At 39.2% G+C, this 114,188-nt stretch overlaps 1 protein-coding gene and 1 long non-coding RNA gene across 4 annotated transcripts; one reads left to right on the top strand and one right to left on the bottom strand.

The window, feature by feature from the left end:
• The first annotated feature begins 31,869 nt into the window (after positions 1-31,869).
• LOC112843364 (uncharacterized) lies at positions 31,870-33,687 on the top strand. Its single transcript, XR_003215688.1, has 3 exons — positions 31,870-32,250; positions 32,350-32,502; positions 32,878-33,687. It is a non-coding gene; the product is annotated as an uncharacterized LOC112843364 (long non-coding RNA).
• Positions 33,688-45,798: 12,111 nt separating this feature from the next.
• LOC100696631 (vitamin D3 receptor A) lies at positions 45,799-112,815 on the bottom strand. Of its 3 annotated transcripts, none has more exons than XR_002057744.2 (11): positions 112,667-112,815; positions 111,555-111,695; positions 67,718-67,865; positions 66,319-66,449; positions 59,799-59,983; positions 57,908-58,007; positions 56,815-56,992; positions 54,529-54,680; positions 53,919-54,035; positions 50,680-51,847; positions 45,799-48,865 (listed from the first exon to the last, which is right to left on the bottom strand). XR_002057744.2 is itself a non-coding variant. In XM_013273753.3 (10 exons), the coding sequence occupies exons 3-10, from the start codon at positions 67,861-67,863 to the stop codon at positions 51,594-51,596; spliced, it is 1,263 nt and encodes a 420-aa protein (XP_013129207.1). In that variant the 5' UTR covers positions 67,864-67,865; positions 111,555-111,695; positions 112,667-112,815; the 3' UTR covers positions 45,992-51,593. The 3 variants fall into 3 exon arrangements, 1 of the variants encoding a protein (XP_013129207.1); XR_003215687.1 differs by having other exon boundaries at positions 45,992-48,588; positions 48,707-51,847; XM_013273753.3 differs by having other exon boundaries at positions 45,992-51,847.
• Positions 112,816-114,188: the final 1,373 nt, after the last annotated feature.

Raw genomic sequence — 114,188 nt, 5'->3', positions numbered from 1 at the left:
CAAACACAGAACATCAGCAAAAACACTTCATACCAACTGTCACGTACGGTGATGAAGTGGTGATGATCCGGGCTTGTTTTGCAGCCACAGGACTAAGGCACAGGCACCTGACCATGAACTCCTCCAGGTCAAGTATTCTGGAGTGAAACGTGAGGTCTGACAGCTAAAGCTTGGCCTAAACTGGGTCATTCATCACCTATGGTGAGATTTGAGGTAAAGCTATGTGGGATCACCAGTGGTAATAGGATTCAGCACTTTGGAGATGAACTTCATAGAAACGCATCCAGTAATCTTTGTAATGTTTTAGCTCATGCTCACCCTGGCTGATGTATTACAATTAATGTTCTAGACCTAAATAAACCTTTAGTTTCTGACTTTGGCTCTCCATGTTTTACTCCACTGCTCTTCTTCCTCTCCCACCTTTATCCAAAACTAAAATCTGTACCTCAACCTCCTCTCCTCGCCCTCTTTCTCACATACACTTTAAAACAGGGGTTTATCAGTAGGTGACATCACAGTGGCTATGTCTGTCTTTTTTATACAGTCAGTGTTAACACCAATTTTGGTTAAGAACTGGATCTTCATTATCAAAGTAATGCAAGCTGTGCAAGACAGTAACACTGCAAGTTAGTAATTCTTTCAGATGATGCTCAGCGAGGGGAAGCATTGTCAGCTGCAGATTCTGTGTTTACCAGATTGTTTAAGATAAAACCGTATTTAAACCACACCACAGTACATTACAGGTTGGACTGCAGAGCTGTGTGCAAGATTCTGACATCTAGATTTGCTGCTTGTTTATTGCAAGCTCTGTGACAAACTAAATGAAAAGTATAAAATAGCCACAAACTAAGGAGCGGGCAACCATATTTATGTATTTACATCCACACTTCTAATTTATACCTTTACAGTCCAGCTGTAAGAGCACTAAACACTAATTAAAGCTCTGCGGAGGTCTTTATTACAGCCTCCACAGAAAATGCTACAATGAGTCAAAATCACTAAAATGAGGGTGGAGATGCAGACTGCAGAGCTACATCAGTCGTTGGTCTGACTTTTTCATGAAAGCCTCAAATGCTCTTTGGCCTTTTGTGTTCCCCTCCCAGGTTTTTATTTTTTATTATTTTATTTTTTAAACCTGGGATAGGGGCCCAAAATAGGTTGCAGGCTTCCCAGCAGAACACAAGCTAGCAACATGTAATCCTGGGTCCCACAGTAAGACGTGGGATATGAGATTTTAATAAAAAATCCTTGCTTTAATTTGAAGCGAGTGGTCAGATCTGTTGGGCTCCTCCAATGATTCTGTGTAATGCGTTCTGATGAGGCGGCTGGCTTGCTGCAGGTTGTTTATCAGACTCGCTCAAAACATCTGAGTCTCATTTTGGCCAAATAAAACAATGCTGTGCTTCACTGTCAAATGCATGGCAAACATAAGGGTGTGAGTGTGTGTGCATGTGCAAGTGCGTGACTAGGACTGTGTGTGTGTGTCTCCAAAAGCAGAGAATATGGTTGTCATTAAAATGACTGAATATGAGGGCGAGGTCCCTTTGGAGGGGTGGGTAGCTGCACATCTGGAGCATAGACACACACATATGCACAAACCTGGGATTTTAGCTGATGTTACTTTCCAGGTTGCCTCATCTACTTTTGACTACATCTCTCCTGGGAATCAAACCAGCATCCTCTCTAACTTCTTTCTGAAACCAAAGACAAACAACTCTTTGTTGTAACCACAGACTTAACAGTTACAAAAGCGCACACCTTTGCTGTCATTGTCTGACAAAACTCCTGTTCACACTCTGCCTCTCGCTCACGCGCGCGTGGAAAGATGTCTTCAGATGTGGGTGTGATGCTAGTACACAGTGATTAGTGAGCAAGCACACTGTGTTGTATGTTTTCAGCTCCCCTCCTCTGTTTTGGTTACCAGCCTGGTCTGCTAAGCCTCACTAAGCAGTTCTGGTGTCCAGAGAAGAAACACAAGACCAAGGCCTGAACATTTCATATACAGTGGACTTGTGACTCGGAGCATTGTCCTCACTCCATATTGTCAGTCTTCATACAGTAAATTTCCAGTCTAAATAAGCTGCTGTTCAGCATACAAAAGAACAAAGACGTTACAGGAACAAAAAATCATATGCAGTAAGCTCTTTGAGCTCATGCTAAGTAGGTATTAAGCAAGATATTCATGAGCAGCCCATATTGAATGGCAGTCGATCATACGTTGCTGCAACTCCTGGAGAAAACTGTACTCTCTCAAACGCTGCTAAAAAATATTCTGGGAAAGAGAAATCAGATCTGGTGAAAACTGGGACGAGAGAGACGAAATGAGCTGAGGTCAGGGCCTAATTTCCACACAAATGTATTAAATGAGAGCATGCGGAAGTCTCAAGTTCAACATGTTGTCTGCTGTTCATTCATACCTTGGAATTTGTTCTGTTCAGGAAATACAGGTTTGGATATAAAATGAACAAAAAAAAACAATTACAATAAAGGACTGATCTTTTTTTGTGAGCAGGGCACAGTAAGTGTGTAGTGTGGATGACAGTAATGAACTCAAATAATTACCACTATTGTTGCATGTACAGTGTGCAAAAGTCTTGAGAAACCCCCCATTCCTTTATACTTGGCCAGGAAAATAAGAAATAAGTGCAGGAGTTTATTAAAACATCGGCAAGCTTGAGTCAGTCAGCATTTGATGTTACGTTTTCTTCACTGGCACTGTGTTTGGGGTCTTTGCCATACTGAAAATGGAATCACATCTCACAGTAATTTGTACTGAGAACTGCAGTAGTTTTACTTTGTGTACAGGCTGTGATCAGCTGACCTGTGCTGCTGATGCTGCTCCTTGTGAATTTACACAACTGAATTCAATAAAATGTAAGCAGAAGCTTCACAAGCTACCTTTTCTGATTTCCATCCTCTGCACTGAATAGAATATAATAGAATAGAATAGAATAGCTTTTTTATTGTCACTGTTACAAGAACAGTGAAAGGCAGTTTGGCATCTCTCCATGTGTGTGGAGTACACAATAGCGTAAGTATTTACACAATAACAGACAAATTTACATTTAGACAAGAAAGATATGTACAAGTTATACATACACCTGCAAACATACACGCACATACATACATATATGCATCCGTACATACATACACACACATATTTCCACATACACACTTACATCTATATACATACACATACATGCCATCTAACTAGCAGGTGCATTGAGAGGTGCAGTGTGATCAGTGATATTGCACATTGAGTGTGTGTGGGGAGGGGGGTGATATTGCACATTGGGTGGGGGTGGGGGGGGGGGGGGGGGGGGGGTGCTGTTGGAACTATACTAAATAATGTTATAATAAATACAGTTTAAAGAGGTAAGGGTGTTGTTTGCATTGAAGTATGAACAGAAATACGATTTATAAATAAGGTGTAATGTCCGTGAGTGTTGGCAGTGCAGTTATCCTCCAATCAGGGTGGAGGTAGGGCATGTTTGACAGCCTGTGGGTAAAAACTTCTGTTGAGTCTGTTTGTCTTTGACCTGATGGACCTGTAGCGTTTACCAGAGGGAAGGGGGGAAAAAAGTGAGTGACCAGGGTGTGAGGGGTCTTTAATGATGATGCTGGCTTTCTGCTGAAGGCTGCCAGTATAGATGTCTCTGAGGGGGGTTAGTGAAGTGCCGATTGCCCGCTCTGCTGCCCTCACCACCCGCTGCAGTTTCCTCTTGTCCTCCACAGTGCAGCAGTTGAACCAGAGTGTGCAGCAGTAAGTCAGAAGGCTCTCAATGGTGGAGCGGTAGAAGTTTACTAGCAGTCTTTGGGGTAATTGGGCCTGACGTAGTTTCCTGAGGAAGTACAGCCTTTGTTGTGCTTTCCCTACCTGGTGGGAGATGTTTGTGGACCAGGTAAGGTCGGCCAAGATGTGGACTCCAAGGAACTTAAAGCTTTCTTCCCTTTCTACCTCCTCCCTATCAATGTAGAGGGTAGAGTGCTCAGATCGCTTTGTTCTTCTGAAGTCGATTACCAACTCCTGTGTTCAGATGCAAGTTGTTGTCGTCACACCATTGCTTCAGATGCTGAACCTCCTCTCTGTAGGCTGAATCATCGTTGTTGTCGATCAGTCCTATGACAGTGGTGTCATCAGCAAATTTTATAATGGTGTTACTGGTGTGGATTGGTGAACAGTCATGGGTGAAAAGTGAGTATAAGAGGGGACTGAGGACACACCCCTGTGGGACACCCACATTCAGAATGAGGGTGGAGGAGGTGTGCTCTCCCATTCTTACGTTCTGGGGTCTGTTGCTCAGGAAGTCCAGTATCCAGCTGCACAGTGAGCTGCTGAGTCCTAAGTTGCTTAGTTTATTAACCAGTTTGTGGGGTTGAACTGTATTGAAGGCAGAGCTGAAGTCCACAAATAGCATTCTCACATAGGTGTTACTACAGTCCAGGTGTGTGAGGGCTGTGTGAAGAGCTGTTATTATGGCATCCTCTGTCGACCTGTTTGCCCTGTATGCAAACTGGTATGGATCGAGGTTTGCAGGGATGGCAGCTTTAATGTGTGACATGATGAGCTGTTCGAAACATTTGGCAATTATGGGTGTTAAAGCAACTGGACGATAGTCATTCAAGCAGCTCACTGTGTTCTTCTTGGGCACTGGAACGATGGTGGCTGACTTAAGGCAGGATGGTACTACAGACTGTAGCAGTGAGAGGTTGAAGATGGTGGTGAAAACCTCTGCTAGTTGGTCTGCACATGCTTTAAGCACTCTACCGGCTACACCGTCAGGACCAGCTGCTTTCCTCGCGTTGACTCTGCGCAGTGTGGCTCTGACCTGGTGCTGCGCCGTGTGGCTTGTATACTGTCGTATACTCGTATACTGACAGTATACTGTCAATGCTGTCTTTATACTACACAGCATGCAGTTGGTATGAAGGTGGATGTCAGTGAATGAATCTTTGCATCATCAGCTTAAACTGAAATTCATCTCTGCTACACTTGATGTAACCCAACTAACCATGAACACCATAACACCATAACCATAAGTTTTCTAATATGTTGGACCCTCATGTGATCAGTGGCTGCACTGATGCTGATGTTGCTACACAGTGTTTTAACAATCACTGCTTGGAGATTTTAAATTCAGTGGCACCTATGAAATCTGTCATTGCTGCCTCAAAAACAGCTCATCTATGGATAAATGATGACGTCAGGAAGGTCAAAAGAATCTGTAGAAAAGTAGAACGCCTTTGGAAATCAACTAAACTCGAAGTTCACAGGCTCCACCTTAGGGAACTTTGGGTTTCCTTACATGAAACCATAAAAACAGCCAGATCAGGATATTTTTCTCAGTTAATCTCATCAAGCAAGAGAAATTCCAAGGTACTGTTTGACTCCATAAACTCTATTGTTTCCCCCGTGGTCCACCCAGTACCCATGACCTCTATATCTGAGAGTGATGAGTTTCTGAATTTCTTAGTGGATAAAGTTGATCATGTCCGTATGAGCATTGGTTCTTCAATATCATCTGTTTGTGTCTCTGGGCCACCTCCCCCTCATTTACTGTCAGCGTTTAACCCAGTGAACATACATGACCTTTCACTCCTGGTGGATAAAATGAAAATTACCACTTGTGCAAATGACATTCTACCTGCTGGGCTTTTCAAAAATGCTCTCTCTGTCATTGGCCCCCCTATTGTAGAGATATGCAATGCCTCTCTTTTAACAGGTGTGGTTCCTAGGTTCTGTAAGCATGCTGTTGTTGAGCCAATATTAAAAAAGAGCAGTTTGGATCCAACTCAGCTTAAGAATTATAGGCCTATCTCTAAGCTTCCATTATTATCAAAAATTCTGGAAAAAGTAGTTGCAGATCAACTTACCACTTTTTTAGAACAACATGAAATTTATGACAAATTTCAGTCAGGTTTCCGTAAAAGTCACTCAACAGAAACCGCATTACTTAAAGTCTCTAGTGACATTATGATGTCAGCTGACTCCGGAGCATCCTCAGTCATGGTTTTGTTGGACTTGACATCTGCCTTTGACACCATTGACCATACCATCCTGATTAACAGGCTCCGGGACTTAGTCGGTGTGTCCGGTCTGGCTCTGGAGTGGTTTCGGTCGTACCTCTCCAACAGATCTTTTAGTGTTTTTGCGAATTGGTTTATGTCACATTCTAAGGATCTGACATGTGGGGTACCGCAGGGTTCAGTTCTGGGTCCTACTCTTTTTCTTTTGTACATGTTACCTCTAGGACTTATAATTAGACAGTTCCCTGAGGTGTCTTATAACTTCTATGCTGATGATATTCAGCTCTATTGCTCTTTTAAGCCGATGGAAGTCCATAAACTGTCCTCTTTAATTAATTGTTTAGCTTCCATTGAACAGTGGCTTGGTGACAACTACTTACAGTTGAACTCTGAGAAGTCAGAAACATTAATTATTGCCCCCGACAACCAGATATCTCTAATCAAACAGCATCTTGGTTCTCTTGGCTCATCTGTTCACCTGAGCCTCAGATACCTTGGTGTGATCTTTGATTCTGCCATGTCCCTAGAGCAACACTCTCGCCAGTTGATTAGGAATTGCCTTTTTCAGCTAAGAAACATCTCCAAACTGCGAACTTTGCTGTCTAAATCTGAGTTAGAAGATAAAATAAGATAAGATAACCTTTATTAGTCCCACACGTGGGAAATTTGTTTTGTCACAGCAATGGTTATTCATGCTTTTATTTCATCACGCTTAGATTATTGTAACAGTCCTTTTCCTTGTTTGAGCAAAAGGAATCTTGACCGTCTCCAGTTAGTCCAGAATGCTGCTGCAAGGCTTTTAACTAGGACACCAAAAAGAGAGCACATTACACCAGTGTTACGTTCATCACACTGGCTTCCTGTACATTTTAGAATTCATTTTAAAATCTTGGTACTGACTTTTAAAGCTTTGAATTGTGATGCCCCAGCCTACATTTCCGATCTTTTAGAATCCCACACTCCCTCTCGCAGCCCGAGATCATCTAATCAAAGGCTGTTGGTAGTCCCACGAACTCGTTTTAAGACTAGAGGTGATAGATCTTTTAGAGCTGTGGCCCCCAGGTTGTGGAATGCTCTCCCTCCATCTTTACGTTGCCTTGATTGTATTTATTCTTTTAAAAAGCAGCTTAAGACTCATTTCCCATACGGTAAAAAAATACATTTTTCCTGGCCAAAATATATTTCAAATATATGGTAAATATATTTTGTATTTGTGATGCTCCAAAAAATATATTTTTGAAATTGAAAATATATTTCTTTCAAACCAAAATACATTTCAAAACATATTTTAGGGTGAAGAAAATACATTTCCAACCTTGCAGTAGAATGTATATCAAAGTATCCTTTATTTAAAATGTATTTAGTGCAATAATGATGATAATGATAATAATACTAAAAGTAACATGTTTTATGCACATCTGCAAAAAACAGTTGGATTCAAACAAAACAGAGTCAAAGGTCTATCACGAATTAGGTTGTTTATTCATTTGCTTACAGTATTTCACATTACACAATATCTCACTATAATGTAGCGTTCATTGACTTTGAAATTATCTGTCAGTGATACAGTAAACAAGATACAACAACTGCTATGTACACTTTAGTTTTTGACAATATATACAATATAGTACTTAAAGGAACACACTCCACTATTTTTGGAAATAGGCTCATTCTCCATCTCCCTCAGAGTTAAAAATGCAGCGTCTTCTTTTTAGATCTGTATGTTAATAGAACTCTGGAGCGTGATCTTACGGGATGGGGCGTAGCCAGGATTTTTGGTCGAGGCGCCATATTAGCAGGCCAAACAAATGCTTGCTGTGTGGCCGGTTGTAATGTTAGATTGCACTACCGGCAAAGGAATAAGCTTGAAAACAGGCTCTCTTTTCATTGTTTCCTCACCTGGAAGCATCATGAGGGAGCTTATGTGTTGGATGTTACCAAAAGAAGGCGTCTAGCCTGGATAGCAGCTGCGAAACGAGCTGATATTCAGTTCTCTACCATCCACAGATATCTGTTGGTGTGCTTCAGTATTTTCATTCAGGTAAGTTCTAAATAAGTTCATATTATTCTTTATAGCCTGTTAGTTTTATTTTCAATGCGCTCTGAGATCATAGCACAAACTTAGAACAAACATGCAGAACTACCTTCTATTTATAGAGTTGCTAATTATTTGGCATTATTGCAGCAAACCAGCCTATGAAATGAATGAAACAAATCCTGACTGGGTTCCAACACTACACACGGGGCACTACAAAATCCCTGCTTCAAACTACATGCTACACACCACCATACCAATCAGATTACTTCTTCCATGTGTGGGTAAAAAGGTGACCCTCCTGGACAAGATGGCAAAGGTTTGCTGTGTTTTGGTGAACATGTGCCCCAGTGTGGTAGTAAAACCAGGGAAAAATGCTCTTGTTAAATACTCTTAAGTCTTGTGCTGTTTATGTAGTGATAAGTTTTCAAAAGAGACAGTAAATTACAGAATGCTAGTAGTGGGTGATATTATTTAAATGCTGTCATGATTTTATGTGAACATTTTGTCATTTGTAAACTATACATGACATTGATTCTACATTGTAACTGATTTGATGTTCTACAAAGTGCTTTTAATTAAAAATAGGCAAACATTTCTTTGTTTCTTTATTCAACTTTTGAACAGTGTTACTTAGTAAGTACATATTCAGTAAATGCAAATTATTTACATGCCCCCCTAAATTAAAATATTATGGGTTATTCAGAACAGAACTATGCTTGGAAAATATTGTCCCATCAGTTGATCCAACTCCTCCACAGTAGCAGGTGGAACTTTTCTTTTTTGAGGACGGCTTCTTTTACCTGTCACTACAGATGGTCTGTTTATGTTTTGATCGAGAGCCTTTTTTGGGCAGCTGAAGAGGAGAAGTCTATCTTATGGCCAACCTCTGGCTGTGTCTTGGTCATATTACCAGGCAAAACCCAGTATGCAGGTTCATCTGTAACAGTCCTTGTGCCACAGATCGGCACTGTTGCTTCTACATTAAACAGAAGAGCAGGGACATGGCTGCAGGTCTCCACGACTCCGGCCATAAAGGTGCAGTGGGCGGCTTCAACCTTCCCTGTGATGCTCACAATGACCTGTGGCTGCAATGCTGCAATTCAGTCTTTAAGAGTGCAGTACCTGAAACACACACAGACAAAGTTCATTTAAAGACAAGAACTTTAATAAGCCAAGGCCGACATGAATGCGTTTTATCTACTTTCATATCCATTTATCATAAATGTAACAAATAAAGTGTTTTTGAGTATCCATCTATAGAACGCTGCATGTTATATTCTAAATCTGCCTGTTTCTTTTTAGAAACCTAGCAGCAGAAAATGAACCTAAAGTATGTAATGCAAGGATGTAATCACTTTCAAGAGGGAGAAAACATAATGTTCGACTTTAAATGACAATTATGGACACCTAATATGATAAGGAGATTCTGCAGGTCATTAATCAATGTATAAAACTAAAACAGATTGTATTTTTAGTGACACAGGACACAAACAAGGAAGCAAGACGTGTAATTAGGATTATTTATAATAAATATGAATTAATTAGGGCAATTTCTTTAACCATAAAGAATAACTAAATCCTTCAGGACAATGTCACATCAATGCACTGAACTCACTATGTTATCCCTCTAACAGAGCCTCTACATGTTCTCACTGTAATTTCCCCCTCATGAATGAATTTATGCTGCACTAATTTGAATGTTCGGGGGGAATCAAACGCATTTAACTCGCAGTACTCAAGCTGACTTACCTTTGCTTGAATGACGGCGTACTCACAAGGTGGAGGCTTAAAAATAGCCAAATCTTGTACCCAGTCCTTGGTGAATTGGATGTGCGCCTCCAGAGATTTATAATTGCGAAATTGGTGCGCCGTGTATGCGCTGACTCCACAGACAAGGTATGAGAGTAGATCATGCTAAGTCAATAGCGGTTTGGTCTTCAGGGTTTCTACTCCACGGCAGTATTTCATACGGGTCCACATTTCAGCAATCAAGTACCGTCTCTTTGCATCTGGACACAATCTGTCTCTATACCGTCATTTTCTTTTGAGCTACGTTTCAGAATGGTTCGTGGCAATCTTGTTTTGATTCGCAGCCTGCCAAGATGGTGCTGCGCTCCCACAATGCATTGCGACATTACGTCAACTCCAAAGCCCTTTGCGTGCAGGAGTATGCGCATGTGCATTGCCATGGTGGTTTAAAAATAAAGATATAATGAAAAGTAATTAATAAAAATTAAATATTTAAACATTCCCACAAATGTGCAATGAACGTGCAAAAACTCTCTTTATTAGTTGTTGCTGTTTCTTTCTTTTTTCTTTCTTTTTTTTTTTTTGAAAAATAACGACGTCTCTGAGGCGCGAATTCCGACAGCGAGAGGAACGGCCGGATACAGGAGACGGGAAGAAACAAGCCGATTATGTTCGCGTTAATTAAGTGGTTGGAAGATGTAAAATTCTCAATCCTGCCAACTGAACATATACGAGATTTTAATGAGGATGAATAATTAGCCGGCATGGAGGAAACGGACCTTTATTTGGTGGAGTGGCGACAAGAAGCCAAAAGACGGGTGGCCGGTCTATGAAGCCTCCATCATCAAGCTAGCAGGTGCCTTTTCTCATATAATATTACTTTATTCTCGCTTATTTGGCACGGAAGCGTAGAGCTGCCGCCCAGGCAAAAGAGAAATATAAGTATATCACGTTATAACGTGAAAAGTTTATCATTCTAACAATATACTATCATGTTTATACAATATACTTTTCGTGTTTGGACATTGTATGAACAATGTACATAATTATCACATCCGTACAATATTGTGCGAACGTGATAATTATGTATATTGTAATAGCGTGATATTATATTATACAAACATGCAAAGCATAATGTTAGAACAATAAACATTTCACGTTATAACGTGATATAGCTCTATTTTGCTTTTGCCTGGGTGGCAGCTCCACGTTTCCATAATTTGGTAATCAAAATATGTAACTTAATTAATTATGTTGTGACGTACTTTTGCCTTTTCTTATTATTCTGCCTTCTCAGAAAGGGAAAAAAATACAAATAATATTGTTTACACTTGTTATATACAATAACTATCAAACCTATTCACATTTAATTTGGCTTTCACAGAAATCCCACCTCTCCTTCTGGCTACAGAGCACTTACTTACCAAGGTTAGAAACAAAGCACAGTTATGCTTTATTAATGTTCGCTAATTACAATGTTCCACATTTCCTTGCTTTTTAAGTCATTTTTAGGCTTTTTAGAGTTGTTGTTTTTTGTTTTTTTAGCAGTAATGTTTCTGCCTATTTATTTCAGCCCATGAAATCGAATGCAGATCTTCCTGATGTGAGATTTACATAAATGTAAGTAATTTTGTTTGTCATTGTCATTAATGTTGTTGCTGTTGTTGTTTTTGTGAAGTTTGCAATATAAACCTAGCAAGCATCAGTCAGCACAGTGACTAACCTAAACTGATTCTTGCTTTATTCACATATATTATATGTAATTATATATACCTGCACATTGTACCTAGGGTTGCAGCCACTTGGCCCCACCCCATTGTTGTGACAGCCCTGACTGTACACTGCATCTGAACAGGGAACAGTCTGCCACATTAATGTATTTTTAAGTGACTTGTTTGTAATACATGAATTTGCTTCTTACAGATGTCAAAGTCTCAACCTCATGCTGCCCTCCCCCATCCTCCTAAAGTAAGTATTTGTTGTTGTAGTTTTTTATGCAGTGTCTGTGTCACATGCTAATCATAATTATTGAAATAACTGTTTTCTAACAGATTTTCCAAAACACTAGTTATGTTTGTTGTCATTCAGACTAATACTACTGCTTAGACATTGCTTAGTGGTCATGCATGTTTGACAAGCTTGTTATGATACCAAAACAGTAGGCCTATCACAATAATCGATATATTGACTTAACACACAATACATGTACATGACCTCAATAATTGTTGATGATGCAATTTATCTGCCATTATATTAAAAAAAAATATAATAATAACAACACAATAACATTAAATAACATTGTTTTCTATTTGTTAGAAAATTTACTATTTATTCAATTTTTATGGTATCTAATATTTTGATACCTAATTTCCATGATCTAAATATTTTCAGAATTAGATGTTGGTTTGTCAATTGAAAGTGTGTAGATCTTGCATTATTATGGTGTTATATTATGATTATACATTCAAAGACATAAAATGGTCTTAAAATCACAATGACATAACTTGTCGCAATTGTTTATGGGGCAATATACCGACCAACAAAAAGTTGTTATCGTAACAGGCCTTCAAAACAGACGGTTTTATGATTGATAAATTCAAAAAATAAATACATTTAATTTCTCTGAGATTCTCTAATATTCAGTTACAGTTCACAACACAGCTACCTGTACATGCAGTATTATACTGTAAATATAAATCTCTGCATTTAGCATCCCACTAGAAGAGTCACAGTTACTGCCTCTTTTTTTTTTTTTTTACAAATACCTGTACTATTACTAACACATTTACTGTTTTACTTTTAGCCTGTGGATACAAATGCAGATTTCCTTAATGTAAGTTGTGCATTTTAATTACATCATGTTATTTTTATTATTATTTATTTATTTTATTTTACATTCAAATATTTCAAGCTTCTTGGTTAAAGAAGCTTGATTGCTAGTAGGTAAAGAATAGTTCACCTATAATTGATATTCCCAATTAATTTCTCACCTCTGATTGAATGCCTTTGTTTGTTTGCCTTTTTTGACTATAACAAAACATTTTTGCAGGATATATATGGTGAATTTATATGCATAGATACAGTCGTAGTGCTTGACACATGCACACAGCAGTAGATGTACTAAAAAGGAAATAGTTACAATCATGATGTTGATTGCTGATGTCAGTATATATATTTTAGAGGAATGTTTTGTTTTTCACCCAAAATGAACTATATTGCTTCAGAAGAGATTTATTACCCTACCTGACTCTTATATATTGTTTTTTGTTTGTTTTTGTTATTTTCAGGTTCAATGGTGCGTGTTCTTCTAATGGCCGCCTTCCCACTGGAGGTTTTGATCCACAGCAATTTAAAAGGTAAACAGCTTTGAAAGTCAGTTCAAATGGTTAGCTAATAGTATTCTAAAAAGCCTACTTCTCTGTCACCAGTTTCTTTACCAAAAAGTACCCATAAAAGTATCTCTCAATAGCATATCATTGTAGTTCAAATGTTTAGTTGTACAAATATCAGATTTTTGGAAATCTAAAACTAGTCAAACACTCAAATGTTTATGCCTTTTATAGGAGGACAGAGCAAAACGGACATCGGCACAGAGTGAAGAACTGCCCTTCACAAGGACACTATGACAGCCATATATAGTAAGTGAAGACTTTCTGTGTATCTAAAATTGCATACAGCACAAGTAACTTACTGTTAGCGCCATTTATAGTTATTACATGTTTTATTTTGAAAAGCCTGAAAAAGATGTGGTGCTTTTGTTGTGAAAGGTTTTGTGAGAAATAAAACAAGCGAATGGCGGAGCGACACGATGGTTTTACTTAATGTAATGGCTATGTTGTTTCTTCTTGGAGTTCTCTATTTTTCTTATATCTAAAATAAGAGTCTGGATGGACAAGAGGCTGTTTTACGCGTCGTTGTTGTACAAACCGACGCGTAAAACAGCCTCTTGTCCATCCAGACTCTTATTTTAGATATAAGAAAATAGAGAACTCCAAGAAGAAACAACATAGCCATTACACTTGCTTTGCAACCATTAAAATAGGTTGTAAAGTAAGTTACCAATACAAATAGGTGATGATGCATTGTGGTGGGTGGTCTCAGACAAAGAAGGTCAACAGATTTATGAATGCTGGAGGGTAAGGAGAGACAACCAAAAGGGGTGTTAGCATTACTGTAATGTGAACTGGATAGACTTTCCATCTAGGAAAAAAAAGAGGTAAAATTATGCGTAAAATATATCTGTATTAATATCTGTATCTATATAAACAGAAATATCTGTTTGCTAAATGAAGCCAGCTAACATAAATCATATTTTTATTTTAACTCTGATAAAAGTAATAGAACTGTGACTTTTGTTTGTTACAGTGGCGGTAAGGAAGAGGTTTCCCAATGTGTCCAGAAGGGCTTTGAGGATTGCAGTGAAAGCTGGGGGAACTGAGACTGCTGGAAAAGGAAAAGAAATTACATTTTAAGTATGTTGACTTATGTTAATACAATCACACAGAAAATATACACATACACACACACACACATATATATATGTATATATGTGTGTGTGTGTGTGTGTGTGTGTGTTTCTTTTAGAATGTTTAAGTATGTAATGAGAATAAAATTATAAAATTAATATTCTTTGCTTGATTGATATGCTATATGTATGTTTTAAACATCAAATAAAGATTTCTTTCAGCTGTTACATGTGAATGTGTTTTCTTAGAAATATATGAAGGGTTAAATTGATATATTTTTGAATGATTTTAAATAAGTTTAAATTGTATTTTGAAATATATTTTATAAATATATTTCAAAATATAAAAAAACAGCCAAAAAATATATGTGTTAAAACACATTTCAAAATATATTATAAATATATTTTTTTAAATATATTTTGAAATATATTTTGAAATATATTTCAAAATATACAAAAAATGGCCAAAAAATATATGTGCTAAAATATATTTATATTTTAAAATGTATTTTAGCACATATATTTTTGGCCATTTTTGTATATTTTGAAATATATTTCAAAATGTATTTTAAAATATATTTATATATTTTGAAATATATTTTAGCATATATATTTTTTGGCCATTTTTTGTATATTTTGAAATATATTTCAAAATGTATTTTAAAATATATTTTTTTACCGTATGGGTTATTTAGATTGGCTTTAAATTAGATTTGTGCTGTATGTTTGATTATTAATGTATTTAATGTATTTCTGTTTTATATTATTGTGAAGCACTTTGTGAAAAGTGCTATATAAATAAATTGATTTGATTTGAAATTGATTTGATAACCTCTCTGCACCAGTCCACACTCTCAAACACAGAGCCTTACTCACCACAGCACGACAAGCTAACATGTTTATGCTGCACTCAACTCCCAACAACATTCATGCAATTTTTTATAAACACTAAACAAGCAGAACTTCATGTACAGATCAGATAACTGATTTAAAAATGAGGACATGCACCCCTGAGCAGTCCTTACCTTTAAATCTAGTCCTGTCTTTCTCACAGATTTATCCATTTCTGAATGAAGTTAGCTCCCTGGGAGCTACAGCAGCTGGACCTTTAGCTAGCAGACATGCTGTGCAACAATCTGCACACAAACACTTTTGGACATCGGAACCAAAAATCTCTGCTAGATCATGCCAGCCCACTTTAACCATTAAGTGCCGTTATAAGTTGAATGTAAGGAGTAGAAAGTACAGATATTTGTGATATTTGTGTGTTGAAAATTCAACTCAAGTAATGAAGTATTTATAATTTGTTACTGTAGTCACTCACTGTTGTACCACTCTCCTGACCTTCTCCTTGGATACTCGGGATGATTTGCACTAAATATTTCACATTTTGGAACATCATTGGATTAATCACCCAGTTCTTGTGTAACTTGGTATACCTCACTCTTTTCTCCCTGTTTACCTTCTTAAGAATGGTTTCTTAACAGTCATCCCTCCAAGATCTTTTTGTTTTTCAGATACTTTTGTTAATGCATGCGCATTGTAGTTAAAAGACAGATAAAAATGATAACTTAGAGACTAATTTTATGACTATTAGATGGATGAACATGAAACAGACAAAGCTTGCTGAAAGGCAAAGACCAATTTATTAGTTTAGAAATTGTTGGTGACCGATTTCAAAGCTAAAAGAAGGTGAACACGGTGTGTTAGCATGCCACTATCATCTTAAATCCTTGCCGTATGGCCCTGAAATGGGTTAAAAAATCTGTTTAATCACCTGCAGGGACAATAAAGCATCCTGTTGCTGCTCAGTGTTCCCGCTACTGCTGTTATTTGGAGCATCTGTGACTCTGGCTGTTATTAAGTGAAAGGATAAGAGCTTCCTCTCAGAGCAACAGCAATGAAACCCAGATGTAAACAACGTGGCTCAGTCCCATATACTTAGAAATGAAGATTTTTACAACATCTTTACAGGTATTTACATCAGTTCAATCAAAATAACACTAGAGTCTGCATAAGCAGAACTGTGACGGAAAAGTAATCCGTGTTTGTTTGCAGGACAGCTATGAAGTTCAAACTGAAGAAAAAGACAAATGAGCTGCTGTGGTAAAGATTAGGCAGCTAAAACAATACCGTTAAGGTTAGGATTAACTTAATGCTGTGATGACAGAGTGATGTAATGATATGGATGACTAAGCTGCATATAAGTTTAAAAAGGGGAAAGGAAAGGAAAGGAAAGGAAAGGAAAGGAAAGGAAAGGATGGGGTCCAGACCCCTGATCCCAGCAGCTGCTGTTGTTTTGTAGGTCAGCATTACATCAGTAGGTTTATGGAAAAGGCTGAGCATCACTTCTCTACTTGACCTACTTAAAGAATGTTAGTGTTAGATGACATACAATACTCCCCCGGCTTCCCAGCACTCACTCACTCACTTCCCATCCAATGCAAAGCAACGGACGCTGTTTTGTCATCTTGTTTTATTAGCATTTGCTGAAAGACCACATAATTTAGGAAGCAGAAACTTAAAATGGTTTTGACTAACTGAAGTTCTGGAAGGAAAACTTTGGCTAGGGGGATTGTTTTGAATTTTCAAACCCTTTCTGATTAGTTTTACGTTCGTGATTATTTTACTAATATTTTTTTATCCAATCCTACGGGCGCCTGCCAGCTGGGGCTTCAGTAAAGTATCTGCACAGTTCATTGAGGTTGTTATTAGCAAATAATGAAATACAGTTTCTAGAACCTCATACATTCATTCATAAAAGTAACATTTCAGAAATTTACTGTTTATTTTTGACAAAGCGCTAGAAGAAAAACGCAGCCCACGCTTTTCACCTCTTTTTCACAGTGTGGCAGGGCTGTTGGAACCCCGGGTGTCAGAGCTCGTCGCGATCACGGTCAATTTAACATGCCAGCTGTCTTTTTGCAAAGAATTACGGTTTTAACATCTTATAAAAAACAGTGACAAACCAAAAAGAGTCTGAACAGTTTGAACTCAAATGCATTTTGCAAGAATTTATGGGTCTGCTTGAATTTATAGCATCCATATGTTGGGGGATTTTACAGTGAATGGATGTGGTGAGGACTCTGGGTGTGTGTGTGTGTGTGTCATGCAGAGGTTAAGTGGTATGGTTCTGGCCTCTCACGCAGCAGTTTTCCAACACGGGTCATGTCTTTTTCTTCACCTTAAACCACACTGGGCATACACACACACACAGTTCTGAACATATAGCACATATGAGATCATGAAGAATGTAGAGCTGGCCTGAGAGTAAATGCTGGACTGACAGTATGAGTTATGAATCAAAGGATGTGTCCAAATTACGCATGTGTGCTGTCACTGTGGCAACAAAGCTGCCATACACTTGTTCATACATTTCTAATTAGCCGTATCCAGCATTTAATTTCCTGATGACATCATGATGAAAGATTTGTCTCTCAGGAAACTTTGTTGGTATTCACAAATCCAGATTGAAATGTGCCCCACAAAACGGCCAGCAGAGTGTATTCAGCCCAAACTGGAGGAGATTCAGAGCTCTCCACTGACTCTGAACATCTGCTAGGAAGAGACTAATAAATGCCTATATGCTTTTGTACGTTGGGGTACTAAAAATCTAAGGATTTAAGCTATTCATGGGAGGGGCTCAGAGTAGAGCTGCTGCTCCTCTACATCAAAAGGAGACAGTTGAGGTGGTTCGGGCATCTGACAAGGATGCCCCCTGGGTGAGGTGTTCCAGGCATGTTCCACCGGGAGGAGGCCCTGGGGCAGACCCAGGACACTCTGGAGAGATTATATCTCTTGGCTGGCCTGGGAACGTCTTGGTATTCCCCTGGACAAGCTGGAGGAGGTGGCTGGGGAGAGGGAGGTCTGGGCTTCTCTGCTTGGGCTGCTGCCCCTGTGACCCGGCCCCAGATAAGCCGAAGAGGATGGATGGATGGATGGATGGATGAAGTGCTTTACCAGAAAAATAAGCCTTTCAGACAATGAAAAGTGGACAGTGACAATAAGTGAGAAGAAAAAGAACGAGAGGTATTAGGCTACTACTTCTCAAAAAACAACAACTTTGAAAACGCATCATATGTCAGTGAGTAAAGAAATCATGCTGGATATTTTTACTGATATGGACTAGGCAATGTGTTATGAACAAAAAGATGCTACATGGTTTAATGGAAATGAAAGGGCTGAAGCGAAAAAATGATGCAGCAGGCTAGTCCATTTCACTGCAGCAACTAAAAATGGTACTCATTACCTTGCATAGCCCCCACGTGTTTGCGTGCATGCCTGACAACATCAGGGTATGCTCCTAATCATAATGTTCGGGGCGATCTTCTCCCAGATGAGCTCCTGGACAGGTTGAGGTGAACCTGACGATGTCAGATGGACTGAAACATGCTGTCCCAGAGGTGTTCTGTTGGATGTAGGTCAGGCGAGCATGGAGGTCAGTCAATGGTATCAATCCTTCATCTTTCAGGAACTGCCAGCATACTCTCGCCAAATGAGGCCGGGTACTGATGTGCCATCATGGAGGAGATGAACTACCTGTGTGGCCTCTGTACAGCTGAGGTATCAGCTCCTGCTACCAGTAGTCACACTGAACACAGCAAAATCCAAAACTGGTGAAAAAACAGTGAGAAAAGGTAAGGAGGGATAAAATGTCAGTGTCTTCCAACTGTAACATCATTTCTGTTTTGATGACAGGGTCTTTGTTGCCCCTCCAGTGCACCTGTTGTTAACTTTATTAAGGTGTTAATGTATGCTAAAGCATTTTGATACAGTGTTTTATGACAGAATTCGGATAATTCAGACTTATGAGTAGATTTTGGGACGTGCACTAGCTAAATAGAATAAATTGAAAGTAAAGTATAGCTACCATTAGCTTTGTAAAAGGTAACTAGATATGTGGTGCTTGTATAGTTCTTTGGCAACATCAGATCTAACGTTTTTAGCAAGTTCATAGAATTTTGTTAGCAGTTAAGCTCTCAGTTGCATGTGATAGGCTAACTTTTTAAAACAGTGCAGTCCATCTCTTTGCTATTCTTTGCAGTCTTCCAGATGTGTGCCAGCTAGAATGAAGAAATTGTGATCAGCTGATTAAAGAACAGAATGAACCTCATCGTTAAGAGTCCACAGTCTGCGTCAACAGCCATATTTCAGTGTATTTAACAGCTTGTTGTTATGGCCTAAAGTGAATATAAATAAACCCTAGTTTTATCCAAACATCATTGTGTACATGATGCTGCCAGAGATGTATACAAGCTTCACAGAGGCTGTGTAGACAGTTCATTCTGTCCACCTCATTAAAACTGTTTATAACAGACACTGAGAGATGAAGCATACTCAAAATTACTGAATCAACATTAAAATTGTTACCTTCAAAATCCTCATTAACAATGGCTGTGGAAACCTTTCTAAAATAACAGGAAGCTCTTTTTTGCAAAATCACAAGTATAAATAAAATGGCACATGGTCACCATAATGTCAACAATTACCAATTTAGGACAACTAACAGCTGTGTTACCGCTGAGTATTCATAAACCACAGTTGCAAGCAGCTGCACACGGACAGGCTGATGTGTGTTTGTGTATTTTTAGACGCAGCGCAAGATCATGTGTGCAATGGACATCTGGGTATGACGTGAACATTTGATTAAGCCCATTAAAGTGACACATGGCTATAATTTGTGTTTACACTGGCAACACCTGTGTGGGTGTGGGTGATTTTAACTGAGACCCAAAATTATGAAGGGATATTTTGAGGCTCACAACCTTTTTTTAAAAAATAGTTTTTGCCACCATGAAACAGTTTAGGATGGTAGTTAATATTTTTCCCAGATGGATTTTAAATAGTTTTTGATGTTGATTGTGGTTTCAGAGTGTGTAACACCCAAAAGCTGAGGAAGGATTTATTTATTTTCAGATCAGTGGCCCATGAACATCTGTTCATTAGCATTATAACCTCCGTAAGGTTCAAATACTTAAAGTGACAGATTCAAAACTGCATGACATAACCTGTTAAAGTGCATTTACAGATTATATCATGTAATCTGTACATCTATTATTTGAATATTATCCATCAGGTATTTGTTCACATGCTCAGCACCTGTCCACATTGTGACTGGATTTAAATTTGCTGGATAAATTGCCAAGAGAGTGCACAAAAGGAGTTGCAGACCTGCATTCATTGCTATTTTTTCCAACTTGCTGCTGTACCTAAATGTCAACAGAGTGGCAAGATATGTGACTGTTTGCAGATTTGCTGTCCGAGACCCTCTATTGGACGGCTATGTTTGTGCCAAAAAGGAGGTAGGTAGAGTTAGGATAAGGAGTAAGAAAGCCCACATTTGAAAGATGAGCAGTGTTGGGTGTAATGCATTTCAAAGTAAAGTGCAAACTGCATCCACCTCAGAAACGGCTGCATTATACAGCTAAGATAACCTAAGCTCTTTGCTAGCATCTGCACAGACAGCATGCTAACACAAAGCTAGCCAAGAACTCAAAATGATAATGAAGTTAGGTGAATGCAGACCGAGATCGTTTTGAAGCCTCTTTGCGCTGGTTTTCATCTTCATCTTTGTGTTGTCGATTTTGTGTTGATACTTAAAAGCTTAAAGAAAGATCACGTGTGTATCCTCATTAGGATATGTATTTGTGTTGGTGTGTAAAACGGTAGATACGGTTTATGTGTAATGCATTACTTTTTTTGAGTAATGAACACATGAAGATCACACTGAAGATTAGTCATAGAGGCATGGGTCACATGTGCTCTTTTCTTATTTGCATGCATTTTTATTTTTTCTCAGTAGCAAAAATAAAACATATTTCAAATTTATTTCAAATTTCAAACGATCTTTGGTTTTGGTAAGAATCCACCCTCAAGCAAAAATAACTGCAACATCAAAGATCTTCTTGGTTACTACAGTGAAAGTCCTTACTCATCTAACAGGGATTTCATCACACTGCCACAAAAGTATTGACATTATGCAACGGCTGATGTTGTATTTTGCTGTTTCCTTGCTTATCAATGTAATTGCAAGGGAGGCATCAGAGAGACTAGAGTCGCTCGTTCAGCCATATAATACCTGTGACACACACTGTAGCGGTTCCTATGCTCAGATGCATTTACATTTATACTTTGCGTCAGCATGGGGTTTCCTTTGTCTATATAAGTTATTCAAACACAAACAGTTTGTGATAAAATGTGTAAATGAGATCTGAGTGACCATTGAGGTGACAATTGTAGTTGATGGACTCATAATAATATATAGTAATAAAACTATATATATGTACTATCACATTTCAGAATGCTGTGTAGTGAGTTTGAATAATAATAGAAATAATTCTAATACATTGAAGTTACAGTCAATCCCACTCCCACTGCCCACAATCCTGTCTCTTTTCTAAACAATTCTCTCGAGCTTGATGGAAAAGTCAAGACAAATGAAACGAAACGCGACTGTGAAGTCATAGAAGACAAAAACAAAACAGAAATCTGCACTGCTCAGAGAATTTGACTGCTTATGCACTAGGCTACATAATTATGCCGCGGCAGGTGTTCTTGATGTGGCTCGAGAGCGGTGAACCTAAAAGCACCTCTCAGATACTACACCCTGTGCACACTGCGGTGTTTTATGCAGGTCATAAAGATGGTAACCTGGTGAGAAATGTGACTTCATCACCAACATTGGAATTACCGGTCACAAACCAAATAACTCTCATCCTCATTGCTCATCCTGCCATTTAATATGATTTTATGAAAGCAATCGTTACATGTATGAAAAATAAATAAGCAAGTGTTAGGTTTAGAAATCTTCCACCATATGCTTAATGTCATTCAAGTTTCAGTAAAAGCTAGACACTGTACTCAAACACTACAATGCTGTGTTATGTTGAATACGCACACTCTGATCTGTTTATAAGTGTATGCTTATAATAACTTAAAAATCTCTAAAATCAAAATGCTGGCGTGGTTGTGCTTGGGTCTTGTTTACTTGATACAGGCTGTGAATGTTAAATGCTGCTCGTGTGAGGAGTTTTGGGACGCCACGATCTCCTGTTGTTAACAGAATGATGCTCCTGTGTATCTCCAGACTAAAGGAGATACGTTTGGAAGCCCCAACGAGTATTTAAAGCATTCAGAGACTCCCATCGTTGCCACTCAGACACTTCTGGGTCATTACACTGTTAATCCTGCATGTTTCCAGCCTTCATGCTGCAAGTTTGTAACCCAAGCTTTCTGTTACACATTTGTCGTATCAAGTACTCAAACCGGGAGAACTTTGATGTTATCATCAGGGGTTATTTTCTCAAATGTGGCAAAGCTCCTCCAGAACCGTTAAACTGTAGATGTTTAACTGTTTTCACAGACTGAGCGGCACTTCTCATGACTCGTCTGTTAGCGTGACATGTGAAAATTGGTTGATTGTCCCTTTAATGGTGACTATCTACTATATCTCTTGCAACCACAGTGGCTGTGGTCAGACGGACGTGCTTCTAAAAGTGTAATGTGGCCAGAATGATAGAAATACTTTCTAGTATATTTCTCAGCCAGAAGACAAATAGAGCAGAATAAAAATATTTTTCTTGTGTCACTGTAACTTCAGTGCGGACACAAATCTCCTTCATCAGACTGTTCACTTCTGACACGACTGAAATGAACCCTGTCCAAACCACAGCCGTCTTTCTGAGATGTAATATCCCTGTTATATATTTAGCTACTATTTGCACGCTGCCAACTCTCCACTTGACATTCATGATGGAGCCAGATGCGGCTGATAGATTTGTGATATCCGAAAGCAGAACCCCGAGGATGTGGAGATGGATGGACAGAGGAAGGAGGTGAAGGGGGAACACAATGGGTTTGGGAGAAGGGGAAGACGGAGGCTCTCTCGAGACTGTGAGGGAGGGGGGGATTTGAGTCTGTGTGTGTGTGTGTGTGTGTGTGTGTGTGTGTGTGGGGAGGGGGATTTTCCTTCACCTCTCTATCTCCCATCCTCTCATTCTCATTGCAGCCTTGCTCTTTCTGTCCCTCCTCCTTGATTTAACACGTAGCTTTCCTTATCTCTAAGACACACACAAACATCTGCACACACACACACACACACACACCTACACACACACACACACACACACCTGCACACACACACACACACACAAAGATGAGGTTTTGTCTGGAGGAGGCAGCAATGTGAGTAAGAGCAACAGCTGCAGGGATTAGAGACAAGGGAGGGAAAAGGAAGAGGGAGTGTGAGAGTGTGTGTGTGTGTGGGTGTGTAGAGTCTGGACGAGAGAAAATGTTGCAAAGCGAAGTGTGTGTGAATTTATAAGTGTGTGTGTGTGAGAGAGAAAATACGAAAAAGTGGTTGTGGGTAAGAAAGACAACAGAAAAGAGAACGAACAAACCTGTGTGTTAATTCAAATATGCGTGTGTGTGTGTGCGTGTGTGTGTGTGTGTGTGTGTGTGTGTGTGTGTGTGTGCGTGTGTGTGTGTGTGTCTGTGTGTGTTAGCAGCTCCACCACAGACCGTGTACATCTCACAGATCTATAGCAAGCGCCTATATAATGGTTTGTCTCAGCTGGGGGGGTTTGTGGTTTAGTGAGCAGTGAGTGGGAGATGTGTGTGTATGTGTGAAAGCATGTACTTTGTTGCTGGAAACACCTGTAATTTCACTCAGCCAAACATCAACAATGTCGCAGCGCAGAGATGTAATCAGCTCTCGTCTGTGGCAGCTCACTTCTCTCTGCAGAAGTTTGTGTTTGTCAGGAGAAAAAAAAGAAAGAAAAACCTGGGTGTGATGAGAATACAGAACAGCTGGTATTTTGCCAAAAATCACAGATAAACATCTGGAGCGTGGATTTCTGCCATTAGACGATTATCTGTTTTTAATCATAACTACGAGGCGAGTGGGGATAACAGCTACAAATGTTACTCAGCGGGCGTTTGCATGTTTAATGAGTCTGATACAGAGTGCAATGATTTCTTGAATTCAGTGAAACTGGACACTGGAGCTTTTGTTTGGTTATGTTTACCTAAAGTCACCAAAAGGTCCACTGAGTAAGTTGGTGATATGATTAGATAGGATTCCTTACTGAGAGGTGAAAATGGTTCTTGAAGTCTTGAAGTTATCGGAGAAAAATGCGATTCCATGACAACTGGACAAACACAAGCTGGACGAATAAATGAAATCACTCAAAATCTGTTAAAAGTGTCTAATTTTCCACAACCTAAGATGTTTGTTTTATTTGGCCTTCTTGGTTGTTTTATTCAACCCTAAAGCTATTTTGCTTAATACCACAAAGACAAGCATCACTTTGAAACTCCCCTAATGAGTGAGCTAATTATTAGCTCTAGGTGAGATTTTTAAATGTTTGCAATCTGCTTATGTCTTGCTTTTGATTATTTTAAGCTTTCTGTTGGATTACTTCTTCTTCAGCTCAGTGTGGTGGGGTCTTTCTGTGTGGAGTGAGCGTATTCTCTCTGTTCCTGTGTGGGTTTCCCTTCAGGCTCTCAGGTTTCCTCCCACAGTCCAGAAATATGCATGTCAGGCTAATAGATGATTCTAAAATGAGTTTAGGTAAATGTGAGAAAACAACCACAAAGGCCATTTGCACAAGCTATGATAAGGTCCTATCTATGTAGAAGTTAAGCGGCCTCTCTCGGTGCATGGAAAACATGACGTCGTGTCGCCACCAAAAATAATGTTAGCACAACAATATTGACTCTTGTTTTGAGCTTCTAGTGCTGACAATCAGGTGCCTGATTAGCAACACCTGGGAGCATGGAGCCTGCTACAGCGGTCAGCTGGTGTTTGCTCCAAGTATGCCACTGATCTGGATAGGGCCTGTGCCATAGGGTGACTTCAAGCTGGTGTTCTGCAAAACCCAGCTGCAGCATATCCTGGTCTGAGCCCTCGTACCATCTCCAAACTGAAGACCAACTTTTAACAAAACGGGGGATGTCAGAGACAGGCCATGAAGTGGGCGTCCCAAGAAGATGAGATCCACAAGACGACCGTTTCATCACCCTGTCAGCACTTTGGAACCATAGACTGCAGTCAGTGTTTGCAGGATGATATGGCCAACGGCTCTCTGCCCAGACAATCCACAACAGACTAGACACAGCCCATGACCGGTCCCAAAGGGTTGCCAGGAGGCCTGCCATAGCTGCCTTTCATTGTCAGGCTTGTTTACGCTGGAACCTGAACATGTGGGGAAACATTATGTTCAGTGATGTGTCCAGATTCAGTCTATGGTAATTGGATCGTAGGGTCAAAGTGTGGAGAAAACACTGAGCATGCTATGCTGACTGCTGCACCAATAGGGTAACAGCTCTCGCAACAACCACACTGACTGACTTGTGATGAATTCTGATCCACATATTACAACAGAGGCCCCTGATTGTCAAATAACTAAATTGTTAAACTTCCAATATGTCTTGTTTCTTCAAGCTTCAATCATCCAATCCAACAAATGTTGAACAAGAGTCAACAGCAGAATAAGCTGTTAGGCATTAGCAGAGAAGATCTGGGAAGTTTTTCATGGGCACAACCCACATACTCAACTCTGCTGCTCATCCCACAAATGCATTTTCCTTACGAATGCGAAAAATCTGATAGATCGCATAGAAATATGATAAGTGCCTCTCACCTCACTCACATTAGAGTAAAAATAGGACAGCAGCCTTCTTGTGACTAGGAAAAACTTGTGGTTGCCCGGTGATAGCACTGAATGGTTTTTTCATATTTGGGGACAGATAACACACAGCTGGTCGCCCAGAGGTTGAGCATTCAACACTCTTAACCTCTGGTTGACCATTGTTGATCCAGGCTATTGCACAGGTTGCCTGTCTCCAAGCAGTCATGGTCCCACTTGGAGTCACTCTCAGACAAAGTGGTTAAGGTTTGCAAATAAATGCTGTGCAATTTATGCATGCAGACAACAATCAACCAATCTGAGTCAGTCTGCATCAATGAGTGTAACTCTGCAATCTCGTTGCAGTAAGGAACTCGACTCACCTGGTTGCCAGCTGGTTGTAGTCTGGTTATGCTGCTATATAAAAGCACGGTTCCATAGCACCTATGCCATTTAACAGTTAAATGGCCATATTGCAGCAACACGTTGCAGACGGCAACAGATTTGCAATTTTCACCAGTTTATCAGAGTTAATAGCTGAATTATCACAAACAAATTGCATGTATTTGTCATCCGGGACCTAATTTAATCACAAACTGATCAGACTGAGTCCATTTTATTGTTGTTTTATTCCTGTCTTGATGCAACACAGCGGTTCTGAAGATGGCAACTGACTGATGGTTGCAGCCCCGGTCTCCATATTCAAAGCAACCATTTCAAAGGCAACAAAATGGTAAGTTCATTGCACAAGGTCACAACATTTTTCTACTGCAGTCTCTTTTTTCTCTAGTTTGACAGCATTTCTGACTAAAGAGAAACACTTGGGTTTTTAGCAAGAGTCTAACTGTATCCCACCTGTACTGAAAATACTGGTGAAACTACAATCATTAATTTAGCTCTTCTAACTTTAAAAATGGTGACAGCTAGAAGGGCACTTATACCCCTTTACCACATCTTACCAGTTACCCCAACTTTTGCTATGTACCACTGTATTAGGTCAGTTTTCAAACCTGCCCATTCCTAAAATGTGGGCCCAGTCCCAAAAGACACCACACCAGAACTTTCACAGCAGTATCATAATGGGCGTTAGTGGAAAAGATATATCAGAGAAAACGTCCTCGTCCAAGGACGTTATGCATTTTTTCAAATATTTAAACAGCGTATAAAGTACTGTGTTTAGGGCTGGTAGGGGTTTTTTTTGCAAACAGACAAACTGTGATGATAACATACCCCTGTGTCATCCCTGTGCAGTACCATAAAAGTATCTGTCCTGAGGTACACTTCAAATAAAACACAGAGCTTACTTCCTGTTTTTGTGATAACACACTCAAAGTGCAGACAGACAAGGCCCCATGCAACACAAACAAGAACAAGACCTCCATCACCGCAAACAAGCAGACCAGTGGGGAGAAGGTGCCTTGACACACACTGATGGAAGCGGAAAACCATGAGTGAAAGACTAGTTTATTTAGATGAAAATATGCACAATTTTTCCTGCCACCATCATTACGTGTTGCTCTGGGACTGTTTAGCTTGGGGGAACAGCTCAGTGAGGGAGTCATCAAAACAGGAAGTGCTTTATGTAGCTGAAACATTCCATTTTTAACTCTCACACAGGCTAGCTAAAATAAATAACACAGTCAGACCCAACAGACCCAGGAGATGACAGGCTGGGGTTAGTGTATTTAAAGTACATATATGTGTGGCTTCTACAGCGTGTGTGTCTGTGTGTGCTGTCCAGCAAGTACGCTTTAGTATGTGTGAAGCCGTTGTGCACATTCTTGCATGGGCTTGCAGGTGTGCATGTGAGTTCATGTGTGTTTGTGTGTGCATACCAGCCTCCCTCCTGGCTCTGCAGAGGCCCTCGGGTCTCCTGAAGTCATTTCCTCTTTGATGGGGGACCTTGACTCGTTGCCTGCACGCACATAGAATAACAGTCCCCTAGACAAAGGTGGAGTCTAGGACTTCAGTCTTCTAAAATGATCCATACGATGCAGTTAGATCAACAATAAAGTTAATGTAGAGTAAAAAACAACTATAATAACTGTCCTAAATGAAAACGGCCACATGTGTCCAGTAGTTCCAGTAGTCTAGCAGCTGTAGCACTTATTAAAAATAACACAAGTTTTTAAAAAGGTTAGTTAAAGAATTGACTCTACTCTGCTTTAAAACCCCCTAAGACCTGAACTCTTTCATGGCATGCATTTTTAAGTTCTCTTCGCTATTTGGGCTGATTGGGACCTGATGAATGTAAAAACAAAGAATTACCAGATGGTTTTTTTTACCTGATTTTTGTTTCGGAGACAAATGAGATCCACATATGAGGACATTCGTTTCAAATTTCGATAGAACAGTGGCAGTATAATGTCCTCGTAAGTGGATATCAGGCCCTTGTAGAGCAAAATTGTGTATTTTGGTCTGGACAACCCAAAATATGATGTCCACATATGTGGACGCGGGTCCTAGGAGGTTAAGAATGCTAATAATAGTTAAACTAGTACTGTTAAATTTAGGTAAGTTAACTTGAACAGTCTAGCTTGATTGCCAGGAAAAACCCAGCAAGTCATGACAAGGTGACAAAATTTACCTTGTTATAGCTCCCAGCAACAATGCTAACCGAAATGGTATTAACCAGCTGAAAAAGCACTTTTTCTACTACTTGTGCAATACACACACACACACACACACACACACACACACACAATATCTCTCTTTCAAAGTAATGACTAATGTGTAATCACCAGAAAACTGAACAGAAGAACAATATCACTCTGACATCTGTCCAGTTAAAAGGGTCAGCTCAGTTAGCTTAGCATAAACACTGTGAAAAGTAGCAAAAGCTAACCTGGCTACACTCAAAATTTAACACACTATATGTTCTTTACTTCAGTCTTACAGAGTGAGTTTTTGGTTCTAACCTTTGGAGAAAGCCAAGCTAGCTATTAGCCACTGTTTGCAGTGTTTATATTATAATTAGCTTGCCTTCTCCATCACACAGCCACATGTTGAACAAAGTGACTCTTCCTTCACTGTGAAAATAAAGGGATACAAATTAATTACATAACTGTAACGGATCTAATGTTCATGTTCTACATTTTAGATATATGTTCCCCAAATATCTGATGCAAAAGCTGATTTTTTTTTTTCTTTTCTCTGGCCTGGCCTGGCCAATCGTGCTATCAATATAATAAAGTTACAAATATTAAAGCTTTTTGTGGGTTGCTCTAACTCTCAATTCAATCCAGCTTATGTGATTCACTATTCTCCTGGTTTCTGGGTCCAATAACTACTGGAGTCTTCACACAGCTACTTTGTATATCAAACAAAATCTCAGCTGCATTCTGGATATGATTTTTTCCTGCACACATATGTGGGTGTACTGTGTAACCCCTACTATTAGGAGTTTTTTGTGCACCAGTCAATCTTTGTGCAGTATAAAATAGTCTGTGTGTCTGTTTATATTTATGGATCTGCAGATGCTTCTTATTAGTCACAGTGACAGCAGACTACTGAGACCCAGCCACTCCCAAGTGACCAGCTGAGTGATGGTGATGACTGAGCTGTGGTCAGCGCTGACGTGGACATAAAGCTGCATGCTTCTGTGGCTTAAACTTTCTTTTTTTTTTTCTTTCTTTTTTTTTAACCTATGGACATAGTCAGATTAGCTGCTTTTGCATCCTTATCTGGTGTTTTCACATATGAACTACAATTTGAACTTCTTCCTTAGTTGACCACATATCTCCACTTTGCGTCATACTACCATTTGCTGATGCAACAAAAACTCTGATAACCGCATCCCCTTTCTGTTTCCACTTAAATTTCTGGTCACAATTTTTACCGGCTATACTTAATTAATATCACTAACTCGTCATTCATAACCATATCACTAACAGTTCACTTCAGATGTACTCCAAAATAATATACAGTCATGTGAAAGAAAAGCTTTCACAGCACTTTATGCAATCCTGGGAAGAATTAAACACATCCTTACTGCTTCCACACAAATTCTGAGGATGCTGATTAATTGATGATCAGCAAAAGCAAAAGTAGACATTATTGCACTTTGCTGATCTGGAGTCCTTGGGTTTGTGTGTTAACTCAGTGCTAAACTCTCCCTAGGAATGGATGCCCCAGCAAATTTGTTCGTTCTCAGCTAGTATGACTAGTTTGAAAAGGGTTTGAAAGGGTTGCCAGGAGAACTTGAGAGTTCAGAAACAATGTCATTTTACAAATGGGAGAAAATTGGAGATGTTTAGCTATAATGCACTGCACAGACACCTCATACTGAGTCCAGCACGGTGGTGGAGGGGTGATGATTTGGGTTTGTTTTCTAGCCACAAGCTCTTGGTACCTTGCAGTCACCGAGTCAACCACGTAGTTCTAGAGTCAGATGTGAGACCATCTGCCAACAGCTAAAGTTGGGGCCAAACTGGACCATGATCATGCAACAAGACAAAAATCAGGATTACAGCAGCAAAACTACAACAGCATGACTGAAAAAGAAAAGAATCCAGGTGCTGCATGGGCCCAGTCACAGTCCAGACCTCAATGTGATAGAAATACTGAGGTGGGACCTAAAGAGGTTGCACATAAATGAATCCCACAAAGCTCAATGACCTGAAGCAACCTTGTAAATAATAGCGTGCCAAAACACCACTGATAAAGTTACTTCAAGTTATTACTGCTAAAGGTGATTCTAAGCTACTTAATCATGTGGTGTACTTAGTTTGACTCCACAGAATCCTTATAAAGCCTTTGACTGTATCCAGCAGTTAAACCAACACCCTTGATGATATTTAGACTCAACAACTGCAAAAAAAGAACCAACAGTAATAGAAATGTGGGGGGAAAAAACTCCCAATTTTATCACCTGAGTAAGAATATGAGTCAAATATCATCATTGCTGGAGCATTGCTTTGTCATCATGCACACGGTTAACAGCTTTTGAAAAGAGCCCCATCCTTAGTAGTGAAACCCTGTTCATTATATGGATAGCAGTTGTTGAATGAACACCAGTAAGAGCAACCGAGAGATTGTAAAGGTTTCCTGCAGAGTAGCTAAAGCCAGAAACAAACAAAAAAACCATGGGTGAACAAAACAATTTGCTCGCCCACTATCCCCCTTGGTGCAATCCGAGCGGGTCGCCCACCCTGCAGAAAAACGATTTCCATGAATGTAGCAGCAGTAGTAGCAGAAGTAGTAGTAGATCACCATAGCAGACAGCATGTTGAACACAGGTCAAACCAAGAAGTCAGAGCGGAGGAGGGTTTTTTTCCTATCCCAGAATTCCTCACAACCCACACGCACATCCTACAACGACAGCCATCGAGTTCAGCTGCGAGAAAATAAAAAGCACGAAGGAAAGAGTTTTTGAAAGTGATGACAGAGATTAATGCCCTCTTTGGGGTAGCTTTACATAGGAGAGGTGGCGGGACAGCAAAAGAGTCAGAATGATTTGCTCCACCAGCGTTTATATAATTATGTGATGTTTTGGTGCTAATTGCTCCAGGAAATTACAGTCAGATTAAAAATGGCGAGCAGCGGATGGCAGTGGTGCTTTTCTATTGTGTCTAAAACGAGACCCAATTTGTCATTTTCAACATTCGCTGCAGAATGGGAAAAAAGATATTTAAAAAAGAAAAAAGCAAAGAAAGAAAGAAAGAAAAGAGTTGTGATCTTTGCCATCTTCTTGTGAGGGGAGGTGGGGGACCCTCGGGAGGCCCTCACTAATCTTTAATTCCATTTCCCCAAAAAAGACGTTCCTATTTTTACCCGCGCCTCGATGATCCCCAGAGGGAAAGCACCCGCTCTGGGCTGTTTGGTTTTCCCGCAGATATGTCGTCCCTCAAGAAAACCCAAAATAAACATGCGGAAAACCACGAGGATAAATTTGGCTGCTTGTGCGGAAAAGCTTGGAGTCTCCGTGATTGCGCTCTCACATGGTTCTTTAAGGAAAGAAGAAGGAGACAGATAGCTGAGAGGCAGAGGCGGAGATGAGAGGAACAAACAGAAAAATGGAGAAAAGCTGGGAACACATGGAAATGGGTGACATATAAAGGGCTGATGGGGGAATGTGGGGGACAAAAGTTTGTCTCGGAAGACTTCACTGTGGACTCAGCACTGGAAAAGTATACACCTTTCAAACTAATCCCACGGATGAGATGCATCCTGAACAGGATGACCCTGAGGTTTATTATTATTGAAATATATGACCAAGCCGAACACATGAAAATAAAATCAATCTTTCACTAAAATGAACAGAAGAAAGAACAGAAAAAGAAAGGTTACCTCATGTCACTGGAAGATTTCCATCCCCCATTTCTGGAAAACAAGAAGAAAGAAATGTAAGTCATCAGATTCAACTAAAAATAGGCGTTCCTGTTGTGTACTTTGGAATTCCTGTTTATATGACCTCTGATCTGCACTATATCTGCCTTTGATAGGAAATAAGCCTTGTGCTCTACCAAAGGGACACGAATACCACCCTGTCGGGATGGTGGACAGGAAAGAGTCTTTGGAGGGGCGAGTTTCGATGGTGTGAGAGTTTAAAGATGAAAAAATGCTCAGCTGGAGGAAAATAATGAGGTCTGCATTTGGTAAGTAAAAAAAGATGTTTACTGTATGCACTGAATCCATCCATCTGTCTGCTCCACCCAAGGCTTGAACTTTTCTTTCAGAACAAACAGAGCCTTTTGTAGCACATGTTTCAAACAGCGAACAGCAGATCTTTACGCCAGCTTTGAAAGGGGTCTGTCTGTAGTGTAGACGGGGAACAGTTTTTTGTGCGAAGGATTTTTTTTTTAAACAGGAAAAATTAGTCTTGACATTTTCAGTACAAAAAAAAATGCATTCAGTCTAGTTTGACATCGAGGTTGGAAAGATCAGATTTGCAAAGATGGGAGGATCTGATAATCCAGACACTGTTTACTCTTCTTATCGGTATAAAAGCTGCTCTGCTCTCCTGTTTCCAGACCAACACGTCAACACCGTCTGACTTTTCAGTCAACTTTGACTCCAACAACTCCAAATTCAAACAACTGAAGCAAGTCCAAGTTCACGTCACGGAACATAGGAAAACATTCACCACGAAATTTAAAGAAGCAAGAAGAAGAAGAGGAAGAACATTTGTCTGGTCTTATCAGCTGAGACCCTGAGACCCATAATTCAATCAAAATGTGAATCAAAACAGCCATAAAGAGATACAAAACAATCATAATGACAAATGAATTGACCTAAAGAAATAAATGAATCATCAAAAGTAGGTACTAAACTACAAAAATGTGAACTTCATAGATGAACCCTGAACATGCTACATGCAGGGCATCGGTTCACAAAGTACCTTTGTGAGAACTCATTGGAGTTTTACACTATCAGAGTGATAAGATTCTATAAAAGGTCAATGTTGTTGTCATTGCTTTAAAAAATGATGCAAACTCTCTTCCTTAGAAAAACTAAGTACAGTTCACTTACTTTTGTTTTCTTAGTTCGCAGGGGTCGTGTTCATTATGACTGCAGAGCACTTGGAGTAACTTGATTTTTCTGAGTGAGCAATATTAATTGAATGAGTTCAGCTGTCCAGATTTCTGGACTCCACATTAACGTCAGCGTTTTGATCACTGCCAGGTTGGATTTTTGGAGTTTAATTTAGGTTGGGGATTTTAACCTCAGTGCCTCTTTTTGGAGACACATTCAAGGAGCCATTCCAGGACCTGCAGGACCGGCACTTCCAGGTCAGCTGCCCCCACCCCGGACAGCAATACATTTGAAAAATTGATCAAGTTATCAAGGTATACAAAGATATTGTAATTTTCTTTCTTTCTTTTTTAATTAGGTAAGGGTATGTTAGGTTAACTGCATCCATTAACTTGGAATTTACAGTCTATTTGTGATGTGAGGAGAACTCAGCCAACATCACTGCTTAAAATCTGGGAATTCAGAAAAAAGAGATGGTTTATGACTGAGCTGACCTGTTGTCCCCCATATCCCATAATAACGTCTCCACCTGCTGCTGGGTGTCACTTTGTTTTTCTTTTTTTTATAGTTTTGCTTTAGTTCTAAGTAGTTTTGCCTTCTTGTGTTACCATGGTTATTTTGACTTTTTACCCCTTCCAGAGTCTGGTCAGGATTTTGTTTCCATAAGTGTCAGATTTATTTAAACCAAGTGGTGAGTCGCTTTGGTTTCATTGTTATTCGGAGGAGGAGGAGGAGGAGTAGAGGGAGAGAAGGACAAGGAAGAGAAGAGGAGGAGTGTCTGGGGTTTGGTCCTAGTCCCTTGTGGTAATATTTAATAACAAACATTAAAAATACCACAGAAATCCTTCACCACATTCCCACGCTCCGACTGGCCAGAACATGCACGCACATAAGCGTGCAACCACACGCGCACACACGTACCCCGCATACATACCAACGGTGACTTTTCTGCCTCTGGATGTATTTATTAACATACCTGTGCAATATATAATGAATTCATATTCATGCACGCACGCATCTGCAGACACACAAACTACAGCGCGCACACGATTATCACAACCTGCAGCTGACATTAAACTGCATGTGTGAGTGTTAAACACAGCTACACAAACAGCCGACACACAAACTAAGCGTGCAACACACTGGCTAATGTCAGAGTCGGTTACATATAAGCACACAGAGGACAGGGACAGAGGACCGTCCCAGGAGTGGGAAATAACAACAGTGATACAACAAAACGGTTTAAAAATGATATCTCCAACCCACCCACACACACACATTATAAAGTGTGCGCAGATGTTTTCCTGTGCTCCACGTGGTTTTAAATGATCACAACCTCATCAGTGATTATCACCCATTAAACTACTATTAGATCTGTTATTATTAGTGCTGCTCTGACTCTAGTGTGTGTGTATGTGTGTGTGTGTTCATCATGTCGCCAGTGGCTTTCTGACCTCGTCTCGAGGTTTTGGTGATCCCAGCCAGAGATTCCTTTCCATCCCTCCCTCCCCTCCGTGTTTCACATGTGCGTCAGCAGCGTTACCGCAGCCTCTTTCTGTAACCCCGCGATCCTTCTCGTTTTAAACACCCCACCCTCTTGTTTTCACCCGACACATCTCTTTCTCTCCCTCGTTCCTCTTTCTTCTATTTAATTAAATTATTTTTTTCATTCCCCCTCTCCAAAAAAAAAAGAAAAAGAAAAAGAAAAAAAAGCCAACCCTCAAAACTTTGTTTCACATTTGCAACACTTGGCTGAAGCTCTTCCTCAGACCAACATGCAGTGGATGACAGATCCAGTCTGCAGCTTTATCATGAAATCGAAACATGCAGCCACGGTGAGCCTGAGGAAGAACACCTCCCCTCCCCCAACTTTCAACTCAAAGTGGAATTTTTTCCTGTTCACTGTATACTATGTGAAGTCAAGTGATCAAAATGGGAAATAGGTGCAGCAATTTATTGAATTGTGCAAACATACAGGGCAATACAGTACAGTATAGATGGTAAAAACAGAATTTACACAAATCAAACAAGGTTGAATGTCAGTATTTGGTATGACCCCCTTTATTCTTCCTGTTATGCAGGGGTGGGGGAACTCCAGGCCTCAAGGGCCGGTGTCCTGCAGGTTTTAGATTTCACCCTGGGTCTACACACCTGAATCAAACGATTAGTTCATTACCAGGCCTCTGGAGAACTTCAAGACATGTTGAGGAGGTAATTTAGCCATTTAAATCAGCTTTGTTGGATCAAGGACACATCTAAAACCTGCAGGACACCGGCCCTCGAGGCCTGGAGTTGGACACTCCTGCTTAAATGTCTTTAAGTAGTCTGCAGGATATAGTTCTCCAGGCTTCTTGAAGGACAATCAAAGTTCAAAGGCCAATCCATGACTGATACTGTTCTGCTGCGTGTTTCTCTATCCTGGTATGCTTTTACTGCAATATCAGCGGATGGACTGCTGCCCCAAAGCATGACAAGAACAGTGTAATAACTTTATTGATAAGCTGTTGCGGCCGAACACAAGAAGCTCAGTGTTGCTCAAGATAGAGCAGATTTGAAGACATCTAATGAGAAATGACAGTGAAACAAATCACCAGGATAGGAGAGGCTGCTGAGCCTGTTTGGCCGAACAGAAAAGTACTGCAGTGCAATGGCAGGAGATGTCTTTGAAGCTGTTTAGTAGATGGCCAGGGGTAGCATACATAAAAGAAACAGAATTAGACCAAGGATTGACTCGTCTTCCTCTCAAGCCACATCTTTGCTCAGGTAAAGTGATTGTACAGGTAAAATAAGGACTTGCTAACTGTAACTAATTAAACTTTTGTTATTTTGCTCACTTACTGAAATGAACCAGCTGGTGAAACTGTAAAAGCAGCACGAGGAACAAAATCTTTAGAGCTCACACACCTGGGCGGTCATGGTGTGTTAAATTTAATATTTAAAAGTGCAAGGTCATGCAAATTAGGGGCCTGAGAAACTGTGAGAAACATGAGGCGTAAATATAAAAGTCATAATAAGGCTCGACCTCTTGTGCATTTGTCTGCTGCGACAGCTGTGAATGTCGGACATTTGGCCGGAGAAACAAGAATCTTATTCACTAAAACACTCCTCCTCCTCTGGGAAAAGCTGCACAGCACGGCACAATGGGGATGTGAAAATGAGACATGTAAGAAATACTGGAGGTGACTCCCTTCTGGGGCCGGACAGATAAATGGAGCCAATATTTTCTTTTTTTTTTTGCTTTGTGGGGGTTTTTTTTAAAGTTGTTTTCAAATATTTATATATGCTCCATGATTTGCAGCCAGTGATTTCTAATATATCTCCTTTCTTATTGTCAACACGAAAACACGAAAAACACACTGAATTTCCATTTTGTGTGTATGGACAGTCTGACTTAGTGCTTTTACTGCTTTTGAACTCCACTTTAAATGATTAAAACCATCTGTGGAGGACTCCCTGTGTGCTCAGTGACAAGCTGCTTTATTATGATGAATGTCATTTATTTTAAGTTGGTTCTAAACACACCAGCTCAGAGCCACAAATAACAATCCGTATAATCTGCTTTGCAAAATACCCCCCTCCCCAAGAAAAAAAAGGACTCTCCAGTTTTAAACAAGTTCTGGTATTTTTTTTTATTTTTTTTTGAGTACTGATTCATTACAGTATTACAACATTCTCTGACATTCCAGTAAAGAGCATCTGGACACGTCACCATGTGCAGGATGTGACTAAGGAAGCTCAGCAGGGATACCAATAACACAGTGTGTGTGTTCATGCCATGGCATGTCTCTATGTGTGTCATGACTCTTTCCCAACACGGCTATGTGCAGCAATTATGCAGGAATGTGACTGTAGAAACACTTGAGACGCCCGGCTTCTCAGACTCATCTATAAACTGCAGCTCTCTTCACATGAGCCATGAAAGCCAGCGAGATAATAGTCAATCAACACACTACAGAGTGAGCTATTAGCATCTGGTTAGCGGTCCAGCGGAGAATATGGGAGAAGCCGTTATTATGAAAACCGCAATGAGCGCAAACATGGTGGAAGCATTCGTGGCGGCTTCGCTGTGAGTTTATTTCAAGGCTGAGAACACAATCATTCAGCCACGAGGAGCTGTGTCATTAACATAAACAAAGACAAATACCAGATTAAGCAGACAGCTGTCTTAAAAAAGCCTTTCCTCATTTTTGTCACGAGAGTGATTCAGTTTAAAGAGCTTAGCTTTTAGGATCTCAACTGCTCAGCCAGCAGTTGTTCTCATTAGAGGTGGGTGGATCGAGCCAAAAATAATATCAGTGCCAATAATATCAGTAATATCAGTGCCAATACTGGTACTGGTATTGGATTGATACTAGCGTGATAGGATCAGTGCTGTGTTTCTAGCCTCTATGCTCAGTATGTAGCCCACTGAACTGTCCCATAAAGTTTTCAGTGGGAGAAACATTTTGTCACTCATCCAAGTGTCTTCTTCAGTCTCAGCTGACTGCAGGTTTCCCATTGTCATAAAGAGTTTGGCTGTTAGGGCAGTTTCTGGATCATTAATATGCCAAGTGACATGATCATTGATCATCAACTACTGATCATCGATCAAAGCCCAATGATCAATGGCCATGAGTACCATTCACAGAGAGTTGGGGAATGGCTGCAAAGATGGTGAAAGAACTTGATTCAGACCAGCATTCCTCCCTGTCCAGCATGTGTACGTCCTCATCAGGAGTGTCCACTGGTTTGGTGTGACTGCAGAGTCCTGGCCTGACCAGTTAGCTCTTCTGTGTTGGTCCATCTGCTTCGCCAGAGGTTGTTTGTTTTTCCTGATGTAGAAATCATGGCAATCCTCCTGGCACTTAACAGCGTACACCATATTACTCTGCCAAAAAAGTTTTTGGCGCAGCATGTTTTGGGGTTTATAAACCACAGAGGTGCGGTGTTTAGAAAAAATGTGTCTCAGCTGTTCAGATACTCCTGAAAGGCACTATGAAAAATGTCTGAACCTTTTTTGTGTTGACTGTCACGTCTATTTTATCTATGGTCTACGGCACATTTAAACAACAGAAGTTGACCCAAAGTGCTTTAGAGATAGCGGCACATTCACATTCCAGTTTCAAGATAATTAAAAAGCTCAAAAGGTGTGTTTTGATGTATTCATTTTTCTGGAAAACCTAAATGACAAAGATTTAATTTTCAATAAAATGTGTTCAGATTTTGCAAATTGATGATGATTAATCCAATAAATCATGACACACTGCTCTCCCCTACATAAGCTGCCTTTACAGGTTAAAAGTATCGGTACTGGTATCGGTAATATTGGCCCAGCATTTACTTGGAATCAGACTGCTATCAAAATGTGCGGTATCGCACAGCACTGCTCGTCATTCCCGGAGGGTCACATGGAATGAGACTGTCCCAATGAAGTCTGGATGACTGTCATCACAGGCAGGCCAAAGCACCCTGCCATCCTTTGTCTCCTGCTCACGCTCACCTTGGTCATGCAGAGGCTGGCAATAAACTAAAGCATTTGTTTCATCGTGGTTGGGTGGAGTTTGTCACAAGAGGGGCGAATACGTTTGTGATCAAAGAGAAGCTTAAAATGAGCCTCCCGGCTGTCGCTGAGTGGGAAGCCTTATCTATCTTGTTCCTTACATCTACTGCCCTTCTTCCTTTCATCGTGCCACAGCTGCTGTCTTATCATTAGATAAGGCAATCCGTCAGGGAGAGAAGTGAACGTAACACAGATCAGTCACGAGGAATGGCGCTGTGCAGATGAATAGTATAACACGGAGACGAAAGGGAAAAAATGAAAGTGGTCATTTTTGGGGACAGCAGCAGTTTGGTCACCACTCTGAGGTGACAAAGACATGTAACGGTACTTGATAAAAAAAAATCATGCGCATCTTTAATGCACGTTAAGAAAATGGAAGGCAGCTTCTCACTGAGGCTGTCACTAATCAGGATGTAGGTGAAGATGTGAAAGTGTCCAAAAGCTAAAAGGAAAATGGAAGAAACGGGAAGTAGCTGAAATACATTAAATTTAATGATCCTTTGACTTTATCGGTTCTATATTCGGTATGATTATTTCCACATACAGACTGACCCACTTTGATGAGTCTATCAGCCGCTCAGGACTACAGCAGCATCTTTGCGCCCTCTACCGGCCAAAGAAGTGAACAGCCATGTGGTGAAAAACGAGACAGTCCCACACTGTTCTTTGTTTAGTAGCTGAATTTTCTGGCTTTATTAAGTAAATTAAATACAATTATTTTAATTAATTAAATTATTTTTCCCCACATCAAGTGGAGGATAAAATGACAGAATATCAACAAACTTCACTCATGGAAAAACAATATTGTTCATTAAATTGTTCCATATTTCTCAAAGAGCAGTGGACACAGAAGAGCTTTGCAAGCTTGAGCTTTGTCATGGACTTTTATTTTTGGTTTCTACTTCAGATATTTCAGCCAGACTGAGATCCACACTGTTTTGTTGGTTTCTGTAGTTGTAGGCAGAAAAGCTGAATGAGCAGCCTTCCTTCCAGAGGTTCTACATGTTCAAACATTACGATGTATTTCACTGTGAGTATAAGTGACTGTAATTAAGTGGATTTTTAAAAATAAATGGAAAGTCTGGCGGTCTCTGGTGATCATAGTGAAATCATTTAACTTTAAAAAAACTTGCATATGTGCCTTAAAGTATCACCCCATACATGTTCTCTGATGACATGCAGGGACTAATTTGTGCCTTTTCTTTTAAACAAATAGCATTTTAAATTTGCAGGGTTTTTTTCCAAAATGATGGAAAAATCTAATTGAGGTAAAAGGAATTTCAATTTTAATTTTAATTTTATTTATATAGCGCCAAATCACAACAAAAGTCGCCTCAAGGCACTTTATATTGTACAGTAGATAGCACAATAATAAATACAGAGAAAAACCCAACAATCATATGACCCCCTATGAGCAAGCACTTTGGTGACAGTGGGAAGGAAAAACTCCCTTTTAACAGGAAGAAACCTCCGGCAGAACCAGGCTCAGGGAGGGGCGGGGCCATCTGCTGCGACCGGTTGAGGTGAAAGAAGGAAAACAGGATGAAAGACATGCTGTGGAAGAGAGACAGAGATTAATAACAGATATGATTCAATGCAGAGAGGTCTATTAGCACATAGTGAGTGAGAAAGGTGACTGGAAGGGAAAAACTCAATGCATCATGGGAATCCCCGGCAGCCTACGTCTATTGCAGCATAACTAAGGGAGGATTCAGGGTCACCTGGTCCAGCCCTAACTATATGCTTTAGCAAAAAGGAAAGTTTTAAGCCTAATCTTGAAAGTAGAGATAGTGTCTGTCTCCCGAATCCAAACTGGAAGTTGGTTCCACAGAAGACGGGCCTGAAAACTGAAGGCTCTGCCTCCCATTCTACTTTTAAATACTCTAGGGACAGCAAGTAGGCCTGCAGTGCAAGAGTGAAGTGCTCTAATAGGGTGATATGGTACTACGAGGTCATTAAGATAAGATGGGGCCTGATTATTTAAGACCTTGTATGTGAGGAGCAGGATTTTGAATTCAATTCTGGATTTAACAGGAAGCCAATGAAGGGAAGCCAAAACAGGAGAAATATGCTCTCTCTTTCTAGTCCCTGTCAGTACCCTTGCTGCAGCATTTTGGATTAGCTGAAGGCTTTTCAGCGAGTTTTTAGGACATCCTGATAATAAAGAATTACAGTAGTCCAGCCTGGAAGTAATAAATGCATGAACTAGTTTTTCAGCATCACTCTGAGACAGGATATTTCTAATTTTAGAGATGTTGCGCAAATGGAAGAAAGCAGTCTTACATATTTGTTTAATATGTGCATTGAAGGACACGTCTTGGTCAAAAATGACTCCAAGGTTCCTCACAGTGTTACTGGAGGCCAAGGTAATGCCATCCAGAGTAAGAATCTGGTTAGATACCATATTTCTAAGATTTTCAGGGCTGAGTACAATAACCTCAGTTTTATCTGAATTAAGAAGCAGAAAGTTAGCGGCCATCCAGGTCTTTATGTCTTTAAGACATTCCTGCAGTTTAACTAATTGGTCTGTGATACCTGGCTTCATGGATAGATAGAGCTGCGTGTCATCTGCATAGCAGTGAAAATTTATGCTATGTCTTCTAATGATGCTGCCTAAGGGAAGCATGTATAATGTAAATAGAATTGGTCCTAGCACTGAACCCTGTGGAACACCATAATTGACCTTAGTGTCTGAAGAGGACTCTCCATTTACATGTACAAATTGGAGTCTATTAGATAGATATGATACAAACCACTGCAGTGCAGTACCTGTAATACCTACAGCATGTTCTAATCGCTCTAATAGGATATTATGGTCAACAGTATCGAACGCAGCACTGAGGTCTAGCAGGACAAGCACAGAGATGAGTCCACTGTCAGAGGCCATAAGAAGATCATTTGTAACCTTCACTAAAGCTGTTTCTGTGCTGTGATGAGCTCTGAAACCTGACTGAAACGCTTCAAATAAGCCATTCCTCTGCAGATGATCTGTTAGCTGTTTGACAACTACTCTTTCAAGGATTTTTGATATGAAAGGAAGGTTGGAGATTGGCCTATAATTAGCTAAGACAGCTGGGTCTAGAGATGGCTTTTTAAGTAAAGGTTTAACTACAGCCACCTTGAAGGCCTGTGGTACATAGCCGATTATTAGAGATAGGTTGATCATATTTAAGATTGAAGCATTAATTAATGGCAGGACTTCTTTGAGCAGTTTTGTAGAAATGGGGTCTAAAAGACACGTTGATGGTTTGGAGGAATTAATTATTGAAGTTAACTCAGAAAGATCAATTGGAGAAAAAGAGTCTAACTTAACATTGATGGTACTAAAAGTAGCTGTAGATGATATTACATCTGTGGGATGATTATTGGTAATTTTTTCTCTAATGATAAAAATTTTATTTGTGAAGAAGTTCATGAAGTCATTACTAGTTAACGTTAAAGGGATGGTTGGCTCAGTAGAGCTCTGACTTTTTGTCAGCCTGGCTACAGTGCTGAAGAGAAACCTGGGGTTGTTCTTATTTTCTTCAATCAGTGATGAATAGTAAGATGTTCTGGCTTTGCGGAGGGCTTTCTTATAAAGCAACAAACTATTTCTCCAGGCTAAATGATGATCTTCTAAATTTGTGACACGCCATTTCCTCTCCAGCTTACAAGTTATCTGCTTTAGGCTACGTGTTAATTTGAATTATGCTGTTCCAAATTTTTCTCAAATGTGAAAAATGATGTGTTTCTAGGGAAAAAAATGTTTTCATTTATCAGCATTAACTTAGAAATAAGAGATGTTTTCTTCTACAGCACGACACAAAGAAGCAAGGACACTGGGGCTGTTTTGCGTCACTATGTACAGCTGTTTTATTTGTGTGATTTCCCCAAAACATTATCAGTATTTTACTAAATACAATGCATTTAATCAAAGTACAATGGATCAACTTCAAAGAGAAGAGCAAATAGAAAAGAGCAAAAAACAAAATAAAAGGTGGTGATTCATACCACACAGAGACATTAGTTCATGTATGTATAACACTATCTGCCTTTACATAAGGCTATTGATGGTGCCATCAACAGCAGCGCCCTGGCAACTGTGTATTCTGAAAAAGACAAATTTCTGCTCAAAGCACTGAGATCTGCTGAGTTTTACTGCATGGTGGTGTGCATGTGTGAAGGTAAAAGTACTTATTTTGGGACTCTGGTGAGATCAATTATTAGTTAAACTTTTATTTTTATTCTACACGAAATACGCAGACCTACATAATAGATCGTTATCTACTGGAAACCCTTTAAAAAGAGTTAATCGAGCCAATTTAGATAAAAACAAAATTTTTAATCAGACTCCAAAATGGTTTTTTTCTTGCTTGTTTTTCTGTTTGCTTTAACTCTAAAGTGTCGTCTGAAAGGGGAATAAATAAAGAATCACAACTAGCTGAAACACTGACATAGCACACCCTGTGGCGGATGCGCACCTTCCACATGCACATCGTAAAACCGATTGTGGAAATAAAGGGAGGGTTGGGGAGGGCTACTCGAAAAAACTCAATGAAACTGTCCTCTACAGAACATCGTGTATTCTGGTTAAAACCCCTGATATTGTCCCAAAATAAGGCTGTGGGTTCTAGGCACACCAAGGTACAACTGAGCTGAGAAATATGTGCATTTACGTTTCTTTTCTCTCTTTTTTTTTTTAAAGACATGAAACTTTCTAAACAGATGAATGAAAAACCTACTGACTTCTAAGCACCTGGCTAGTCCAGGTCTTACTATGGAGATTACAGGTTTTAAAAAAATAAAACTTGATGACTAATTTTTTAACATTTTTTTTTAAACATATGTTTTGCAGAGCATTTGGAGACAAAAACACAAGTGCATCATTGGCAAAAAACTGCTGGTGAGGGAAAAGAAGTGGGCACAAGTGTGCGTGTGTTTAAGTGTGTGTCATGTGTTCACTGTCTTTTTACAGTCAGTTACAAATGGGTGCATGTTGACCTTTGAGTGCAGCTTTTTCAGTGTGTGTGTGTCTGTGTAAGCGCATATTGAAAGAGGTAGCAAAGAAATGCAACAGATGACAATCTGTTTAGAGTGAAATCCATCTGTTAGACAACAGAAAAGCTGGCTTTCTATCTGTCCGCTCTCCTTAGGTTCAAACACAGGCGACATATGAATCTGAGTCACAGCATTATGTTCAGAATACAGCTCGTTTAAGTGTAAACTAAGACTAATCCTCCTAATAATGGTTTTAAGGACATTATATGACGTCAATCAGGAGGCAAATTGAATGAAGCATCTGCCAAAAGGTTTCCATCAGCAACAGATGATGGTACTAAATGAACCCTAGAAAACCAAAAGCACATGCTGTGAGCTGAAACATGACCCATTAATTTCTAGAATGGCACAGTGAAGTCTCGCTAAGTCATTCATATCATATATTTCTAAAGGCCTGCTTTATTTTGAAAGCTAAGTGAGAGCAGCACATAGGTGAAGCATTCAGAGTTAGAAGAAGGCAGAAGTGCTGGGCTGGTGCAGGTGCGTGATACTTGGGTGCAAAAGAACCCAAAACTGTTACTGTATCTAAAATAGGATCCCAATGTTGTAAACCCTTATCAGACAACTGAAGGGCACTAGAGCAAAAGAAAACACACGCACACACACAAACACACACAGACAGTAACAGGAAAACAAAGCTGTCCGAGGGTCACTGTGGTGGGTGTTATTTTTTTACATTTTGAATGTTAGGGGGAAAACAAAGTAGTCAAAGTCGAACTACATTTCTCATTATCTGAGCTGAAGCTGACAACATTTACATAAGTTTGACTGAGAGGTTTCTGACTGTGTGGGATGAATTCATCAACAACAGTGGGTCAGTAGGGACAAACATCTCTTAGCGTATTATTTTGATTAACTGAAGAGCAGATTCAAGTAGGACCAGCTTCCTCTTGTTTCGCAGAGCTCAGATTCTTTTGGTTTGTTTGTAAAGTTTGCACTTAGGTTCTCTGGCTTTATGCTACTTTCATACAACAAGCCATGAGACTCGATTCCAGACTGCTCATACTGAACCGTCTCTAGTTTGACATGCGATCAATTAGCCTCATGAAACTCAAGCTTGTTGAGTATATTTTGATTTACAATCTTTCCTTTTTATTTTGTCCCTGCTTTGTCTTTGATTAACTGCTCTCAACTTTACCTTTTATGCCTTCTGTGACTTTGTTGTTTAAATGAATAGTTGGGGCAGTATGATGCTCGCTTTCTTGCAATGGTATACATGAGATTCATACCACTCTCATATCTGTATGCCTAATATAAAGCTACATCCTGGAGACAGTTACCTTAAAGTGGACCTGTGATGCTTATTTCCAGCCCCATATTTTTATTGTTGGACTGTACTGAGTAGTTGGCATGATTCACGGTTAAAAAAATAACATCCTTTATTTTAGCTTATATTTGTTCATCCTGTTCGAAACACTCCTTTCCTCTAAGGCAGGGGTCCCCAATCCCAGTCCACGAGGGCCGGTGTCCCTGCAGGTTTTAGATCTCACCCTGGGTCAACACACCTGAATCACATGATTAGTTCATTACCAGGCCTCTGGAGAACTTCAAGGCATGTTGAGAAGGTAATTTATCCATTTAAATCAGCTGTGATGGATCAAGGACACATCTAAAACCTGCAGGGACACCGGCCCTCGTGGACTGGGATTGGGGACCCCTGCTCTAAGGGAACCCTCCCTCTAAGCTAACTTTCTTCTGATTGGTTGCCCCTCATAGACACACATAGTGTCTACAGCAACTGGGTGAAGCTTACACCAAGACCAAAGGCATCATACAGATCTAGGAGTATAAAAACAGAGTCGAGGTTTTGGCTCACAGTGATTACTTGTACATAAGCCATTCATTATTTGAAGCTTTGGCCATATTTAATATGAGTAGCTTCCATCATAACTGTATATATAAATGATACAAAAAACCCCCCAAACAAATAGGGAAAACATAACAGGTCCATTTTAAGAGCAAGGTTTGTGTGGAGGTCAAATATGGAGCTTATATAACTTTACATCTTGTTACAGAAACAAAGTCACCGTTGAATATTTGCACAAAGCCAAAGTGGTATCAATCAATCGTCTAACTTACTTCATGAAAGCATGAAAACGTATTTCCATAAATGTTAAACTTGTCACTATTATTTCGCTGAGTTTATGACAGTCTTTCTTCAGAATTTTTATAAACTGTTTTTAGGTCCCGCACACCTTGCAGTAGAGCCTGACTGATGCAGGATTTTCAACGTCGATTCTAAAATCGAGTGGTATGAAAAATCCAATATTCCAAAATACCGGCTGATTATTTTTTTTTTTTCGTATGCACGACACATACAACTTTCCTGAACATTTGTTATGTGTAGTTATTTATTTACTTGTTCACCTTCTATCCAGCTCACCTCAGATCAGCCGCTTGTTGTTTGTGCCCTCTGGTGGAAAAACTGTGTAATATCACCGTTCGTAACTTGGCTGAAAGGTGTTTCTTCTGTCTCTTCTTTCCAATTCTATCGTCATTTAAAAATGCAGATAACAAAAAATAGTAAATATAGTCCAATAATATCGCCTTGCCAATAAATCAGTCAGGCTCTACCTCTCAGTCATTTCAAAGTTCTGCTATATGATGCTTCTTCCACTTCAGTCTACAAAACTTCACCTATCGAGTCAGCTGTTCTGCTTGCTAAAGGGGACTTTTCAAAGCTACTGTTTCATCAAAATTATGTCTGTTCCACCAATCCAAGTTGCTCATTTAGATATTTACCTAAACAAATGGGGTTTTTTCTCTCCTGGGTAAAACAATAATAATTATAATAATTTAAAAAATATAAATCTGCTCTTTGAGACAGATAAAAAGAATCCAAAAGAATTCTGGCACTTTCTGCTGCTCTGAATGTAGCCTCACTTTCATGCATCATTTTTAACATGCATTTACACACTTAGGTGAGAAAGTGGAGCTAAAGAGGCCTCAGATTTGAGTGAGTTTAAAATTTGTAGGCTTATATAGAAATTTGAAGTAAAAAAAAATAGATATCATCCAGCATTTGAAAAGAGATAAAAAGGAATATACTGTACATATACACCAAAAAACTTCTAAATTAGTGTTAACGTAAAAATGGATGTTTTATATTAAGCACAATCATGCTGCGACAAAAATATATATATTTATAAATTTATGTGCAGAAGGGAGAGGTAGTATGTTTGGCTAAACGCACTGCTAAAGCTTAGCGGTGCATCGTCCGTTTGCAGAGACAGAGAGACGACAAAGTCCGAAGAAAAAAAGAGCAAAGCAGAGATGACAGCAAGTGAGTAAAGAGAAAAAAAAACAGTGTGAAAGTTAACATTGAGAAACATTGGGATCCACTGGCCTACTCACAACAGGATTCTACCTAACAACCTTTTTACAACAATTGGCAACTAGTTTCCTGTATATCTTATGAAAGAACACTGCAAAGGTTGCTGAGGAGAGAGTTGTAGTGTGTGTGTTTGTATTGGTGTGTGCTGAGTATATCTGTGGTATGAGTTTATGTTTGGTTCCCTTCAAGGCTATTGTGAAAAGTTGTCCTGTACGTTACTGAGGTATCTGTTAAATGTTTCCAGCTGAGTGAGGTTGCTGTAAGTAAGGCTACTGAGGTGGAGCTGCTGACCTGGGTTGAAGGGAGGAGGGGTAATGGGGCGAGAGACTTGAGCATTGTTTGGATTCTTTTAAACGCTAACGGCCTCTAGCATCAGCTACAACTATTAGGTTAAAATGTATAAGCCAGATGTTTCATGTTTAACCCTAAATATATACATTAATAATGGCAAGTAGGGCTTCTCCAAGGAGGAGTCAGCATCCAGCAGCAGCATAGCAAAGTTAAATAGTGAATCCTTACAAGGGCGCAGACTCTCGCCCCATCACCCTCTCCTTCATTCCTTTTGAAACAGATGATGTAGATGTAAATGTAAAAAGTCTGTCAACAACTGTTCTTTAGCAAATGATGATTGCTTTAAAACATCTGAATTTAAACAGCTGCGATGCGAGACGCAGAGCAGTGACAAAGGTAACATCCCGCTTTGGATTTTAACAGGCGACGTATCAGTCAGTCAGTGCACACTTTACAGTGTGTCACTAAGTCTGCACATCTGTGGCAATTCTCTTTTTAAAAAATATTTTATCTCCTTTAATCCTCTATACAGATTCTACACAGTCTTCTAGAGGTCCACTCCAAAGGTTTCCTGGGTCGAGTCGGACAGAGGAGCCATTCTCGGTTGTCATCTCCACATTTGAGCGACCTGTACAATTCCACAGCAGTTGTGCTCCCTAAAACTTACACTCCCATCAGCCCTTGGTGCACCACAGTTTTCCAAAGTAGAGCTTGACTCGCTGCTGAGTTAAAGCTATGAAGAATAATCCTGCTGTAACTGGTTATTGCAGAACAAGAGGTGGTTAGATGGTTGATGGAAAAAGAGGCACGCCCATGCTGTAGCTGCAACAGTTTGCGTTGGCTAAATCCTGTGAAAGTCAGTTGAGGCAGTGTTAGTTTATGATCACATGAGGGTTTGAAGAAGGAGATGTTTTTGTTTTTTTATACAGAGTTGGGGACTGCCTCTCCGTTCACAAAGAAATGATCCAGCTCCAGGTGGAAAACAGCGACACTGACAAGACTTCTTTCCTTCCATTAACAAAAAGGAAGAAAACAAAAATCAGTGTCAGTGTTCCTTCCCTTCCCTGTATGAGAGGATGAAGCCACTATGTGAGTTAAAAAAAAGAGCTATTCCATGTTCACTCACTTGATATCAGGGGGAAAAAAAGGGAAGAAGGAGCTTGTTCTTCGAAAACGGCTCCAGGAGTCCGCTTTGCTCATCTTTGCTTCATTAAAACGACACTGCAGCGCAGCAAGCCAAGCGCCAGCAAGACGGCAAACTCTGACACGCAATACAAGTGACAGTCTTGAAAAGAACAAAATTAAATCAGTAAATAAAATCAGATGTTCACCAAAATGAAAAGATTATGAATATACTATATAATTGTCAAAAGCTTATCGATTGACTTTAGAAGGAGAGAGAAAAAGACATACATCCATAAGCCTGAAATGGACAGAGAAGACATTTACTAGTGAGAAGTTACTGAGCTGTTGGGCACGTTTCAAAGGCCGCCGGTGTGTTAGGATGCTTACAACAACTGTGTGTATACTGTGTAGATGGAATGCTCAAAAACAAATGCCACTGGGAATGTTTAATCATATGAAGTGTTTGTAATTATAAAACATCTTTTTTCGAAGTCTCATTGATGTTTGTCCACTATATTGGCCAATTCAGTAGGAAGAAGGTTACCTGCTTATAACAGGTGTTTATTTAGCTGTGGTGGTGTTTTACTAATATCAAACAGGTACAATTCTTTTCACTTAATGTCAAAAAGAAAAAAGCCAGCAGTCTTCTCTGGTTCTCCCTGAAACAGCTCAGCAACCTGTCCAGAATTGCCACTTCTGTCCGTTCTAGCAGAATAAAACATAAGAGTTCAACTCCTAATTGCATATAGCAGAGCATCTCGCCATTAACAAGTGAATTCTCTTCGTATATTAACCTACGTTAGATTCTAAATATGTACAGAATTAGCAAGTGGTATTTACAAAGTTTGTCCACAAGGGGGTGGTCCAGGTCTGCATGAGGGTGAGCAAACACTGTGTCAACAGAAATGTGATGTATGATATGTAGTGATGTTGAAAATTAACATTCTAAACCTCGCTTATGTGGCTGGTGTTGAAATGATACAAATGTGATAAAAAGATATGAGGCTTGAGTTTATCTTTTGTACAAAAAAAGAAATTCTTTCTCGTGCTTTGTATCGCTACTCTGCTACTAAGAGCATCTTCAGGATTTCATTCACAACATTAAACTATTGTATATTGCTACTGTTCTGACTTTGGGGGGAAAAAACAATCAGACAAACTAAAGCTCAGGCAGATATTTTCACACCGATGAGTCTGCATTTGAAATGTATTAATTATGACCTCTAATGTAATTTCTTTGATCAGATAAGCTTAGAAAACAAAGTCTCGCATTAATTATTATTTCAAAAAGTTACTCTTTTAGCTTCCTTCTGCTGTTATTTAGTATGATTAGAAATCACAGTGATGCCTAGAGCTTCAAAAACAATCTCTGTCTCATGATTGTACGCTTACGCCGCACACATCGTAAACACCAAGTACACAATATCATCAGACAAACTTTTCCCTGAGGCAACAGCTGGTAGCTGGTTTCTGTCCAACTACGCAGCTCTAACTTTCTTAGCAGCAATCTAACCAGCTGAACAAATACTTTTGGATAGTCACTATCCATGCAACATGAAGTTGTGTTTGCGTATGTCACTCTACAAACTTCACAGGTCCAAAAAAATGCTTCCCTGCACTAGACCCTCAGTCAGAGCCTGTACACACACCCCCCAGTGGTCCATCAATATTCTCCCTCACTGTACACATATCTCGTAAATAAAAGGACTCCTCACACGCTTCTCAATGTGTGTGTGTGTATTTGCCTTTTGAAATATGACATATACACACACACGCGCGCGCACACACACACACACACACACACACACACACACACACACACACACACACACACACACACACAACAGAGGAGAGGCCTTCAAATCCTCTACATAGTACAATAGTCAGAACTATTTGCTTCCATGGAAGCAACCATGTTTTCCTATATATGTCAGCTTATACGTATCATTTATATTTATATAGATTTATACATACATTCTTTTTTACTGAATTCCTTTTTGTCCTGTGAAAAAGGAATTCCATCATCTGTAGCACCTCCCTCCATTTATCCAACCTCGTTTCCTCCTTCCTCCTTCACCATTCCCATCCTGATGCTTTCCTACTTAAATGTCCTTCTTCAGTCTATTACACTATCTGAGACTATATGCACAGATTCACAGGGAAACACGCCTGCTCCACTCTCACTTTGTATTTCTATGAGATTACTGTAAGCTTGCCCATGGCTTCTGATATTTAATATATTTGGATGTCTTTGCTTTTGAAAACTGTAAACCAACAAGAGTTAATAGCTATCTAAACCGAGTTTATCACCCAGCATGGGTAATGAAAGTAAATCTGTGCATTTGCTCCTGTGTATTGTGGCAATGGCGTGAACATGGAGCAATGTTAAAAGAGGATGAGACATTTGTGTCCATCGAGCTGTCTCCACTGCAGGAAAAGTGGCAGGAATCTAGTAGTTTTTGAGGAAAGGCCGTCATGATTAAGGGGTGATTTTTGGAGTTTGGGGATGGAGAGAGGACCAGGATGTCAATGAGTCTGGATATCTGTGTGATGTAATGAAATCTGATTCTGTACAGTGTTTGCAAATCCAGAAGCAAAAATAAAATCTGATTATCCAAGTGCAACAGAAAGCAAGAACCTGTTTAGTGTGTTTCATTTTTGTAAATCCAGAGGTCCAGTTGTCTGAGTCTTGTAGCTTGAGGTTAGGAGGATGAAGAGATGATGAAGAGGTGAAGATTACTGTCTACCTGTCAGATTATCCATCTTTCTCCCACATGCCCAGGTTTTTATGAGGGCAGTGGCGTTCTTGGGGAAAAGGCAGCAGGGGTTGGTTACTCATCCTCTGTGTTACGAGCGTGTGAATGCATACACGCAGGCTTCCTCCACCGCTATGACACCTCGCTGCCAAACACTTCCAGCACCAGTGGGGTCAGCTGCATGCTGTGCTCGGGCTGGAAGGAGAGCGAGCGGTACTGCTTGGAGTGCTCCTCGTTCAGGCTGCGCAGGTCAGCCAGCTTCTGGATCATCTTGGCGTAGAGCAGACGTCCGCCTGGGTGGTTGACTCGGATGTAGGCCTGCAGCACTTCGGACAGGTGGTCCTGGAGCTGCTCGATGCGGGCGTGGTCTTGGACACCGGGACGATCTGACATGGGAGAACAAAGAGGGTGGAGGGAGTGGAGAGTTTAGCCCATCGTGAGCAAGGTCACACAACAAACGAGGTGGGGACGTGGACGGAAAGGCAGAATTGGACAGAAGCACAGAGAAAATTAAAGAGGGAGCAGCAGGGTGAGATTGAGACGGGAGGTGTGGGTGGATGGAACGAGAAAGAAAACATATGTCAGAACATTTAATTGTTTTGTTTTTGAAAACACTGAATTTAAATGTTAAGTAGTAATGATACCAGCCTACAGACATGCCCCCTGTTAATATAAAGTTATATATTTTGATTTGATAATAAAATTAATGTAATTATCATATGAATCACTTAACACAGTTGCCTAGTTCTTTCTCATTTCTTTGGTATTGTGTTTCTAAACATTGGACAGTGTTAAATATGCTCCTCATGCTCGACTCAGACTTTAGGATCTTTATATACAGGTGTACAAGACGTGATTAATGACGTGGCAGAATGTCTCCGTTCAGGAATGTTTGCTGTTATCTTCACTCTGCAATATCCTCCCTGCACTCAGCAGAGACAGCTGACGCACAGACGCTCTTACTGTCTCTTCTTGTCCTTGTTTTAAGAAAAATGCATCAGGTGTCTAGTGTGCATTTCAAACTGAACCATAAACAGTTTTTTCATAGATTGTACAACAATGTTGCTGCTCTAACAGAAAACATTTACCTGCTGCTTTGTATAAAATGTTGTACAAAAGTCTTGAGCCATCCCTCAGATTTTCTTGTATGTTTGTTATTTAACCCAATCAACAATGACCTACCAAGCATTCAAGCAAAAAAAGGCCTCCATAATTCTAGCACCAACAAAGTGATTCATCAGAAGATATTATCCATCAACCCCATATCACAGCAAAACATGTAATAGACACGCCGGTACATTGAGTCCATTTCACGCTTTGCCTCTTTAAAACATGAAATGGACACACACGCAGAAGCTGCATCACCAGCAGGGGGACATAATATATTTAAAGCAAAGAAGTAAGTAATGAACAAAAAATGTATAAAGCGCACTTCAAGGTCCTTAATCATCAGAAATGATTAAATAGGAAATTAGAAAAAAATAGGAAAGCAAGCTTGCCTTGAGATTTCAGGCTGTGTTTAAGAATAAAAGTTTTCATACCAAATACTGACCTTCAAGTTTTTCTGTGTGTGTTTGCAGATGTTTTAAAAGAATTACCCCACCTAGTTCCCTAGTTCCTAATGAGAGGTGTCTTAAAACTTTTGCACAGTATTGTATATGAGCAGGTTTCTAAAAAGAACACTGTCTGCTCTGGTGATGGGATGTTCAGGGTCTTGATCACGTCTGCCACTCCTCTTGTTAGTCTTTCTAATTACTGGATAAATATATTTTGAACCTTTTTCTTTTCTGTGCTTAGAAATCTGCACCACAGAGTTTGTACTGTAACTAAAGATGTGTAGATAACAAGTTTTTATTGGATTACTTTCAACATAATAGCAACAGAGAGCAAGGACATAACTAATGATTTTTTTCCCTCCCTCAAAGAATTTAATTTCTAACTGCGGCTGCTTTCTAAGTGCTGTTGCTTTGATACAAATAGTGTGTCCCTGAGGCTCTCGAGTCTCAAGGAAAACAAAACAAACTGTTTTTGAAATGGTGTACATTCTCTTCAAATGACCCTGCTGCTTGACAGATTCTTTCTGCGATTCAGGGATTTGATACTCCTTATGTTCATTCACTGGTTCAAACTTGTCATCTACAGTGTGCAAACTTCTGCTTCCCACGCTGTGTTGTAACTTCATGCTTTAATGTACTGAACAGCACATTTGGTCTTCCAGGAAAAGCTTTTTCTTGTGTTACTGGCAGCACACGACTACAGGAGGAATCTAGGTCGAAAGAGAATGTGACACACACCCTGCACCATGCTGTTCACACTTTGATGATACGGTGTTGTTAGTAGTGAAACGAACCACTAACCATTTCTAATCTCTATTCTCAATCTTTAAAGCATGGCTCAGCTGGAAATACTCCTAGACAATGAAGGCACGAACGAACACACAAACAGCAGCGGCAGTACCTGGGGAGAGCAGGCAGATGGCCATCAGCAGCACGTGCTCCTCCTCGTGCAGGTTGAGTTTCTTCAGACCGACTTGGAATTTCACCAGCGGCTCCAACAGCTCCAGAGTGTGACCCGCTGTGAAGGATGACACACACTCACTGTTAGTACATTGTGCTTATGAATGAAAACACACCTGGTTTCCATGTGTATTTCTATTTTGCGGACAGAGAACATCACTACCTGCCCTTCATGTACGAGTGAATAAGCACAGAGTGTGCGCTTGTGGCTGAAAATACCTGAAATCGAAACCTCACAGTAATGTGCAAGTGTGCGTAAAAAGCCGAGTGTGGGGGATCCTTGTAAGACTGTTATATAAACTGGGAGAAAAATAATCCCAGCTGTGTCACCAGCTTCAAGAATTAACACTCTATACCTGGGAGTGTGTAAAGCTATGATTCACCAATGCCTCCAGAGCAGCGACTCAACAAGAGGAGTCCATGTTTTGAGAGTATATATATAACAGATAAGCAAGGTCTCTGACACACATAGCAAATACATAAACATGAAAATCAGTCACCAATGCTTTAGTTCTTCTGTGCAGCTACTACACGAATGAGATGAAACCAACCCTTTGTCACATCGCTGATGCAATACTTAAAGTCAGGTCCTCCGCAGCTCCAGGACATGTCTTCCAGACTGAATGACTGGTTTGAACGCAGCATGATGATCTCAATGGCACTTGACTTTAAAAGAGCAATCTGGTCCTCTGCTGTCAGGTCTCTGTACAACACACACAGTTACAGATAAAAGCATGAGTCACACTACATTGTTTCAGTCAGGCACAAGCACTGTCAAATCATTAAATTTGTCCTACTGGGACAGAAGAAGGCGTTTTCTTTGGTTTACTTTACTTTTTGAAGCTCAGAGAGAAATAATGCCTTCATACTGCATTAACCATATAAAGTCATACATGTATAACTTCATGAATAACCCATACAAGACCAAATAAAATAATAATAGATTATCATAAATTGTTAATTAATCATGGGTAAATATATTTAAAATACAGTTTTAACTGTAAAGTGTTTTGTTAAAAAACAAAAAGCCAAAGAAACAAATAGTGCATGTAGTAAGTTTGAAAATGGCTCAGATTGTGTCAGAGTGTACTGTTATATAGCGGTACACGTGCACGGTAACAAACACGAGCTGCAAACAAACTTTACATTTTAATTGATGCAAATTAAGTGTGACAATAAAAAACCAAAACTTTCTTGTTCTCAGAATACACTTGACCCTGTTCCATCTGACGAGTTCCACTTAACCACCTACATACACAAATGACTGTACGTCTGTGAGGTAGAGCGATAGTAGAACAAGAAATAAAACATTGTATTTAACAGTTACTGTAGCAACAGAGATCTTTGCAAACAGAACTAAAAGTATGTGCATCTGCATTCACTGATGCAAGCTGATGCAAATGTAAGAGAACCACAGACCTTTTATCTAGATTGTTTATGCCATCACTTCTGAATGAAATCAGATTTTGTTTCTTTCTTTTTACATACCAAGGATCTAAACACTATTTAAATGTTTCTATATTATGCCTATAGAGAGAAAGAAAAAAAGAAAGTTAACCAAGAATTCCAAACTTCTTCATTTGGACCTCACAGCATACAGCTTACTCATGAGGAAATGTAAATAGAGCTAGGCATCCATGAGCCATTATTGTTTCCCAAGATGCAGACATGTATGCGTTATGCACACCCATGTGACAGATACAGTATTCCAAGTTTATTCTTCTGTTTCATCGTCTCTGTATGTGCATACATTTACAAATTTATCTCTGCTCTGCATGTATTTATAAAGCTACAGCCTGTTCTGGAGTATTCTTGGAAGAGCATGTTTGTTTGGGGGTTGATAATAGCATCTCGCCTTACTCGGTAATGCCCAGCAAACAACTGGGGAGCAAAACAATGTGCCCTTCACGTGGGTAGGGAGCTCGTCTATGTGCTACCCGATAGATGCACCAGAATTTACAATGCATCGGGAAAGTATTGACAGTCCTTCACCTTTTTCTACATTTTATCATGTTACAGTCTTATTCCAAAATTCATTAAATTCACCTCAAATCTTTGGTAAAAAGAGCCCATAGTGAAAAAGTGAAGAAAGTTTGCTTGAAATTCTTGCAAATTTAATTTTAAAATAAGAATATAACATTGATTTACTGTAATGAGTCCAGAAAAAAAATATCAGAAAATTAGTTAATGGCATAGAGAATAAGATAATAAGAGAGAGAATAAGATAATAAGAGAGAGAATAAGATAATAAGAATATTAGCAGCTTTATGGTACGAGACGTCTAGCAATCAGAGCCCTTCTGAGCCCAGCAATTTTCCTGCTTATCTCTAATTGGTCAGATTAAGCAGTCTGCTTTGTCTCTAAGACATTTCAATTACATTCACAACAAAGTATTCAAATTATAGGTTCAGTCAGATCACTGAATAATCTGCCAATTACTTTATTGCTCTCATGTCTATGGAAATGTGTGGAAAATTGAAATCTATGTGGGAAAAAAGAAACTGAAAATGTTCTTTAGAATCTTCCAGAGCCAAATAGGCAGATTCAGTTAAATACTTAGATAGTGGAAGTTAGAATGGCCACATTTTTAGCATTTATTATGTTTTGTTAGTGATTCAAATTATTAATCTACCAAAATAGTTGCTCAATTACCATCAGCTATTTGATCAGTGCATTGGGAACCACATAAATCAAAATAAAGCTCACATAATATAGTGTTTAATGGCTGTTGGCAAATGAAAAATATGAATCCATCTTTTTAAAAATACCAGTTACAAAATAACAAAATGATTTAATGTACTTTCTTGGCAAATCTCATTAGAGGCTTTAACCGGTACCTGAAGCCTGGGATCATCTTGGCAAAGCCTATAACCTTCTGAATGCTGTAGGACACCAGGTCAGCCAGGTGGGGCAGCATGGAAAGTTTTGTGTCCTCCTCACTGGAGTCTGGACTACTTGCGCCATCCTGGTACATCATTAACAGGTTGCTGAAGTTCATTTTGGTGTCCACTGACTCTGCTCAAGGAGGGGATTAGGAGACAAGTTGATAAAGGAGGAAGGGGGAAAAAGGGAACAGGGCGGGGATGGAAGGGAGGGATTACAAGAAAACATTTAGAACAGACAGAAATAGCAACGAGCAAGTTACCGGTTACACAGGGGAGATGGCAAGTGAGTTCACCATGAACCGATGAGTTTAAATAATAAATGGTAAATGGACTGGTTCTTATATAGCGCTTTTCTACTCTTCTGAGCACTCAAAGCGCTTTACACAACTTGTGCATTTACCCATTCACACCCATTCGCACAAGCACATTTTTCTAGGTGCTTTCTAAGTAACATTCACACACACATTCATACTCCGATGGATGCATCGGAGAGCAATTTGGGGTTAGTATCTTGCCCAAGGATATTTGGCATACAGACTAGGGGAAGCCAGGAATCGAACCACCAACCTTCCGATCAGTAGATGACCTGCTCTACCACCTGAGCTACAGCCACCCCACAATGCGCCAAAGACTTTTAAGTAATTTAATAAAAGGTATTAAGTGTATTCTGTTTGGCCGATATCGCAAAGAAGCAACAAATTCTAAAAAAGATTGATGTTTCACACACAGCAGCACAGAAGATCAGTACAATCACCACAGCTTCACTGTGGAGCATCAGTGATTCAGTATATGACTAACAGTGGGCACAAGCACCCCTCATATTTCTTGTAAGTGCAAATATGAGTATTCCTTTATTGGGTCTGTTTGTTTTCCACAGTGGGTATGATCCAGGAGCTCACTGACAATGCAGCTGGTGTGATACGATCGCAAAATGAAGCCTAGTTATTATTATTTTTAATCAACAGATCTCTTCACAGCTGTGTCCTTGTGTCCTAACCCTGATTGATAAAACACACAAGAGAAGAGGGACCCTTTATTGTCTCACCAGGTGAGTGGTTGAATGAGTCAGACGAGGCATCAGAGAGTGAGTGAAGAGAGGCAGCTCTGCTGGCACTGCGTGTAACCGGGCCTTCGCGTACCGGGGGCTGCAAACACACACGGAAACACAAGTATTAATATCACCCCGTGCTGCTGGGCTTGTTTTCATGGGCTCCAAAAGTCCAAGTAATCACAACACACCACAGGTCTGTGTCAGAGGAGCAGGGACTGGTGGAACTGTTCTTTTTCTATTTGAGGTTTTACTCAGAATAGCAGTCGCAATAATAAAGTAATAAAGCTTCACATAATAGAATTAGAAATGTCAGGTTTGCTGCACAGTGTGCATGAACACACCGTGTTCTGAAAAAGTACTCTATGTACTGGGGTTGCCAAAAAAACAAAGAACAAGCAAAAACAAGCAAAACAGTCCCTGCCTCACCAGCAGCTAATGTAATCGCATCACTGAAAAACACTTTGATGAATTTCAATAAAGCCCCCGTTTCAACAACAGTAAACTATTAAACAGCTAACCTGGTAGGCACACATGGCACACCACTGTTACTGACTTTTTAACGGTGATGATTTTTTGTATATAAAACAATCACATTACCAAAAAGTACCAAAATCACATTCTCAAATTCTCATCACTCATTCGAAAATGTTTGCTTCATTGTTACTTATAATTATTTTCTGTGAAAAATATGCGTAAGTGTGAAACTGTGATTAAAGTATGCCACCTCACATATACATGTCCAGCTCAAGTCAGTGTAATTGTGTAAGAGTTAATGCTCAGTAATAATTCATGGGGATCTTGCTGTGGTGTTAACACATTGTGCAAAAGCACTGCAGCACCCTCACAGCAATTCCTGGTGTTTTACTGCAGACAAATTTAATCTAATCATATTCATTAGGCACAAAGTAAAAGACAGATCTGATTCCATGCTTTCATCCTGTGTGTACCAGGTCATGACATGTGACACCTGGTACACCGATAGTCATTTGGAAAACAAAATGAATTTGCTCCACCAATCATAAAGTGAGCGTAGAGCTGTCACTGCCCCAGTAGAGCCTGCTGTGATTTTTACCCTGTATGGTCGTGGGTAAGGTGCTAGGCTTTTTGTACAGCTGACTCTACTCAGCAATTAAGACCAGAGAATAGAGAGCGCTAGTGCAGGGGTGTCAAACATAAGGCCTGCGGACCAGAGTCAGCCCAGCAAAGACTCCAGATAGACCCAATGGAAGGTTTCAAATGCGAAAGAGGGGCATACATTTTTGGACTTTTAACTGTACTTTTATAAGTTTGACAGTTTCTCCTCCCTCATGGCTGCTTATGCTAAACCAACGGAACTAAGTAGTACATAAACAAGGAAATGACAGAAATGTTTCTGTCATTAACCATCTATAGAAATATAGAAACTTTATGTTTTAGAAATACAGGAGACTCTGGGCAATGAGCTACTTTTTTTCTGTAATTTTCACATTTTTCATGTAGAAACCTGAGACATGCAGTTGAAATTGCACATCTCAGTGATTTAATGTGTTAATGTTAAACATCTTTGCACTGAAAGAGAGGAGATGGTCACTTATCCCATAGTCTTAAGATCCAACTTTGCTGTATGTGGCCCATGACGCCAGAGTGCCAGAGAGGCTTTTGTTATGTTTTGTTTCTTTTGAAAGTAATAGCCGCTCATCCATCTCTTTCAGTTTACTTATTAATTTTAAAAAAAACTTTAACAATTTTCCTTCCATGTCTCTTTTTTTCAAACCAGACACTTTTTTACTTTCCCACACCCCTTGGATTTTTTCAGGAGAACTTAACAAGTGGGGGCTTGTCTCAGATTTTAACCCAGGACCTCTGGCAGGTGTGAAGAGAGAAAGTAACTTTGCACAGGACTAACCCTAAAGCGTGTGAAGTCAGAATAGGAAGCATCGTAGGTCTTGTGGTGAGCTTCCACCAGGCAGGAGATGATCCGAGCCTGTTCCTCGTTCAGCCGGGGCCTCATGGCCTCTCGGGCTGCCTCCTCCTCTTTTCTCTTCATTATCATTTCCCTTTTCCGTTGAACCTCTTCATCTGTCAGTATGACTACAATGGAAGATAGAATAAAAGACACATTAAAACATTTTAAAAAGAAATTATGAAGAAGAAGCAAAATCAAGTTAGGAGTTAAACTGAAAGGAAAGCAATTCCTGTTTGGTACCTTAGATAATAGTTAAGGCATCTTTACCAACTTTCATAGATGAAATCTGAGAAATTCAGCAATAAAACTAGCTAAGGGGGATGTAATGTAAGCCCCAAATATTTCCATCCCAGGTTACATTACCATGCATCGCTTCAAGTTGGCAAGCAGAAAAGCCTGTCATGTCTTCTGCCTTTTCATACAGATGATGCGGTTAATGTTAGATATTTAAGTGCCTTTTTCCTTATTCATGCTGCCCGACAGAAGCTGCAGGCAGTGCGGCGCAGTGGTGCAGAACAGAATAGACTTACTGCTTATAAGGACTCTTGACTAGATGAGACGGTTGCTTGGGAATTCCTGGGTTTGCACGCACACGTCTTAGAGCCTTACATTGCTTTCTAATCATAGACTATCAAAACATATTATTTACTACAGATTGCCCCTGACCTGCATCTGTCTGCTTTGGATTTTAAACATGATATACAATGACAGATGGCCGTGAATCCTCTGACAAAATCTGACCCCTTTGACTAGACAAACCATGATAGATGCTGCTGATAAAATTGTATTAGAAAATAAGATCACTGTCAACATTTCCTGAAGTGGCTAATCTCTGGTTTTACATTAAAATAAAATGGTCCTGCCACAAGGGATTCAAAATATCATATTTGATACATGGGTTTTGTGAGTTTATGTAACATCTAGTCAGATGTGTGATTTTCTTTCCCCCTAAAAAAACATAAATAAATTGCAAAATAACACATTGCAGTAAATTACACAAAAATGCCAGCGGGTAGCAAAAATGATACAAATTAAACTAATCATTAATTTCTTTTCTTTTTTTAAAATTAAGCAAAAGGTTCAATTAACACTCCAGTTTCAGTTTCTCTTTTAAATGAGCATCTGGATATTTGTCGAATTGAAGTGGCACCTGATTGTAATTAAAATTATTGAAGATAACGTTTTCAGAAATGATAAAAATACTGGTAAATATTTTTACAGTTAGTATTTGTGTTATCCGAAGCTAGAGTCCATGGGTCACTGTAGTCACTGCTGAAGCATTGCACTGACCTATGAATGCCTTGGCCCATATTATACTTTTGACTCTGCGCCATAGTAAACGACTACCCATGAAGAGCTCAACTGGGCAGACAGACAGTGAGATTGCCAGACAGACTGCGACTGCCAAGGAGAGACAGACTGTCATGGCTGAAGCCCAAAAAGATGAGGTTGCAATCTAACAGCTACAGAAAAACTGTTTTGCTGTTTACATTTTATGCAAAATTAATTTAGTCTAATCACATTATGCTCTTTTTTAAAAAAAAAATTGTTTAGTATTTATAGCATGTGCAACTTTTAAAAGACAGGGAACTTTTGTAATTCAGCTGTAGCCTTTCTAATTTTAAATACATCTTTGGATCAAAGGTATAAAGACAGCAAATATTTATGTACTTTACAGCTTAAGAGACCAATTATATGTCATGGCTGACTGTAAATTAAATAGAACTCAGAAAACACACACTTCATCTTGAATACTGGTTGTTTTCCTGGAAGTTGTAAACAACTAATTTTAAAGTGAACTTTCTGTAATTGCACCCTGGACTGCAACCACAGAAGCAGCGTTACATAATCAAATGATTGGGTGATGCAGAGACCAACGACAACAACAAATACTACTACTTGAGGCTTAAAAAGGCAATTCAATAACCTTGACTGCTTAGCTAACTAGGTTTTACTAGGCTTTCATCTCTTTTAACTGACTGTAATTAATTAGGCTTTGGCTACACTCCAGTGTCCATCCAGTCACAAGCCAGGACTGTCTTGAACCACTCCTTGTGGTAAAGACATCCAAATAACTCAATCATGAATGGGCACAATTTGGTCAAAGTTTGGCACCAGCCGTCAAAGAAGCTATTCTAAAGCCCAGAACATGATTGAACCGGTTTCCAGCCAAGCTTGAGCACTGGATGGAATCATTAAGGCTTTCCACAAAAAACAACCGACCATCAAAGGAACATCTTGACCACCCCACAGCACTTGGCAGGCAGCAGCAGTTTACCAAAAGAAAGTTTGCTGTTTGGAAAGCCAGTGATTGGATGTGGTGAAGTGCCCAGGGTGGCAGAGGAGAGCAAAGAGAGAAAGGCAGAAAGAAAGAAAGGCAAACTGTGATGGGGGCAATTAATTAAAATCCAACAGGTTTTGGTCAACACCGGTCCTGTTCCCTGGCAATGAGCGAGCAGCAGAGTGCCCCTGTGGTGGAGGCCCAGAGGTTCCCAGCAGGCTTATTCATTAACCAGCCAACCAACCACTTAAACACAATTGAGACTTCTAATACTCCAATTTGGTGAGATATATGTCAAGGTGGTTCTGGTAACCAATACTGTTGCAGCACTTACGCCCTGGATGTGATGGATGAAGGGAAATTCAGGTCAGAGATAGATATCAGAGCATTGGAACATGCTGACTGTGATGCCAAATACATGGTGGCAGGAAGCCGTGTGGTATAAACACTGTTGTGTCTACGCAGCAAATTTAAAAAAAAAAAAAAAAAAAAAAAAAATGTAACTGATGTGGGCACTAACCTAACTGCTCATGCACCTGGGCCTCTTATCAAAGAAAATATCAGGATTTGTTTTACTTTTGCAATAAAGCTGTTGGTTAAGTTACAGCACAACCAAATATACCAAAGAGTTTCAACAGAAAACAAATTATTTATTTGCATATCCAACTTGCGAGCATAAAGACAAAACTGAAAACTCAGACATATTTAGAGAGGAATTTGCCCATTAGATTCATTCTATAATTCTATGCCGATGGAAAAGCTGGGAGATCAAGCTTTTAGTTTTGGATCCACACCATTTCCCTCTGTTTAACATGTTTGGTCCACAAAGTGAGCATCTGGCAATTCTGGTTACATCGAACAAGAGTAAAGGTTGTCAAAGGCACAGAATACAAAAACATTAGAGAAAGGGTGAAGAATTTAAATTAGGGAGCTGATGGCCTTGGCAACAGGAGGGCACTTAATGCAAGAATCCAGCCACCTAAACGGTAAAATGTTTCAGAAATTCTCCTGAACTTCTAATCCTGTTACAAATAAGCACCCGCCCAAGGATAAGCACACAAACATACACAAACACTGCAAGTATTATGACACACACATACACACACACACACACACACACACACAAGCGTGGGGGAAGAGGTGTCCGTTCCTGGCATCCACCTAACCTCTGTCAAATAAGGACAGCATAGGGGTGTTTACTACGAACTCAGCTGGCACAGCTACCAGAGGGCAAACAGACACACACGGAGCTCTAATCTGAATGGCGGTGAAGCTTAGACAAAGCGTCAGTATAAAGAGGATAGAATACAGAAACAGAAACACATACACAACGAAACTGATGGTAACTGAACTGTGTTCAAATTCATTTATTACATGTTATCCTGAAAAACAAAAGAAAAAAAAATAAATTCTGAAACCTAATCCTTATGTTATTTTATTTCCATGGAAATAAAAGCTGACAAAGACATATTATTTTATTATGAAAAGATTTTTGAGTCAGACGTTTTAGCGCAACCGCAGCGAGGCGGCCTGATGAAATAAATCACAAACAGCTGGGATTGGCGCATAAGAACCGCATGGAGATATATGCGCAGAACGAGTTATCTTCTTTGTCAACAGTCATACAAGCAAAATGACCCTAAAAACAATGGTTTGAAAAAACTACGAGCACTTGTTTGTTGTCCTTTATTAACTCAACATATCACTTTATAATAAATGTTTGAGTACTTAGAATGCTGTATCTGGCTCCGTGTTGGGATCAATTTGAATATTTAGTAATCTGCGGGTATGTTATCACAACAAAGACACATCAGTAAAGATAACTGTACTCTTTTATAACTGGAGGTACACACAGCAGTCCATATACACTTTGATCTTATCTTCTAGATAAGAATGTGATTGTTTTCATAGTACATTCTTGTTCTATGTATGTATGTTGCTGAAGCTCCAAGGTAATTGGTGCACGACACTACATTATTGTTATTCAATTCAATTTTATTTATACAGCACCAAATCACAACAACAGTTGCCTCAGGGTGCTTTATATTGCAAGGTAGACCCTACAATGATACATACAGAGAAAAACCCAGCAATCATATGACCCCTTATGAGCAAGCACTTTGGTGACAGTGGGAAGGAAAAAACTCCCTTTTAACAGGAAGAAACCTCCAGCAAAACCAGGCTCAGGCAGGGGCGGCCAGCTGCAGTGACCAGTTGGGGTGAGAGAAGGAAGACAGGATTTTATCCTGTACAATATTGCATGCATTTTTGCATGCACTCTTGTACATGTTATCTATTGATAATATATTAATATTTTTAACAGTTACTCTATTCACAGAATGCTAATACGCTGACTCGATTCAGTCGTGTGAATTAGGCTTGCTTGCTCGCATACAGTCCTGCTACATTTCTTTTCAGTGCCAATGACACAATTGCAGTTGGTATTAATAAGTATTTTCTATAACAGATTTTTCATTGCCAAAGATTTAACATAGCATACAACGGATATTTATTTGGAAAAATTGCTTCGCAGGCACAATAGAGACAAACAGAGCAGCTGTAATTCCCAGTAGTGAATACAGTGGGCTTCGTTTTCCCCACAAACCTGTGTATAAGCTCTGACAAAGAGACCATTTTATCCACATAAGAGTCCCTGTCGCTCTCTCACTTCTCGCTCTCTCTTCGCTCTTCTTTCGTCAGACACAAACAGACACTGCAGTGTAGTACGGCTATTTATGGTGAACACGGTGGCAATCATCAGTCTGAATTGTGCCTGCATCATCTCTCTTACACACACACACACACACACACACACACACACACACAAACACAGTCTTTTTGTGAATGAAATGGAAGCTCTACAATTCTGTCTCTTTGAAGAAGGCGAGCCATTGTTGAAAAGTACTTTAACCCCTCCTGGCTTCTTTCCTTCCTTGCTTCCTACTTGCTCGCTTATTTTCCTCTTGTCATTTACTACTTGTTACGGTTACGCTCATGCATTGATGCTGGCAGAACTTTCTATTACTGTACAGTTAGTTTTAACTGAACAGTACAGTACTGAACAGTTTTGACTGAAATGCACACTGGCTTGCAACATTAAAGAGGTGCCCCGTCCCTATTTTATATTTAAATAAGTGGGATGTAGGACCGCTGATGTAAGCACTGTATAATGTGATCATTTGTAAACATGCAAAATAACTATGGTAGTCATTGCGCATCAAATGCTATTTTGTGTTAACAAAAGGTGAGGTGATGGCTCATTTTCCCTTCACAGCACCTTCTTCTTGTGTTACACCCAGGCCTGCTGCTGCATGCATAACCAATACAGTTAAATACAGAACACTATCAAACTGAAAATATAAGAGATTATTACTTCAGTAACTGATTACAATGCTTTAATACTACCAACTAAACTAGCTAATTACAGAACCCCCATCTATATGGAGAATTAACAACATTATTAAGTTCGGCAACAATCTGATCCACGACTGAGTTTGCCAAATGGTGCAAATCTTAAGATATCTTCTTCCTATAAATCTGATCAATTTACACCAAAACCACTTATGTAAATGGCTGATTTTCCATCCCAGCTACAGAAGTAAAATAATTATTACAGATCAATCGTCTTTTGTGCAGTGGTGGCCTTGGTTTCTAATTTAAGCAGTGACACAGAAGTAGCATCAGACCAGCTGCTCAGTATCTCAGATACTAACATGAATATTACATCAAAGGTAAGTCAAGCAGGAGCAAAGCTGTTAATTCTCACTTTAATATCAGCCTCAGTATCACTCTGCAAAAGTCTTGCGTATGCAGTGAGGCATGTATCAAAGTCCAGCACAAACATCAAATAATAATATGATTTTAATCATAATCTTGATCTTGAAGCTGTCGTAATTTTTCCGTCTATAATGCATATCATTTCAGTGTATCCTACTAAAGTGAAGAACATGTTTCCTATTGATCTTATTGGTTGTAGTGTCCATCTCTAGAGCAGATAAAATGTCCCCACAGCTGAATATATAAACCAGCAGGTTTCACTCTGCATCTGATACCCAACCTAGTAACTTACAACTAATCATTCAAAAAAAAGATCACTTAAATACAAAATACTTTGGTCATGTATTTGCATGTCAACCAAGAACATCAGTATTCTGTTAGAGGTCATAAATATCAACTTACACTCTTTCATCATGCCGATGTCAATGCAGCGTTTAAGACGACAGGCCTGGCAGTGACGCCTGTTGTCCTTAGTGATGGTGCAGCTCCCATTAAACGGACAGGTGAAGGAAGCTTTGCGTTTCATGCTGCGCCTATGAAAAGCCACAAAGAATCACTTACTCATTTGGGATCATTTATTATCTATAACATAAGTGGTATACTACTAAAAACAGGCATTTCTGGTGATAACCCAGCTACAGATGAACTGTACATACTACTGAAATGTAGACACCCAAAATTAAGAAAAAAAATTAAAAAAAAAATTAAAAAGAGAAGGCCTAATTAGCCAAAACATTAAATCCATTTTATACTGTACAGGTATACTCTGTGGTGCCAACAACATCTTGTGCTGGGGCATGAATTAAAAAAAATCCTTTGAGTTTCACAACATTTCTGAAACTGGGACATTTGGTCTTTTAAGTCGTGTGGGTTACATTGTGAAACTTCTGTGATGAGACTAAGATTTGATGAGTTTGAAGACAAAGATAAGAAACACAATATGGATGAATTGAGTTGTTTCCGAGCAGTTTTTGTGGTTTGGTGTGGCACCTTGTGGGAAAGCCACTGCTTCTGTAATAATGGGTGTTGGTTAGCAACAGTGTTTAAGTGGGTGGTGCGCAACAAAGTAACATCCACATGAATACCAAGAAGCAATGTTTCCCAGCAGAATATTCCATTGTAGCAAAACGGTCATTTACTTCAACTGTCAGTGATTTTCATACTGTGGCTGAATAGTATACATACATTTAAATATCACTGTTTGAGTAATGAGTAAGAAAAAGTTCAAGAGAGAGGAGGAAGAAAATGAAAAATAACAGGACTGTGGTGAACACTGAATAATTTATAATGTTCTGAAAGCACTGCAATCGTGGTCATGCAGCCAGGCAGAAACAGACAAACTGTACCTCAGCGTCAACAACAATGCACTCCTCATTAACATGCAGGCAATAATATCTACAGTTATGATGTAAACTCATATTGGCAATGTTCAGTAAACAGAATGATCATTTTCTTTTCCCACAAGCTATTGAACAGCTATACAACTTCATTCATTTTAAACTAGCAAGACCCAAAAGTATATGACAGAAGGTCCCTTTGCTGTTTGGAAGTTAAAACAAAACAGCTTTTATTTCTTATCTCTAACTTCTTATTTCTCAGTTTCACTATTTTTAACTTAACTTGATTAATGGTCCTCTTGGCAGAAATGTGAAACTACATTATCAAGGAGGCAAACAAACCCCAAAACCAGAGACTGAAGGATGTATTCACATTGCCTGGACCCAGAAACAACCTACACTCAGCAGAAACATACACCAAAACAGACAACATGCAAACATATCAACTGAAGTATGAAACTCACCTGAAGAACCCTTTGCAGCCCTCACAGGTCATGGCATTGAAGTGGAAGCCAGTGGCCTTGTCCCCACAGACGCCACAGATCCGGGGGGCATTGCGATCGAACTCCTCCGGTCCGACCACTGACGTCGTCACCGTCATGGGCTCCATCACTGAGGAGAAAAAGGAAAAGACAATAGAGGTTACCACTGCGGCTCCACGCTGTCTTGGTCACAAAAATTAAAAAAGACATGATCCATAGATCCATAAAAAAGCCAACCTCAAACAAAGCTTAAAAATCTCTTTGCCTGTGTCTTGTGTGGGAGTCTTTGACCGTGTGCTCAACAGAGAGGTGTGTATTTTTCTCTCTTATACAAACAGGTGTTGGGTTATTAGCATATTTAGCAAAAGGCATTGACAGCCACACTCTGCATTGTGCAGCTATTGGCTGAATGAGTCTGCAGGGACACACACACACACACACACACACACACACACACTTCTAAAGAATTTTTAAATTACAGTGTTAATGGCAAAAAGAATTAATGACAGAACAGCGTACATTTGAAGAGGCTGTGAAAAGACTGATGCATTTAATCCTGCCAAGAAGAAACATTCTCTGCCATCGAAATTTTTCCAGCATATACACCATCTGGCTTTCCTCTGAGAGATATGCAGCAGTAGTGTAACACAAAGTTACTGGCAACTGTGATCAAAATAATACCAGTAACAGTCTTTTTTTTTCCAAATGCAACTTTGTCTATAGTCTAAGTCCAAGACTTTCTGGACGACAGTGCCCCTATTTATAGATTTTGATGATTTTAAAAATGACATACACCAAATCTCCCCCTTTATGAACCGGCATGTAAACTAGCACCATTGCCCACAATCATCACGAAAACACCATTTAAAGGAAAAACGTTTGGAGGAATGGTGCCCCACCCATCACCGGACAAGAATCACTAAAGCTGTTTTTGTGGCACACTAACTTAATAAATCACTTGATGTTTTTCATTTAATTTAATTCCTCAGTCACCTGTGGATTGATTAAAGTATTGTATTTTCATCAAGTCAACTCATTTGGCTTAATGGTTAATATTTCTTGTTCTCTTTGTGTTAAAAAGATGTCATTTTTATTTATTCACTGTGTTTTCACAGTGCACATATGACAAACATCCTGCTACTTATCCACGTCTTAAAAAGCATTAAAACAGAACATAAACTTTTTACCACCTTTCATGTTCATTCTATGACATGTTTATTGCGCCTTTAGACTTGGGTTTAATTTCTCTTTAAACTTTTTATGATTCTGTCTTCAGTGTTTTTGTACCCTCGTGTTGCCTATGTAATAATCGTATAGATAGTGGTGTTGACTTCCATGTTGAGCCAAGAGTAAAATTTGAAACATGTTGAAATTAATTTGATTTTTAAGGAGAAAGTCCTTGAAAAAAAGAGTGAAACAAAACTGGAAAATACAAGGAAAAAACAAAGATGGAGATTTCAATGTGACATATAAATGAGTAGTGTGTTGGAGCCTGCTGAAAAACAGCACTACAGAGGGGGAGGTCAAGTTAGGGGAAGACAACAAAATGAGGACAAAGAGGGGAGGGGGCTGCATGCACTGAACTTAGGCACAGCAGGAGTCACGTGGCTGCAGAATATAGCCGGGGGGAGCTGACGTTCATAGACGTAGGGCTCTGATTGAGTCAAACGAGAACAAAGAGTTAGGAGGAGCCGGAGCTAAGAGTGATGGAAGAGAACGATAAGGAAGGAGGGGAAGGGGTGAGACGGCATAGGTGAGAGCACAAGTGAAAGATAAAGATAAAGATAATCAGAGTCCATTAGGTCTCATTACATCCAGGCTATTGGGAAGCTTTAACACCAGTTCCCAGGAAAACATAAACCCACAGACACGTGAGCTGGGAGCTTCTGGCTGTGAAGGCATCACTCCCCTTACCCAGAATACACTGCAGTGGGAGTGCAGGTCACACACCAGCAAACATAAACACATACTTAATACTGGAGGAATATTACTTTAACGCACATTCACCATCTAAACCTGGATCGTATGTATCGGTGTTTACATACCAGTGATTTCCTCTGTGTGTGTGTGTGTGTGTGTGTGTGTGTGTGTGTGTGTGTGTGTGTGTGTGTGTGTGTGTGTGTGTGTGTGTGTGTGTGTTGGGGTGGTTGGATAAGACAGTTCTGCACACACATACACACAAACACACACACAGACACAAGACCTCCACCATTAGTCATCCTGTCACAAAAACAGCTTTGTTTACTGATGTAGCAGCAGGTGAATAATGAAATAATTAGAGAAGGTAAAGTAGGGAGACAGTGTGTCAAACCTCTCAACAGATCTGCAAAAACACCATAACAACCTGCACTTTCATTAGTAGTGCTGATTAACAACAATACGATTCAGCCGCAGGTATGTAATTAAAAACTCAAGCGGTACTTCTCTTTTAAACACTTTTTTCCCTTTTGTGTTTTCTCTCGTTTGTCATTTGTAACACTGCTTAATAACTGCCATTTTATTTATTCACAGCGAGTATGATTAACTGATAGAGATGACATCCCTTTGTTCTTCTTTTTTTTTTCTCTTGTGCCTGTCCTTTTTTTGTACCTGGCAGGTAATTCAGTCTCTACTCTTCTCTCATCCTGTTACTGAAACCACCTTAATCTCATCATCATTATCTTTCCTTTAAAACAGCAGTTAGATCTGCAAATCACTTTTTCCACAAATCTGGAATCATACTTGAAATGTGCATAATTGGTGGAATAGTGCTACCGCAGTCTGCCAGAAGTCTTCGTGCTTTGTTTGGATTCATTTTAGCAATTTTCAGGGTTTTGCACGCTTACTAGGTATAAGCCGGTATAACATTTACACCCATAAAACAAACTGAACTGGATTAAGGGAGCTAACACAGGCAATATTTCTGGACAAAACAGTTCAGCTGTGAATAATGGATTCCTCTTGGATTCATAATGTGTGGACACTGGAGAACTGATTTATTAAAGTTGTTACATGACTAAGGTCCCATTATCTCTGTATGTAAGCTGATTCATTCACATATAAAGAACCAACTATGAATACAATTTTGCCATGTTGTCTTTAAAAAAACCCCACAAAAAAGACATTTTACAATAGCACTGAATGTGAATATCTGACTCAGTCACCTCAAATTATTTTTATACCTCAGTTACTTTAAGTTTCTTACTATTTATATTTAAACTATCAAGACGTAGAATGAATAATATCTGAGGGTCCCGAATCAGACTAGTTAATCAACTGAAGTTAGTAATCAGGTAAAACAACACTCACGTTTAGCAGTAGGAAAAATGATGTGAGACATTTGTAACTGTAGAGGCTGACTTATTAAACAAACCAACTGACAGATGTGCTGTGGATGATAACAGTTATCAGCCACAGTCTTAGTGTCAATATGACTATGTCTCTAAGTTCTTTTTTGACACAACCTAGAGATACTGTGCAAAAAGATGAAAGGAGGTCAAGGGTGAGCTAGTTTTTCCATAGGCTATTTCCATGTATAAGTGAATCGATGCTGTTTTTGAAACGAAAGCCCACCCCTGCTCACCACACTATTAGAGCCTTGTGACTCCCATCTCTCACTGTAAATACTCAGTAACAGAATTGAATGGTAAATCAACAGCGTACCAAACAATCATTTTACTAAATGTTATCCAGAAGATTCATTAAAATGTCATGTCCTGGGTGTGTACATACGTAGACTGAGGCATGAAAATAAACCAAAAAAGGTCTGATCTTATTTATGCATCACATCATCTGGAATTTAATGACTTAAATAAAACAGAAAGACTCAAACAGGACACCAGTTCCAAAATCTCACTGTTCTTTAAGGACTGCTCAAGTATATAAATATATAGGAATATATAAGCCAATTTACATTTTTGGTGGCTTCTTTTTTTTTCTTCCTTATTTTTGTAATTAACACTCCAGCCTCAGCTGTAAACACACATGTCCACAATGCCTCTGAGGGCCATACTAATGACATCTAATGTCAACAGATGAAATATGTAGTGAGGGGGATAAACAGGCTGGATTACAGTAGCTGTTTATGCTGATGCTGATGCAATTTGCCTCCGTGAAGCTGTGGGCAGTGCAGCTGAGTGCCATCTAGTCTTGTTAAAAATTCATCAATCCCCTCATCGTATGTAAAAACTAGTTCCACGAAGCAGGCTTTTAAAACCCATCGCAGTGCGCCATACAGAACAAACACTCACCAAAAGGACATTTGAAATTCTTTACTGAATCACTACTTTATTTGTTTGTGTGCTCATAATATAAAATACACTGAAGCTTTTTCGAAAGCGGCAGTGCCACACAGATTTTAAAAACAACATCTATTAAAGACGCAGGCAGTAAAGGTCAGCGCTGCAGTACACCTGTGGTGATTACATGAGGGTGTTTGCTTCCAGCTGTAAAACCACATTTTAGTCATTTTTGATTACTTTATTAATCATGCACCTCAATGCACTTACGCTGATTTATAACTGTTTCTAAAAATTGTTTTTACAGCCTATGATGTTAACACATATGAGATAAAAAGAAATCTTTTACCTGTTAAATGGATGAAAGAAAGAAAAAAACAACTAAAAGAGCTATGAGTGATGATAAAATTGAAGACCAATAAATACAACCTCTTGCATAGGAAAACACTCCACTGGAATAAAGCCCACCCACAACAGTTTGCCACAGGGTGGGTACGGTTATACCCTCCTTCAAGGCTGGATGTAGTTTTCTTGTGAATTTCTATCTGCTTTTCTTTTACTCCAGCCCCCTTCTGTGCCCCTTGGAGGCCGGTCAAACTACCGTACCGCATATGTCTTCAGGCTTCCCTTCTATCATAAATCACATTTTCTACTTAGAAAGACCTTTATATCCTACATGCTGCTAAAACAGCAAGACCACACGGTTGTGGAGGAAGAAATAGAAATGTGCCACATCCTGAATAATAATGAGAATCAGTGCGTATTGTATATACTGTTTAATACACTTCAGAGGAGCATGGATTGTCAGCTTGTATTGCGTGTGTGGCTCTCAGTTCAATGTAACATGGACTGGACCTGTCAGTGGATTGACTTACGCCCCAATTCCATCAAACATCTTCACCATGATTGAACATTTTGTCACTACAACACTGAGCTGAAACCTGATAATGATAGCCTTTGTCATAATGTGCTATGAAACAATAAGTTAACTTAGTGTTTTAAAGGCACAAAAAATATCCCATAATACTATTTTAGGAGATTTTGTTGTTTGTTGTTAACTGTTCATCCATCTATCCATTTTCTCCAGTGCTTATTAAACATGGTGCTTTAGTGATTGCTGGAGTGCATTTCATCCGTCATAAGGTGAGAGGTGGGGTACACCATGGAAAGTTTCAAGATTTTGCCCAGACATGCCATCTAAGCTCCAAAGGGGAGTTCTTCTAGTAACAGTGACTGAAATACATGCAGAGATTAACAAAGACTTAGTTGGAACAGTAACGCAGACTGGCTGTCTTAAAAAAATCTTAAAGTCAATAAAAATGTTTGACTTGTTTGATCAGAATCATAACACATCACATGCTGCTGTAGTGTTTTACAGATACTGAAACTTAAAGCTGGCCCTAACTGAGCTCCCGAGTTCACTTCAACCAACGAGCAAGTGCAGCACAGCAGATAAACTTAATCCCTACCACCTACACTGCTGCTGCTGACATTTGACTATCTGCTGTAAACATCAATAATAAAGAACAATAAAGGGATCAATAACGTATTACAGTATTACACTCTTTGAGTGACTGGTTGAAAAATAACTTTTACCACACAAACACTAACTCCTGAACTTCAGAATACTTGAAACTCCTGAGAAGATGCATAAAATTTTAGAGATGCGCAGTCCAACACCAGTGTAACTCCTACCAGACTCAATGTGGACACAGCATGTTAATGAACCACAGAAACAATGAAACCAGCAAGCAACTTTCATTGGTTAAAAACATGACAAACCTTTACACTTTATATTTTAATTAACTGAGCGTTAGATTTGCTCTACTATAATCTTATGATATTCAGTCGACTAAAACTAAAACTGAGTCAAATATTGTCAAAATTTGCTGTCAAAATTAACCAGAATCTATTTGACAATATTTTACACAACGAAACACAACTATGCACTGCACACTGTAATCCCATTTTAAAATTATGAAGCAGTATACCAACATATGGGTTCAACTTTCCTGTATTTGTTGCATGTACGCTGAGGTTCCTCTTCCTCTCTGCTGTCTAAGGTGGGGGTAATAACAACGTTGGGCTAAAACGTTCGACAAAATACTTTCCATCAGCATTTCCTTCTGGTTAACAAAATCTTGCAAGGCTTAAGAGGGGCCTAACTTTTTCCTTCCAAATAGTTTCTCTTCAAAGCTGAGCAGAAAAAAGTTTCCCTTGTTCTTTATATGATATAGTGTGAACTCCTCTATACGCGTCACTACAGGGAACATGGCCTACTTTTACTACCAGCTGCCTCACAGTGGGCCTCACTAGAAGCTAACTGCCATAAACTCTTGTCTACTACATCACAACAGAGCAGCAGCTGAGCAGGAGCTTTAACTCGTACACATACTCAAAAATCCCACAACTCGAAAAATAAATGAATACTTCTAATGTTTCCTCACTCTGGTGATACACAGAGACTTCTGGCTGTGTCACCTCAGGGCTTGACTGGTTTTGTTTACTGAGCTGGAAAGTGAGAAACTACAAGTCAAATTTTGTTTGACAAGGTGGGTTTTCTCTTTAAAAATTTCAGTCCAAAGACATTTGATTCCCATTTGGCTCCATGAGTCCAGGACATGAAAACATACAGAGGGAGGTGGATGATTTGATGATCTTATATCAAAGACAATCTTGACATATGGTCTATGTTTTACACACATTATGCAATAAATTGCAGTGCTGTCAAAACATTCTCCTTCAAAAGGAACAAACAGAAAGTCTGTTTGTGACAGAAGCAGGCTGACTTTCAATACAAACACTAGGTAAATAGTGGATAGAAAGACAACCACAGGTAGAGGTATGATGGTGCTATCTGGTAAGCAGAATCAGAATTTCAGTAATCTCAGAAATCAAGCAGAGTGGAGGATGAAGTGCCAAAGGACTCATCACACAGGCTTAGAGAACGATTGGCAACTGCCTGGCAACCACCAGTCAATAAATTCTTGAGTTATGCCCAAACACTTGTTTTGTTTGATAACAGAAAACTGAAAGTTTCAGACAAATTGAGAAAACTAATTCTGTTCAAGGCTACTCTAGATGGCTTCAAACTGAAAAGAATAAATGGTCTGATCACTCAAAAACACAATACCTCTGACTTTTGAAGAATGGAGGCTGTAAGGATTTAAAATAAACACGTGAACTGAATTCAATTTTTTTGTTCAACAAGCAAAATATTCCACTGACAACTAAAACAACAAGAAAATAATTTAATACGTAGAAATAACATGCACAGACACATAACAATAACAAGAGTAAATTATCATCCAAGGCATGGATGTCAGCATTAATAAACTACAATGGGCTTGATTAAAGTACAGTAAAAAATCAGCGTCACAAGATGTCAAACATTATGATTTTACGCAAACAGATGCCTGAACGTTGAACGCAATGAAAGCAAAGGAAGTTCTCGTCCTTCAGTGTGTCCAGGTCAGTTTGAAAGATACTAACTGGGGCTGCATGATTATGGCCAAAATGACTATCATGCTTGTTATGATCAGTATTGAAACCACAATTATTGGTCATGTTTATTCATTGATTTTAGTGACAAAAATGTTATTGTTGCACCCAATTGTGACACTGCTGTCACAATTATTGGACTACAGTGTGACTAATGTACAAATCTTTGCATCAAAGTAACATTTATCTCCCTTATTAAGCTAAATTTTGTACATATCTTAAAAGAGAACTATAAATACATTATTTAAGTTGCACCGAAATCTAAAACAAAACTAAATCAACAGTGTACTCGCTTTCACTTTTTAATTGCATTACATTCCTGCTAATTAAAACATCTTTGCAGACACACCAGTAATTGTACCTGTTTGCAAATGAAACTCGTAGCAAAGTACTCCCTCTCTGCTTCCCCTGCATGCACACAGTACAGGTTCTGCTACTTTGAAAAAAATAACTGCTTTTGTCCAGCATGCTGACCATTTTCCAGAAGCCAGGAGACAAAATATTTGTCCAAATGGAATATGGCTGTGTTGGTGATTTCAGTCCATCTTTGTGAGCTGGACTGCTATGCAGACTCCTCTTTCTTAGAGACGACTGAGTTGATTTTGAATGATTTGCATTAGTAACCATTGCATTGCTTTTCTTGGCCTTCAGGCATAAATTATCCAGCAGTTTGTGGTGTATTTTCAGTCAGTTGAATAAGTTGTGTTGCTTTACAGTTGAGACACAACTCTTCAAAACTCTTTGGATGATTTCTTGGTTAGCACCACTTGCACTAAATCCAAGTATTTCCAACAATAAATGATGGTTCTTTTCCAGAGACAAGCGCTTCACTTTCTACTGTAGTAGACATTTGGATTTTTTGTATATCTGTCTTTTAATGGAGAGTTACTCATCAAGACTATGTCCAAGAAACTTTGTGCAGGAACAGCTGTAATTGGCACATACAACCCTGTGGTCAGGTACTCAGACTCAGTGTAATTGTGGGAAGTTAAAATTGAGATCAGGACTAAAATTCAATTAATTGTGCAGCCCTAGTACTAATGGAGGCCCTCAGAAATTTTAATTGACGCAACAACAAAGTCTTCATCTTCCTGCTGTATAAGCAAACTCAAAACTTAAAAGTCCTCTACTAATGCAGGCTGATTAAGATTATTTGAACTGCTAAGAAAGTAGTAATGTTTCAGCTTTGTCAAGGTCTTTAACAATTATGTACAACAAAAAAAGTAAATCTAGATTTCAAGCCAGCAACAAACTATCTATAAATGATACTCCTCAATAAAACACTAAAATGCAGATGCACTATAAATTCCTGTTGTTCATTAGCCCTACTCAAATTATTACATACAACTCAGTGAACACGTTGCAAAACCAGAGCATGTTCTTATCTCCTTTACATGTGCCTACTTGCCAGCATGGTACATGCCGAGCGTGTGCACAAGTTAGTAGGTCAGTTTGTTTTATTTTTTTTTTTATTACAGGTACCACAAAGATGGGGGCTGAAAGAAGATGTGCTGGGAAAATACAGGTGAGCACTTAGCTCACTCAGGTGGAGGCCCACAAACAATAGAGTACACACATCCTTGTGGCAAACACACTCACATTCTAACATTGGAACAACCCAGGACAACCCAGCTGTACCAATGAATAGATTAGTCACGTAGAAAATATGCTGGTATACACTAAGCATAGGCAGGATGTGGAAACATGAAAAATGACCAACCAATCAAAATATAATTCCTCAGAAAGTAGCTTTGAACATCGCGTGTTTGTTGGTGCCACACATCTGCTGCAATTTTCCAACCATCACTAGTGTTTACAGAGAATGAACTAGAAAAAAGTGACTATCCAGCAGCAGTTCTATGGGTAAAAAATGCCTTATTGATGTCAGAGGTCAGTGGATTATGCGGAGACTGATCCGAGCTGATAGAAAAGCAACAGTTACTCAAATAATCACTCAGTACAACCAAGCTATGCACCAGAACATCTCACGTTGAAGCAACTGGGCTACAGGAGCCACTGCTGTCATAACAGGAAACTGAGGTTACAATTCACACATGTTCATCAAAACTGGACAAAAGAAATTGAAAAATGTTGCCCGGTCTAATGAGTCTTGGTTTCTGCTGCTGGTCATGATGAGTCATAAACAACAATGACAGCATGGATCCATCCTGCCTTGTATTAACATTTCATATTGTTGTTGCTGGTGCAGAGGGTATTTCCCTTATTCCGAATGCTTTTAAGTCACAAGACTTAAGACAAAAACATTTTATTCTTTCATTATCGCATTTAAATAAAATGTGTTGAGACGCTGGTCAAGACACAAGTAAACGATTCCTGTTTTATTCACCAAATTCAAAGTGATTACGTGTGCTGAAATTAAAATGTGGTGTCTGGTTAAATTAAAATTCCATCTACTTAAGACGATATTCAAATCTGTTTTGACCCAGGTCTGGCCTCCTTCTCTGTTCCCTCTCCTGACGCCAATCCACAACAGCAGCTTTGAACTTTAGACCTTGTTTTCTAGGCGGAGGACGAAAACGAACAGGCTGGGCTGTTGGGCTGTTGGCAGACTGACAGGGAGACGAAGAGGGAGGAGCGAGAGAAAGAGAGGGTGAGACAGAGAGGAGCTTGTAAAGAAAGGAATGAAGTCATGAAAAAAAATGAAAGCAGGGAATTAAGTAATGAAAGGAGAAAGTGAAAAAGGGAGAGACAGATGGAAACTGAAGAAGTAAAAGGGGAAAGAAAAAGTAGTATTTGAGAACACAGCAAAGGCCCACTGCTGAAAATATAACAGAAAATAATGAGGCAGTCAAATGTGGATAAAGAGAAGGAAACAATGAAGATGATTTCTTTCCATTACTCACTGCATGAGCTTTCTTGCGGTAGCACCCTCAAGGCCAAATTTTGAAAATGTTTTCCACACAACTTATAGTTCTTCAGATATGTTAGTCAGGAAATTGTCCTCATAGTTTACAGCTGTCTTTTTTGGAGCCACAGGGTGTCACGTGGTGTGTCCAGCACTGGATGTGGAAGCTTGATTTTGCTGGCTTAGTGAGAAATGGAGCCGTGATGTACACACTGGCAAGAAGACCATTTATTTTCTACAAATCTTATTTAGTTTTGTTAAAAGGGCATACAGGGTTACTTACACTTATGTCTGGGTAAAATGCAAAACGCCCAAAGAAAGATCTGGGATAAAACAGAGGCTCTTTATACAATATGTAGCTTACACTTTCAACGGACAAGACACTTGCACACATGATGAGCTAAGGCTTCGTTATTAGTGATTAATTTATTCTTATCATCTGCTGACCTGGAACATGTGAATAAGGGCAAACAGCAGCAGATTGAGCTGTCATGCAGAGTCAAAGTCAGAGTACAGCCACAGTGTGCAAAGCAGAGCCACATACAAACAGATAATGATGCAAGCAACAAATCTGTTTCAACTCTAAGATAGTTCTGCTGTTTCCAATAATGTCAGCATACATGGCGGTCCCTACTTCTGACAACGGATTATTTCCGTAATTGATTAAATACTGGGTCTTGTCAAAATACTACATCAAAAGAAAAAACATGTGATTCTATTGAGAATTTTAGGACTGATTAAAGCATCTCCTATACTTTTGAACACAGCTGATTGCTAGCTTACAAAGCTAAAACAACATATACCTAAAACTGTACAAACTACACTTTACAAAAGGGCCTTTGTCTAGCAGCTGAGTGGATATCAACATAGACATTATGCTATTTAAATTACCCATTGTTTCTGTTACAGACAAAATGGCTGTACCATATTAATAATGCCCCTGCCTTCCCTTAAAGCTGGGCCAAGTAAAGCAAATAGCACATTAATAAAGGCTGCAATTCAGGCCAGATCCCTGCTGACGTAAACTGTGATCCAGTGGAGAGATCTGATGGTGGGGCAAAAGTGGTAGCAAGCACTGGACATACACCAGTCTTTGCTACATAGATATGTTTGCACAGTAGAAAATATCCTGTGTGAAATAACAGAAAACCGACATGGATTTAAAAATTAGACAGTAAATTAAAATGTTCTGCTGCATTGGAGTATGATTAAATAAGAACAAAGCCTGTTTTCTACCATGGCAACTCTTAAAGATAAACAGCAAAGTGCAAAGGAAATGCTGTACATTACATTTTGACTTAAGCATTATACCATAACAAAAGACCACAGAACAATGGAAAGTAGCTTAAGCCTTCTTTCACAATGTCATTATCAGACTTGGCACACATTTGCTCAACTTCTTATTCCCATTCACTTCTAGATATGGGTTCCATTACGTAAAGCCAAATCGACTGCCGCTCATCTGAAATTGCTGTTGGTTTTATAGACATCTGTACTGCTTTCCAGTGTTTGCCTAAAGTGAATGGTAACTTCTAATGAGGCATTTCATTGCTTTGCAATGTCTATTCATGTTATCAGTGTCAACAGTTAGTGGAAAATGACTTAGCAGTTACATTTTTATTACTGTTACCAGAAAGATAAAACGCAGTGATTTAGGAGGTCTTCTAAACTTTAGACCTGCAGACAATTTTACATTTTTCATAAACTGTCTTCAAAGCATGTTAGGTTCTACAGGACTCAGTCCTATCTGGCCTTTGTATAACTTGCATTACTTGTTCTTTTCACTTATTTTATATGTATCAAAAGTTTATTATTATTTGGATTATTACTAGTAGCACTAGTAGTAGTAGTAGTAGTAGTAGTTTACCTATTTACATAACAAGTCAAAGACCGCCAGTTCAAACCCAGGAGGAGACACAGAAAATCAGGAAGGGCACCTGCTGTAAAATCATGCCAAATCAAACATGTAGAGCTGCCCACTATCGTGCTTGCCAGCAAGTAAAGGAGCAGCAGAAATTAGGTGCTTCTTTTATTATTAGGTATATTTTTAAAGGATGCTCTTGTGATAAGGCAGCCAATGAAAGGCTTTGACTGGAGGACTTTGCATGTGTTTCAGTAATTAAAATACAGATTGTGTATACAAAGTTACACTGTTCAGTGCATTTTTGAAAGCTGAATGTTTTTGTTTTTTGAATGTTGAAAGTGTATTCAGTAAAAGTTATGCATATAAGGGTGTTCGAAACAGACAGGGTTCCATACTATTATTATTCTATCAATTTACTGAATATTGACTCAATTAAACCCCTCAAATATACCACATATTATAATAATTATAATATACCACCACATCTGTCTAAAGAACAAAAAAAAGAAGAAACTTCAATCAATTGATTTTTGTACTACCAGTATAATAAATAATATAGTCCTATTTGTCTACGTATCTCTGTTTTTGGTTTTTGAGTTTTGGATAAGTTTTTGCCTGGACTCATTAAGGCTAATTGTTAGTTTCATTAAAATACGTGCCGATTTCCCTGCAATATAAAGGAATAATAATAGCCAAACATGCCTCATAAACTTGTTCTGTGTGAGTCAGACATTACTCATCTAGCATGGGTTCATGGCTGTTTTATGAAGAACAAAACAACAATAAATTCAGAAAGAAATACTTTCTATTTAGCATCTCTGGAGGGAAAAAAGATAGATAAAACTGTAAGCTACCTTTTGATGCAAACCCCAAGGATAACGCAGTGTTGCTTGACTTAAATCAGAAAGACAAATACATTTTGATAGAAAGCAAACAATATGACACCTAACCTAACCTAAGAGCAGTGTCAATGAGAGAGGCTTGTTCTTTTCCCTTGAAACAGATAAACACAATAGCTTACAGTCAATACTCCTCCAAAAAAAAAAAAAAAAAAAACCCCAGGGACAAAAATATAAGTTCAACTCTTCCTATGCTTTCCTTCCTCTACAAAAACTCTGCAGCTACTTCAATAACATTCATTGATATTCCCTTACTCCCACGGCAAGCCTCTTTCTTTGCATCCTGACCATTTCCTCCCAGTACTCCTATCACATTGGTAACTTCCCTTTATTTCTCTTCCTCTCTTTTTAACAAGAGGTTTGCATACTGGAATCAGCACAGAGTAATGTAGCCTGTGGCCACGTCAACGATGTCACAAAGTTAAAGACAGCAAGGTGAAGCCTGAAGGCTAATGCTTAACCTGATAATAAGGCTTAGCAGGGAGAGGGGGAAACCTCATAAATATAGCCAAAGCCATGACCGCAAGGGAATTAGACAGGAGAAAATAGCAACGTAATGTCAACAGAGGGAAAAATACAAGTAAAAGCAAGAGATGGGATGATAAAATGGAAGTGCAATAAAAAGGAAATAAGCATGAATACCTAACTGTAAGCGAGATGCCTATTAACAGATAAAAAGGAAGCCGGAAAAAGAAACAAATGATGAAAAAAAAAAAGTGAATGAGACAAATAACAGGTGCAAATGTGGGGAAAGAGTGAAAGGAGGAAGAAAAAAGCTAATGAAAACCAAAATAAACATGAGGATTCCCTGAACTCAGCAGGAACCTGACAAGAAACAACTGCTGCACAAACATTCCCAACACTTTGACTTGAGCAATAATTTCAGTGACATCATTAGATCAAAGGAGTGTGTAAATGGTCCTAAAAGTTCAATGAAGCTGCTGGAAACTGTTTTATAATCCACAATTTGGTTAATTTTTCAAGAAAGTAAAATTAGAAAAATGTGTTAGCCATCACGACAAAGGCTTCATTCAAATGCATGGATGCAGATGGAGACCTTTGATGTAGCTTTTACTACAGCAATTGTTGAACTCTTGAGATAAATAAGCTAGCAACTGCTTGTGTTTTGGCGGCACCGCACCCTTTTTATATAATGCCTGTTTATAGTACAATGGAGAGTAAATAAGCAGGAACATCTTTAATCTATATTGACGATAAACATACCACTTTGTCATGTTGGAGTGTGATGTAGTGAGCATGTAAATGCAAAGACTGAGAAGCAGAATACAAACAAAAAGTGAGCCATTTATTCAAGCTTGAAACCCCAATGGTAACAAACAAAAGTGAAAAAACATGAGGATAACTAGCTCAACTAGGGCGAGAAAAACAAAAACAAAAAGCAGGGAGCACGAAAGCTTTAATAAAAAAAGAAAAAGAAAACCCCCCAAAAAACAGTTCAGGGGGCTGGCCTGGAAGGACACCCTCTGGTGGCTTGGCTGGAGGCTGGTGTTGAAAGGGGTGATGGAACGCGAGAGCCCCACTTCCGCCTGCAAAAGAGAGAAAGGTGGGAACAAAGGCTGGAGGCTCCTCATCCACTTAATGTGAATGCCAAAGAAGTGGCAGCTTCGGAGCTGAAATGGTGGGAAGCAGAGAGTCCGTGAGCCCCAGAGCCAAGTCCAGCAAGGCAGATGCCAGATCAAGTGAAGTGACCGAGGTCACTGGCTGCTGATTCCGATTCCACCTGAAGCACCTGGAGCTGGTTGGAGGAGCAATGTGGAGTTGGCTTGCTGCAATGGAGGGAAGGGAGCTGGCTGGCATGAAGCTAAACTAACCAACCCTCATCAACAGTGATTCAGGTGGTATCGTAGGAACTGGGAAGGCAGGCTTTTGCAGAAATAATAGAGAGTAGCTGGGGTGCTGCAGCGATGGCAGAAAGCTGGCTAGCTGCAGTAGCAGCGAAGGGTTGGCCACCTGCTGTGAGATCATGGGTGCAAAAAAGTCTTTAAAAAATGTCGTGAGGATAATTAACATAATCTGGTTTAGTAGAAACTGCCCAGTTAATCTGGATCTTAACTGACTTTTTCTCTGTGAGAAAATCAGATGACCATTTCCACAAACCCCAATAATCCAGAATAAAAGCTCCTCAAAGTTACTGAGCATTTGACTTCATCATCTAGTCATGTCATAGTGTGATGTAGTAGGGACTCAATTGCAAAGATGGAGAGAGTTGGAGTACAAACAAAAAGTGAGCCATTTATTTAGGCCAGAAAGTCTATTGATAACAAAGAAAACTGAAAATACCAAGAAGACAACTACAGCATTAGGACTCTCAAGGAATGAGTTGGAAACAAACAAGCAGAGTACACAGCACAAAGAAACAACAAACAGACACAAACTGAGGGATTAAATCAGGAAGAAGTGGAAACAAAATAGTAACACAGCTGAAAGTAATCAGAGATTAAACAAGGGAAGTAAAAGTAAATGAGGCACAAGAGACAAAAGAATACCAAAATAAAATAAAAATAAAATAGGAGCACAAGTGCACCTAACACAGACAGACACTTAACGAAAAACACGGGGGATAAATTGAAACTCAAGGAACAAAATATAAATATAACCATGAACCGAACCCAGACAGCTCAAATGAAGCTTATGCTTCATTTCTGATCTGTAATCACTCATCTGCCTGCTTTCCTGGGTGTTCAGCTGCTTTTCTGTTCTTTACATGACTATCGCTTTCCCACACTGTCAGTCTCAATACTGAGATCATTACTCGAATCATCTTCTCGCCCACTTTCTTTGAATAGAATAGAAGAATAGAATAGAAAAGGCCTTTATTGTAATTTTACGTGTACAACAAAATTGTGGGTGCTCCACACCAACTGTGCTGGAATAAAATATAAATAGTAGACAGCAGGAATAAATAACAAACAGGAGAATATATACAAAAATAAGAGAAAGGAACACAATAGAGATCAGCCTCCCTTTCACATGGTTTAAATCTGTGCTCTCTGTCATTCTCCCTTTCAGACTCTTTTGTGCAACCCACCTCCTCCTCCTCATCTCCACCTCAGACATCTCAGCCAGAGCTCTATTTAAGCCTCAGTCTTCATCTTCACCACCACTAGCGTCTAGACTCCAGGGGGTCCTGTCCTAAATCCTATCATTGCTGGGATTATGTTCTGCCATGATGGGTCATCGGAGTCCAATTGCCAAATACATTCATTTCTCTATCTCGATAAATTATGTTCAATTCTTCCGAGTGATCTTTCCTTATTCAACTAAAACCAGAGAGTATAACATAAAGAAGCCAACAAAGAAAGACCTATAAATACAAAAACAAAACCCTGGATCCATGACAACTTCAGATTCATAATGTGGTCCAAGTTAATGTATTAAATGATGTTAAAAATCCAGATAAATCTCCTTAAGTATATTTACAGGACATTCATTTTAATAGCTAAATAAAAGCAGCATTATACGAGAGAATATTAGGGATTTCTTACTAGTAGACAACTTGAATTAAAGCAGTAATAATAGATTGTTTTGGGCCTTGGGGCCGCAGGACAACCTGTAAACATAACATTCACATATTATCACCTCATAAAGTTGATAAAGCACATGTATTATTAGTTGCCTACAGCTTTCCTACACATCCAGAAGGAAAGGAATTACATTATCATAATTCTTTCAGGCCACCTGGTAATTGTAAAGTGTAGTAATCACTTGTTTTTAAGTCCTGAACCACTAAACACTCAATACTATGTTCGGAAGCAAATTACTAACTTTGTTTGTATGGTAGTTGTGTCTTGCCAGTTTGTGACAGTCGAGTTTTTGCTGAAAGCAGTTAAGTATCTGGAAACAGACTGAGTGCAGTGCACTGAGAATAAATCCAAATTTTAAAAAACGTCATTTATGCTTGAGCAGAGCGAAATAAAAACAGTATTCTGATCCATCATTTCTATAAAATATAAGTTAGTGCAGCTTTAGCTGTAGCATGTAAATATGACAAATGCCATTCAACCAGAGGGAAGTATCCTAAAATCACCCATGAACTCATGTAAGCCGAATAATAAGGTAGTTGAGTTGGTGACTACTATACTCCAGTAAAATTCCCCTCATAAACTAAGGGTGCAAGTCACATATAATGGAAAGCCATGGGCAGCAAACGTTAGATGTGAAGAATTTCCTAAGCCCCAAACAACCTGAGAAGGCCACAGTTAGTCTTTTTAAATCAAGACAAACTGAAGTTCAGATGTGCATTTTTGGATCAACATGTTTGCAAGGTAAAAGTTCTACCAAATTGCTCTGACACATCTGTGTTAACTTAAGGAAATAAAATAGGAGTTGACTCATCAAGACTCCCTCATTAATTCTCTATTCATTAACTGCACTATATAGTTTTTGTGGCCTTAACAACCATTCCACTTCACAGAGAGTTAAGCAGCATAATAGAAGTGTTTCCCACATATTGTTACTATTTGGACAGATTACTCAAGAAAGACTGAGGCTAAAATTCATGTCAGATGTAGTGATGCACAATATAATGGCAAGCCCTGCATGCATCAACAGCTTATGATTCCTGGTATATAACTGTACAGAAATAAAGAGAAAATGTTGCGTTGCATTGTATTGAATAGAATGCATAGAAAGAAAGCAATATCACTGCCATTATGAAGGGTTAAATCCTGTTTGCATGCCAAAGTTACAGACTCCAAAATGCAGTCCCAAAGAAAGTTTGAAAAAATAAACAAAATAGTTTTTGAAATTTAAAAAAAAATACAAAAAAAATAAAAATAACGTAAGGTTCTTTTTGCCACTTCCAAAATCTCAACGTCAAAATTAAAAAGGCAACAGGCCAAAACTAACATATGAGCTCACTGGCGTGCAGGTTGCTTAATGTTGACAAGGAAACTTTGTCTCACTGAACTGACAGAACTGTTTTTAGGATTCAAAACAAACTCATCAGGACGGCGTCCTTTGCAGCCATATTAAATGATTGCTGAGAAATTTGTGGCTGGTGTTCGTTTACTACACTGTTTCTGCAAAGATGAAGGCATAATGCATGCACTAAAGATGGAGTGAGACTTTGTAAGGGTTACTTACTGTTAATATCCTTTCGAAACAAAAGTCAGTGTATTCAATTACAACAGTGTTCCTTGTAAAGAACTGCTAACTGTTTAGGAGGGTGGATGGTAGACTTTGACAACAATGGCCAGTGCCAGTCCCTACTCACCTCCCATTATAATTTATTAACTGGAAAATTTTCTAACAGGAAGCTTCTGCATACATTCAGTAAGTCCTTACACACACAAGCCTAGAAAAAAAGTTGGCAACTGCCTGGCAACCACTGCTTGCAAAAGAAAAATTTAAATTCCCCAGCCAGTGAGTTGTTGCTGGAAGTAGTCAAGTCAATTGTGGAGTCCCAGTTTGCATTGTACTTGTTCGACGTCATGGTAGTTAGTCAGCAAAATAAAATACAAAGCAGTTAGCATCTTCCATGCAAACTATAGGCAACCGTGCCAATCTGCCTCCAATCAGCCCCCTCTTTGTGACTAACGCCAACCAGCTGTTGCTGGTTGAAATCAGTTGTTTTATTTATTTAGTTAGTTAGTTAGTTAGTTAGTTAGTTAGTTAAATTTGCTGCTGCCTCCAGCAACTATTCGCCAACTGGTTTGGGAGTACATATTTTTAATCCTGGTGACCAGGAGACTGTTGGGAGTGGGAACTGCTCTCTAGGTGTCTGAGATACAAAGCAAAGGAATATGTATTCTCTCAAGTTCTGCCTCTATTCCTGTTGTTGATTTGGGGTAGTCCTGCTGCTCCAGCCTTCTTTCCATTTTCCCATGCTGTTAAAAATCACTATATTTACAATATCAACATTACTGATCTCGTCCAATGAGCTTTCTGCCCACATTGTCTCCATCAGCTCTCCACCAGTCGAGAGACGATGGGGAGGGGTTCTTGTCCCTAATGTCTACTTTTATATGTAACTGGTCTATGGCGTCCCTTTTCATCAGTCTAACCTCCAAAATTAGTGTTCAAAAGCTATATTTGCCATACACTAACAAACAGAAATGCAGCCAATAATAAGGTTACTGTTTACACAATTTAGATTACATTTTTATTAATACTTGACAACAGGAAAGGTTATTCATATTTTAAAATAAGTTTTGAGGTGGATTTCATGGGGAAATATTACTCTATTTAGTCTTGAAAGCTTAGCAAGCTGATGGGTGGGGGTACACTGTATGTGTAGGAACTGCTACCAGCCAAAAGTACAAGATAAGCCAGCCCGGTATGCAACTCTAGCTTGCAGCTCCTTTTATTCTCTTTAAAGGTAGAAAGGTGAATTCCTTTGTGTATTATCTCGTTGCGTTAACAAAAACAGGCAGTGGACTGAGAAGAAAGAGGCCCACAGAAACAGTCAAAGTCCCAACATTCATTATGATAAACACAGGTATTATCTGGACAACTAACAGTCAAAAATGCAGTGTCTCAGCTATGTGTTAATTATATGCTGTAAATGAAAAACACATTCACTTATACACACTCAAACTAGACCAAAAACACGCCTCCTACATGCCTTCTTGTCATCCTCAGACTTGACACCCAGGGCACGTGGGGTGGTCCTGTGTACAGCTGCCAGCTCCTTTGTTGAGCAGGTAATAGTTATAATGGCAGCATTAAGCCAAGTATCAGTTTATCTTCCACCACAGCATTGTGTGAGGACTCCTCCCAACTTGTCTAGACTGCCAAGTATGCAGATGTAAATCAATACCCCCATCACAGCCACAAACACCACCAAACGAACTCAAAAGTTCACATTTAAACTTCTCATGAATCAGAAGTGCAGTTAACAGGCTGCTCTCACCAAGCATTACAACATAGGAACAAGTGCTCAGGACAATAAATAAATAAACAAACAAACAGATAACACAGGAAGGACAGACAGATGTAAGAGCACAACCTCAATAAAAAAACAAGTGACTGTAACAGAGGACAGGGTTCAGGGTCAGAAAAGGGGTTAGGAAATTAAAAGCTGAAGTGAAGGATCTCGAGTCTGTCCTTGAAAACAGACTCTTTCACATTCCCTGATGTGGTTGGCAAGCTGTTAAAAGAAGAGTCGCTCAGAAGGAGCTGGGCCTGGCACTCAGCTAAGCAGAAGTGCCTCTCACTAAAGGAGAAGGGCCTGACTTTTTCAAGATCATAGTGGTAAAAGTGCAGTTAAAGCTCATTTCAGAATGCCTCTGTTCATTTTTTTTGGTATCAACAATCTAGAGCTGACATGAATAAAACTTTTTGGGCAAAATGCTATAGGGTTTTTAATAAACAAAGTAGGTTTTTGTTTTGTGAAGTGAGAGGCAAGTGTCACTTTCACATGTGACACAACAACCTTGAAGTGTAAACACAAAGGCTTAAATTTTTAATGCGTCTAATTCAAGCAAGGTATTACAGATAAGCGCATGGATACCTGATCATTTACTCGCGCTCTCTGTCTCTCTCTCTCACACACACACACACACACACACACACACACACACCTGTGGGGACTAAAGATCAAGCAGCCTCTGGGAGTCCATTAGTAGGTTGATGGAAAAAAGAAACAGAAGGTGCATGTTTCAATTTCTGAACAACAACAAAATTTCAAAAGGTGGCTATTTTACATATATACATTTACATATATTTTACAAAAGCCATTTGGTTACTTGTGGATTTTTCATTCATTATTTATTAAACAATGAAATTCAGTTTCAGTCAGTTAAAGTGCATTTTTCTGTGTACTTCTCTATTTTGAAATAGAGTCACTCTGTATATACTATATGGCCACATCTTGTCCTAACATGTCTTCCTCTATTGGAAGGATCTATTTCTGTAAATAAATATATTTTAAAATATTTTATTAAATTAAATTGACTGTGTTTGATGTGCCAACAGGCAGTTAAAGGTACAAAAAATGAAGCCCTGCTATACAAAAATATGGCTGTAAAACAAATAAAGCACAAAGAAGAAAATTAGGGTAACAACATTGTGATGAATGACTAAAATGAACAAAAAATAAAAACAATGTTTCTCATAGGAAAGAAAAAACAATGTATAGAGTTTACAGCTAACGAGCTAATGAGAACTCTGTACTTCTCACTGAGCTCTTTATTGGCCCATCACAGGTTAACAGGTAAGAGTATAATTATTCAACAAAATATAGCCTACTTGCGGCAGGTGCAATAACAGTGGTTTTCTTCTGTCAAAAATCTAGCAGGTTTTCTAAAGAGTAAATGCCACTCTCTACAATGGCTTATACTGTGAAAGCTTCAATCATGGAGAGAAAGAAGCGCTCACAGTGGAGCGATCAAACCAGAGATTAGTCACTGTAATGAAAGGAGAGACTCTCGCAGGCGGCTTAACGGGGTGCAAATGCTTCTTAAAAGAGTTCCTTCAAATCCAAATGCAGACATAAGTATCTACTCAAACCCTGTTATCCAATTCAATTCCAGTTCATGTGTCATTTGAATTAGCTCAATAAAAGCTGTTGGTGATCTAATAATACTCCATTCCTTTCTACTTAGTTCGAAAGATTTTAATGCCATCTTCCATATCAGTCTATCCAGCGTCTGTCCAAGAAGGGCCAAATAAATATTCACTGCTTTATTTTTCTTCCTGTCAGTAGTTTGCTTTACCCAAGTTGTGATCAAGAACTGTCTCTTTAAAAACCACGCCTGATTTTAATGTGGCTTTTATCCCCTTTAAAGTCTTCTTGTGCACTTGCCCCACTACTCCTGCAACATTATTTTTATTCATCTCTGGCTCTTTTCAACAGTGTGTGTTTTGTCTCATCTCCCTTCCCTAAAACCCAACTGGTCACGGCAGACCACTACCCTTCCCTGAGCTTGGTGACGGTGGGAAGGAAAAACTCCTGATGAGCAGAAGGATCCCTCAGACACAACCAAGTGCTTGCTCATAGCTAAACAACAGATCAATCCTAAATTTCCTCAATCTTACAAGCTAACAAGTATCAATACTGGGTAGAGATTTGTGAATTACCGATTTTTCAGACCTCACTGCATCAAGTATTGTAAGAACTATGAGCATTTCACAATACATGTTTTGGTTCATGCAAAGTGAAAGGAAAGTTACACTGGGATAAGTTCATAAAAAATATTTCAAGTAAAAACCACAGTCTGCCTCATCATAAAATTACACCAAATGTGAAAACAAAAAAAGATACTCTTTTTCCACCCACTACCTGGCATCCATTTATGAGCGAAAATAACAGGGTTTAGTGGAAAACAACAGCGTCTGACAGAGAAAATGACTCATCTCTCACTCCATCCCTCCATCTCTCACTCTCCATGTTCCTCTTTTTTCTCGTTACCAGCTTGAGCACATCCTGTACATAAAAACAAAGCTCAACTTGAATGAGAACATAGACCCTAATACTCTACCCAGCATACTACCTCTGTTCCCAGAAGCAATTGAGCAGTCAGGGGGGGAAAAAAGGTTAAATAACACAGAGTCTTAATTATATATATTATACAGCACACATATACGCATTTAAACTAAAAAAAAAAAAAGAACTGAAAACATTTTTTTATTTAACCATATTTCCACGTATAATATATGAAGTGGTGGCATGAAATCTGCATTACTTGCCAAAGTTTTTTATGTAGTTGTGGCATTTTGCCTCCACCATCAGCTGATTTATTCTGACATTAGTAACAGCTAGTGGGAGGATCTACTGGGAGAGTTTGACTAGATAAGATTCATTTTCCTCCCTCATATAAGCCTCGTGTGAAGGTCAGGCTCCTGCTAAAGTATAATTATTGCTGAGAAAGTGCAAAAAAAAAAAAAAAAAAAAAATAAGGAAGTGGCTCAGGTAACTGGCAAGCCTAGCAGATGTTGGAGCCTGATTAAAGCTTAAACTCCTCCATTATTCCAGGGGTAGAGGGAAATGAGACCCCTCAGACTCCAGCCTGTTGGTATCATGTGACAAGACTGGAAATATCTCCAGGACACAAAATTTTGCATAGTGCTATATATTTGGATTTTTTAACTCTAAAATTGCACAAATTGATGCAGATCTAAAGACTCTCAGCTTGAATGTCTATACATATTAATCAATGAAATTTGTCCCTGATGCTACAGTCACATTCAGAAAGTTCCTTTTAAGAATTCAATAAGATCCAGATTTTGTTTTCATGCACTGTGTCTTGAGCCACACCTCATTTTGTTATATTTCACTAGGAAAACTGGAAATAAGTTCAGTTATGTATTGAAAGACGCAATAAATCACCTTCAATGTGTGATGCACCTCACTCCTGACCTTTGCGCACATCAAACATTTGAACCAACAATTTAAAATTCTAAATTCTCAAATTTAAATTAAATTCTTTTAAATTTTAAGATTCATCACTTCATAACACTTGTTCCCACTGATTTTAAGTCCAGTACTTGTATAACTTGGCATATCTCCCCCTTCTATAAGAACGGCTTGTTGACAGCAAACCTTCCACTGAGATAATTTCTTATGAGACTTCAGCAACCAGTGGATAGATTAACTTAAGGCCCAGATGCAGTCCAGAGCCAGTTTCTCAGGTCCTGTGTTAGTTTCAGCATATGATGTTCATCTGCTGTAGATAGTTTTTAGTTTTACTTTTTAGTCCTAGCATTTCTTCATTTTTAAACAAAATCCACATCATATAGAGATATGCCAAATTTCTAGCTAATCACGCCTCGGGAATCTCCTTTTTGGTTTAAAAATACAACTGTATGTCTGCCAAACTTTTATCTTTGGTTGAATATATAAAATATGCCAAAGAAACGGGAACAAACTGTGTGGTTTTGACAAATTGTCTAAAGTTGGTTCTTTGCTAAATTCTCTGTTATGTGTAGCCACAACACTGCTTCAACCCTTAAGTTTGGCGCCTTTCTGAGGCCTGAATGATTCATATTTAAGTGGGGGAAAAAATCCCCTGAAAGTCTTTAGGTTTCTAAAAGAAAATTTTGAAAGACCTTCAGAAAACCTTGAAAACTACTGCTCAAGAAACACTTTAGAAATATTACAAGAAAATCTGGTCCCTTGGAAAAAAAATTTAAGTATCCGTATCATGGCTTTTGTACAGTACTGTACATCCTTGTATTCAGTAAAAAAAAAAAAAAAACACTTAGATGTTACAGCATTTGCTTTTTGTTAATTATATTTTGTGGACAGAATAAAAACAGTGGGGAAAAAAGTAGGATTTTAGTAGGCCGGCTCAACACACACACTGCAGCACTTTGACATTACAAAACCTCAACCAATTCTGGTGGGGCAAGGAATATAACTTGGTCTTTTCAAAATACCCAAGTCTGTCCAGAGTTTTGGATAACTGAGGCTTTCCCCAGTTTTCCAGTCCCTGAGACATAAACATTAACATCAGCAGCAGCACTGCTGCATAAATGCTTTCAGATTAACGCACTGAACTGAAAACAAAAAAATCTCTTTAAAAAAAAAAAAAGGGTTCACCTTCATCAATCTTACCTCAAATGTCAGCTCAAATGGCAAAGGGCAGGAATCAACAGTTGGGCACACTACAATGAGAAAGTCCAAATCTATTGCCATTTTACTGGATAAAGAAAACAACAGTTTTGACGATAGCAAATAAGAAACTCTAGAACCACATCTGATGTAATATAATGTAATGGTATTAGATTCACAGAGACTAAGAACAATGAATAATCTGTGTGTATGCGTGGGTGTGTCTGTGTGTGTGCACTGGTGTTTTGGGTTTTTTTTAAACAGCATGTGAAGGACACTTGTAAGATGCTTGTTTATCGTGAAACCCCACTTAAAATAAAGGAGATCCAGATTGCAAACAGCAGGACGTCTTTCAACAAGCATGTGTGTGCATGTGTTTGCAAGCGCATGCTCTACGGCACGACTTCAGCTTTGGCTTTTTCTGGCAACTAACTAAATAACCTAGTCTGTGTCAACACCCTGGTTGCTGGCCCTGTCAAGCACAATTTCATGGTTTGAAAAATGAAATAAGAATTACATGAAGATTTATTTAAAAAGGCTTTGGGCATGAAAGAAAATAAAAGAGAATGTGAGAGGGGCAAGATAAGTAGCACCAAAACAAATTTGTGCTTGATTAAAAAAAATATATTCTGCCCTTCATCTGTTTTAGTGGAAGCCTTCTGACACTCAGGCAGAGGTGCCTTTTGCTCATATTGCTTACACATTTAATCAAATGTCACAGGGCATTTCCATAAAGAGCCGGATACTCATGTGACATTTGCCACCTGGACAGGCAGGCAGCAGGGGGAGAGTGAAGAACAACGTTTTCACTTCACTCACAGGCTCCAACGCTGACTATAAAAGCCACCGAAAGAGCCCAGGAGACTCTCGCTGACACTTTGTGATGCTGCATCACAAGGGGAATTTTGGTTTTAAAAACTAATTGTGCCAAGCTTTGCCTGAGCAAGTTAAAATTACTTCACCAACGATGTTAGTTTAATCATTTAATTAGAATGCCGTGTTTCTCTCCTGCAAGTTTCACTTTGTGCTGCTGCAGCTTTTAGATTACACTGACAGCATTCAGTTAAAAAAACGAAACTGATCTACTAAGGCTGTGGTTAGTGCCATAATGCGATAGATTTTCCGTTTGGCAAGTAAATCAGAGAAGGCTTTCTGCCACACTGGTGGGTAAATGTTTATACTGAACCTGATATGTGATAAAAGGCTCAGAGAATCACATGCAGATATGCTGCTTCTGTTTTTGTGTGTGTGTTTGTGTCATGATTTGAAACAAAAGCACACTGCTTTTTTGTAACCTTTATCTATAATGCCACGCCCTCTTGGCTTTGATTAACCAGAACTGTAACACTAGCAACGAGTGTCGAGTAGGGCAGAGTCATTGCCGAACACTGCACCGTGAGGTGCAGGTGGCCAAAATTCATTCACCATGCAAATTTATTTTAACATTGAGTGCTAAGCACATTCAACAGAACTTGGAGATTCAAGACAGTCAGAGACAGTCAGACAATCCATTTTAACGCTGTATGACCGCATTTGTTGTTATTCTGTTTTTGTTTTTTTACTTTTAAACTGTTTTTATGACTGTTAAAAGATGTTTATCGATTGTGCCCTAGCATTTAGCTTGAATTTCTTTTGATCTTTAAATGGCATTTCCTTCTACTGAGAAAAGCCACTCCTTTTCTTTTTCCTTTTTTGAAGGCATCTTTCTCTTACAGAGATTTCATTGAAGTTGTGCCATCTGCCACTGCTTTTATGGATTACTGTCTTGACATTAGTTCAGTAAGTGAGAGCTCACAGAGATTTGTGGCATAACAGACAAAGACGCACCCTTAAAGTTACACAAGGAGCCTCATCAACAAAAGATTTTACCATTTGAACATAAACAACTACGGGCGGCTGTCAAAATAGGATACGTAAATCTAAATCTGTGAAGGAACTCTGAAAAGTGCAGGTCTGTCAAACAGGACGACTATTTTCTAAACAGGAGGTCGACATCACCACATGTGAGAGTAGAATCTGATTTTGAGTGGCAGCTTTGAGTCTGCGGTAACCAGTACAACTGTAAACAAGTGGGATATGGGAGGGAACAGGCTGGGCTAAATGGTGAGCGTGCAGACGTTTAGTCCTGCTTTCTTGCTGCCTGCAAATGTGCTTGAATTAATGGATTTGTATCTGTTTGTGCATGCAGATGCATGTATAAGTTCATATACCAAAAGCAGCAGCCACAAGGTCTACAACAAATCATTACATACACAAAGAATTGCAGAATACAAAAACCACAACCACACAACAACATGGGGAGAACACGGAGAAACTGTGGGGAGAAGAGAAGCTAGAGGGAAACGATTAACTCTGTTTAGACTCGTGTGTGTTGTTTGTTGCTTGGTTTTTCTTCTCTGGGTTACTGACCGCATATCCAAGAAAAAACAAAACCGCTTTCTCCCGGTTTCAATGTCTCTCCGAACACACACACAAACACACCCACACACACAAATTCACGCAATAATGCACACACAGACACACAAAAGTATGTATATTGGAATTCAGCTTTATGTTGTTTTTGCAAACACAACACAAGCCTAATGCACAGTGTCCTGCTAAAATACTCAGCTGATTGAGATGTGCAGCCCCAAATACGAATAGCTGTTGAATATTTACAAATTTTACTACAACAGTGCCAACAGCATTGGAGCCTTTTGGATCTGCACATAACAGACAACTGACTGCTAATTGCAAAATGAGGCAGATTACTTTTAATAGCAATCTAATAATAATGATTAGATTTATTTATTGCATTCATGGGAAACAAGCTAGAAAAAGGAGCACTGATTAGGAAGTTCTTGGCAGAGTAATTCTTGTCCATCAGCACACAATGCATAACCGATTAGGTTTATCAGTGTCGCTGCCCCCTCATTAGGGCAGATCTGATCTACAACCCTGGTGGTCTTAAACAGTCTTGGAAGCAAGAAAAATGTTGGTTTTGTTTTTTTGTTGATCAACAGGGCATATTCTTTTTTATGTTATTGAACAATGGCAGTCCTTTAACATAGCTTGCAGACAGCAGGGGGGAAAAAAGGGAGAAAAGAAAAAGCATCTCTCGTTGATGATCATCAGGAAAAACTAATCTGTACACCAAGGTCTGTGGGATCTTGTAGGAACAAAATTAAATCAGGTCATCAGCAGTCTGGGGTTGCTTGCTAGGTGTTTAGCAAAGGTTACCATGGCAATAAAGGAAGGAAAAAAAACACCTTTGTGAAACTGAAAGACCAGAGATAAACCTGGAGATACTTCCCTAAGCTCCAAATCCTACAGGTCTACTTAACATCATAGAAAATTTTTTCGTCTATATACATTATGAAGACATTTTCTCTTGCTAGACCACATCACTGTTCCCCAGTGATATTTATCATATTATGGCCTGTAATTAGTAGGGGTGCAACAATACTCGTATCGATATTGAACCATTCGATACAGTGCTTTCGGTTCGGTACGCATATATATTGAACAATACAAAATTTTTAATTTATTTTATCAACTTTTCTTCTGACGATGCTGTCTGTGTTGAGAGCTCAGTGGATCTGCGTTCGACTTATCCGCCTAGGCTGCACTGTCGAGCGCAGATCCACTGAGCGCAGCGCAAGCTGGCGAGATAGAAGTTAAGCTCGTTGCAACATGGCAAATTGAACCTCCCCCACCCTAATTCAGATCTGGCGTTTGGAACTATTTTGGTCTTCATGTGAAGCATGACCCTGATGGTAAGCGCGTCATGGACAAAAGTAAAACAGCATGTCCGATGTGCCACGCAATGCTCAATTACATTGGTGGGAACTAGTGCGTTAGCACAGTTTGCTCGTTAACGTGTTGACGCCGTCCAGCCCCACGCATGTGGCGATCCGCGGTAGCTCGTTAACGGAGATTTGCCGTGTTGTGGCGTTAACGTCATTTCAACGAGATTAACGCTGACAGCAATAGTGGGAACACAACGAATATGACTGCACATTTACTCCAACATCATCCTAGTGCAAAGACAATTGGAAGCAGACAAAAACAACAAGCACGCATGCTACAAACTTTACCCGGGTCATTTAGACAGCCATTAGCACATGATTCTCCTTATGGGGACCTGATAGGTTTAATATGCTGCTGAGAATATACCCCAGAAGAAGCGTATAGCTTTTATTTTGGAAAGAGCCATTTCTCTATAATAAACTCTCTTTTTCCGAAGATGAGTGATTTCTCGATCAGATTTATTTTTTTATTACTTTGTTGTTTCAGCAACATTAAATTTAAAAACTGTACTTTTGAGTTAAAATATATATTTATAATTTTAATAAATGACAAATTAAAAAGGCATGAACATTTTTTTGTATCGAAAAAATATCGAACCGTGACACCAAAGTATCGAACCGAACCGAACCGTGAATTTTGTGTATCGTTGCACCCCTAGTAATTAGTGTGAACAGTTTGTTTTGTTTTGTTTTTTACAATTAATCAAACGCCAAAATCAAAAGTATTCCATAGTTAACAGAACCTAACACTCAAGCAGCCAAACAGCAAAACCCAAAATTGTATAACTATACACATATCATCAGCATTACACTTTTTCAGCCAAAAAACCAACATACAGTGATATGCATAACGCTAAACACACCTGTATACATTAGTGATATATCATGAAGTCACTTCCTTGTAGAGGTTGGTGATAAAATAATAAATTGTGCAAAAATGTTTCTCAATAGCAATATGAAACATGCTCAGTGCTCGAGTTCATCTAATCTATAAATGGCAGGCAACAAAAAAGGCCAATGACAACGAGAATAGCACCGTGCTGAACGAATCAAGTAGAGTCACGTCATGTCAGGTTAACAGCATAGGAGTGGGCGGCAACAGCATACATGCTAATGTTTGGGCTGCTGCACACTACTACATTAGGAGTGAGAGTTCAGGAGGATAGAGATAGTTTGGCCATTTAAAGTCCGAAAAAGAGAACTTAAAGCATTTGCCTAGTCAGAATTAACAGTTTAGTTTACTATATGTACTCATGTTATCTATTTTAAAAACAGTTGTACAACGTTGCGGTACATATATCATGTTCAACCTTTGACAGAAAATAAATATTTAAAATAAATATTTTCATATGAATACACCTATGAACCACTTGTTTAAACACAACAAAATGTGACTGACATACGGTGACTTAACTGTAGACACACCAATCAGGTTTAAGAGCTATAAAACAGCAACACGTGTGTTAATTGGGTGTAGTGATTAAACAAAATAAGCACAATTTTGAAAACGACCTAAATTAAGTAATCTCAAGACAGGACAATCATCTTTATGCATTCAACTGAGAGTAACAATTAACTCCTTTACATCAGTAAAGACAGTAAGCGTCAAAATGAAGAGCTAAACATCTGATTCATAGGCCAATATGTAGAAATAATATCAGCTAAGTTACAAGGTATTTGTGGAATGACAACGTTATGTAACTGCTGCTGAATCCAGTCAAAGCTGCCATCAGGGAGTCTGGATGGAAAAGAAATATGAGCCCGAGTTCAATTTGGGTTCTTCAGATGTTTTCCTTTTTAAAATTGAGTTGACTTCACTTCTGACCATGGACCAGGATCACCATATACATACATATACTTTATTACATATGTATGCTGCATCTGAAACACACAAAAAAGTAATTAAAAAAAAAAAAGAGAGAGACCTTCTCATAAAAAAAAAAAACGTGACCACACTCACTTTTAATAAAGTAGCGCATCACTTAGATGCTATGCAGATAATGCTATTTTCATCCATAACCCATAATAACTAGAACTGAGGAGCCAGACTTTCAAACAAGTACAGCACTTAATATAAATCTACAGCGGAGATAGACACTGATGACTAACGTTTATGGCCTTCCTGCTTGCTTCAAGAGCCTCTCTACTTAAGTAAAACATAGGACATTCTCATTTTCCAACCTCCTAATATATAAACGTACCTGCATGCTGGGTTTTGGCATCGACTCTAATGTGAAAACCATATGAGACCCAAGGCTTAACATAACAGCTGCTGCAAACCACCACCACAAGGGAAAACTTAACTAATTTACCTACACACATTCAAACATTAATCATGACATTACCAACTACACAATGACTCACAACTGTGTGCTTTTCAGCCTGTCAAATTGCAGTTTGTATCCATACATCATTTCACCCATTTAATGAGAGCTGTCATCTGAGAAGAGGTTGTAAGGACAACGGATGCTGTCCGCTGTACAAATTAATTTTTCCCCAAACCAAATTTTTGATGTGTAAAATACAGATAAGTGGTATAAGTGAAACAGATTTCATACAGCTTAATTAAGACTTTTTCTTTTCTGCTGCATGTCTACTGTATTCCTTGTATGTTATGGCCCACATGCTTTGTTCTGTACTCAGTGGACGAGTTATAATAACATGTCTGGAATTTCATATGCGTCCGTTTTGCACCGTTCAATGATAACACTATAATTTGCTCAATAAAAAAAAAAAGTATTTGTTACCTTGAATCTGTTTTCTGAAACTTCTCTGGCCTAACTACTGTCTGGTGGCATACTCACTATCACAAAACTTGCTTCCATTGTCTGCCTCACTGTGGTGCAAATAATTTCCTTTCCAATTTCCTTTCTAAGGTGAATTAAAATACCTCACCTCCCTGCTGCCCCTGGCTCCCAGCCAGCCCAGAGGCCTCTGAGGCTGGATGACGGGGGCGAAAGCCTCTACCTAACCCTGACTCCATATCATTCATTTTCTCTCTTAGGATCTTTGTGAAATTTATGATCCATTAGGAAAAAAGCAATAAAAATGAGTTAACACTGTCCAAACCTCTGTAACAGCATTTTATGTTTGCTGTTTAAGTACACTGTTTTTAAAATAAGAAGAACATTCGTGAAATAAGTAATGATATAAATTTACTCTGTATGATACATCCCATCAGAAGTGTGCTAATCCGTCCTGGTGACGCTCAACCAGAACTCTACTCTGTGTCTGCTTTAGGACTTGGCTTCATTCTGGTTTCCAGCAAGTGGGACTGAGGACAGGCGACCTAACTTGACCAGTGAAAAACATTCCACTGTTTGGCCACAATAGTTAAAAAACACACTGGTTGTTTTTGCTCCATGCTGAATAACACTGGAATCTCATAAAACTCAGAACTGTGCATAATTAAAGGGCATTCAGTTGCTACTCTATTCACCTAATATGGATGGAGAAAACTACAGCAAAATGCTAAAATAACACAATGTGTCACTGTTAAATACTACTGAACATAAATTTTTTCCTTCTTCATTGTGACACCAACACATCTTTACATTGTCCAGCCTCTATCATGCATGCCACTCAACCCACTGCTGCATCTGTTTGAAGAGAGCCCGGGCCAGGGATAACAATTCATGGCTTTACATTGGCTCTGTGTTACATGAACATGTGAGAGAGTCAATGTGGTGTGCTAGCAAAAAACTGAAAATTGCCTAAAAGCTGCAGGGAAATGTTTGAGAAGTTAAAAATATAAAGTACTGCATAAAAGTCTTGAGTTAACCATCCTTTCTTTCCATTTCTATCTTTGTTCCATTCACTGCTTCAATGTTGAGGTCTAGGCTCTGGGGAGGCCAGTCCATGACTGATAGTGTTTGGTTGTATGTTTTTCTATTCAGGCATGCTTTTCCTCCTGCATTGGCAGTGTGATTGGGATCACTGTCATGCTGAACACCACTGTTGTCAACCAAATTCCAGTTATTATTGCATGGTGGATGAAAATCTGGCACGTTCCTGCGTTCATAACTCCATCAATTTTGAAATGCACCATGACACAGCCTCCACCATGTTTCACAGATGGCTGTGCACACTCACTGCTGTACCTCTCTCCGGACCTTTAGATCCATCACTCCATGGGACGTGTTACCACTGATTTTCAGTCCAGTTTTCTGTAATTTGGCATCTTTTGTTTTCAAGTCAACTGAACTAATGTAATGGAAACAAATGTTGTGTTTTTGTTACAGGCTACTAAGAATTGAATGACTAAAGATAAGACTGCTTCTTTGCCAGGTTGTCCATTATGTGTAGCCACAACACTGTTTTAATGTTCAGTGGTCAAGTGACTAAACACACACACACACACACACACACACACACACACACACACACACAAAACATTTCTCTGGAAGTGGTCAGATACAATTATTGTACAGCACTTTATTTGCACAGCACTATAATTCGCTAATGTGATTTCTGCTGTTTAAATGTATTTTCTTCGTTGGTGAGTAATTTGTTTTTCCTTAACCAACAAAAAACAGGTTTTTGTCATTTGTTGAAAAATTTGAATCGTTTGATCACTTTTTAAACAATGACTAAAAATATCCTTCCTTCCAGGCAATGGCTTTTCCGTTTTAGTGATCTTCCTGAAACTAGGCCTCACACAGCTAATTTGTATAAATGACTTCCTGGAAGACGTGTCCACAAAGAGTGACCAAAATGGCCATCTGAAGTAGCTAGGTGCGCCTGCCCACTGAGCAAAGTTGAAAACAAAAGGAACCATCTAGTGCAGTAAATATATTACATAACGGCAAATGGTGTAAGCTGACCAAAAGGACACAATAATGGCAATGTGAGAACACATTAAAATGCACACACACACACACACACTCAGGAAGTGAATCTGCAAAACAGAGAGAAAGGAAAATCTGAGACTGAGAAAAACAGTGATGGGGAAGTAGCAGGAGGTGACAAAAACTGGGAGAATTGTACATGGTGTGGAGAAAGTGTGGGGTTACTACACAACAGCTGTATCAGTTTTAAGGATACAAACTACCTCATGCACAAACATATAAACAGTGTGGACAAAATCAAACAAGAGCATTTTCTTTGCGAAACACGAGTTTGGAATACACACAAACACACACACACACAGACTCCGGCACAGCCGCCTGATCTAGGAATGTCGGATCTTGCAGACACCCACAGCCGCCGACACTGACATAAATGTCATCCACATAGACTCAGACTAAAGTATGTCACAAACACACACAAGCACAGGAAACATCATGAATGGGCAGACACCAAAATATAGTCATCCATCAACCCAAATCTTGCTAAATGCTCAGAATGTGCAAAAAATAAAAATAAAATAAATAAATAAATGTATGGGACACAAACCATATGCACTGACTAATTTTGGAAAGGCAGGAAAAGTGTGGTAGTTTTGACACCAGTAGCTGACAAGCTTTAGTGATGTGTCAGTATGCGTAGCAGAGAGACAAATAAGTAGACAGAATCAGCAGCCTGCTTGATTTACAGTTTTCTACTTCATAAAAAAATATTACTGTTAGCATAGTGCAAATATAAACATAATCGTAGCCTTCCCTCAGATTTCTATTTCCTAGAATAGAAATTTTCTCTCTTTTGGCTTTAAACATAAACCCTTACCGCTCCTGATCTTGCCAAACATCATAACAGTGCCATCATTTCAGACATGTGTGGGATAATTCAGTAATAGCAGGGCATGAGGTACAAAGCAGAAAATAAAACAATAGTGAAAGAAACTGATATATAAGATATGTGCATTATTAAATTCTTTGTGGTGCTTTTTGTATTTTGTTTTTTTACATTTTTAAAATGCGCAGTTATGCCGATGCTCAATCACATCTGCAAGTAATAAGTAATGACACTTTATTTCCTTCTAATTTGACTTGAGTCACAAAACTGCCACCAAACAACACACACCAGTAAGCCTGTCTACAAAGACAGCATTTTAGGCAGTTTTATAATTACTGGCGCTATTGGCTTTGCTTCATGAGAACAGCCTTGGTGGCCTGAGCCATCTTTTACTTCTTCACACACCTCCTGCTGTTTGCTGCCGACTAACCCCGTCTACACTTCTATGGCTGTGTTCTCTATCCAGCTTTGTTACCCAGCTCAAAGAGCATAATGGGAAAACAAAAACAACAAAATATTCCAGCAACTCCATAAAAATTATAATACCACAGAACTAGGGACAAAAAAGGGACTTTAAGATTCATTTATATGTTTGAAACAGTAAGACCTTTGTCAACTGAAAATGTACTGTTTCACATAATATTGCAAATATTCAGAGAATACGTGGTTAAAATAGTGTAATAAAAGCAGCATCTAAGTGACTACACACACACACACACACACACATCTCAATTTCTTTTATAGAGTTCAAGTTGCATCATTTTCTAAAATAAATCGTTTGGTGATGTCAGCATACAGTATGCATATGTTAGAGAAAGAGGCTGCCAAGAGTGTGTGCGCAGCAGTCTACTGTACTCTCTGGAGAGCATACTACAAGCCTCTATCAGTGTAGCACTGAAACAAATGTGACCCAAGCAGACTCCAGCTACTGGCAGAAGCAAACAGAGCCTTAAACGGTACAAAATGCAGCGCAATGAGCGATGGAAAATAGCAACAGGACAGAGAGAAACCGGGGCAGAGAAAAACAAAAATTGTAAAACGCTGGCAGAGGAAAAAGAAAAGAAGAAGAAGGGCAAAATAACAACAGAAGAAAAGAAGGCAGAGACAGCATGATGTAGTGAGACAGAGCACATTTAAAGACATATTAAGACTTTACTGCTAACAGGAATCTGACTTAAGGACAATTTTGTAACCAAAGCAAAGCGCACACGCACACGCACACATACACACACACACAAAACAAAAAAAAAACAAAATAAAAAAACAGGGAAAGCTGCTTTGAATTAAACCCATCCTGTATTCATTTGCTAGTGGAGAAGTATGCAAATAAAACTCTCTTACCACCTGTGGAACTAAGTAACATAACACCACCATAGGAAAAACTCCTTTTTGAGTTCCGTTTGTTTCTTCCATTTAATTCAAAATAAATATTATTACATTATATTATATTATATTATATTATATTATATTATAAGTATTAATGCAAGCCACGATTTGTATTGTCTGATTATTCGAGACAAAGTTGTAACTATAAAATTTATTCTTGGAAAAAAAAGCACTTATGATGACGCCTTCTTATAAAAAAATTATTATTTTATTAATGAGTTTGACATCACTTTAGAACAACCGAGTTTAAGAGCTGGAGCTAAGAGGAGAGTTAAGAGGCTCCAGCCATCACCATAACAATGTGAGTTCTTTGAACAATAATGTGGGCAAGTTTAGTGATCTGATAGAGACCCAGAGGGCTTACAGAGTGTACTCCAATGTGTTTTATGGAGGAGCTGCTACACTAACACTTGCTAAACGACAGTGTGACCGCACTTGGCTTCAGGATTTTTCGGGAGGATGGAAACATTAATCTTAGTGGTAAGAAGAAATGCTGTTGGTCTAAATCAATACAACATTTGGATTCCTCTATCACCTGATGCAGAGGTGATCCTACTAACTGTGGTTAATAATTATGGACATTAAATGGATAATCTGTAATATCATTTTCAATTCTGCTGCCATAAAAACAGATCAAAGAAAACTTGTATCACTATATTATATTTAGGTTGAAATTTATTGAGCTCATTGCTTTTCCCCCCCTTTTTTTGCTTTCCTGGGCTGTGTTGTTTTGTGTATAACTACATAAACAAAATTTTTAAAAACTGTTATTTTAAACATCGACATCAATCATCGCAGAATTTCACAAGCAGTGCATTCCAATGCTATTTCAAACTATTTTAGAAACCCTTGAACAATTTGGAATGGCAAAGAAACAAACAGAAAATACAAGTAAAAATAAAATCCAACTATAAAGAGCCGTAACTGACTATTACAGACCATAATATAATATTCTGAATAAGAGAAAACAATAGTGAGAGTGTGTGTTTCCCTGTGTGTGCAAACACAGAATGAAAGTGCTCTGCCTCTGAGCCAAGATATGCTTTGTCTTTACTTGTTCTGCTGGCATCTGCCTGTTGTTTTAAATTTACACTGGATCCAAAGTGCTTATGTACACATGTCAAAAAATATGCACGAAAGCAGAAGTAGTGAGAAGAAGGACATAATTACACCAGTAGTAATGACCACCACAGAACCTGTGTGCACACATGCAGTGGATTGCTTGGTCATCTACTGGCCTTCTGGATGACTAATTATCTGACAAACAGGATGAGATGGGCGGAGTCTTCTGTAGGGGGCCCGTTAAGCAACAGCCAATCGTCTTCAGTGGGCTTGTCTCTCTGTCTCTGTGCTACGGTAGCATCAGGAAAGTGGAAATAAGAAATCGAGAATGGAAAAAAAAAAGGGGGGGGGGGGGGGCTCAGGAGAAGGGTTAGCAGCTCAGTGAAAGCCCCTTACAGTGGGCCTCCGTAGACAGACACAGTAGGAGAGAACCATAAGACAGACAGAAGCCTGAATCTCATTTGAGTTTCATCCTCCAAAATTTCTCTGCAACAGTCGGAAATGCTAAGATCCTTTTAAAATGAAACATTGACATGGTGAAAATGATATGATGTTACCCCTTTTAAAGAGACAGCTCAAGCCAAAATAACATTACACTAATCAATGACCAATCCTTACACCAATTTACTGCCAACTACACACAGCTGCTTTCATTTTAATTCAAATTACAAAAACTTTTTTTGTCCAACTCAAGACACTCTGCACTGAAGGCTTGGTGTTAAGAGCTGTCCGTCACTCTCCCTGTGTCTTCTGTTAAATAATAGTCCAGTTAGCCGTATTCTCATGCACTCTCTGAAACACATGTGCTCCTGGGTTTAATGAGTGACTACAGTAATGAGCCAGTCGTGCTTTTAGTGTGGCTGTAAAACACATCCAAGTGAAGTCTCACATCAGTCTAATTAAAAAGCCCAAAGTTTAAATCAATGGAAAGTGTGTCTAATCTTCCACAGAGGAGGCAGCGATGGTAACAAAAAGCTTTTCTGCTGCTTTAAGAAATATCTTTTGCATTTTAAGTTTGGCTGCCTGACTTAAATTAAAATGAATCAAAGACACTGAATGATTTGTGCATGTCAGGATAAACAGTCACAATTTGATTCCTTCTTTTAAAGAGTGTGTATCTTGTCCTCCAGCATGAACTGTAGAAATAAACTGTGACTGGCTTACTTTTGCCAGCCTGTGGACTGAATCTATGGCTGATGGACTGCTTTTCTGCCAGCTTCAATACCATCTGTACATATATCGCTCTCATCAGCATTGAAAGCACAAAATGTGACGCAGAACCTCTAAAAGTCTGTTCCATGCTCAGGGGTGGGCAGGAAAACAGAAATGTGTGGATTAATTCTGTAATATCCTACAGCAGTACAATGTCTGACATAAAACACTCAAGTAATTCAGTTCCATCACTCCGTTGTCTAAGCTTATAAAGCATTTGTCTCTTTCTATATTTACAGGTATAAAGAATTATATGTTTCAATAAGTATATGCTTCTTGTATCAGGTGTTTGCTACTTATAATTTTGGCAATTTTTAATCACCTGAACACCAATCTACCTCTGCAAAGACAGAATAGTGATTTTAGTTTCCTGTTGTCCTCTGGGCACATTAAACTGTGCAGGCCATGCTAAAACAAATACAAGCCCGTGTTTTATTTTAAATCAGTCTAACAGGTAAGTGGATGATGCTGTACGTTAAATTGACTGATCTTAGATCTCTGCCTGAAGACATAATTTTCCAACTATTCAACAAAGGTACGGCCACTTTGAATTTAATTTAAATTGATCTGGCTGAAAGAAATATCCAAGACCAAGAAATAGTAATAAATGTTTTGTTTAAAGCCAGAGTGCACAAACACTAACACGATCATATATTACACAGAGATTGTGTTAGACTTGCCATTGTCTACCATTTTGATGCACAAGCAAACAAAGTCAGCACCACCGATCTGTTTCAATACTTGAAGCACAATCATATTGCATAATATCTTATGGGCAGGGATAGCTCAGTAGGAAGAGTGGTCACCCCATGAAGGTCGGGGGGTTCGAATCCACTGAACGGCTACTCTGAGGTACCCCTGAGCAAGGTACCGTCCCTACACATTGCTCCCCGGGCGCTAGATTGGTGGCTGCCCACTGCTTCACTGAGTGAATGGGTTAAATGCAGAGAGGAATTTCCCCACGTGGATCAATAAAGTATACATTATTATTATTATTATTATTATTATTACTATTATAAAAACCCCACCTTAGATAGATAGATAATACAAAGTAGCAACACATTTATAGTACAAATGTTGTCAGTGAACAATCATTCAGTCAATTCAAGGCAAAATGTAATTGGGATTTTAATTTACTGCCCAGCCCTAGCAAGCTCTAACTTCCACTCATGCTGTCCTTATATCATTATCATCATCATTATTATTATTATTATTTCATTTAACAGTAGCTCCACCACCAGCATTTAAATCTGTCGCTATGGCAGCGTGCAGTCTGATTTTTCTGTTAAATGAAAAAAAATATTCGGTTACTGTGACCTCTGACGAAAAAGGCTCACCCAATATTCAACCATCCCTGCAATCTTGAAAACTACATCAAATTAAAATGGCTCCTGACAAAGCATTTTATAATCCCAGAGAAAAGAATTTCCAGCAAGAGCACAGAGGAACTGCTTGTCCCTTGATTGGAGATCTATTATCCAAATAGCTTTTTATTTCCAGTGGTGCAAGCATTTTTGGCTTGTGGGAATTGAACCTCTAACCCCATTAGTGTTATGCAAAGTTGCCCTTGACAACATACTGCACAAACCCTGTGATCTACGCCACTGTTTACCAACATGAGCCATTCAGTGTGGGGCCCAGAGAAGTTGCAGCTCTGTGAGCGCTACTTGCATGGTAGCCTGTGACCTTAAGCTGTGAGGTCAGCTGCTATTGACGTTTATCTCGCCAAATCCCTTAGGGCTTCAAACAAGACCTAATCAGACTAACCACAACACCAGAACCTCTCCTGCATTTATGCTGTAGCTACACAATTACCTCTCATAAGGAATCCATTAGCCCCTGTTGAGCATGTTCGCATTAAAAAGGGAGGTGGAGAGGAGATGTGGCTATGGGAATAAAGGAAAATCTATTACATGTGAACACTACAAAGTAGAAAAATATCTGTTTTCCTCAACTGAATTTCCGATTTATCATTCACAACAGAAATCCAACTGTTGGCAGGCTTAAGGAAGTTCCTAAATTTTGCCACTACAAAACACCTGGTGTCTTTTAGTCATTTCCCTTGGGGAAAAAACTTTGCCACACAGGGAAAAAAAACAGAGGAGATAGTGGTTGGTGTGACCACCAGAGCAGCAGAAGAATAAAGAGAAAAGACATTGTATTGAGTTTTTTAACTGAACAGAAAAGGTCAGAGAGAAAACACTGAAAGCATTAACAACAATATATGGACAAATTAAAACACAAGAATGAGGACACTGCTACTGTCAGTATACTTTAAATTTGTGTCCACATACCTTTAACGGTATTATAAATACTACCTGATAATAGCCTGATTCATTCATGTGTGGTAAAGCCCAGCAAGTGCTTATCTCTCTAAGCCCAAAGATGTCCGCAACACACCCATCCTGATCTGATGAGTGTGGTTGAGCTAACTGGTACTGCTATTGGCTAAAATGAAGGACATGATATTTCAATCTGCTCTGCATTGTCCTCTTTTTTCTGATGCTGTTGCACTGTTGCTCTCCTGTATGGTAGCGACCAGCATGAATTTTGCTGCACATGCAAGTGCGTAAACAAGGAAAACTATTTTTTACGACCATGACTGACTGAAACTGTAACGCTCTGAGAAGTAAAACTTTTTAAAAAATTAAAAGTCGAGTGGTAAGAACCTCGTATCTGTATCTCTACTAGGATTGTGCCGATGGATGATGACGATGTCCATCAGTACATCTTCCATCAGCACCAGGGATCGACAACTGTCAAACCAGTAGTGATAGTTTGCTATAGTTTTATGCATTTCCACTTACAAAATACTTGAATCACAGTAATGTTTTTCACATCAGTTGATATCGATATATATCATCATATAAATCAAATCACTATTTCTGTCAAGCTTAAAGATTCCTTTTTACTCCTAAGATATGAGGTTAATTTAATTTATTTTTTGTCAGAATTTGAACATGATAAATATACTGCAAGACATTTACAACTGTAGGTATATATAATAAACTAAACTCTTAATTCTGACCAGTCAAAGGCTTCAAATGTTACAGAAGCATACAAACAAAACGGTAAACTAACTTCTTTGGTCAATTCCAAACAAATAACATGAACATGATATAAATACAAAATAAAATCTCAAGAGACTAATCTGTATTATTTCCCTTATGGTCCAGGGTAAGCAGGCAATCAGCAAATTTAATGGATACTTTAAAAAAAAGTACAGGAAGTGCATCACTGTCTCAGTGACATAGACAGTGAGGCTGATATATGGATGTACAACTTAACCACAAATCCAATCTGGCAGCGAAGTAGAAGAAGACACAGCTATTCAACTGTCTCTCTATGCTTCAGCTGTGAAAATGCCCTCTGAAAGAAGTGACTTTAGCCAGGGAGTTGGCAACGAGTGTCAATTACTTTAATCAGCCACTTAAATTCAACATGTGCTTACTGGCACCATGTCTTTTCAATATAGTAGTCTGCTGCATTTGCGATATCACTGCCTTACTTGCAACACAGATGCAACATGTCTGCTGGTTGTGCAGAGCCTATTGTCCAACCCTACTCACTATTTTAAAAGCTAGAGTGCCCAGGTTATTAATTAATACAATTAAATCAAGCACATACTCATTTTATTCAACAAGCTTGATCACGATTTGGATCAAGCAGCTATAGAAAAATAACACTATTGCTTCTGCAGTTGTTTTAATCAGTAAGGAGATGAACAGAAGTATTCAGTTGAACTCACACAGGCAAATGGCCAATTCTCCAAATCAGACCAAAAAGTTTTTGTGAGCAACATGCCGAATAAATCCACAAAGAAAAATCCCTTAAACAATCACCAAGTGTTGTTGAAAAATGCTGACAACCAGGGTATGGGTTACCATCTAATACATACCCTGATATTAAAAACTGATATTTATAGGACTGATTTCAACCAGGGGATTTGGTTTTATTTTGATTATATAATGAGCCTTCCCTCTAAAGTTTTACATTTTTAAAGTGGTTGATTTTCTATCCCCATCAAAGCAATGACTCTGCTTATCTTATCTTCAGTGTTTTTACCCAAGATCACTTTCAACATGTAAGAAACCTAACAGATTAAAAGTTGCTGTGTGCTAAAGTCTCATTGCCACGAGACTTTAGCACACAAACCACAGATGACTTGACCAGCATAAAGTTACACAAAAAAAATGTAACACCCACTAACAAGTATGTGTGCGTGTGCACATGTATGTACATGTGCATTTCATATTCCTGGGAATTTCAAAACAGCACTCTCCACCTTGAAGACCCTATGCATCTGTTATCATTTTACAAGTTGCCTGTAACTCTGCGAGTACAAACCTCTCAAGCACAATGTGCCCCACTAAGCACCTCATTACAGAAGAAAGGTTCTCTGTATCCCGCTGAGGTAATAGGTGGGAGGTAGGATCCTTTAAATGATGGAAATAACACTGCAAAGTGGCAGAAATTACGGTTTCTGCTTCTATTCAAATTCATCTCAACTTCTAGCTTCTCCCATACTCATAGAAGTGTAATAAAGTGAACACTGATCAAGTGCATGATAATTCTTTGCTAAACCCTGTAATAAGTGTACCATCTCACCCTATGTGAGTTGACAGAGGTATATGGTATAGGTTGCACCCTGCAACCTTAAATTTGATAAGGGGTTAAGAAAATAGATAGATGGATCGTTCCTGGCAATATGAGCGTAAGCAGCCAAGAAATCATGTCATTGCACAGGGTAGCATTGTGTTTTTCCTCGGGACAAAGGAGACCAACAAGCAGGTAAGATCAGAAGAGATAGGCAAAAAACAACCCAAAAAACAGATGTACAAATAATGCAACAAAACCATAATATGACAAATTACCAGCTCATTTTCTTCATTTCAGCATTAACTTTCTGATGCCCTGGTTGCCTTGGCATGAAAGGACGTACAGAGACTTTAGCACTAAAAATAAAGCAAAACAGCTATATAAACAAATGATAATTAAGTCAAGGAAACCACTCTCTGCGAGGGTGGAAACATCCCAAGAAATGTGTCCTGCTCTTCCAGCGAGTAAAACATTTACCTCTTCTTATTTAAAGCAAGCCTAACAGTTTGTTGTTAAATTGAAACACATAAGTAACACAAATTAAATGATGGCACTAAGGACTGAGGATGAAAGACGCACAGGTTTCAGGATGGTTAAAGTTTACTTTGTGAAAAACAAACACTGAAATTAATCACCGGATGGTGTAGCCTTGACCTTTTAGTGGCTTTTATCTGCTAATGCATATTTAAGACATAAAGTAGAACGGGACAGCAGACTCAGACAACATGTCACCTTACTGAAGTCTATGCATGTCTATTCTGCTCCCCTTGGCTCCATGCTAATCTGTCCCTTTGTCTTTTCCCCGCAGTCTCCTCAGCACCAGAGGCTGACAACCTCTGCGAAGGCAAGTATGCAACTCCCTAAATTACTGATGTGTCTAAATAATCCGCCTGCTGTTTTGCACACCAGGCCAATACATGTTCATTTTAATGCAGTGTAATAAAGGATAGGGATTTGCGCATTGGCCCTGCTGCTGGGCTGCAGGGGAGGCGAATGTACACATGTGGAATGTGGAGTAACAATAACACAACACACAAAACATAGCCGGGATGAGGCGAGTGGAGAAGCAGCAGAGCTCCACAAACATCCCAAACACGGCACAGCGAGCAAACGCTTATTTTTAAAAAATATATACAGATTTTATTTTGTTTGCTCGTGTTTAACTGATAAGGATCGCCACGCATGCTAAGCGAAGCTGTGATGCACCACAAAGCCAAGCCAGTGAGCTCCGTCTTACCTGATGTTGCATATCAACCTTCACTTTTGTACAGTAGCAGAGAGGTGCCCAGATGTTGCAGCCAGGTCGCTAACTAGTGGAGCTAAAGGTGAACAATTTTCCCCCGCGTTGAAAAACTTTGCCCTCTGTATAAAACAAAAACTGTAAACAGAAAAACCAAAAAAGAGACGTGAATTAAGCAGGACTGTCTAACGGTCAGTCGGAGAGGTGGGAGTTGGGTAGTGTTACCGGTGACGTGCCGTTATTTCGTGCATGGAAACACTGTAGCGCCAAACGTCATTCTATAAATCTGGCGATTTTAACGACCTGACGTGCTCGAGGTAAACACCTCCAGAGGAAGGGGCTTTGGACTTTTTCCACAGTCCGTGAATTCACGGGCTCATGTGTGAGGAACACAAGTTACACATGATGCAACACTTCATTCAAACTAAACTTTGCAACACGTCCACACCGCTTTGCCATTAAACGCTGTTTTGTTTGCCCGAATAGGACTTGGAGCGTACAACCAAGTGCTTACGTGTAGGCAGAAAATCTAGCAAACTGAGCATTTGCGATACCACCGGAGGTTACATGGCGTGTACATGTGTCGGTACGTATTCAACTGACACATAATTAAAAAGACTTTTTTTTGCCCCTTTCCTTTTCCTTCACACACGAGCGGGCTGAACCTGATGGAGGTCCGGACTCGGGCTAGCAAAAGAAAAAGAAAAAACAGCGGTACCAGCGGTCACACACCACCAAAGTGTCCTTTAATTTTCACACGCCACGCTTATTACTGAAGATATTGTTGTGTTACAGTAGCGGGACGGTTGTGAAAATGGCCTCTCTACAATGGCATTACACCTAGCCTCACTGGACGCATTGTTTGTGTCAGCTGCATGTCAAAATAATGCAGACCGCTAGAGAGCAATGACAACAGCTAACGTTAACGGCAGCGGCAGCACCACTTTGCTGGCCTGAAAAGCGCGTGTGCCACTCGGCCTGAAAAGCAGTTTCAAGCTAAACGAAACGAGGGGGGAAAAATGGCCTAAGTATAATGCTACAAAAGTGTTATAACACGTCAGACCGCGCGAGGCACGCCCAAAGGTACGGGAAAGTCTAAAATAACTTACATTAGTCCATGCGAAAAGCAACGTAGGCAGACGCTCCGTTAGTCCAGTTTTTTCAGATCTGTATCAACATAGATGGACAGCACTTCTCCATAGTCCCGCCCCACACGGTTTAGCAGTCGGGCATATCTATACATATATATAATCCCCCTCCCCCGATGTCCAATCACAACTCTCCACTCTGGAATAGTGTCTTTTCCCATTGGTCGAGAAGCTTATCAGTCTCGTGCTGAGTTTCCAGCTGTCTCCGTACCATATAGGGGTGTGTCGTGACGTAGCTGACGGTAGATAGTAAACAATTACGGCAGAAATAAACTTTAACAATAGAAACTGAAATAAGGGGTAAAGTGAAAAAAGTAAGGGGAGCTTTCAAAGTTCAGGGCGTTTAGCTGTATGAATTCATAAAGATGTATACTAAATATACTACACGTGTTTTGACCAATTCATGGGTGTGTGTATGTATGTGGGTGGGTGGGGGGTCTGTTTTAATACTGTTGCATTTGGAACTTAAATGTGTCTTTTAAGTCCGCATTTCTCATCATGAATCATATATGGTTCCCCTATACATAATATATGAAAGTTCCAGCTTCTTCTTCGCTGTGTGCTCGCTCTGTACTGGAAACTGGTGGTAGCTGATAGTATACCCATGATGACGGGATAACGGCTTAGTACAGAAAACATTTTGACTGACTCGCCCATTGGTCTGTGTCCATAATGTACAGTATATATGGACACACGCCAAAGCTAATTTGTTTACTGGGTGAAAGAATTCTGTGGGAATGATACGGCCCTGTGGTGCTATTCTGTGTCACCCCTGGGAGGTTACTGTAGCACATCAATCACCACATCGCCCACTCTGTAATTAGTACTGATTCTCTTCTTTTAGCTATCTCTTGTCATTTCCCTGGATGGCTCAGGGCATCGCTCTGTATCACTTGGTTTATGTTAGGTTTTTTTTTTTTTTTTTTTGCTTGATCTCTTTGCTTTATGAAAATCACCTGAGCTGGACTTCAAGCCTTCCAACCTAGTGCCAAGCTGGAACTGGCAACAAGCCAGTTACATAAATCCATAAGTTTCTGTACATGTAGGACTGAAAGCACTGATACCATGTGAGCTTATTAATAGCTTGAACTTTTTTGTAGAAGTATTAGGAATTTTTTAGCATTTGGCATAAGGAAACTTGTTGTGCTGTGTTTTTGCAGCAGACCATGCTAACTTTCTCTGCTCTCTGCCCCTGCAATTGCTGATAGACCTCCTGTCTGAATGCACCTACATGCATTAAGTGTTCTTAGATGCACTGTAACACTGAGATAACAGTGGTATCTCGATGCATCTATATGTCTTTCCGTCACAGTGTGATATATATGTGAGCCTAAGCGACTTCTGCATCCTGTACACTATAGACCCATGTTGCAACTAACTGAAACAATTTCCACAAGTGTCATTTATCAGTGTGTTGACACCATTAATGCTTGATGACACACAGGTTGAGGCTGTGCAGGTCAGTCTAGCTGCCGGAGGTCAA

The sequence above is a fragment of the Oreochromis niloticus genome, linkage group LG20, assembly GCF_001858045.2.
Source record: "Oreochromis niloticus isolate F11D_XX linkage group LG20, O_niloticus_UMD_NMBU, whole genome shotgun sequence".
In the NCBI taxonomy this organism is placed as follows: Eukaryota; Metazoa; Chordata; class Actinopteri; order Cichliformes; family Cichlidae; genus Oreochromis; species Oreochromis niloticus.
Note: the sequence above shows the minus strand (reverse complement) of the source record. Positions and strands in the feature narration are given on the sequence as shown.

Excerpts from the sequence above, each read along its gene's own strand:
- LOC100696631 (XM_013273753.3), bottom strand. The coding sequence starts at position 67,863 with ATGGAGCCCATGACGGTGACGACGTCAGTGGTCGGACCGGAGGAGTTC. Across the intron at positions 59,984-66,318 it reads CATCGGCATGATGAAAGAGT|TCATACTGACAGATGAAGAG; the intron begins GTAAGTTGATAT and ends CTTCCATTGTAG. Across the intron at positions 54,036-54,528 it reads CATCAGCGATGTGACAAAGG|CGGGTCACACTCTGGAGCTG; the intron begins GTTGGTTTCATC and ends CATCCTTCACAG.